Consider the following 141,114-nt stretch of genomic DNA (forward strand, 5'->3'; position numbering starts at 1 on the left):
TCGGCCATTGCAGCACAGGGCTGAAAAAAGGGAACAGCAGCTCTTTCCACCAGGAAAAAAAGTCTGGATCCTCTGGATTCAGGTGCAGTTGTTGGGGCAGCCTGGGCACTTCTTGGGCAGCAAGAGCTTTTTCTGGTGGCACCTTTTGTCCAGCAGGAATCTTCATTTGGATTCAATTTTTCAAAAGGTGGGACCGGCCATTGCAGCGCAGGGCTAAAAAAAGGGAACAGCAGCTCTTTCCACCAGGAAAAAAGGACTGGAAGCTTTCGCTTCAGGTGTAGTTCTTGGGCAGCCTGGGCACTTTTTGGGCAGAAAAAAGTTTTCTGTGGTGGCACCTTTTCTCTGGTAAGAATCTTCAGTTGGACTCTATTTTTCAGGAGGTGGGACCAGCAATTGCAGCGCAGGCTTGAAAAAAGGGAACAGCAGATCTTTCCTCGAAAAAAAAAAGTCTGGATCCTTTGGCTTTGTGGTGCAGTTGTTGCTGAAGACTGGGCACTTCATGGGCATGGAGATCTTTCTGTGGTGGCACGTTTTGTCTGAAAGGAATCTTCATTTGGATTCAATTTTCCAGGAGGTGGGACCGGCCATTGCAGCGCAGGGCAGAAAAAAGGGAACAGCAGCTCTTTCCACCAGGAAAAAAAGTCTGGAGGCTTTGGTTTTGAGGTGCAGTTGTTCGGGTAGTCTGGGCACTTTTTGGGCAGGAAGAACTTTCTGTTGTGGTACCTTTTGTCTGCAGGAATCTTTATTTACATTCTATTTTCCAGGAGGTGGGACCGGCCATTGCAGCGCAGGCCTGAAAAAAGGGAACAGCAGCTCTATCCACCAGGAAAAAAAGTCTGGAAGCTTTGGCTTCAGGTGCAGTTGTTGGGGCAGCCTGGGCACTTCTTGGGCAGCAAGACCTTTCTGTGGTGGCACCTTTTGTCTGGCATGAATCTTCAGTTGGATTCAATTTTCCAGAAGGCAGGACCGGCCATTGCAGTGCAGGGCTGAAAAAAGGGAACAGCAGCTCCTTCCACCAGGAAAAAAAGTCTGGAGGCTTTGGCTTTGAGGCGCAGTCGTTGGGGCATCCTGGGCACTTCTTGGGCAGCAAAAGTTTTCTGTGGTGGCACCTTTTGTCTAGGAGGAATCTTCATTTGGATTCAAAATTCCAGGAGGTGGGACCGGCCATTGCAGCGCAGTCCTGAAAAAAGGGAACAGCAGCTCTTTCCACCAGGAAAAAAAGTCTGGAGGCTTTGGCTTTGAGGTACAGTTGTTCCGGTAGTCTGGGCACTTTTTGAGCAGGAAGAGTTTTTTCTGTGGTGGCACCTTTGTCTGGCAGGAATCTTCATTTGGATTCAATTTTCCAGGAGGTGGGACCGGCCATTGCAGCGCAGGGCAGAAAAAAGGGAACAGCAGCTCTATCCACCAGGTAAAAAAGTCTGGAACCTTTGGTTTCAGGTGCAGTTGTTGGGGCAGCCTGGGCACTTCTTGGACATCAAAGAGTTTTCTGTGGTGGCACCTTTTGTCTGGCAGGAATCTTCAGTTGGATTCAATTTTCCAGGAGGTGGGACCGGCCATTGCAGCGCAGGGCTGAGAAAAGGGAACAGCAGCTCTTTCCACCAGGAAAAAAAGTCTGGAAGCTTTGGCTTCAGGTGTAGTTGTTGGGGCAGCCTGGGCACTTCTTGGGCAGCAAGAGTTTTCTGTGGTGGCACCTTTTGTCTAGGAGGAATCTTTATTTACATTCTATTTTCCAGGTGGGACCGGCCATTGCAGCACAGGGCAGAAAAAAGGGAACAGCAGCTCTTTCCACCAGGAAAAAAAGTCTGGAGGCTTTGGTTTTCAGGTGCAGTTTTTCGGGTAGTCTGGGCACTTTTTGGGCAGGAAGAACTTTCTGTGGTGGCACCTTTTGTCTGCAGGAATCTTTGTTTACATTCTATTTTCCAGGTGATGGGACCGGCCATTGCAGTGCAGGGCAGAAAAAAGGGAACAGCAGCTCTATCCACCAGGAAAAAAAGTCTGGAAGCTTTGGCTTCAGGTGCAGTTGTTGGGGCAGCCTGGGCACTTCTGGGGCATCAAAGAGTTTTCTATGGTGGCACCTTTTGTCTGGCATGAATCTTCAGTTGGATTCAATTTTCCAGGAGGTGGGACCGGCCATTGCAGCGCAGGGCTGAAAAAAGGGAACAGCAGCTCCTTCCACCAGGAAAAAAAGTCTGGAAGCTTTGGCTTTGAGGTGCAGTTGTTGGGGCAGCCTGGGCACTTCTGGGGCATCAAAGAGTTTTCAGTGGTGGCACTTTTTGTCTGGCAGGAATCTTCATGTAGAGAAAATTTTCCAGGAGGTGGGACAGGCCATTGCAGCGCAGGCTTGAAAAAAGGGAACGGGAGATCTTTCCACCAGGAAAAAATGTCTGGAGGCTTTGGCTTTGAGGTGCAGTTGTTGGGGTAGTCTGGGCACTTTTTGGTCAGGAAGAACTTTCTGTGGTGGCACCTTTTTTCTGGCAGGAATCTCCATTTACATTCTATTTTCCAGGAGATGCGACAGGCCATTGCAGAGTAGGGCATAAAAATGGGAACAGCAGCTCTATCCACCAGGTAAAAAAGTCTGGAACCTTTGGCTTCACGTGTAGTTGGTGAAGCAGCCTGGGCACTTCTTGGTCAGGAAGAACTTTCTGTGGTGGCAACTTTTGTCTGGCAGGAATCTTTATTTACATTCTATTTCCCAGGAGGTGGGACAGGCCATTGAAGCGCAGGGCTGAAAAAAGGGAACAGCAGCTCTTTCCCTAATGAAAAAAAAGTCTGGAACCTTTGGCTTCAGGTGCAGTTGGTGCAGCCTGGGCACTTCTTGGGCAGCAAGAACTTTCTGTGGTGGCACCCTTTGTCTGGCAGCAATCTTCATTTAGAGTAAATTTTTTCAGGAGGTGGGACAGGCCATTGCAGAGCAGGGCAGAAAAAAGGGAACAGCAGCTCTTTCTGCCAGGTAAAAACGTCTGGAAGCTTTGGCTTCAGGTGCAGTTTTTGGTCCAGCCTGGGCACTTCTTGGGCAGGAAGAGTTTTCTGTGGTGGCACCTTTTGTCTGGCAGCAATCTTCATTTAGAGTAAATTTTCCAGGAGGTGGGACAGGCCATTGCAGCGCAGGGTTGAAAAAAGGGAACAGCAGCTCTTTCCACCAGGAAAAAAAGTCTGGAACCTTAGGCTTTGAGGTGCAGTTGTTGGGGTAGTCTGGGCACTTTTTGGGCAGGAAGAACTTTCTGTGGTGGCACCTTTTGCCTGGCAGGAGTCTTTATTTACATTAAATTTTCCAGGAGGTGGGACAGGCCATTGAAGTGCAGGGCTGAAAAAAGGGAACAGCAGCTCTTTCCCTAAGGAAAAAAAGGCTGGAACCTTTGGCTTCAGGTGTAGCTGTTGGGGCAGTCTGGGCACTTCTTGGGCAGCAAGAGTTTTCTCTGGTGGTACATTTTGTCTAGGAGGAATCTTCATTTGGATTCAAAATTCCAGGAGGTGGGACCGGCCATTGCAGCGCAGGGCAGAAAAAAGGGAACAGCAGCTCCTTCCACCAGGAAAAAAAGTCTGGAAGCTTTGGCTTTGAGGTGTAGTTGTTGCAGTCTGGGAACTTCTTGGGCACCAAGAGTTTCCTGTGGTGGTACTTTTTCTCTAAAAAGAATCCTCATTTGGATTGAACATTCCAGGAGGTGGGAAAAGCCATTGCAGAGCAGGGCTGAAAAAAAGGAACAGCAGCGCCTTCCACCAGGAAAAAAAGTCTGGATTCTTTGGTTTCAGGTGCAGTTGTTGAAGCAGCCTGGGCACTTTTTGGGTAGGAAGAGTTTTCCGTGGTGGCCCCTTTTGTCTAGGAGGAATCTTCATTTGGATTCAAAATTCCAGGAGGTGGGACAGGCCATTGCAGCGCAGGCGTGAAAAAAGGGAACAGCAGGCCTTTCCACCAGGAAAAAAAGTCTGGAACCTTAGGCTTTGAGGTGCAGTTGTTGGGGCAGCCTGGGCACTTCTTGGGCAGGAAGAACTTTCTGTGGTGGCACCTTTTGTCTGGCAGCAATCTTCATTTAGAGTAAATTTTCCAGGAGGTGGGACCGGCCATTGCAGCGCAGGGTTGAAAAAAAGGGAACAGCAGCTCTTTCCACCAGGAAAAAAAGTCTGGAAGCTTTGGCTTCAGGTGCAGTTTTTGGTCCAGCCTGGGCACTTCTTGGGCAAAAAGAACTTTCTGTGGTGGCACCTTTTGTCTAGGAGGAATCTTCATTTGGAATCAATTTTTGGTAGGTCAGACCGGCGATTGCGAAGCAGGGCTGAAAAAAGGGAACAGCAGCTCTTTCCACCAGGAAAAAAAGTCTGGATTCTTTGGCTTCAGGTGCAGTTGGTGAGGCAGCCTGGGCACTTCTTGGGCAGGAAGAGTTTTCTGTGGTGGCACCTTTTGTCTGGCAGCAATCTTCATTTAGAGGAAATTTTCCAGGAGGTGGGACCGGCCATTGCAGCGCAGGGCTAAAAAAATGGAACAGCAGCTCTTTCCACCAGGAAAAAAAGTCTGGAAGCTTTGGCTGCAGGTGTAGTTGTTGGAGCAGCCTGGGCACTTCTTGGCCAGCAAGAGTTTTTTCTGGTGGCCCCTTTTGTCTAGGAGGAATCTTCATTTGGATTCAAAATTCCAGGAGGTGGGACCGACCATTGCAGCGCAGGGCAGAAAAAAGGGAACTGCAGCTCTTTCCACCAGGAAAAAAAGTCTGGAGGCTTTGGCTTTGAGGTGCAGCTGTTGGGGTAGTCTGGGCACTTTTTGGGCAGGAAGAGCTTTCTGTGGTGGCACCTTTTGTCTGGCAGGAATCTTTATTTACATTAAATTTTCCAGGAGGTGGAACAGGCCATTGAAGTGCAGGGCTGAAAAAAGGGAATTGCACTCTTTCCACCAGGAAAAAAAGTCTGGAAGCTTTGGCTTCAGGTGCAGTTGCTGCAGCAGCCTGGGCACTTTTTGAGTAGGAAGAGTTTTCCGTGGTGGCACCTTTTGTCTGGCAGCAATCTTCATTTAGAATATATTTTTCGAGGAGGTGGGACCGGCCATTGCAGCGCAGGGCAGAGAAAAGGGAACAGCAGCTCTTTCCACCAGGAAAAAAAGTCTGGATTCTTTGGTTTCAGGTGCAGTTGTTGCAGCAGCCTGGGCACTTCTTGGGTAGGAAGAGTTTTCCGTGGTGGCACCTTTTGTCTGGCAGGAATCTTCAGTTGGATTCAATTTTACAGGAGGTGGGACTGGCCATTGCAGCGCAGGCCTGAATAAAATGGAACAGCATCTCTTTCCACCAGGAAAAAAAGTCTGGAAGCTTTGGCTTCAGGTGCAGTTTTTGGTACAGCCTGGGCACTTCTGGGGCAGGAAGAGTTTTCTGTGGTGGCACCTTTTCTCTGGCAGGAATCTTTATTTACATTCTATTTCCCAGGAGGTGGGACAGGCCATTGCAGCGCAGGCCTGAAAAAAGGGAACAGCAGCTCTTTCCACCAGGAAAAAAAGTCTGGAAGCTTTGGCTTTGAGGTGTAGTTGTTGCAGTCTGGGAACTTCTTGGGCACCAAGAGTTTCCTGTGGTGGTACTTTTTCTCTAAGAAGAATCTTCATTTGGATTGAATATTCCAGGAAGTGGGAAAAGCCATTGCAGAGCAGGGCTGAAAAAAGGGAACAGCAGCTCTTTCCACCAGGAAAAAAAGTCTGGAGGCTTTGGCTTTGAGGTGCAGTTGTTGGGGTAGTCTGGGCACTTCTTGGACAGGAAGAACTTTCTGTGGTGGCACCTTTTGTCTGGCAGCAATCTTCATTTAGAGTAAATTTTCCAGGAGGTGGGACCGGCCATTGCAGCGCAGGGTTGAAAAAAGGGAACAGCAGCTCTTTCCCTAAGGAAAAAAAGTCTGGAAGCTTTGGCTTCAGGTGTAGTTGTTGGGGCAGCCTGGGCACTTCTTGGGCAGCAAGAGTTTTTTCTGGTGGCACCGTTTGTCTAGGAGGAATCTTCATTTGGATTCAAAATTCCAGGAGGTGGGACCGGCCATTGCAGCGCAGGGCAGAAAAAAGGGAACAGCAGCTCTTTCCGCCAGGTAAAAACGTCTGGAGGCTTTGGCTTTGAGGTGCAGTTGTTGGGGCAGCCTGGGCACTTCTTGGGCAAAAAGAACTTTCTGTGGTGGCACCTTTTGTCTAGGAGGAATCTTCATTTGGAATCAATTTTTGGTAGGTCAGACCGGCGATTGCGAAGCAAGGCTGAAAAAAGGGAACAGCAGCTCTTTCCACCAGGAAAAAAAGTCTGGAACCTTAGGCTTCAGGTGTAGTTGGTGAGGCAGCCTGGGCACTTCTTGGGCAGGAAGAACTTTCTGTGGTGGCACCTTTTGTCTGGCAGCAATCTTCATTTAGAGTAAATTTTCCAGGAGGTGGGACCGGCCATTGCAGACCAGGGCTGAAAAAAGGGAACAGCAGCTCTTTCCACCAGGAAAAAAAGTCTGGAACCTTAGGCTTCAGGTGTAGTTGTTGGGGCAGCCTGGGCACTTCTTGGGCAGCAAGAGTTTTCTCTGGTGGCACCTTTTGTCTAGGAGGAATCTTCATTTGGATTCAAAATTCCAGGAGGTGGGACCGGCCATTGCAGCGCAGGGCAGAAAAAAGGGAACAGCAGCTCCTTCCACCAGGAAAAAAAAGTCTGGAAGCTTTGGCTTTGAGGTGTAGTTGTTGCAGTCTGGGAACTTCTTGGGCACCAAGGGTTTCCTGTGGTGGTACTTTTTCTCTAAGAAGAATCTTCATTTGGATTGAATATTCCAGTAGGTGGGAAAAGCCATTGCAGCGCAGGGCTGAAAAAAAGGAACAGCAGTTCTTTCCACCAGGAAAAAAAGTCTGGAAGTTTTGGCTTTGAGGTGCAGTTGTTGGGGCAGCCTGGGCACTTGGGCAGCAAAGAGTTATCGGTGGTGGCACGTTTTGTCTGGCAGGAATCTTCATTTGGAGTAAATTTTTCCAGGATGTGGGACCGGCCATTGCAGCGCAGGGCTGAAAAAAGGGAACAGCAGCTCTTTCCACCACGAAAAAAAGTCTGGAAGCTTTGGCTTCAGGTGCAGTTGTTGGAGCAGCCTGGGCACTTCTTGGGCAGGAAGAGTTTTCTGTGGTGGCACCTTTTGCCTAGCAGGAATCTTCATTTAGAGTAAATTTTCCAGGAGGTGGGACAGGCCATTGCAGACCAGGGCTGAAAAAAGGGAACAGCAGCTCTTTCCAGCAGGAAAAAAAGTCTGGAACCTTAGGCTTCAAGTGTAGTTGGTGAGGCAGCCTGGGCACTTCTTGGGCAGGAAGAACTTTCTGTGGTGGCACCTTTTGTCTGGCAGCAATCTTCATTTAGAGTAAATTTTCCAGGAGGTGGGACAGGCCATTGCAGCGCAGGGTTGAAAAAAGGGAACAGCAGCTCTTTCCACCAGGAAAAAAGTCTGGAACCTTAGGCTTTGAGGTGCAGTTGTTGGGGTAGTCTGGGCACTTTTTGGGCAGGAAGAACTTTCTGTGGTGGCACCTTTTGCCTAGGAGGAATCTTCATTTAGAGTAAATTTTCCAGGAGGTGGAACAGGCGATTGCAGACCAGGGCTGAAAAAAAGGAACAGCAGCTCCTTCCACCAGGAAAAAAAGTCTGGATTCTTTGGTTTCAGGTGCAGTTGTTGGAGCAGCCTGGGCACTTTTTGGGTAGGAAGAGTTTTCCGTGGTGGCCCCTTTTGTCTAGGAGGAATCTTCATTTGGATTCAAAATTCCAGGAGGTGGGACAGGCCATTGCAGCGCAGGGTTGAAAAAAGGGAACAGCAGCTCTTTCCACCTGGAAAAAAGTCTGGAACCTTAGGCTTTGAGGTGCAGTTGTTGGGGTAGTCTGGGCACTTTTTGGGCAGGAAGAACTTTCTGTGGTGGAACCTTTTGCCTGGCAGGAGTCTTTATTTACATTAAATTTTCCAGGAGGTGGGACAGGCCATTCAAGTGCAGGGCTGAAAAAAGGGAACAGCAGCTCTTTCCCTAAGGAAAAAAAGGCTGGAAGCTTTGGCTTCAGGTGTATTTGTTGGGGCAGCCTGGGCACTTCTTGGGCAGGAAGAGTTTTCCGTGGTGGCACCTTTTGTCTGGCAGCAATCTTCATTTAGAGGAAATTTTCCAGGAGGTGGGACCGGCCATTGCAGCGCAGGGCTAAAAAGATGGAACAGCAGCTCTTTCCACCAGGAAAAAAAGTCTGGAAGCTTTGGCTGCAGGTGTAGTTGTTGGAGCAGCCTGGGCACTTCTTGGCCAGCAAGAGTTTTTTCTGGTGGCACCTTTTGTCTAGGAGGAATCTTCATTTGGATTCAAAATTCCAGGAGGTGGGACCGACCATTGCAGCGCAGGGCAGAAAAAAGGGAACTGCAGCTCTTTCCACCAGGAAAAAAAGTCTGGAGGCTTTGGCTTTGAGGTGCAGCTGTTGGGGTAGTCTGGGCACTTTTTGGGCAGGAAGAGCTTTCTGTGGTGGCACCTTTTGTCTGGCAGGAATCTTTATTTACATTAAATTTTCCAGGAGGTGGAACAGGCCATTGAAGTGCAGGGCTGAAAAAAGGGAACTGCACTCTTTCCACCAGGAAAAAAAGTCTGGAAGCTTTGGCTTCAGGTGCAGTTGTTGGAGCAGCCTGGGCACTTTTTGAGTAGGAAGAGTTTTCCGTGGTGGCACCTTTTGTCTGGCAGGAATCTTCATTTAGAGTATATTTTTCGAGGAGGTGGGACCAGCCATTGCAGCGCAGGGCAGAGAAAAGGGAACAGCAGCTCCTTCCACCAGGAAAAAAAGTCTGGATTCTTTGGTTTCAGGTGCAGTTGTTGGAGCAGCCTGGGCACTTCTTGGGTAGGAAGAGTTTTCCGTGGTGGCACCTTTTGTCTGGCCGGAATCTTCAGTTGGATTCAATTTTACAGGAGGTGGGACCGGCCATTGCAGCGCAGGCCTGAAAAAAATGGAACAGCATCTCTTTCCACCAAGAAAAAAAGTCTGGAAGCTTTGGCTTCAGGTGCAGTTTTTGGTGCAGCCTGGGCACTTCTGGGGCAGGAAGAGTTTTCTGTGGTGGCACCTTTTCTCTGGCAGGAATCTTCATTTACATTCTATTTTCCAGGAGGTGGGACAGGCCATTGCAGCGCAGGCCTGAAAAAAGGGAACAGCAGCTCTTTCCACCAGGAAAAAAAGTCTGGAGGCTTTGGCTTTGAGGTGCAGTTGTTGGGGTAGTCTGGGTACTTCTTGGACAGGAAGAACTTTCTGTGGTGGCACCTTTTGCCTGGAAGGAATCTTCAGTTGGATTCAATTTTTCAGGAGGTGGGACTGGCCATTGCAGATCAGGGCTTAAAAAAGGGAACAGCAGCTCTTTCCACCAGGAAAAAAGTCTGGGGGCTTTGGCTTTGTGGTGCAGTGTGTGGGAAAGACTGGTCACTTCTTCAGCAGCAAGACTTTCTGTGGTGGCACCTTTTGTCTGGCAGGAACCTTCATTTGGATTCAATTTCTCAAAACATGGGACCTGCCATTGCAGCACAGGACTGAAAAAAGGGAACAGTAGCTCTTTCTACCAGAAAAGAAAGTCTGGATCCTTTGGCTTCAGGTGTAGTCATTGGGGCAGCCTGGGCTCTTCTTGGGCAGCAAGAGCTTTCTGTGGTGGCACCTTTTGTCTCGGAGGTGTTTGTTCCCTGTTAGCAAGTCCCTTATGGCGTCAATCACAGAACACTGGGACTGCTCACAGGGCATGATGAAGGAATACAGCAGCAGTGCGGAAAGAGGAGGTAGAAAAATACATTCCTGTATCTAATATACTTCCTCAATTAGAGAAATCGCTAATCTTGTCACATGATTTGTACTGGACCCTTCTAAGGATGTACTTTTGCCCAGACCCTTTGCTCCAGATTAACGGCGGAGGGGTTCAGACAGAAATGCACACAAATCAATATGATTGGCAAAAATGTCCGCTTTATTAGAGGAAAAGCAGCTTATATGCTGCTTGTGATGCAGAGACATGTGATTCTTTTTCAGGTTACATTGGATACATAAGGTAAACACACTGAGCTGTACATTACTAATTGGACCACACCAGGTGTCCATAAAACTTGTTTTCCTGCCAGCATAACTCCTCCTTCACCCTGGCACAGGACCTGCAGTCATATTAGTGGCGCAGTATTTTTTTTACTGTCTGCACCCAGCCATGCCAAGGTGAAGGTCGCAGAAATGCAATGGAAACTGTTCACACAGTTTCTGTCCTCCGACACCAGATGTACCAGCTACACCAAATGAAACCAGAGAGAATCTCAGCGAAGCCAAAAATCAGCTCTTATGGCACTTGGCACTCCATGGGGTTTAGCACTGGAGCTCAATCTCTCTGGGATGGCTGGTCCAGAACAGTTCATTTAATGAATAGTGCTGTTGCTGAACTTCCCTGGGCACGTTGCAATTGGCTACTGAGGCTGAAAGGTTTCCTGTAAGGATTTTTATCTTTTGAAACTACAGGCTGAATTTGAGGGATAAACTCCAGTATTCTGAAAGTGGAAAGTTGATCAAACAGAAAAGACTGTTTCTTCTACAACAGATTTGAAATAGTCCACTTGTAAAAATCACAAAGCTTGAAGCCTACTCAGCAGAGCTGATTCCTCATCTGCACTGATCATCAGCAACTGGCCTCTCTCCTATTTCAGGGTCTCATCTGTGTACACTGGATTAAGGCCTCCTAACTTCTTAAGAAAAGTAGTGTTATAAACTCACAGTTCTGGCAAGGTTTCCTTAGCAGATGGGTTGAAAAGCAAAACATTGTTGCCATGACCAACGAATGCAGAGCCCAAGGTTGTTTGTGGTGCTAGCTTTGCTCCACTCTCTAATAACTTCTGTCCAGATCAGTGCTGGCAACAAGAATTCCAGGTTAACGCTTGTTTCATTTTTCAGGCTTTGCATTTCAAGAATGGGGAGTTGTTACTGGAAACTCTGCCATGGCTGTCAGTAACAGCCTCGGAAAACAGTTTTTCTTATTTCTGAGGGAGAAGTTTCCAACCCAGCTTTGGAGTATGCAAATAGTTGAATGACTTGTTGTACAATTGGAAATAAAAATCAATACATTTGCTCTGATTAATGTCTTAACTTATATTTGGCTAAAGAGTTCTTTTCTTGATACCTTCTTTAAAAAATAGGACCCATAAGCAGAAAGGTGATCTCCTAAAGTGTTGCAACCTTTTAAGTCCACTTGTTGCCACACAACAATAGCATGCCAATATCACATCCAAAGATACAGAATCTTACAGAGATACACACAAATATATACCTATACATATCTATGTATGTATATCTATCTACCTATACATATCTATACATATCTATACAAATACACACAAGAAAGTTTGGGGTTCCTGATGAGAGTTCAACACGGGTAATGAACAGAGGACTGGTTTGATGTGTCATACAACTGTGGAGACCATGAACGTATGTTCTGAGCTTTGATTTATTGTCCTGGTTTGTAACTGCCTGCCTTCCCTTTGGGGGGAACACAGGCCTCTAGTTTGCACGGTCTGTTTTGTTTTACTTGGCAGTGTAGACTAGGGGCAGAGGAGTTTTTGGAGCCAAACAGCTCGATCCAGATTCAGTTCCTTTAGTGGTGCCTAAAACTCAGGAGCTGGACTCCATGGTGCCGGTGGGACCCTCCCAACTCAGCACGTTCCATGATTCCATCAAGTCCAACTGTCAGCACAGCACTGCCCCAGCAACCCCCAAACCACTAAAGCGTGTCAGCCATGGCCAGATGCAGGCGCCTCTGAAACACCTGCCGGGGTGCTGGCTCCGCCCGGGCAACCCATTGCAGTGCCCGAGCCCCCCCCGAAAAACACAGGGAGAAACCTTTCTCCAGGAGCTGACCTGAAGCTCCTCAGCCTCGGGCCACGTCCCCCGCTCCTCCCAGCGCAGGCTCCTTTCCAGCAGCCCCCTCGGCAGAAGGCGGCTCAGGGCTCCCCTCTGCCCCCCCGGCCGGCTCCGCTCCGGCCCCGCTCCCGCCACGGCCCCGCTCGGCTCTGCACGGGGAAGGAACGCGCCCAGCCCCGGACAGACACCCCCGGGGGCCGCGCACCGGGGGACTGTCCCCGGGGCTCACTCACCGGGGGTCCCTGCCCTGGGGTCACTTGCCAGGGGCTGTTCACCGCGGGTCATTCACCGGGGGTCCCTCCCTGGGGTTCCCTCCGCAGGGGTCACTTACCGGGGCTTCTTCCCCGCGGGTCGCTCACTGGGTGTCACTTACTGGGGGTCGCTCACCGGGGGTCGCTCACCAGCGGCCACTCGCCGGGGGGCCGAGCACGGGGGGTCCCTCCCCCGGGGCCGCGCACCGGGGACCACTCGCCGGGGGTCTTGGGGCCGCTGCCCGGGGGTCGCTGCCCGGGGGTCGCTCAGCAGCAGCGCTCCCGCTCCCGGCCCCGCCCGCTCCCACCCAAACCCCACCAACCGCCCCTCTCGGCCCCGCCCCCGCCCCGCCCAATCCCCGCCTCGCCCCGCCCACTCCGCCGCCTCCCATTGGCTGCGCACGTTCGGCCCTGGAGCGAGGAGCGCGCGGGGAGCGTTGCCTGGAAACCGCCGAGGGAATCCCGGGAATCCTCGGGGCGCCGGCGCTGCCCCCCCACTCCTGGAGCGAGCGGCCGTGCCCGCCCGGGAGCGGGCACTCAGCGCCTGGCTGCGGCCGCCACAACGGGCAGGGAAGCAGGCGCGCGGAAGGCGGGCTTCGGGCCCCGGGCAGCGAGGAGCCCTGAAAAGAACAAAAGTGTTGAAAGAGAGGGAACTCATCGCACCATCACAGAACGTGCTGAGGTGGAAGGGACCCACGAGGAGCTTCGAGTCCAAGCCTTTGCCCGGCACAGCACCGACCCCAAGAGTCACACCGTGGGCCTGAACTCTGCCAGCCTTGGTGCTGTGACCACTGCCCTGGGGAGCCTGGTCCAGTGCCAACCACCCTCCGAGGGAAGAACCTTTCCCAAATATCCACCCTCACCCCACGTGAAAAAAACCTATTTGCAACCAAAATAAAAAAGTTTCTATTTTCTTCCTTCCCTTTCTCCTTATTTAGTGTTTACACAACAGTACTGCAGTGCCCTACTGGCTCAAAACTGAAATACTTGAAGTCCTTGCCGTATAGGCTGGATTTTGTCCCTCAGGCAGAGGCTAATCTGCCTGCAGTCCACCAGGACTGCCAGAGCTTGGGGAAGGGATGGAGGCTATCGCAGGAAGGAACAGAGATGCGGAGATATTCCCTGATATTCTACTCTAGAGGCGGCTCAAGAGACAGCCCTGGAGTTGGAAGCACTTGCCTTCATCACTGGACGATCTTGTCCAGCACCACCGGTCAGATGTGTGGGGTTTATGTCCCACAGCAAATTAAAAACACCACAGCCATTATGCAAATGTGTATTTGTTTGAGTATTCACCCTGATGGTGTTCAGGCAGTTAGGCTGAGGTACTTTGTGGATTTTTGGAACAGAAATAACATCTTTTAATGGTGTCTGTGACCGGCTGAGGTGCAGGATGTGGCCTCTCTATTTTTAGCATCTGCTGGTGCGCCCATCTGTAGTGAGAAAACATCCTGTGAGTGTTAATTTAGGTGATGCAACCTTTTAAGTCTGGAGAACTACTTCCTTCTTCAAAGCTTGCTAATTCTCATGAAAGAAATAAAGAGAATTTCATGACAGTGACCTATTTTTCACTTTGAGTATCCCAACTATTGGTGAGCATTTACATTAAAATATTTGAAGTTTAATAAATTTTGCAAAATGTCCTGGATGTTGAGGGATGTAGTGATGAACTCAGAATTAGAAAGTGGAGATTGTCTTCTTTTTCTTTGAAGCTCACAGGCCTATGAAAAAAAAAAGCTTTCTAAAGAAACTTAAATTTTTTTATCTAATTTGTACACATTTCTACAATTAGGACAGCTGTAGGTTCACCCCTGGCAAAATCTCTCTGCTGGTAACCCAGCCACATGCTGATTAATCCTTATTTCATGTTCAAGTGACCAGGATATTTTGGTCAGCTGGCGACAGAGCGGTCCAGGTGGTAAAGGAACAAGGACTGAACAGTATGAGCAGCGTTTGCCTTTTTCTCTCCTCCATCCCCCTTTTCTATATATTATACTTTGCCACTTTCTCTGCTCAGCACACAGGAATTTGCTGGATGCATCCACGAATGCAGAACCCACTGGAATCAGGACATTTGTACCAAATGATCCAGCTAGTGCCAGGGAAGCAGAAGTTATGACTGTGTAACAACCACACTGTGAGGAGGAACAAGACTGAAAACCACTTTCCGTAAAGGGAAGGATTTGAACTGGTGTTGGAGATGTGCAAGGCTCTGTTATTCTCCCTCCTTAAGTTGTTGACAGGACACAGTCCCCTCTCTTACCTGCCATTGAAAGGTCCTTCTAGTTACACTTATGGCAGTGTAACTTTGTACCAACATCAGCCGTGCACTGTAAGGCTGCTGAGGTTTCCAAAATCCACCTTTTTTATTTCTGCTAGTTCTGCTTCGTATCCTTCAAGCCAGTACACAAGAACAAAGCTTCAGCAAAGCCTACCTAACATTTTCTTTTGTTTCTGACATCATTAGCCAACGTAAACCAAACCATTAACGGGCATCTAAAAATATTTCTGGAAGTTTTCACGTGCTCGGTGAGGATTCCAAAGTTTTCTTTGAGGGAGACTCAGGGAGACTCTAGAAGAAGATTTCTGGTCCAGGAAAAAAAAATAAATAACGCAGCTGAAGCCCAGGCACCGTTGTATGAAGCAGATTGATTAACCTTAGTGCTGCTGCGTTCCCACTGGAATACCCACTGGAATGACACTGGAATGCCGCCGGATTTCCTACTGGCCGCCCGGAAGCGGCTCCTCCCGTGACTCCCAGCGCGGCAGGACCGCCTCCCGCTTCCAGCCGGCACATCCTGCCTGGCCTCGCCTCCCCTGCCCGCCCCGATCCATCCCGGCCCGCCCCGATCCCACGCGATCCTCCCTCCTGCCCGGGTGAGTGCGGGGCCGCGGGACGGGAAGGGGCTGGATGGAGGCGGCGGGAGCCGGGAGGGGGGAGCGGGGACACCGCGTGTCCTCGGAGCCGCTGTGCCCGGCGGTATTCCCGCTGTGCCCGGCGGTATTCCCCCTGTGCCCGGCGGTGTTCCCGCTGCGCCCGGCGGTATTCCCGCTGTGCCCGGCGCTATTCCCGCAGTGCCCGGCGCTATTCCCGCTGTGCCCGGCGGTATTCCCGCTGTGCCCGGCGCTATTCCCGCTGTGCCCGGCGCTATTCCCGCCGCTTCCCAGGGAGCTGCCGTGGTGTGGGAGGGAACAGCCCTGGCGGGGAGCAGCTGCTCCCGTGTGGGGTTCTGCGCTGGGGTTTGTCCTCCAGCCCGGCACGGAAGGAATTGGGGGTGCTGGTGGGTGGAAAGTTGGGGCTGAGCTGGCGCTGAGCTCCCAGCCCAGAAATCCGGGCGTATCCTGCATCCCATTCAGCGGGCCGTGGGTGAGGGAGGGGGTTCTGCCCCTCTGCCGCGCTCTGGTGATTCTCCACCTGGAGCGCTGCATCCAGCTCTGGAGCTCCCAGCGTGAGAAGGGCACAGACCTGTTGGATCAAGTCCAGGGAAGGCCAGGAAGATGATGAGAGGGATGGAGCAGCTGCGGAGACAGGCTGGGAGAGTTGGGATGGCTCAATCTGGAGAAGTCTCTGTGGAGACCTCCTTGCAGCCTGTCAGGACTTAAGTGGTGCAAGAAAGATGGAGAGGGACTTTTTCTGAGGGCCTGTAGCTGCAGGACAAGGGGCAATGGGTTTAAGCTGAACGGTTTAGGTTTCGACTAAATGTAAGGGAGAATTTTTTTCTGCTGGAGGGTGGTGAGGCATTGGCTTTAGATCTTGGTGCCTTCAGCAGCATCTTCAGATCTTGCTGTCAGTCAGGGACTGATTTTCAGTCTTTAATTTTTTACGCGTTCCCTTGCCTCATGCTGCAGTTGGGAATGTTCATTCTCTCAGGAAGGAGGTGATGTGAATTCCCTCCTGCAGGGCTGAGGTGACCCTCGGTTACTGTTGAGGGACAGGCTGTGCAGGAGCTGCTGATGAAACACTGCCCAGGAGTTAGTGGGCCAGCAAGGGTGTCCTGCTGCACAGAAGAACTTAGTGCTGCATGTAAATACCAGAACTGGAGTTTAAGTTTCAAAATACGGGATCTGTGTAAATAAAAGTATCTCAACAAATTGATAGCATTTCCTATCAAATGGGTGTAGGGAGTAGAGCTGTCATTTTTACTTAGGAATTATGGCATCAGCACATTCAAACTTCTCAGGTGTTGGCTTTCCAGACTTGCACAGTTACCTACCGTTACTTGATTTTCCCCTTAACTTTCCTGAGAATTTGGCAGCCAAACCATTTGTAGATCAACTTCTTTATTTTTGCATAATGGTACACCATCATACTATCTGCCTGGGAAAAACCAAGTAAATGACTTCCAGCTTTAAAATGAAATGTCTGTGCTTGTATGAAAGAATTCTTTTTGTTCTACATAAACAAAGTTTGACAGCTCGACAGGACTGAAAGCAGAATCTTGGCCTTTTAGTTCTTAAACTGGTCAATTTTACAAGTTTTAAACTTGTAAATGTAGTAATTATAGAGCATCAACAGGAAGGCCTAACAATGTTCCCTGTCTTCTGTAAACCGTTAATGCTTTGGAGCAAATAGTGAGGCTCTGAAACCAGAGCTGTTCCCGGGATACTCTGATATCCCACTGGGTAGGGTAAGAGTTGTTGCTCTGGGCCCGTGAGCTCTTGAGGTTGTGTTGCTGGTTGATTGTTTTGGTCCTCTCTCCTCTTGAACAGGAACCATGCCCAAGAAAGGAGGGAAGCATGCTGAAATGGGAAAAGAAACACAGGCACAGTGTAAACGAGCAAAGCTGGAAGCAGCTTGTTCTCCCTCAGTCCTGAGTTTTGAGAACCCAGAGAGCCTCTTCGGGAGCTTGATCTCCCCCATCAAAGAAGAGGTGTTTTTCAAGGAGTACTGGGAGCAAAAGCCACTGCTCATCCAGAGCAATGATCCCCTGGTGGCTGCTTACTGCCTGTCCCTGTTCCAGCTGTCAGACTTGAAGGAGCTGTGCAGCCAGGGCCTGTACTATGGGCGAGATGTGAATATCTGCAGTGTGTGAATGGAAAGAAGAAGGTTTCAAATAAAGAAGGCAAAGTGAATTACATGCAGCTGAAGAAGGATTTTGACCAGAAAAAGGCAAGAATGCAGTTTCATCAGCCTCAGAGATTTAAGGTGGGATTGTTTCACTGGATATAATTGATGCTGGCTTAATAATGTGGTGTGTTTTGCTTGAGTTGCACTAGACATGGCTTCATCTCTGTCCTCAGGGGAAGTGGTTGACATTGATGACCTGCTGAAATCTTTACATGAGCTGTATTAAAACACAGTTTATACTTTTGCACTGTCCATCATGTTTCACTGCTCTGCAGTAAGAACAAAATCTGATTCATGCTACAATATGTATAATAATATATTCTTTTTAAAATTTTACTCTGTCACATAAAAGTTTGGAAACAAAAACAAATGCACAAAACTGATGATTAGGCATCTGTGCTTAAATTATCCCTTCTGCCCCACTGTTTCCTTGTGCAAACTTTGTGGCTTTTGAGCCACTTCCCTTTAATGGAGGGTAAGGTGTGAAACCATGTGAAATATTTCCAGTGTTCTTGCCAGTGAATTGCACCATGGAAAGGTACCAGCCCATTTTAGCTGAGTGTTCTCAGTCCTTGAGTTTGAGAACGAGACAGTGGTGCTGCACAGTTGTGTAAAGGACTTGGATTCCTGGAGGTGCTTTGATTCAGGTAGTCTTGAAGGTGTCAACACAATTGAATTGTGAGGTGGACCCAAATAAGATGCCAAATACAAGCTGAGTCCCAGGTATAGTGTTCCTGGCTGCTGTCAGCTTTAATGGCCAAGCTGCACTTGTGTGGATCTGGTACTTGGCACGTTCTGCTGTTTCCCTTCGGTGCCTTGTCTGTCACATGTGGGGTGTGGATGAGTCAGGTTTGGTTTTGAATATTCCCAAATGATTGGAGTAACTGGTGAAAGGTCTCTAACCTTTGTATGTTCTCTCTGGTGAGAGAATGCAGGTCCTGCATGTGCTTCTTGTCTTATGGTGTTTTGCTGTTTGTGGGATTATTTTCCTCTGTTCAGCCTTGTCTGTCTGGTTGTGCAGCCTAAAGATGGCACAGGGAAGAGAACAAACACAGGTTGGGGCACCAGACTTTTTGGCTTAGCAATGACTCTCATGGCAGATCCCCTTTGCATCTCCAGTGCTCTCCTTCAGGAGAAACACTGGTACAGAGCACCTTCCTTCCCAACCTCTGTGTCCCTGATGTGATCATTCTTCCCAAGCCATGGGGAGGAGGTGGGCTGGGCTTGGCTGAGCTCTTCAGCAAGTAACAGCATCTTTTTTTTTTTACAGCAGGAGCTGTGGAAGATTCAGGAGAAGCTGGAGTGCTACTTTGGGTCTCTGGTGGGGTCCAATGTTTACATCACTGCCCAGGGATCCCAGGGCCTTCCTCCTCACTATGATGATGTTGAGGTAGGACAGCACAACCTTGCCTGTGAAATTGTGCATGGGCTTTTGCTGATGGCAGTGTTTGCTGTTGTGTGTGTGCTTCTAACCCTCCATTCAATACACCTGGAATTTCATTTTCCTTATGCTTGTTATTCAGCAGCCTCACATCCAGCATTTCTAACTCATGCCATCTACCCCCATTGGGCACCCTAAGGAGGTTTCTGATGCTCTGTTGGGGATAAACCTCTTTCACCTGAAATTTTGGATATTTGTGTGGCAGATGTTCCTTTTGGGTTAGTTCTCTAGCACTTACTTAAAGTGTGACTGGAGAGAAACAGGGATTTCCAAATGCCTGCCTTAGGATAAAACAGATCCCACTTCACAACTCCTCTGTCTGTTGTCTCTAAATAGAGACAAAAAAAAATAGTTCAAATTTAAATTTCTCTGAATTGTAGCTATCTAAAAATTAATGGGAAAGGAATTACTTCCTTATGGATTTGGATTTATGGTCTTTTGCAGGTGTTTATCCTTCAGCTGGAAGGCGAGAAACACTGGTGGCTCTATAAACCAAGGGTGCCTTTAGCTCGGGAATATGATGTGGAATCAGAAGATAGGATTGGGAATCCCACACATGAGTTCATATTAAAGGTATGAGAATTTCATTGCCTTAGGTGGTCTGGGCTGTGATTGCCAGAAAAGTTAAAAGTGGTCCATTTCTTGAAGGCAGTGATTGTGGCTGTGAAACTGAGGGGTGGGTTTGCACACTGCGAGCACGAGAAATTTGGGTGATAGTTGTCTGTATCCTTTTTTAAAGGTATCCTTTGCTTCTAGTATTTAAATAATGGGCCAAAACCCCCAGTTATTTCTGTAAATTGACTAGTACTCTCCAGGTTGGGCACCCTGACTCCTAGGTCATGTTTGTGGAGTTGTGTGCAGAAAAAACACTGGGTTTGTGTATGGTTCTAAAACATTTTTATGCTTTTACATGCTGCCTGTAATCCCTCAGGCTAATCCTTCTGTGCACTGAGACTTACTGCTGCACTGAACATTGTCACTGTTCTGGTGAATGAGATTTAAATATTTATCCTTGGCTGATAAAGAAAAGCATGACCCAAACCCCATATAAACTTGCTGTATTGATTGCTCTTCCTTTTTCCAAACCTGAAATTCAAGTGTTTGGTTGGTGGTTGATTTTTGGAATAAAAGGAACATTTCATGAAGATTACTGAGTGTCAGCAGGGAATCTGGTGCTTGTCCTGTTCTGTTTGACCTGCTTTTGAAGTGTTACTTGTCCAGCTGGTGGTGCTGCTCCATGTTGGGATCCTCAGGAGTTTCTCTGCCTTTTGGCCTGTTATGGAGCCTCTCTCTGCTCTTCTCAGTGTCCAGAGCTGCATTTGGGTGTAGGTGTTTTAGGAATAGTGTGACATGTTGGATGGTGTAGGTGTTTTAGGAATAGTGTGACCCATTGGATGGGATGCTGACATCATGAGCTGTGTTGTTTGACAGAGGGGAATATTCAATCGTCATCGTGTACTGGGTGATGCAAAGTCTAGTAAATTACAGTTCCCTTTTTCATTTCTGGAATATTTTGGACCAGACTTCAGTGCCTTTCATTTTTATGGAATAATGATGGGCTTAAAAGTTATCCAAGTTTTTAATTTATTTTTCTTCTGTTTGCTGTTGTTCACTTCCTGTGACCCATTTCTTCTGGGTGGCTGGTGTCAAAGTTTGGTTGTCTCTTTGTGGCTGCCTCTGAGAGGGATGCTGTTGTTTGACTCTATTTCCTCCCTAAACATCTTTCTAGAATATTTCCTTTCTCCATCTTTCAAATGAAGAGAATTCAGAATACTCTTGGTTGGTGTAGTCCCCACTCTGGTAAGGAAGGCAGTTTTCTTTGACTGTGCTGTCCAACTCTGTAGGTGTTTACAGGACAAGCCATAAGTAAACTTTTATTTCCTTCTTGGAGGCAATTTTATGTGCTTTACACCTTTCTTGTCTTGACTTTCCTTATCTAGTTTTTTTTCAGTGTGGAGTTTTAATTTACATAGGTGAGAAGAAAGATAGGGAGGAGGAGGAGGAAGGTTGTACCTGTTTTTTAAGTGCTTTAACTGAAAATCTCAGACAACAGTATTGTAACAGATTACCATTTTTATAGAACATTTGGCTTTTCTCGTGGAATACTAGCCTTTTCTTTTGATGTGATCTGACCAAATCCCCATTTCACTGCTCCTCTGCCAGCCCACTGTGTTGCCAGCAGGTCCATCTCAGCTGCTTCTTTGTCCTCTTCCTGCAGCTCAGTGGGAGTCTGTGTGTTCTGTGATGTTAAAAAGCTTGTTTCACGTTTTCAGCAAATATTGACAGCAGGTTGGAAAGTTTAAGGTTCTGAACTTCTGGCTTAGTGTTCTTTATGTTATTAAAGTGTACATTGCAGGACTGCTCCATTTTGTGATTCTAAAGGATATATATTGTCAGACTGTCTGCTCAGAGAGTATTTTCTCTGACTGCAATAAGGTTTGACCTGGTGCCCTAAATATATCAATTTTCTTGCAGCCAGGTGACTTACTGTACTTCCCAAGAGGGACCATCCACCAAGCTGACACTCCTCTTGGGACCTCCCATTCCACACACGTGACCATCAGTACCTACCAAAACAAGTAATTATTCTTTATCTTTTGTTTTGTGTGGCTTTCCTCTGCCAAGTGATGTGTGTGAGTAGTACAGACCTGAGATGTGGTGAAGTTTTGGGGCTTGGGGGAAGGAGGGGAGCAAGAAGACTGTTGTTGTTTGAAGCAGCCTGTTTGAGAGGTTTTCATGCAGCAAGCTTGATTGCTTTTTAATTGCTTATTTTATTATTTACCAACTGTAGGCTTTAATGTGGAAAATGCTACAACTGCAAACTCACTTCTGTATTTAAAAAAATCTCTCATCAGTGGCTGAAGTTACTGTTCATTTCATAGCTCAGATAAAGAGTCATGAGTTACTCCTTTCATCATGTTTTCTCCTGTATTTGATAGTCACCTGCACTAATCTTCTAACAGATTTGCTGCCAATTCTTCCTTGCAAACATTTTCTGCTTATCTGTGTTTTTTTTTATCTCCTACCCCATGTATGCAAGTCAGATTTCTTATGACACACTCCCAGTCCTTGTGCCCACACTGTTATCACACAGGGAAATGTTCTTGCCAACCTAATCAGCCTCCCAGATGCTGGGTTTGGAGCCATTGGTCTGAGTTAGGAATTAGGAAGGGCAGAACAAGTTTGGGCATATTCTAGATAACTGTGAGATGAATCTCTAACCACCAGCTGTGCCATTCTGGAAGCCAGGATGGGCTGGTAACTCTTCATCTGGCCACTCCTCCAACATGGAGAGAGGGTTAAGAGGAAGCTGCTCAAAGGTGTCAGTCTTCTTAAAAGTTGGGTTCAGATTATTTCAATTTACACATGTGTTCTTTTATTCAGAAGGTAAAAAAAAACTAACCCCAAAAAACAGGAGAGGGAAAGGAAAAGCTGCTCTTCTTCCAAGGTTAAAAAGTGGAGTCATGCCCCGTTAAGGCTGTTGGTAATGAAGTGCTGACATCCTGCCTCTGCACCTCCTGTCAGCAAGTGCAGGGAAAACAAGCAGGAGTCCTGGTGCAGGCTGCTGTTCTGACTTGTAGATGGAAGTATGATCTGGAAGCATTTCCTTGGCAAATTGAAGAGAAATCCTTGAAAGCAGCTGTGGAGGAAGTGCTGGTGGAGGTGGCACTTCCAGGTATTTTCAGGTTTGTCTGGGCCAGATCCCAGCAGGAGAGAAGTGTGCACATGCGGGATAAGCAGGGCAGTTTGGAAAAGCAGTCCCTTCACAGCCCGGCTCCCCCCAGCCCCCTTTGGGGGTGACCCCCCGCCCCTCGCGCTCCCTTTGGGGTCCCCCCCGCTCTTTCCCCCCCGCCGCTTTCCCGCCGTGCCCGCCCCGCTCACCCGACAGGGCGGGGCCGGCAGGGACGGGGCGGGGACGGGCCGAGCGCTGATTGGCTGCGGCGGGGGCTCGAGAGGCGGGGCGTGCGCAGAGCGCCATGTTGTCTGCGGGGCAGCGGTAGCGACGGAGGTGAGGCTGCGCTCGGAGAGCGCGATTCTGGGGATCCGCTCGGGGCTGCGGGGAGCGCGGCTGTGGGTGGAAAGGCTGGAGGGCTCGGGAGGGTTTAGCCGAGGGGTTCGGGGGTTCCCGAGGGTCAGAGCGCGGGGCCTGGAACCCGCGTGGGGAGGGTGGGGCTGTCCCAGCGCCCTGGCTGCACTGCGCAGGCGCACCGGCGTTACTCGCCGGCATTACCCGCGACCGCCATTACCGCTCCCGTCACAGCGCCCCCTGCCGGCCCGGCGGACCGACCCCAGGGAAAGGGGATCCCAATGCCCCCCCCGAACCCCAGAGACCCCCAACACGCAGCACACAGAGACCCCAAAGGGACTGGGGCCCGGGGGTCCCCTAAAGCCCAGCAGTGGGGTTCAGGGGATCTCCCAGCCCCCAGGGGAAGGAGTCCTGGGGGTGCCCCCCAAAGTCCGGGGGGGAGATGTACCGCATCCGGGTAAGGGGATCCCAGTGCCCCTCAGTACGGCCCAGTAACCCCCTCAAAGACCAGCCAGTGTGTCCCAGTGACCTCCCACTGCCCCCCAGGATGGCCCAGTGATGTTCCAGTGAGCACCCAGTAACCCCCAGTATGGCCCAGTAACCTGCCAGTGTCTCTCCCTGTGTTCTGGTAATCCCCCAGTAACTCCCCAGTCCCTCCCAGTGCCCTCCCAGGATCCCTCAGTAACCCTCTAGTCCCTCCCAGTGCCCTCTGGTTCCCCCCAGTGTGTCCAAGTATCCTCCAGTAATACCCCAGTGCCCCCCAAAGCCCCCCGACTGTCCCCAACGTGTCCGCAGATGCCCTTGGCCTTTCTGTGAGCGTGTGGGGGGGCATTTTTAGGGTCAAAGGGTCCAGGGGGGGCTCCTGGGGTGAGATGAAGGGTTGGGGACATCAGGGATGGGGCTTGGGGACAGTGGAATTGGGGGTGTCAAGGGGGGAATAATGGCAATGGGGAGGCCCTGGGGACATTGGAGACACCAGGCTTGTCTTGGAGTGTCAAGGGGGAATTAGGAACACCAAGAGGGTCTTGGGGTTACCGGGGAGGTCTCAGGACTCACCTGCTCTTGGTGCAGCCCCTCATCTCCCTCCCAGACCTCTTTAACCTTTCCATATGTCCTTTAACCTCCATTTTCCCTTTAGTCCCCTCCCCCCACAGACCCCTTTGATGCCCCAATGCCCCCAAAACCTGTTTTAACTCCCCCAAATACACCCAAAGACCCCTAAACCCCCCCAAATCCCCATCCAAACCCCCAGATCCCTTCAAATCTCCCCCAGCCCCCCCCCAAATCTATTCCAACCCCCCTCCACGAGGGATCACCTGGCACCCTGGGACAGGAACACAGTGGGCTGTACTGGGGGCACTGGGCTGTACTGGGAGGGCACTGGGGGGGCTCAGGTGTCCCAGGACAATGTGGCCCAGCTCCAGGAGAGATCTGGGGAGCAGTGCAGAGGTACTGGTCTGTACTGGTTTGTGCTGGTCTGTCTTGGTCTATCCTGATCTGTACCCCCCAATCCCCAAAGCCCCTCCCCAGCTCCCCCAGGACCCTCCCACACCCCAAAGCCCCCCAGACCCACCCAGGCCCCTGACTTGGTCCTGCTGCCCCTTGAACATCTGCAGCTGCTGCAGAACCAGGCATTTCATCAGCAAATGTGCAGGTGACCCCAAGCTGGGGGTGTGTTGATGTGCTGGAAGGCAGGAGGGCTCTGCAGAGGGACCTGGCCCAGCTGGATCCATGGGCTGATTGCAAGGGGATGAGGTTCCAGCAGGCCAAGGGCCGGGTCCTGCCCTTTGGCCACAAGAAGCCCCGTCAGCCCCCCGGGCTGGGGCCAGAGTGTCTGGAGAGCAGGCAGGCAGAAAGGGAGCTGGGAGTGGGGATGGACAGGAAGCTGAAGAGGAGGCAGAGTGTGGCCAGGTGGCCAACAGGGCCAATGGATGGTGGCCTGTCTGAGAAGGAGTGTGTCAGCAGGAGCAGGGAAGTGATTGTTGGGCTGGAGTGAGCGCTGGTGAGGCCACCCCTGGAGTGCTGTGTCCAGCTCTGGGCCCCTGAGTTGAGGAAGGCCCTGGAGGGGCTGGAGCAGGTGCAGAGAAGAGCAGCGAGGCTGGGGAAGGGAGTGGAGCACAAGTGGTGTGAGGAGAGGCTGAGGGAGCTGGGGGTGTTGAGGCTGGAGAAGAGGAGGCTCAGGGGAGACCTCCTGACTGTCTGCAAGTCCCTGCCAGGAGGTTGGAGCCAGGTGGGGGTGGGGCTGTTGTGCCAGGAAGCAGCAGTAGGACAAGAGGGCTGGGTCTTGAGCTGTGCCAGGGGAGGTTTAGGTTGGATATTGGGAAGGAATTTTTTGCTGAGAGAGTAATCAGAATGGGCTGGGCAGGGAGGGGGTGGAGTCAGCGTCCCTGGAGGTGTTGAAGGTGAGAGTGGATGTGGCCTCAGTGCCATGGTCTGGGAAGCACGGTCGGGTTGGATCAAGGGTTGGACTTGATGATCTCAGAGGTCTTTTCCAACCCGGCTGATTCTGTGATTCTGTGATTGCCATTCCTATGGCAGCACATGCTTGAGGCTCCATCCCCAGGGTGATAGAGATGTCTGTCCATATCTATCTCCAAGGTTAGTCTGTAAATGTGTGGTGTTAGAAAAGCAGGCTAAGTTGTGGGCTGGTTGTAGAAGGAGAAGGAAGCCCAGAGGCCAGTGCAAGCAGGCAGCCCTGAGCTTGCACATGATGTCCCCTCCCTGCAGGTTCCTGTCCTTGAGCCCAGGCCCTGAGGTGAGGCTGAGAAGTGGCGCGGAGGTGAGCCCAGAGCTGTCCCTGAGGTGAGGCTGAGAATAAGTGCAAGGCAGAGGTGCTGCTGAGGAAGGAGAGCCCCGTGGTGAGGAAGAAGGGAAACTGTGAGTGCCCATCCCCGAGCAGGTGCTGTGTCCATCCCCTGTGTGCCAGGTGAGCTGGGGCTTTGCTGCAGAGCTGCGGGCGCTGATTTGAGCGTCTCCAAGTGCTGAGATGGTGGGCACCCAGGAACACAAACTGTGCCTGGCCACGGAGCCTGCAAGGAGGATCAGAGACAGCCGTGGCAGTGTGGGGGGCCAGGTTGTCCCTGTGCCTTCCCCTGCAGGTCCTGCCTTTCCCTGCTGGGCCCCTGTCCATCCCCATCAGGTCCCTGCCCGTCCCCCCGGGCTGAGCTCCCCCCAGGAAGTGCCGTGGAGCTGAAGCTGCTGCCATCCCCCCCCTGCAGCCGCTGCCCCAGCCAAGGGAGCAGCAAAGGCAGGGCCAGGAGCAGAGGCAGCAGCAGGGGAGCCCTGGGGGGCCAGGAAGCTCTTGTGTGGGTCAGGAAAGAGGCGCTGGGCACGAGGCCGGGGCTGTGCTGAGCAGGCCCAGCCCTCACATCCCCCCAGCCAACGCCGGCTGCCCGGGGGGCTTGGGAGGGACCCCCAACCCGTGTGCCCCACACTGAGCTGGCAGAGAGAGAGCCAAGGGACAGGGCCACGGGCAGGGCCACGGGTGAGGGACAGGCAGGGCCATTGCAGGGCCACGGTGAGGGCACAGCCTGTGGCAGCAGAGCTGCCCAGGGCCGGGGGCAGCCGGGGGTGTTGGTACCAGCCAGTGCTGGGGCTGAGCAGAGCAGGAGGCCTCTTGCAGAGCCCTGGAGCAGCCTCCCACTTGCCAGCCCCGCCCTGGTGGGGTGACACTGTCCCTTCCTACAGGACACTCCCCCCAAATCTTTGTGGGGGCCTTTTGTGTCTATTCCTGGTTGCCGATTCCTACTGGGGACCTGAGGGCCCGTCTGCAATCCCATCCATGGGGCACAATCTCCTCTCCAGAGCTTGACTCCCTGCAGACTTTGCAGGGAAATCTGTGCTGGCAGCCCGAGTATGTCATGACCACCCGCACTCTCCCCAGGATATTTGGGATGTGTTCCCCCTTCCAGAGCACCCACGAGATGGGGGGGGAGGTGCTTGTTTTCCTGCTGTTCATGTTCCTGCTCCGCCCCTGTCCCGGCCCTTCCTGCCGCTGTCGGGTGAGCGGAGCAGCCACGATGGGAAAGGGGCGAGAGAAGCGACCCAGGAGCCTGAAACGGGGGAGCGGAGAAGGGGAAGCCTGGACCGTGGGGACCTCTGGGATCCCTGGGACAACACAGTGGAGAATGTGGAGAGGGGGAATGTCTGGGAACACGGCACCCGTAAGACGAGAGTCACAGGAGAAGGAACCCTTTGGACCCCCAACACTCCCAGCATCCCTAAGTGGGACCCCCAGCATCTCAGACAGGGGAGACCCTCTGAACCCCAGAGGGTAGAGACCAGAGAGGGGGAACTTCTGGGAGAAATGTTTTGGCTAATCTTCATATTTTGGAGTATTTTCTAGCTGAATCTCAACTTTTTGCAGTTTGAGGGACTAAGGATCTTGCTATTTCTGAAAATTTTTTGCCTGAATGTCAGTGGTTTGGGTTTTTCTGAGCTGAATCTTGGTGTTTTGGAGGTTTTTATGGTCACAGGATGCCCGGTGAGTTCTAGAGATGGACTTGGGCAGGAGGAACCCCCAAGCCAACGCGCTCAGCCCTTGTTTTCCCCCTCATCAGGATTTGTCCTTCCCAAAGCTTGGGCGGATGGAGGAGGAGGCTGCGAGGAAGAGGAAGATGCCTTGGGCCCCCCAGGCAGGTGAGGAGGAAGTCAGTGTCCCTTTGGGCGGGTGTTGTGCTGGCTCTGTCAGCCGAGCATGGCCCCGGCTGCAGGACAACCCCGCTGGCGCCGCCGTCCTGCCGGGGCCGGAGTTGGGGGGATGTCCTTGGCCTTCCCTGTGGGCCGGAGGCAAATCCCCTGCCTGTCCTTCTTGCTTCCTGCCCCAGGCCCCGAGCTGAGGACGGAGAGCCCGGAGGACAAATCCCCCCGTGAGACCCTGGTGGGAGAGGCCGTTTTGAAGGGCTCCCCGGCGCAGGAAGGCAGCGGGGAGGAAAAGGGCCGGAGATCCCCCCACAGGAGGGGCTCCAAAGCCATCCCAGGGTGCTCTGAGGAGGAAAGAGCCAGCCTGTGCCGGGAAGGTGGCCGGAGCTTGAGCCAGAGCTGTGACCTGGTGGACCCTGAGCAGCCTCCCAGCAGGGAGAAGCCCCTCAGGTGCTTGGAATGTGGGAAGAGCTTCAAGAACAGCTCCCACCTGATCCGACACCAGCAGATCCACACTGGGGCACGTCCCTACACGTGTGGGGAATGTGGGAAGAGCTTCAACCAGAGCTCCCACCTGTTCAAACACCAGTGCGTCCACACTGGGGAACGGCCCTACGTGTGTAATGATTGTGGAAAGAGTTTCAGTGACAGCTGTAGCCTGATCCGACACCTGCACATCCACACTGGAGAACGGCCCTACATGTGTGGGGAATGTGGGAAGAGCTTCAGCCGGAGCTCCCACCTGATCCGACACCAGCACATCCACACTGGTGAACGTCCCTACACGTGTGGGGAATGTGGGAAGAGCTTCAGGAGCAGCTCCAGCCTGATCCAACACCTGCACATCCACACTGGGGAACATCCCTACCTCTGTGAGGAATGTGGGAAGAGCTTTAGCAACAGCTCCAACCTGATCCAACACCAGCACATCCACACTGGGGAACGTCCCTACCTCTGTGAGGAATGTGGGAAGAGCTTTAGGAACATCTCCAGACTGATCCAACACCAGCACATCCACACTGGGGAACGTCCCTACCTCTGTGAGGAATGTGGGAAGAGCTTTAGGAACAGCTCCAGACTGATCCAACACCAGCACATCCACACTGGGGAACATCCCTACCTCTGTGAAGAATGTGGGAAGAGGTTTCACACCAGCTCACATCTCCTCAGTCATGAGTGGACGCACACGGATGAGAGGCCCTTCCGCTGCAACGACTGTGGGAAGGGCTTCAAGCGCAACTCCACCCTCGTCACCCACCGGCGCATCCACACCAAGGAGAGGCCCCACAAGTGTGGGGAGTGTGGGAAGAGCTTCACCGACAGGTCTACCCTAAGCAGTCACCAGCGCCTCCACACTGGGGAACGGCCGTACAAATGCTTGGAATGTGGAAAGAGCTTCACCAAGAGCTCTAACTTGACCAGACACCAACGGACCCACCGGTAAGCGAAGTCCTACCAGTGCCCCAACTGCAGGAAGAGGTTCGACCGCTGCTTCCACCCCAAATGAACCCCCTGATGGTGAGGCAACCCCTGGAGTCCAGTGACTGGAGGTCCATCCCTTTTGACTACAAAGGGCCTATCTCCTTTCACAAGGGCAGCCTCTTCCAACAGAACCCTTCTTGGAGGGGTGTGTGGAGATTCCTGCCTTGGCTGGGGACCCCCCCAAGGTCACTGCTGGAGGTTGAGAGCAGAGATCTCCCCACGAGCATTGGTCTGGGGGAGTTCCATCCATGTCTAATTAAGAATTATTGCTGTTGTGCCAGCTTGAGTAGAATTGCTTCAACAATTGCTTTGTTGTAGAGCACTGTCCTATCTTATCCTGTACTCCTGGTAATTTTAGTGTTTCTACTGTGCAGTAAATAATTCTGATGAAGATGTTTTGTCTGATCATTTGTATCCCTAAATAAATTCCTTTCTATCAATAGATCTGATTTGCCATCATTAAAGCTGGAGGACAAAAATGATTCAGTCACACCTCTGTAATTCCTCTGAACTGAAAATGTTGGCATAATTCAAGGCTGAGATTGGATCCAGCAGCCCCCAGCACCACACAGGAAGTTGGGAGCTTGGGGGGCCAGCCCCCTTTGCCAGCCCCTCTGTGCCCAAAGACCCCCATGGGACCGTCAGACCCACCAGACCCTCTTTTCCACCCTTTTCCCTGTTTCTCCCATTTTCCCATTGTCCCCTTAATCCTAATTTTTCCCCCTGAACAGTTTTTGGGTCCAAATCACCACTTTTTGCTCCCTCTCCTGTGGGTGCTGAAGGAGAAAATGAGGCTGCACACACAGAGTTCCATTCCAGGACTTGTCTGCCCATCTTTCCAGTGTCCCCCTTTCATTGGGGTTCCTTTGGAAACAGCGCCTGGGCTTTGTCTTTTAGTCCACTGGAATTCCCAGCATGGCCCCAAAGCAGTGCCCTGATCCCACACATTCCCCTCCCCTCATGTGCTGGCTGTGTTCAGCCACCACAGAAAAACACAGGCTAACATGCAGAGCATTCCAGGTGATTTCCACTTTGGCAAACAGCACTCTCTGGATGGAAAACACCAGTCAAGGCTAAAACACTCATTTTGGATCCTGATTAACTAAATGCAGCTGCTGCTGCCTTTTGTTGTTCCCACAGAAATTCTCAGGGTTCCTTTGCTTCCAGGAGGCCCCACATGCCCCAATGGCCCCTTGATTCCATGAGCTTCCACAGTCTCCAAAGGTTCCTTTAGTTCCATGAGGCCCTGCAGTCCCAAAATGCCCTTTGGATTCTTGGAGATTTCCCATTGTCCCAGGGTCCATTGTGTTTCAGAAGGAGCTGCAGTGGGTCAGTGGCCCTTTGGTTCTGTGAGCTCTGCAGTGCTCCAAGAATCCTTGGGTTCCAGGAGAGCCTGCAGTTTCACAAGGAGCACTTGAATGCAGGAGGTTCTGCAGGGTCCCAATGGCCCCTGGATTCTGGGAGGTTCAGAAATATCTCAGGGCTCCCTTGGTTCCAGGAGGACACGCATGTCAGCAGGAACCCTTGGTTCCAGGAGGTTCGAGAGTGTCCCAGAATTCCTTTGATTTCATGAGGCCCTGGATTGTCCCAATGGCCTCCTGATTCCATCAGCCCCCTCAATGTCCCAATGGTCCCTTGGTTCCATGAGTTTCTGCAGTGTCCCAGGATTCCTTTTGTTCCATGTGGACCTGCAGTGTCACAATGGGCCCTGAATTCCAGGAGGTTTCCCAGGGTGACAGTGCTGCCTTGATTCCATGAGATTGCCCAGTGTCTCAGGGCTCCTTTGTCTCCAGAAGGCCCTGCAGTGTCCCAATGGTCCTTGGTTCCATGAGGTTCCACCATGTCCCTGCTGGAACATGCGTGGCTGTAATGCTGCCCTGTCGCTGATAACGTCGGAACGGCCAGAGCGACACAGATATCAGACGTAGTCCAGGTGTAAGGTGAACAGGAAGCTGTTTATTGCTCTCAAGTGTTTCTTTTATACTCTTTGTACACTATCGTGCCACAACACAATTGGTCAAAAGTCTCAAGCATAAAAAACTGTAGACACTGCACACACCCTTACTGGTGACGCTGAAGACACTGTGCATGCTGTGACATGCTATTGGTGACACTATACACATTTTGATTGGTGACCTTTGGTCTGGGCTGCATTACGTTTGTTCCGTCCGGCATTACAGTAAATATTTCCTAAAAGTTGTTTAAATTCCTCATCACTAATTGCCAGGCTGCTGACAGGTTCTCTGTCAACCCCGACATCAAGTAATGAGTGTTATCTCTTAGGAAAAAACAAGAAAGGGGGAGAAGAACAAATGTTAGACCTTGTGTCTGCTACAATTCACTTTCTTTAGGAACTTAGTCTTATTCCTACTCAAAGACTTGCTATTTATACCAATAACACTCACACACACAAAACTTTGGCTACTGGGGAGAAAAAATATTATTAATAATTTCTCCTGCTTTTGGCAACAGTTTATGGTACTTGTAAACCTTGGAAACTAAACCAACCAACACATGAAGCAACCATGCAGTGGCAGAGCTGACTGCTCTATACTGCAAACAGGAGCCAGCTCTCAGAAATGACTGATCTTCTAGAAAAGTTGTGTGATAACTACAAATTCCAAATGTTAGTGTTAATTCTTGTGCCTATGATACACTGGTAAAAATTTCTGAATTCACTAGAAAAATGTTCACCTTAGGAGTTTATAAGCTAACTCATTGCATAGAGCAGAAAAAGTCACCTGCAGTAACACCTGCTTTCCAGCATGGCCTGCCGTCCCCTCACAGGTAAAAGGATTGGAAGCATTCAGTTTATCAGCTGAAATCATCAGATGACACCACAGCAACCTCCATGTCCTTTGCAAACCTTTTAAGATCTCAAACTTAAGACAATATTCTGCCCTACAAAAATAAAGAAACCCTTTCCAAAATACCCAGTAAAAAAGAAAATTGTATGTCAGGTAACAATATTTTTCAAACCAATGAAGAGTTCCCTCACATATCTGAGAGCAAAGCTGAGCTCATTTAAAAATTATCCTGTATTTTGAACATAGAAAGCACTCTATAAATGATTACTATTATTACTACTGTTCATCATTCCATGCAGAGCTCTCACAGCAAAGTCAAAGGAAATTCTCTGTTACAAACAACAGCAGAGTCACACAAGTCTAAGATCACAGGTATGAGAATGAGATTAAACAATATATAACTATTAAAAATATTGTAAGTGAAGTCAGGTATAATCACAGGTAGCAGATTGAATATTCACATCTGAGTCCTCTACAAAACCTAGATAAGACAGAATTACAAAAACCCTAGAAAAGCAACGTTTTAATTAATTTTTTAAGGGAAGCTCCTTGGATTTACACATTTTTTTTTCAAGTTTTAAATGAGCTGTTAGAACTGAAATGTTATTAAATCTGAAAACCGTTTTCCAGTCTCCCATATTTCCATGATGTGCTCTAAAACGTGTGTGTGCAGCACATTTCAGTCCTGCTCACAGGACATTTTACCACAGATGAGGGATCTGGATTTTCTTCTAATTTGGGGATTCCTATAAACAATCTCTGATTTACTTACAGTACAAGTCCACACAATTCCATGATTTTGGTGTTCACAGAGTGGCACAAAGGGTGTTTTCAGTGATTCTTCTGGTAACACATGACAAACTTATTTTCTGAGGTTTTGTGGAGGGGGGGCAGTTTTGTAAAACTCTTTAGCAACCTGCCTTGTAGCCCAGTTCCTTATTGCTCAAATTCTCCCTGGATGACACCGTGCCACAGCACCAGAGCACCCGGACAGACTCCAGCAGGGTGAAGGTGGAATGGTTTCATGGAGCCTGATGGATTCAGTTTGGATTTCACTGAAGTTTACACAAGCCCCAGACCCTGTTTTAGATACAGCAATGAAGGCAAAACTTCTTATCCTGCCAGAAGAACCACCACATTTCACACATTCCACACACAGAATCCTGCAGGAGCAAAGTTCTTTTGTCTGACATTACTCTGATGGACCCAGGCTGCTCAACCAGCACCAGAAAAATGCATCTACATTCCTTGAACTCAGCTCTTCAATTGTACATCAAACCCTCCTTCTGCACCTTTGTGAAACTGTCCCTGGGTGTGATTTGGGAGCAGATACAACCCAGCATACCTAGATAGCCTCATCTCCTCGGATGGTAAGACTGATGGAGATAGACAACAGGTTAGCAAAGGCATATAGTGCTTTTGGAAAGCTTCATAAAAGAGTTTGGCAAAACAAATACCTGAAGAAAAGTACAAAGATCAGTGTTTACAGAACCATAGTGCTGTCTACTCTATTATACGGATCTGAATCATGGGTCATCTACCGCCACCACCTGCGTCTCCTAGAACACTTCCGACAACGCTGCCTCTGCACAATCCTAAACATCCACTGGTCAGATTATGTGACCAATACATCTGTTCTAGAACAAGCAGCAGTCACAAGTATTGAGGCCATGTTGCTGAGAACACAGCTGCATTGGGCAGGGCACGTCTCCAGGATGAAGGACCAACCACCCCCTCCCTAAGATCTTGCTTTATGGTGAACTTACCACTGGCTGCCGCATGAGAGGAGCCTCGAAGAGAAGATACAAGGACTCCCTGAAACAACATCTCAGCCTTGGCCATATTGATCAAAATATAACTGGTCTACTCTGACCTCCAGTCGGGAGGCCTGGAGACACACCATCTATAACACTGCTGTCTCCTTTGAGAACACACACAGGATCACCCTCGAGGAGAAAAGACAACGCAGAAAGAATCTTGCCTTGCAGAATATACCATCTAAGGAGTCTTTCTGCTGTGCCTTTTGCAATTGGATATGTCTGTCTCGTATTGGCCTCATAAGTCACCAGCGTGCCTGTAACAAACGTGGATAGAGCCTTCCTAAATCATCGTTTGCAAAGCCCAGCCATGATGATGATGAGCTGGAGCAAGGTGGGGGGGGATGTGTCACTTCTCTATGACATCACATGCTCCCTGTGACATCACACCTCCCCTATGACATCACATCCATCATATGATATCACATCTCTCCTGTGATATCATATCATCCCTGTGACGTCACATCCTCCCTGTGACATCCCAGCTCTCCTGTGACATCACATCCTTCCTGTGACATCACACCTGTCTGTGACATCACATCTCTCCTATGACGTCACATACACCATATGACATCACACCCTTCCTGTGACATCACAGCTCCCCTGTGACATCATAGCTGATGTAACATCCATCATATAACATCACATCTCTCCTGTAATACCATATCATCCCTGTGACATCACACATTCCCTGTGACATCACATCCTCCATGTGACATCACATCCTTCATGTGACATCACCACTCCCCTATGATGTCACATCCATCATATCACATCTCTCCTGTGATATCATATAATCTCTGTGACATCATATCATCTCTGTGACATCACATCCTCCCCATGACATCACAGCTCCTCTGTGACATCACATCCTCCCTGTGACATCAGAGCTGACATCATGTCCATCATATGACGTCACAACCTTCCTGTGACATCGCATCACCTCTATGACATCACATCCATCATATGGCATCACACCTCTCATGTGATATCATATAATCCCTGTGACGTCACATCCTCCCCTGTGACATCACATTGTCCCTGCAACATCAAAGCTCCCCTATGACATCACATCCTTGCTATGCAATCACATCACCCTTATGACATTACACCTCCCTTGTGACATCACAGCTCCCCTGTGACATCACACCTAACCTGTGACATCACATCCGTCCCTGTAACATCACACGTCTCCTGTGACTTCACATCCTTCCTGTGACATCACATCTGTCCTAGGATGTCACATCCATCATATGACAACACATCTCTTCTGTGATATTCTATCATCCCTGTGACATCACGTCTTCTCCTCTGACATCACATCCTCTCCATGACATCACACCTCCCCTATGACATCACATCCTCCAATCTGATATCACATCCTCCCTGTGACATCACAATATCCCCTGTGACATCACATTCTCCCTGTGACATCACAGCTCCCCTATGACAACACACCATCACATCACAGCCCCCTGTGACACCACAGCTGACATCTGTCCATCATATGACATCACATCCTTCCTGTGACATCACATCTCTTCTATGACATCAGATCCATCATATGACATCACAACTCTCCTGTGATATATCATTCTTCTGACGTTACGTCCTCCCCTGTGACATCACACCTTCCCTATGACATCACACCTCCATGTGACATCAAAGCTGACGTCACATCCATCATATGACATCACATCTCTCCTGTGAAATCATATCATCCCTGTGACATCACATCCTCCCTGTGACATCACAGATGCCTTATGACATCACATCCCCCGTAACATCACATTCTTCCTGGGACATCACATCTCACCTATGATGTCACATTCATCATATGACATAACATCTCATAGAAATATCACAACTCCCCATGACATCGCAGCCTCCTGTGACATCACAGCTGACGTCACACCCATCGTTTGACATCACATCCTTCTCAAGACATCACATCTCCCCTGTGACATCACAGTTCCACTGTGACATCACACCTGCCCTGTGACATCACATCTCCCCTATGAGGTCACATCCATCATTTGACATCACACCTCTCCTGTGATATCATAGCATTCCTCTGACATCAAACCTGTCCCGTGACATCAGATACTTCCTGTAACATCATAGCCCCCCCATGACGTCACATCCATCACATGACATCATGTCTCTCCTGTGATATCATATCATCCCTGTGACTTCACAGCTCCCCTGTGACATCACACCCTCCCCTGTGACATCACACATCTCCTGTGACATCACATCTCCCCCATGACATCACATCCATGATATGAAAACATATTCTTCCCGTGACATCACAGCTCCCCATGACATCACAGCTCCCCTATGACATTACCTCCTCCCCTGTGACATCACACCTCTCCTATGACATCACATCCTCCCCGTGTAATCACATCCTTCCTATGACATCATATCTCCCCTATGACATCACAACCATCATATGACATCACATATCCCTTGTGATATCACATCCTTATTGTGACATCAATGCTCTTCTATGACATCACATCCATCATATGACATCACATCCCTCCTGTTACATCACATTTCCTCGATGACAACACACCTCCCCATGACATCATATGTCCCCTATGACATCAGATCTCCCCTGTGATGTCACAACCATCATATGACATCACACCTCTCTGGTGATATCATATCATCCCTATGATGTCACATCCTCCTCTGTGACATCACATCCTCCCCATGACATCACAAAAGCACCATATGACATCACATCCTTCCTGTGACATCATAGCTCCCTCATGACATCGCATCCATCATCTGACATCACATCTCCCTTGTGACATCACGTCCTCCCTGTGACATCACAATGTCCCCTGTGACATCACATCCTTCCTGTGGCATCACATATCCTCTATGAAGTCACATCCATCATATGACATCACATCTCTCCTGTGATATCATATCATCCCTCGCCTGATGCAACCTAAGGCCTTTTCCTCTCTTCCTGTCACTAAAGGCTTTGCAGAAGAGACCGACCTCCACCCCACTAAAACCTCCTTTCAGGTCATTGCAGAGAGCAATGAGGTCCCCCCTGAGCCTCCCCTTCTCCAGACTCAACAAGCCCAGTTCCCTCAGCCGTCCCTTAGCAGACATGTTTTCCAGAGCCTTCCCCAGCTCCATTCCCTTCTCTGGACACGCTCCAGCCCCTCAAGGGCCTTTTGGCACTGAGGGGCCAGACCTGGACACAGCACTCCAGCTGGGGCCTCCCCAGTGCCCAGCACAGAGGGGCAATCAGTTCTCTGCTCCTGCTGGCCACACTCTTCTCCACAAAGGCCACGATGCCCTTGGCCTTCTTGCCCCCCTGGGCACACTCTGCCTCATATCCAGCCCCTGTCAAGCAGCACCCCCAAGTCCCTTCCTGCTGAGCAGCTCTCCAGCCCCTCTGCCCCCAGCCTGGAGCCTTCCAGGGGGTTGTTGGGACCCAAGTGCAGGGCCTGACACTTGGCCTTCTTGATCCAGCCTGTCCAGATCCCTCTGCAGAGCCTTCCTGCCCTCCAGCACATCCACACTCACACCCAGATCAGTCAGTCTCCCAAACAGGACAAAGTCTGACCACCAGCAGTCCAGGGTGTCAGTTCTGCTGCCCCCTCCTTCCTCCACCCAGAATGGAAAACTCCATCATTTTGGGGTCTCTGTGCCCGTCGACTCCAACCACCACATCCCTCACCAGTCACAGAATCATGGAATGGTTTGGGTTGGAAGGGACCTTAAAGAGTATCTCAGTCCAACCCCCCACCATGGGCAGGGACACCTTCCACTAGACTCAGAGCTCAGAGCCCCATCCAACCTGGCCATGAACACTTCCAGGGATGGGGCAGCCAGAACTTCTCTGAGCAACCTGTGCCAGGATCTCACTACCATCACAGTCCAGAAATTCTTCCTAATATCCCATCTAACCCTTCCCTTTCTCAGTGTGAAGCCATTCCCCTTCTCCTGTCACTCCAGGCTTTTGTCCAAAGTCTCTCTCCATCTTTCTTGTTGGCTCCCTGAAGGGAAGCAATGGAAGGCCACAATTAGGTTACCCCAAAGCCTTCTTTTCTCCAACCTGAACAATCCCAATTCTCTCAGCCTTTCCTCACAGCAGAGCTGCTCCATCCCTCTGATCCCTTTCGTGGTACCCTCTGGACTCGCTCCAACAGGTCCATGTCCTTCCTGTGCTGGACCCTAGAGCTGGAGGCAGCTCTGCAGGGGTGACAACATTACAGCCCTGTGTGTTCCAGCAAGGACATTGTGGAACCTCCTGGAGTAAAGGGGCCATTGTGACACTGTAGGGCCTTCTGGAGCCAAAGGAACCCTGGGACACTGTGGAACCTCATGGAACCAAGGATTCATTGTGCCATGAAGGGCCTCATGGAACCAAGGGAGCCCTGAGACAAATCGGGACCTCATAGAATCGAGGGGCCATTGTGACACTGAGGAACCTCAGGGACTCAGAGGCCACTGTGACACTGCAGGGCCTCATGGAACCAAAGGATTCCTGGGACACTGTGGAATCTCATGGAACCAAGGGGCCACTGTCATATGTGGGACCTCCTAGAACCAAAGGAGTCCTGAGACATTTTGCAAACTCATGGAATCAAGGGTCCATTATCACACTACAGACCCTTATGAAGCCAAATGGACCCTGTGACTCTGTGGAACCTCATGGAATCTAGTGGCCATTCCCACACTGTAAAACCTCATGGTTCCCATTATGAACTGTCAGGTTCCCATTATGAAAAGACACCTCTGCCCAAATTCAGGTGCAAAGGAGACCATGTGCCAAAGTCAGCAGTCCAGCTTTGATTTAACAGTAAATAGGAGGGAGAGAGAGACAGAAAGAAGTAGAAAGAGAGAGAGAGAAGGGGGTGGTGGGAAGCCAGTGAGAGAGAGACAGAGATGAAGTAAATGTATCACACCATGGAGATCCCTGAGGCTCCCACCGGTCCTTCTTCACCCTGCTCTGCTCGGTGGAGGGTCCCCAAGTTGTGCTTCTGGGCTATCACTTTTATACAGCCCAAGCCTCGGGTATTCAGGGGGGTAGATGCTGTTCCCACAGCTTGGGCTGCAACGTCTACAAGGACTTGCTTCCTTTCCCACAGTTTGCCACAGTGGGAGCTTTGCCCGGTGTGCTTCCAGTCTGCAGGTGGGAATCTTTGTCTGGATGGGTTCCCCAGACCTGCCTTACCAGCCCTGGCTTCCTGTTGGGGCTGTCTGCTCTTTCCCCCAGTCTGCACAGTGCAATTCTGTCCTGGGGGCTACTTCCAAAGCTTCACCTCCCTTTAGGCCTTGGAATTAAAGGCCTTCCTGTTTGCCACCAGTGATTATGTGTTGTGGTGCCTTCTGGGATTTTCCTACTTTGACAGTGTTTTGAGACAGTTCATTGTGCCCTTCAAGTCCTTCCATGGGCACACACACAGAGCAGTCTCACCAGTGTCTGGCCCTCCAAAGAACACAAGCCCTGATGATTTGTAGCTCCCACTCCAGTGGTTGGCACTTGGACCTCCCTCCATACCCAGAGCTCAGAGCTCCCTTGTGCCAGAAAGTTTAAAGAGATTGTGCCTCATTCTGCCAAGACAACCCTTGGAAAAAAGTGTCCCTCTGTGTTTCCTGGGATAAGAACACTCTATTGTCATCTTCCAAAACCTTGGAGAGGTCCCAGAGGTCTCCCAGGAAGGAATTTGGGGCCTCAAGCATATGACCCATATATAGAGGCTGAGGACTCAGGGGTCAGTGGTGTGAAGATTGAGGACAGTAGAGGAGTAGCCTGAGAGGTCTGGAAGGGGGGTGTCAGAGCTGGTGGAGCTTTTCTTCCTGTCAGAAAACAGCCTAAGAAAGAACTAGTGCCACCAAGGGCAGCTGGGGTGGCCTAGACTGGTGACAAGAAGTCAGAAATTTCCCTCCAAGGTCAGTGTTGCGGTGCAATATGTCAGAAAGAAGGAGTCTGGATGAGCCCAAGGCTTTGTGTGTGCAGGAAGAGCCAGGGAGGACGCAGAGATGTCAGTGCAGGAAGGTGCCAGCCAGGTGGGGCAGCCGGGGGGATGACGACAGCCTGCAGGGAAAGGGGCAGGGCATGGACACCGTAGGACAGCCTGGGCTGGAGAGGAGACAGGGATGGGGAGAAGCTGAAAGGCCCTGACACAGCCACCTTCTGCAGGCCTTTGGCCATGGCTGCTGTCTGTGCCCCTGATGCCAGGAGGAGGGGAGTGGCCCTTGCAGCCCTGGGGCCTCATGGCCTCCTTGTCCCTGCTCAGCAGCCTGGCAGGTGCCACCCCATGGTCCTGCCCTTGGCATTGCACATCCCACATCCCAGTGCCCCAGGAAGAGCCCTGAGGAATGAGGCAGGGAGACAATCTGCCTATAAAGGAAGCTCAGGGCTTGGCCCTTTAGATTAAGGAAAAAGCATCAGAACCACCTTTCCCTTGCTTGTCCATCCTTGTCATCACTGTCTGCAGTTTTCTGCTCTAAATGGAACCTGGGGACATGTTCTCAGCTCTGTCCCTCAGTGAGACTCATTAGCACTACAAGAAACTTCAGTGTTTTAATCTCACTTTGACTTCTTGAAAAGTTGTTTGACGTTACTCTCAGGGACTGAGTCTCATGTAAACAACGACAAACTCCCTGAGGGTCATGAAATGCCTGGGGCTGTTGCTGTGCTGCTGAGCTGGGCTGGGCTCCTGGCACACAGGGAGCTCCTGGCAAGCAAGAAGAGCTTCAAAGAGACAGCTCTGCTGGTGAGCAGCTCCTCTGCACAGCCCAGCAGGGCTGAGGGCACTGCCAGGGCAGCTCAGGGACACCAGCAGGGCACAGACACAGCTTCAAGGGGCTCAGCACTGGCAGGAGGGCTGAGAGCTCCCTGCAGGAGGAATCTTGGCAGGGCTGCACATGGTGAGTCTGTGGCTGCAGGGCAGTGCAGGAGCAGCTCCTGGAGGCATCTCCTGAAGCTGGCCCAGCCCCAGCTGATGGGATGGGTGAGCAGGGGCTGTTTTGGGGCACTTTGGAAGAGCTGTGAAGCCGGGGGTGCAGCCAGGGGTGCCCAGGGCTGTGGGGCAGAGCAGGGTCCTGCAGCCCAGGGCGCTGTGCTGGGCAGGGACTCTGCTGCCTGCCAGGGGCAGCTCTCAGCCAGCCCGGGGAGCTGCTCCCAGGGCTGGGGCAGAAGGGCTGTGGGCAAGGAGCAACTCCTGGGAGGGCAGGGAAGGGCTCTTCACCTGTTTAGAGTAGGCTGCAGGTTGTGAGGGCTGCTCACAGCTCCAGGTCATTACAGAACATTTCTCAGGGGAGTTTTAAGAAAGCACAGCAAGTCATGGGATACCTCAAAGTGAAGGGTCCTGTTCTTTCCATTTTCAAATATGTGTTTTCATAAAAATTAATATCACAGTTCAGGGGAGGCATTGAAACTCCAAATCTATTTCTCTTAGAGGAGAATAGACTAGGCAGCATCAGAAATCACCACACCTGTGCCTTACATGTAGCTCTGGGTACCTTTTCCAGTTTCCTTAGGGTTGCTCTGACGTTGCCATCAGAGCCTGCATAGCCAGAGATTCCCCTGGGCAATGCTGCATTGCTGGGCTGGAACAGAAAAGCTGCCCTTTTAAACAGTGCTGCCCTGCACTCATCAGAGTGTAGGTATTGGGTTTATTAAAAATTATTTTGCATGTGAAGTTATGTTCAGGCAGCAAAAGGCAAAGCACAGGGCAGATGGGAACAGACAGAGGGACACTGCAGCTCTCCTGGCTCTGCACTGAGCTACAGAGAGCTGAGCTGTTTGTCCTCTCTTGTTTAAAGTCTCGTAACATTTGCATTATAAAAATGAGGATTTGTACTCCAAACAACAACACCTACGAGATGCAACCATAGAAAATAATAAACACAGACAACATTATTTTAAGGACATGCTAAGCCTTTCCCCTGAAGCACACACTGTTCCATGTCTTGAGAGAGGAGACTGAACTTTTCCATTCAGGGTGGATGATGCCTGACATCCCTTGGGAGTGTTTGATGCTGTCACAGACTAGCTCAATGTCCCCACTGGAGCAGAGGAAAACTGAGCCCTTAGCAGCACATGAGCAGAACTCCTGTTCTTCACAGCACCCTCAGAGAGTACAAACAAGGGAAAGGAAAAGCCTTTCAGTTTGGGGGATTTCTGAGAAATGAAGTGGCTTTGCTTAGAGGAGTCTGTCTAAACTTCTCCCTGTCCTTTGATGTTTCTGAACAGTGTCCCTGTGCTGGGAAGCAGCAAATGTCCAACAGCAGCTCCATGCCCCAGTTCCTCCTCCTGGCAGTCGCAGACAGGCGGGAGCTGCAGCTCCTGCACTTCTGGCTCTTCCTGGCCATCTCCCTGGCTGCCCTCCTGGCCAACGGCCTCATCCTCAGCGCCGTAGCCTGTGACCACCACCTGCACACCCCCATGGGCTTCTTCCTGCTCAACCTCTCCCTCACAGACCTGGGCTGCATCTGCACCACTGTCCCCAAAGCCATGCACAATTCCCTCCATAACACCACAACCATCTCCTACATGGGATGTGCTGCACAGGCCTTTTTCTTTGTCTTCTTCATCTCAGCAGAGTATTTCCTCCTCACCATCATGTGCTACGACCGCTACGTTGCCATCTGCAAACCCCTGCACTACGGGACCCTCCTGGGCAGCAGAGCTTGTGCCCACATGGCAGCAGCTGCCTGGGCTGCTGGGTTTCTCTATTCTCTGCTGCACACAGCCAATACATTTTCCCTGCCCCTGTGCCAGGGCAATGCCCTGGGCCAGTTCTTCTGTGAAATCCCACACATCCTCAACCTCTCCTGCTCACACTCAGGCTATCTCAGGGAAATTGGGCTCATTGTGGTTAGTGTCTGTTTAGGATTCTGTAGTTTCATTTTCATTGTTTTCTCCTATGTGCAGATCTTCAGGGCTGTGCTGAGGATCCCCTCTCAGCAGGGACAGAACAAAGCCTTTTCCACGTGCCTCCCTCACCTGGCCGTGGTCTCCCTGTTCCTAAGCACTGTCACGTTTTCCTACTTGAAGCCCCCCTCCATCTCCTCCCAATCCCTGGATCTGGCACTATCAGTTCTGTACTCGGTGGTGCTTCCAGCACTGAACCCCCTCATCTACAGCCTCAGAAATCAGGAGCTCAAAGCCGCCATGAGAAAAATGATGACTGGATGCTTTTCGGGAGCAATACAGTGCCTGTTTTCTGGTGTGTAGCATTCAGAATGGGACTCCTTAATGGCCCAGCCTTTCTGCTCAGGGGTTTCGTGGAGGTCATTCAGTTGTTTTTGCAATAATTTTCTGTACAATTACATATTATTATGCACCTGCCTTCTATTTTCATGTCTACCCACTGAATTTGACCCAGAGATGTATAAATGATGAATTGTGCTTGCTGAGTATTTAAACAAAATAAAGGACCCTGCAGAGCCTTCTTTGTCCAAGACCCTTCTTCTTAGCTGTTCCTAAAGGACAGCACACTGCAGGACAGGGTGTATTTACAAACGGGAACGGGACAATAATCCCAGCCCAGCAGCACTGCCAGGGAGCAGCAGGGCTTGGTCTTTGCAGAGCTGCTCTCTTGCCACTTCCACACTGTCCTCCTGAGCCCCTTTCTCACTGTAAGGCCTGAGTGCTCTCTGAGCACAGTCCTGGGGGCTGGAAGCCCTTGGAGCACAGGCAGGGACAGGCCCTGGGAACTTGTGAAGCAGAGCTGGGCTCCCTTACAGCATCTCCAGGATGCTGTGGGATCTTCTGAGGGCAGGGCATGGACTGGGTCACTTCTTCTGTGACCTTGCTCCAGGGCTGGAACTCTCCTGCAGTGTCACCATGACACTCCTGCTCTCTGCTTTCCAGGTTTCATTTTTAGATCCAGTCTTCCCCTCCTGTTCACAGGGACATCCTGGGAGTGCTTCAGAGCACAAGGTCTCTCCAGCTGCTCCTCTCCCCTCCCCTGTGCCACTGTTTTCTGCAGCCTCCTCATCCTTGCCCAGTACAGCCTTCCTGGCACAGTTGGACACAGCCCTTGTTCTACCCCCTCCTCAGGCACCTGCCCAACCCCCTCAGCTCCAGCCTGATGGCCAGAAACCTTCAGGGCAGGGAGGCACCAGGGAAAATGCTGAGGAAACCTTTCAGCTGCACTCAAATCCAATTGGAGGGGTTGGCCTCCTGGGAGAAATCCCTTCTCATTCTCCAGAACCACCAGGACAACCTGTGTTGTGTCCTGGGCACTCCTCTGAAAGTGTGGGCTATGGAAAAGGTTTTGGTTTCAGGGCTATTGAGAAGGCTGGGCAGTGTCACTGGGAGACCTCTCCCAAACCCTTGGAAAGGCCAGAGCCATCCCAGAGCTTCCCGGGGCCTTGGCAAAGGCAGACATGGAACCAGTCTGCAAACAGGGTAGCAAGGAGGGTTGGGAGACTTCCAGACTGCTCAGACTCAGCAGGGAAGGGGATATGGCAAGTCCTCTTCCAGCCATTGCCAGGTATGGGAAGGACAAGGCAGGGATTGCAGAAACCCTGTGGGAGGGAAAAGAAGAGGATGTTTTGTGCCCAGACTTTATCAAGGCCTTTGACGTGGTCTCCTGCCATCTCCTTATGGCCAGACTGGTGAGAGCTGGACTGAAGAAGTGGAAGATGTGGTGGGTGGGAAGTTGGCTGAATGAAAAGTATCAAATAAAATCCATGGTACAAAGTCCTCTTGGCAGCAACTTCCTGGTGAAATCACTTAGTAACCAGCCCTTGAACACCACTGTAGAACATCTTTATTATCTCTTTGTACATTGGGACAAAATGTATTTTCAAGTCTTTTGTGGATGATTGCAAATTGGAGGAAACCCCTGAGCAACCTTTCCTGGTTTAAAGACACGTATTGGGGTGGGAACTCCAATAAAATGAACTCGCTCCTCTTTTATTCCCCATCACTACAGGGAGACAAAATACGAGGAAGTATAAGTGAAAAAATAAGAGTTGACTGACCAGAAATATAGCAGCAAAAACCAACAGAACAGTTCAAAGCAACAGCAGAGAGAGAAATTGTCTCCTCTCTATGCTCCTGCCCCAACTCCCTTTTGTAAACAGATAAAAACAGGGATCAACACGTGCCTCCCTTCCCTGTTTTCCCTCTGAATGAACAAAGAACAAAAAACAAACCAGGGGAAAGAGGGGGCAAAGCAAAATGTGGGAAACTCTCTGGTCTGAGATCAGTTGTGCTGCCCAAGAACACGCTGACTCCAGAGGTGTCCAAGCGGGGCAGTGGGGGGGAGGCAGCGGCTCTGCTTGATTCCATGGAGTTCTGGGGAGGCACAGTGGGTGCCATGAGACTCTTCAGTGTCACTATGGCCCCTTGGATCCACGGGGTTCTGAGATGTCTCGGAGTTCCTTTTGTTCCAAAGAGTCATGGATTGGGCCCTTGTCACAATGGTCCCTTGGTTCCATGAGATTCCACAGTGTCCCTGCATTCCTTTGGTTCCATGAGGCCCTGCAGTGTCACGGTGCCACTTGATTCTGTGACGTTACAAAGATCAGAATGGCCCCTTGATTGAAGGCCAACTGCACATGGGGCTGCCTTGGGGGGAGTGTGGGCACCCAGACAAGGGAGTTGTCACCCCCCTGGATTCAGCCCTGGGGTCACCACATCTGGACTGGTCTGTCTGTCTGTGAGGTTCCCCATTCTGGAGGAATGAGGAAGAACAGGAGAGGGTCTAGAGGAGATCTGACAGGATGGAGGTTTTTCCATATTGAAAATAGAATAAAATCTCCACAAAGAGTAGCAGTGATGGTTCAGACTGAAGGTGAGGAAAAAGAAATGTCACTCAACAGTGACCCTTGTGCTGCAAGAGGTGCCCCAGAGGGAGTCAGGATCAGCCCATGGCTTTGTGTTCCAGGGAACAGCCAGAGCTGGTGCAGAGACATCAGGGAGGGTCTAGAAATGCTGCTGGAAAGGGGGTGGGAAAGCAGGAGGGGTGTGTGCAGCCTGCAAGGCCAGAGCAGCAGCAGGGCCAGGGCAGGACAGCCTGCAGGAGAGATGGCCAAGGGCTCTGGCAGGGCTGCAAGGCCCAAAGGCACCCAGGCCTTTGTCCCCTTGCCTCTGGCAGCTGCCTCTGCCACTCAGGCCACCACAATCAACTTTCCTGGTAGGTTCTGCCCTTGGTTTCTGCCTCGCCCCTCCCTCAGGAGCCTGGCAGGGGTTGCCCAGTTTTGGGCCTTTGTTGTTCCTCCCCCTCCCATCCCAGTGCCCCCCAAACAGCCCTGAGCCAGCCGGGAGGGACAGGATCTGCTGGGCCAGGGCCTGGGGCTCAGGCCTTGGCCTTTGTGCTCCACAAAACCAAGGCAGGCTTTGCTCAGCATTGCAGGGGCCTGCCCAGAGCCTTTGTCTGCCTGCACTCCTGGCCTCCAAGGAGCTGCTCCAAGGAGTCCCTGGGGAGGCTTTGGCAGTGCCTGCCCTCAGTGGGGCCCAGCAATGCTTCAAGGCACTTGGACTTTGGCTTCTGACTTCTTCAGCAGCTGCTTCAATCTTCTCTCAGCACCTCAGGATCATGGGCTGGGCTGCAAAAACACCGTGGGGCTCATTAAATTCCAGAAATCCCTCAGGATATCTTTGTTTTCCTTTAATTGTCTTCAAGGCAATTTCAAAACAAGTCTTCAAATTTGTACTTTTTTTTGTTTTAATTCAATTATGGATATTTTTTAGTTCAGAGAAGAGGTGATAGAAGTGTTCTCCAAGTGATCTTGATGCTGAGTGTCTCCTCAGGAGATCCACACTGACCCTGGATGATCAACATTTCTCCTCATCCCCCAATCTCACCAGTTCTGACATGGCCCATCTTGGACTGACAGCTGATGCAACTCCAAACACACTGTGGGACCCATTAAAACATTGAAAAACAAATTATTTTTCTTTCTTTAATTGTCTTCAAGATATCAACAACTAATTAGAGTTATTTTGTAGTTTAGCTAAGGAGGAAGATTTTAAAGTGGAAGTCACAAAAAATATATTTTTTGATGAAAGGAAATGATTTACACAGAGCCTTGGGATGGAAGACGGTCAAGAGCAAAGGATTTTGATCCAAAGACAAGGGGGCAAAAGACATTAGTAGCATTTAATCATTGCCCAGTTTAACAGTTATCAGGTGATTCAATTGCATTTGCCACAACTTTAACAGTGACTGAATTATAGATTCACAATAACAACCTTCACACCACAGTCAATTCACACCCACACCCAGGCAGAGATGTGTGGACACATCAAGAGCTGGGTGTGGAAAGGTCCCTCTCCCAAATTCTCCTTGTCGTCAGGGAAACACTCCCCCAAATGCCTTTGTGTTTCCCAACAGACAAGGGTCACAGCTGGAGGAGTGTTTGTTGAGGGGGATCAGAATTGTCCTGGGCATCAGCGAGGGTCTTTGGAGTGTCACAAACTGGAGGGTTCCCGAGCTGGGAGAGGCTGCCAGAGGTGTCCCACTGAGAGGGAGGTGCTGGGGAGCTGCCAGGGCCTCCCTCAGCCCCGCTGGTTGTGGGCTCCCAAGGGGACTGGCTTTAGTTATCTGCTGAATTTCCATCCTGGTGTCAGCAATGACTGGAGTTTCCAAACTATTTGGGAATTGTATCCAAACTGTTCTCTTTGCGTTAGGATTCAGGTAGGGAATATTCCACGGTTTTCAGGGGATGACTCCTTATCCTGTGTTCCCCAGCTCTTACACCCATCCCAGTCAGCTGGATGGTTTATTGACAATGTGTCCCAAGGGGCGGCACCTCCGATGCCATAGAAACCCCTCCCCCTGGATTAGGAAACCTTTGGAATTCAGGAGGTGTTCCAGTGGAGCATGAAAATGAACAGCAATTTTCCTAAAGCCCAGACCCCAGCAGAACAAAGCCAGGCCCCCTCAGTGTCAGAGCAAAGGTCCCCCATCCCTGTGTCCCTGTGGCCGCTGAGGCGGCAGCGCAGGCCCGAGGCGGTGCCGGGTCCCGGTGCAGCCGGGGCAGAGCGGCGGCTGCGCGAGCGGCAACCCCGGCGGTGAGTGCGGCAGCCCCGTGGGAGCGGCGGCTCCGGGCACAGACGCCGGCGGCAGACGCTGTGGCTCCTGGAACCGAGTGGCCATTGGGACACTGCAGGGCCTCCTGGAATCCAGGGGCCGGTGGGACACGGGGGAGCCTCTTGGAGCCAATAGAACCCTGGGATGTTTTGGAACATCCTGGAATCAAGGGGCCATTGTGACACTGCAGGGCATCATGGAACCAAAGGAGCTCTCAGAGTTTTTGGAACCTCATGGAATCAAGGGACCGTTTCTGGCAGGATGCTCTGCTCTGACAATACCTAAAGAATGGTCAGAGAATGCAAACAATGCACACTCTCTGTGATGAGTTACTGCTGGTGTCAAGGTGCTGTTTTTAATGTTGAATTATGCTAAATCCAAAATGCTTCATGAAACTTCAGACACACATCCTGCTTTCTGAAGCAGGATTTGACAGATAAGCTGCTCCCTGGCCTGCAAATATGTCTGGCAGTCAAACCCTTGATAACTATAAAAGCCCCATCCAACTGTCATGGGGCAGATTCTTCCACAGACTTCCTTGACGTGTGTGGAGCTTCTGCCATGAAGTAGGGACAGCTCTTCATGGTCACTGCCCAGGGGTTGGGTGGAAGAAAAAGAATTACCCCTGTCGTCGTGTGATGAGTTACCTCAATCTCTGCTTCAGGATTGTTTCTTTTTGCTGGCTTTGATCCAATTACTTTAATAGAATGACTTTGATAGACTCCACTGTCCTATCTTACACTATACTGCTAGGAGTTTTTGGCTTTTATACTGTGCAGTAAATAATTGTCTTTAAGGTCTTTTGTCTCTTCACTTGTCTGATCAATTGTCTATTCATTTTTCATAATAAATCATTCATTTTATAGATATATTTCTGATTTGCCATCTCTAAAACCTGCAGGACAATGTGATTGAATCACACCTCTATAATTCCTTCAGTTGAAACCAAAATCTGAGTCTGAGATTGGATCCAGCCACAGCCAGGCTCCTCTCTGAGAAGGAATTTGCAAAGCAAGGGGGTCCTTTGTGCACCTCGTAGCTCAACGAGACGGCTTCTGCCATCAACTTTGTCTAAGCCTTCCACCCCCCAGCCCCAAGCCGTGACACAGGGGCATGTCTTGTGCATGCAGGGCAAACATGGACTCCTGAGCTGGTCATTTGCTGTCCCTCCTTGGAGGGAAGAACAAGCCCAATGGCCTGGGGTGAGAGGCCAGTGCTGGGAGCGGCGCTGGCTGTGCCAGGGCACTGCTGGGTGCCCCCACCCTGAGCACTCCCACCCTTGTGCTGGTCACTGCTGTTTTCCTCTGCAGGGCGTTGTGTTGGGCACATCCTGGAGAGCAAAGTGGAAAGCAGATGGAAGCTTTCAGGCCCTGGCCTGAGGAGATGCCCCTGCAGGATGGCAGTGCTGCTGCAGAGGTCAGCTCTGTGCCAGCAGTGCCCGTGGCTGTCCCTGCCTGCAGTCCCTGGACAGTCCTGCAGCAGGACTGGGACCCACTGCCAGAGCACTGAGGCCTCCAACAACACAGGGCTCTGCAGGACAGTGTGGAAGGGAAGGGAGGGGAGGCCAGGCAGGAGAAGGGCTGCTGCTCCCTGGCACTGCTGCTCTGCTGGGACTCTTTTCTGGCCCAGCTCTGCACAGAGGCTCCGACCCTGCAGCTGCAGAGAAGTCAGAGAGGAAAGATGTCATGGAAACAAGCCAATGCAGAGTTCTTTATTTGGTATAAGCACACAGTGAGTACAATTCCCAATTTGTACAGCCTGTGGGCCAGGCTAGAAAGGCAAACACCGAATTGAAAGTTATATATCTGTTTATATAGATATATATTCATATATATAAAGATTTTCTGGTCTGAACAAATTCTCACCAAATAAACACCCCTACCAGGAGCAAAAAATAGAGATGATGTGGTGGGCCTTTACTGAAGTCCATAACAGGATTGGCCTTTAATGAGGTACATAACATGCAGAAGAAGGAGAGTTGATTGCGTGTGAAAAACACCCAGTTATCAATTTCCTCAGGGCATCCTTGAGCTCCTGGTTCCTCAGGCTGTAGATGAGGGGGTTCAGTGCTGGAGGCACCACTGAGTACAGAACTGAAACCACCAGATCCAGGGATGGGAAGGAGATGGAGGGGGGCTTCAGGTGGGCAAATGTGGCAGTGCTGATAAACAGGGAGACCACAGCCAGGTGAGGGAGGCAGGTGGAAAAGGCTTTGTGCCGTCCCTGCTGAGAGGGGATCCTCAGCACAGCCCTGAAGATCTGCACATAGGAGAAAACAATGAAAACAAAACAACCAAGTGATAAACAGCAACTAACCACAATGAGCCCAATTTCCCTGAGGTAGCCTGAGTGTGAGCAGGAGAGCTTGAGGATGTGTGGGATTTCACAGAAGAACTGGCCCAGGGCATTGCCCTGGCAGAGGGGCAGAGAAAATGTATTGGCTGTGTGCAGCAGAGCATTCAGAAATGCAGCAGCCCAGGCAGCTGCTGCCATGTGGGCACAAGCTCTGCTGCCCAGGAGGGTCCCGTAGTGCAGGGGTTTGCAGATGGCAACGTAGCGGTCGTAGCACATGACGGTCAGGAGGAAAACCTCTGCTCCAAGAAAGATGACAAGCAGAAAGACCTGTGCAACGCATCCTGCATAGGAGATGGTCCTTGTGTCCCAGAGGGAATTGTGCATTGCTTTGGGGACAGTTGTGCAGATGTAGCCCAGGTCTGTGAGGGAGAGGTTGAGCAGGAAGAAGTACCTGGGGGTGTGCAGGTGGTGGTCACAGGCTACGGCGCTGAGGATGAGGCCGTTGGCCAGGAGGGCAGCCAGGGAGATGGCCAGGAAGAGGCAGAAGTGCAGGAGCTGCAGCTCCCGCCTGTCTGCGAATGCCAGGAGGAGGAACTGGGGCATGAAGCTGCTGTTGGACATTTGCTTTTTCTTAGGACAGGGTCTGTTCAGAAAAGGAAAGCACAGGGAACAATTAAGACAGCCCCCTCTCAGCAAAGCCAGTGCAGTGTTCAGGGAAATCCCCTCCAAGTCAAGGCATTTTTTTTCTCTACTTTGTGCTCTCTGAGGGTGCTGTGAGGAGCAGGAGCTCTGGCCATGTGCTGCCAAGGACTCAGCCATCCAAGTCACTGTCCTTGCCCTCAGCTCTTCTGCCCCAGCCCTGGCAGCAGCTCCCCAGGCCGGCTGAGAGCTGCCCCTGGCAGGCAGCAGAGTCCCTGCCCAGCACAGTGCCCTGGGCTGCAGGACCCTGCTCTGCCCCACAGCCCTGGGCACCCCTGGCTGCACCCCCGGCTTCACAGCTCTTCCAAAGTTCCCCAAAACAGCCCCCTGCTCACCCATCCCATCAGCTGGGGCTGGGCCAGCTTTAGGAAGTGCCTCCAGGAGCTGCCCCTGCACTGCCCTGCAGCCACAGACTCACCATGTGCAGCCCTGCCAAGATTCCTCCTGCAGGGAGATCTCAGCCCTCCTGCCAGTGCTGAGCCCCTTGAAGCTCTGTCTGTGCCCTGCTGGTGTCCCTGAGCTGCCCTGGCAGTGCCCTCAGCCCTGCTGGACTGTGCAGAGGAGCTGCTCACCAGCAGAGCTGTCTCTTTGAAGCTCTTCTGGTTGCCAGGAGCTCCCTGTGTGCCAGGAGCCTGGTCCAGCTCAGCAGCACAGAAACAGCCCCAGGCATTTCATGACCCTCAGGGGGTTTGATGTTGTTTACATGAGACTCAGTCCCTGAGAGGAAGTTCAAACAACTTCTCAAGAAGTCAAAGTGAGATTGAAACAGGAAAGTTTCTTGTAGTGCTAATGAGTCTCACTGAGGGACACAACTGAGAAGGTGTCCCCAGATTCCAGTTAGAGCAGAAAACTGCAGACAGTGATGACAAGGATGGACAAGCAAGGGAAAGGTGTCTCTGATGCTGAGGAAACCTTGACTTGTTTCCTTAATCCAAAGGGCCAAGCCCTGACCCCCAGCTCCTGGGAAGGCAGATCCTGTCCCTGCCTCATTCCTCAGGGCTCTTCCTGGGGCACTGGGATGTGGGATGTGCAATGCCAAGGGCAGGACCATGGGGTGGCACCTGCCAGGCTGCTGAGCAGGGACAAGGAGGCCATGAGGCCCCAGGGCTGCAAGGGCCACTCCCCTCCTCCTGGCATCAGGGGCACAGACAGCAGCCATGGCCAAAGGCCTGCAGAAGGTGGCTGTGTCAGGGCCTTTCAGCTTCTCCCCATCCCTGTCTCCTCTCCAGCCCAGGCTGTCCTACAGTGTCCATGCCCTGCCCCTTTCCCTGCAGGCTGTCGTCATCCCCCCGGCTGCCCCACCTGGCTGGCACCTTCCTGCACTGACATCTCTGTGTCCTCCCTGGCTCTTCCTGCACACACAAAGCCTGGGGCTCATTCAGACTCCTTCTTTGTGACATATTGCACCACAACACTGACCTTGGAGGGAAAGTTCTGACTTCTTGTCACCAGTCTAGGCCGCCCCAGCTGCCCTTGGTGGCACTAGTTCATTCTTAGGCTGTTTTCTGGCAGGAAGAAAAGCTCCACCAGCTCTGACACCCCCCTTCCAGACCTCTCAGGCTACTGCTCTACTGTCCTCAATCTTTGCACCACTGACCCCTGAGTCCTCAGCCTCTATATACGGGTCATGTGCTTGAGGCCCCAAATTCCTTCCTGGGAGATCTCTGGGACCTCTCCAGGGTTTTGGAAGATGACAATAGAGTGCTCTGATTCCAGGAAACACAGAGGGACACTTTTTTCCAAGGGTTGTCTTGGCACAATGCAGCACAATCTCTTTAAACTTTCTGGGACAAGGGAGCTCTGAGCTCTGGGTACGGAGGGAGGTCCAAGTGCCAACCACTGGAGTGGGAGCTACAAATCATCAGGGCTTTGGAGGGCCAGACACTCGTGAGAGTGGGGGGTGTGTATGCTCATGGAAGGAGTTGAAGGGCACAATGAACTGTCTCAAAACACTGTCAAAGCAGGAAAATCCCATAAGGCACCACAACACATAAGGACTGGTGGCAAACAGGAAGGCCTTTAGTTCCAAGGCCTAAACACAGGTGAAGTTTTGGAAGTAGCCCCCAGGACAGAATTGCCCTGTGCAGAGTGGGGGAAAGAGCAGACAGCCCCAACAGGAAGCCAGGGCTGGTAAGGCAGGTCTGGGGAACCCATCCAGACAAAGATTCCCACCTGCAGACTGGAAGCACAGCGGGCAAAACTCCCACCGTGGCAAGGTGTGGGAAAGGAAGCAAGTCCTTGTAGACGTGCCAGCCCAAGCTGTGGGAACAGCATCTACCCCCCTGAATACCCGGGGCTTGGGCTGGATAAAAGTGATAGCCCAGAAGCACAACTTGGGGACCCTCCACCGAGCAGAGCAGGGTGAAGAAGGACCAGTGGGAGCCTCAGGGATCTCCATGGTGTGATACATTTACTTCATCTCTGTCTCTCTCTCACTGGCTTCCCACCACCCCCTTCTTCTCTCTCTTTCCATTTCTTTCTCTCTCTCTCCCTCCTCTTTACTGTTAAATCAAAGCTGGACTGCTGACTTTGGCACATGGTCTCCTTTGCACCTGAATTTGGGCAGAGGTGTCTCTTAAAAATGGGAACCTGAGAGTATCCATGAGGTTTTACAGTGTGGGAATGGTCACTAGATTCCATGAGGTTCCACAGAGTCACAGGGTCCATTTGGCTTCATAAGGCTCTGTAGGGTGATAATGGACCCTTGATTCCATGGGTTTTCAAAATGTCTCAGGAATCCTTTGGTTCTAGGAGGCCCCACATATCACAGTGGCCCCTTGGTTCCATGAGATTCCACAGTGTCGCAGGAATCCTTTGGTTCCATGAGCCCTGCAGTGTCAAAATGGCCCGTTGGTTCCATGAGGTTCCACAGTGTCACAATGGCCCCTTGATTCCGTGAGGTTCCACAGTGCCAATATGGGCTCTTGATTTCTTGAGGTCCACAGTGTCCTGGGGTCCCTTTGTCTCTATGATGCTCTGCAGTGTCACAGTGGCCTCTTGATTCTATGAGGTCCTGAAATGTCTCAGGGCTCCCTTGGTTCCATGAGGCCCTTCATGGCACAATGAATCCTTGGTTCCTTGAGGTTCCACAGTGTCCCAGGATTCCTTTGATTTCATGAGGCCCTGGAGCATCACAATGGCCCCTTGATTCCATGAGTTTCCACAGTCTCCCAGGGTTACTTGGGTTCCATGAGGCCTTGCAGTATCACAATGGCCTCTTAATTCCATGAGTTTTCACATTGTCACAATGCTCCCTTGATTCCATGAGATTCCACAGTGTCCCAGGGTTCCTTTGGCTCCAGAAGGCCCTACAGTGTCACAATGGCCCCTTTACTCCAGGAGGTTCCACAGTGTCCTTGATGGAACACACATGGCTGTAATGTTGTCACCCCTGCAGAGCTGCCTCCAGCTCTGGGCTCCAGCACAGGAAGGACATGGACCTGTTGGAGCAAGTCCAGAGGGGATCAGCAATAGGATCAGAGGGATGGAGCAGCTCTGCTGTGAGGAAAGGCTGAGAGAATTGGGATTGTTCAACCTGGAGAAGAGAAGGCTTTGGGGTGACCTAATTGTGGCCTTCCAGTGCCTGAAGGGAGCCAACAAGAAAGACGGAGAGAGACTTCGGAAGAGAGCCTGGAGTGACAGGACAAGGGGAATAGCTTCACACTGAGAAAGGGAAGGGTTAGATGGGATATTAGGAAGAATTTCTGGACTGTGATGGTAGTGAGATCCTGGCACAGGTTGCTCAGAGAAGTTCTGGCTGCCCCATCCCTGGAAGTGTTCATGGCCAGGTTGGATGGGGCTCTGAGCTCTGAGTCTAGTGGAAGGTGTCCCTGCCCATGGCAGGGGGTTGGACTGAGATGCTCTTTAAGGTTCCTTCCAACCCAAACCATTCCATGATTCTGTGACTGGTGGGGGATGTGGTGGTTGGAGACGATGGGCACAGAGACCCCAAAATGATGGAGTTTTCCATTCTGAGTGAAGGAAGGAGGGGGCAGCAGAACTGACACCCAGGACTGCTGGTGGTCAGTATTTGTACTGTTTGGGAGACTGACTGATCTGGGTGTGAGTGTGGATGTGCTGGAGGGCAGGAAGGCTCTGCAGAGGGATCTGGACAGGCTGGATCAATAAGGCCAAGTGTCAGGGCCTGCACTTGGGTCCCAACAACCCAAGTTGGATATGAGGCAGAGTGTGCCCAGGGGGGCAAGAAGGCCAAGGGCATCGTGGTCTTTGTGGAGAAGAGTGTGGCCAGCAGGAGCAGAGAACTGATTGCCCCTCTGTGCTGGGCACTGGGGAGGCCCCACCTGGAGTGTTGTGTCCAGTTCTGGCCCCTCAGTGCCAAAAGGCCCTTGAGGGGCTGGAGCGTGTCCAGAGAAGGGAACGGAGCTGGGGAAGGCTCTGGAAAACATGTCTGCTGAGGGACGGCTGAGGGAACTGGGCTTGTTGAGTGTGGAGAAGGGGAGGCTCAGGGGGGACCTCATTGCTCTCTGCAATGACCTGAAAGGAGGTTTTAGTGGGTGTGGGTCTCTTCTGCAAAGCCTTTAGTGACAGGAAGAGAGGAAACGGCCTTAAATTGCGTTGGGCAATGTTCATATTAGATATTAAAGAACCCTTTTTCCACTGAGAGAGTGTTGAGGCATTGGATCAAGTAGCCCAGGGAGGTGGTGCAGTCTCTGGAAGTGTTCAGGTGTGTGGTGGGTTGACTTTGGCTGGACACCAGGTGCCCTCCCAGCCGCTCTATCACTCCCCTTCCCAACAGGACATGGGAGAGAGTAAGGTGGGAAAAACATAATAGTGGGTTGGGATAAGGCAGTTTATTCAAAGCAAAAAGCAGAACAAAGCTTGTGCACACAGAAGCCAAAGACAGCAGGGTTTGTTCTCTGCTTCCCATGAGCAGCCATGGTCGGCCACTCCCGAGGAGCAGGGCTTGGGTCCGCGGGACGGTTCCTCAGCAGGCAGCCATCAGACAATGAATGCCCCCCTCCTGCTCCCTGCCTCAGCTTTTAGAGCTGAGCTGACCTCCCATGGTCTGCAATGTCCCTTGGGTCAGTTGGGCTCAGCTGGCCTACTTGGGTCCCCTGCCAGGCTCTTGCCCTCAGCTAAGGAAGGAATGTCCCAGTGTTGGTGCTGTGCTCAGCAGTGGCCAAAACACTGGGGTGTTCTCAACCCCCTTCCAGCTGCCAATGCCAAGCCCAGCCCTGGGAGGGCTGCTGTGGGGAACTGAACTGCAGCTTAGCCAGACCCAACCCAAATATCTATGGCACATATTCTATAGAATCCATCCTTAGGTGTTGTGTGATAGATCTGTAAGATATTACAAATAATAAGCAATAACAAGGCAAGTGTCCTCCTTAGGGACACCTCCCCGAAACTAGTGCCTGTGTTTGTTCCCTGGGGGTCTCTGCAGCAGCAAGCACAGCCCCACACTGACTGCTCTGGGCTGTGCAGGCATTTGTGCTTCTGCCTGTCTCACACACACCCCCAACCTTGGGATGGATCTGGATGTGACTGGATGTGATGTCACAGGGGAGCTGTGATATCATGGGGAGGTGTGATGTCACAGGGACGATGTGATGTCACAGGGGAGGATGTGATATCACAGGAGAGGTGTGATGTCATATGATGGATGTGAAGTCATAGAGATGTGACGTCACAGAAAGGATGTGATGTCATATGATGGCTAGGACATCATAGGGAGGATATGATGTCACAGGAAGGATGTGATGTCACAGGGAGCATGTGATGTCAGGGGGAGGATGTGATGTCACAGGGATGATACGATATCAAAGGAGAGGTGTGATTCTTATGATGGTTGTGATGTCATAGGGGAGTTGTGATGTCACAGGAGAGGATGTGACATCACAGAGATGTTATGATTTCACAGAAGAGGTGTGATGTCACGATGGTTGTGACGTCATAGATGAGATGTGATGTCACAGTGGAGGTGTGATGTCAGAGGGGAGCTGTGATGTCACGGGGAAGATGTGATGTCATGGGGAGATGTGATGTCACATGAGAGCTGTGATGTCACAGGGCAGGATGTGACGTCACAGGGATTATATGATATCACAGGAGAACTGTGATGTCATATGATGACTGTGACATCATGAGGGAGATGTGATGACACAGGAAAGATGTGATGTCACAGGGGAGCTGTGATGTCGCAGGAGAGCTGTGATGTCACGGGGAGGATGTGATTTCACAGGGATGATAAGATGTGATGTCATATGATGGATGTGATGTCATAGAGAATTCTTCATGTCACAACAAAGATGTGATGTCACAGGGGAGCTGTGATGTCACATGGGAAGTGTGATGTCACAGAAATGGTATGATGTCATGAATCTGAAAAATCAGTCCAAGAAACTGCTCAGAGACTTTTTTTATCTTTAAGCAGCAAGGTATTTGTTTATTCGATGCTGGGAGCAAGCCAGCTCGCGCTGGACAAACTTGCGCGAAGGCTTCACATAAAATCAACATTTTTATACAATCTTCAGATGTGATTAAATGCATATTCAATGAATTACAACATCTATCTATGCACATTAATAATAGGTGGAGTATAGGTGGAGCTCAGGCGGGGCTTGGGGCGGTGCTTCTCTTGGCCCTCAATTTTGGTGGGTCTGGGGGCTTAAACTCATCTTCCTCAGCTTGACCCTTCTACTTTTCCATTGTTCTTGACCCGCTCACTGAAGCTTGGAAAAAACCCTGGCTCCAGGCCTATTTCTCCTATTCAAATGTCTACCTGATCCTGCTGTATTTCTAATTTATTGCTTCTAGGCCTATTACATGTTCTTGTACTATTCTCTTAAGCTTTGGTCCAGTAAATAGAACAGAATGAGCACGGATCGGTTTGGATGTTGGTAACTTGTTAGCAGGCCCAAAATTCTTAGTTAACTCTTTTGGGCCTGGCCTCCTGTTTCATTCCCCCCTTTTACTCATAACTTACGAATTCCTTCGTCAAGTTCCAATGGGTTTTGATAGATATGCATCACTGCCCACATTATCTGCATCCTTTTGATCATGGTATTTAATTTGTACCATAGCTAGACATTTAAGACCAATTGTAGAATCATGCCAACTCCTAAAACCAATATTGGATGCATTAAATAGTGAAACACTTGTGATGCTGTAGGGGAGTATCCTGTAAAGATGTCCCACCAGTGGTGCTCTCCCACTTTTTCTACTTTGGTTAAAATGGTTTTTATGCTCTCAGTGTCATGTTCTACTTGCCAGAGCATTCTTTTAGTCGTTCTGTTTACTTCCTGGACCAGTTTTTCTATATCAGGATGTTTAAGCATTGCTTTAAAAGATTAATGTTCATTCCTGTCTGCAATTTCAGCACATCATGATACATTGTATAATCAGCTTCAATCAGTTGTCTAGTAGTCACTAGAATGATATAATCAAAGTCACAGCCTATTATTTTAGTAAAACAAAAAATTAGTACCACTGACTACTTCATGACAAGTATCTATGGTAAAATTAACACAAAAGGTTCTAACACATGCACATCCATTTCCTACATAATAGACTTGTGATTGGGTTTTAGCATGGGGAAGCATTTCAAAGGTACACACACTATCTTCAGCATCTAAGCATAAATCTTCATTTCTTATGACAGCATTTTCACAGATATATCCTAACTGTCCTTTAGGAATACATGCCTCAGGACTGACTGACTGTCACTTTTTCTTGGTGTGATTATAACTTGCTCAAACATTATGGTCTATGGGTCTGACAATTACATTTTGGTGTATGGCTCCTAATGTCAGGATAGGAAAGATGGTCTTTTCTTTAGCTGCACTGATAGTGAGCACATAAGCTTCAATTTGTTCATGTTGAGGGTTGTAAGTGAAGTTCCCTAACTGCCACCATGCCTGGTAATTTTTCTCAAATTGTGTAGTAGAACTGTTTCTAGCTATTATTTCTCTTACTTCTTGTGGTAATATTCCTGAGGTTCCTTCCCTTAATATTCTTGCAGCTACAGATTGTACCCACTGTTGAGTTTGGAGACATTGTATTGCAAGTGCAAACCTTTTATGGATGACACCAGCATAGTCAATAATTTTGGTGAAATCTTTTGCAGTGTGGTTAGCTTCTAATGTTAACAATTTAACTGCCAATGATTGTGTTTCTGCCAAAGTGAGCAAAGATGATCTTAAAGGGACTTTGAATTTTCCTAGATCAGATGTGACAGCACTTAGTTTATTCACTAATACTTCTTGATCTATGGTGTTTAATACACTTAATCCTGTGCCAAACCACCCGGTTACATCTCTTTGAATTCTGGTACGAGGGGATCTGGCCATCATCTATGCATGCCAGCCTTTAAGGCTTTGTTGAATACAGGGCTGACAATCTTTTTGTATGTTTGATATGTTTACTTGAAGGTTTATTCGAACCCTCTTCAGTGAATATGTGGGATCTAACAACAGCTTCTGCTCATTTGAGTGTCTAATCATGTAAGGTCCAGCATCAGTTAAATTGTGGACACTCTCACAGGCTAAAGAAGGAGTTGTAGAACTGGTGGTGGTCTTAGTCAATGGGGTGGTAGGAGATTTGCTGGTTGGAAATCTCCTGGTTATATTTCCTTCCCTGAATGTCCACTGACACATCACAGAAACTGATTCATCTAGAGTGAAGGTGTGCCAACACTGATCAGCCACTAATTACATTTCACAGTAACATCAGTTCTGGGTGACCATCTGATCTGTGCCTATTAAAACACTTGCATCGTATGGGGTACCAGGATTTTACCAATTATTCAGTACCCTTGTTCCTTGGAGGACTATAACAGATGGATTGTATTGGTTCAGCTTGCCTGGGTGAACTGGAAGTTCTGGGTCTATATAAAATTGTAGACCAGAACTCTCGTTGTAGGCTTGAGACCATAATGATTCTTGGGCAAGAATTTCATCAAACACCAATGTACTTATCAGTCCAAAGATCAGCATTGAGGAGGCTTGATAGTAGATGATTCCTCTCCCGAGGTCCATGCTTCCTCTGGAACCCTCTTGACTCGAGAGCAGTGGATCCACGTGGGTTTCTCTTTCACCCAGATCACTGTGAAGGTGGTCATCAGCACCTGCTGGGGTCCATCCCACTTCTCTCGTGGTGGATCTCCTGAAAGATTCTTAACATATACCTGATCACCAGGGTTGAATGGATGTAACTTACAATCAGGCTGCTTGGGTTGGTGTTCTAACACCACTGTAGCATTTTTCTGCAATTGTTTTCCTACAGCCATAACATGATCACACACATATTGATTACTGATTTGATCTACAGCTTCACTATTCACAGTTTGCATCATGTAGGGTCTGCCCAATAGAATTTCAAATGGACTCAGTTTCTCTTTTGATCTTGGCTTGACCCTTAGCCTGATTAAAGCAATAGGTAAAGCTTGATACCAATGAAAATTTGTTTCTTGACATATTTTAGATTCATCTTTTCTACTTGCCCATTTGCTTGGAGTCTGTAGGGCATATGCAGTTGCCAATTGATTTTTAGTGCTTTACTTATTGCTTGTACAATTCATGTACAAAAGTGTGAACCTCTATCTGAAGAGATGCTCTTAGGCATTCCAAACCATGGTATAATCTCATTCAACAAGACTTTAACCACTCCTTTTGATTCATTTTTTTCTACATGGGAAAGCTTCAGGCCATCCAGAAAATGTGTCAGTCAAAACTAAGAGATAACAGGACTCCCCCCCTTTTCTTGGGAGCTCAGAGAAATTAATTTGCCAAATTTCACCTGGGAAATGCCCTTTACTTATTGCCCTTTGGTGTATTTTTTGTTCCAGTATTTCAGAAAAAGTTCACATTGAGATGTGACTTGCTCTATTGTGGTAAATAAATTTGGTCCTGCTACTCTAGTCCTTAAATGCTAATAGAGTGAGTCTAAGCCCCAATAGTTTTATCATGTTTTACTTTTACAAATGGCCACACTAATTTTTCTAACAGTATTAACTGACCTGTTTTTAGTTAACCTCATCTATTGTCTAGCACCTTACCTTCATTTTCATGTATCCACTTATAATCTGTTTCTTGATATTCTACCTGTTGATCTGTGTCTAGTTCTTCTAGCACTAAAGCTGCTACTGGTAGTTCTTTACTACTTGCAGCAGCTAATTCAGCTTCTGCATCAGCTTTTCTGTTTCTTATTTCCAGGGCAGTGTTACCTTTCAGGTGTCCTTGGCAGTGCATAATTGCCACATGAGAGGAGAGTTGTACAGCTTCTAATAATCATAGAGTTTCTTCAGTATATTCCACAACTTTTCCTTGAAGAGTTAAAAGTCCTCTTTTTCCAAATTGCTCCATGAGTGTGAACTATGCCAAAGGCATATTTGGTACTGTCCATTGAACACATTCTTCTTGTTTTTCAGTAACAATCAATAGATCATTCACATATTATAAAAATACACCCTTTCCCGGTGGTGACTGCCATTGTTCCAATTCTTTAGCTAATTAATTCCCAAAATTGTGGGAATATTTTCTAACCCTTAAGGTAACACTGTCCAAATGAGATGAGTTTTCCTTCCTGTGGTGGGATTTTCCCACTTGAAGGCAAATATCCTTTGACTTTCCTGTGTTAAGGGAAGGCAGAAAAAGGCATCTCTTAAGTCTAATACTGTGAACCAAATTACACTTTCTATTGTTAATAAGGTACATAGGTTTGCAACAGCTGCATGTATGTTTTAGCTATTTTATTTACTGCTCTTAAATCCTGAGCCAACCTATGTGTTCCATTTGTCTTTTTGACTGGTAAAATTGGGGTGTTGCAATCTGATTCACACTCTACAAAACCTTAATTTCAAAAAGTTGTCTATTATTGGCTCAATTCCTCTTCTGTCTTCCAGCTTCAGTGCATATTGCTTCCTAACTACTGGGTTTGCTCCTGTCTGTAATTCTATTTCAATGGGAGCTGCTCTTTTTGACTTTCCTGGTGTTTCAGTAGCCCAAACTCCTGGGTATACCTGATCTAAAATTTGATTGACATCTGAATTACCCTGGCTAGGCTCCACATATCTCATTGCTAAACTTAAAGCTGCTATTAATTGTTCTTCCTTTACCTTAAGTTCAATTTTACCTTGTTTGAATTCTATTACAGCTCCCAGATTTTCTAGTAGGTCTCTGCCCAATACCAGTTTGGATAAATTTGGTAAATACAAAAACTGATGCACTCCCATTTGTTTTCCAATTTTGAACTTTAGGGGTTTCAAAAGAAAGCTTTTCTGATTGGCCAGTGGCACCCACAACTTAAACATATTTATCACTTTTAGGTATTATTAATTCAAAACAGAAAATGTAGCCCTGGTATCAATTAGAAAATCTAATTCTTCTTTTTCTTCCCCTAGCTTAATTTTTACCAGCAGGTCCCCTAGCACTGGCCTGCAGGCCCCCCCTTCACTCAGTACTCTGTAAGCAACAACAGCCTCTCCTGTGCCTGTATTTCCACCTGTTAATTCAGGGCATTCTTGCTTCCAGTGTCCCTCTTTTCTGCAATATGCACACTGGTTCTACCCAACCTTGTCTGTCGGGGAGGCAAACCTTACATCTGTTACACAAGGCTCATACATATAACTAACAGTTGCAAAACTGACAAATCTTAATTCTAGGTCTTATCCAAAGTGATGTGCTTATAGTTAACTCTTCAGCACTACCTCTCATATGGCAACTCTTAGCATGATAATACCTTTAACTGTGTGCTCCTGGATGTTTCAAGGTAAGCAAGATATATCAGGTACACAATAACAATATTGGGCCAAATACAAACAAAACCAGACCAGAAGACCAGACCAGAGGGGATATTCCCCTGGGAGAGCGTCCTCTCCCGTGTCCCCTGCGAGACGGCGTCCCGCCTCGACTCACGGGTATCCAGAACCAGAACAAACAAAACCAGAAACCAGATACAAATACCTTTTATCAACAGGCAGTGTTCTTGTCCAGCCCCCGCAAGAAGCCACCGAAGAAGGGAGCCCCTTCGGGTAGAAAGACTTACCCGAGGGCGCCCAAGGGGGTCCCGTCCTCCGGGGGATTCCGCAGCCGGGTGGAGAAGGTGTGCTGCTGCAGGTCGCCAAGTGAATCCGAAAAATCGGTCCGAGAAACTGCTCAGAGACTTTTTTTATCTCTAAGCAGCAAGGTATTTGTTTATTCGACGTTGGGAGCAAGGCAGCTCGCGCTGGACGAACTTGCTCAAAGGCTTCACACAAAATCAGCATTTTTATACAATCTTCAGATGTGATTAAATGCATATTCAAGTGATTACAACATCTATCTATGCATATTAATAATAGGTGGAGTATAGCTGGAGCTCAGGCGGCGCTTGGGACAGTGCTTCTCTTGGCCCTCAATTTTGGGGGGTCTGGGGGCTTAAACTCATCTTCTTCAGCCTGACCATTCTTCTCTTCCATTGTTCTTGACCCGCTCACTGAAGCTTGGGAAAAGTCCTGGCTCCCGGCCTATTTCTCCTATTCAAATGTCTACCTGATCCTGTTATATTTCTAATTTATTGCTTCTAGGCCTATTACATGTTCTTGTACTATTCTCTGAAGCTTTGGTCCAGTAAGTAGAACAGAACAAACACAGATCGTTTTGGATATTGGTAGCTTGTTAGCAGGCCCAAATTTCTTACTTAACTCTTTTGGGCCGGGCCTCCTGTTTCAGTGAGATCGGCCACTGCAGAGCAGGCCTGCAAAAAGGGAACAGCAGCTCTTTCCACCAGGAAAAAAAAGCTGGAAGCTTTGGTTTCAGGTGGAGTTGTTGGGGCAGCCTGGGCACTTCTTGGGCAGCAAGAACTTTCTGTGGTGGCAACTTTTGTCTGGCAGGAATCTTCATTTGGATTGAAGTTTTCAGGAGGTGGGACCGGCCATTGCAACGCAGGGGAGAAAAAAGGGAACAGCAGCTCTTTCCACCAGGAAAAAAAGGCTGGAAGCTTTGGCTTCACGTGCAGTTGTTGGGGCAGCCTGGGCACTTCTTGGGCAGCAAGAGTTTTCTGTGGTGGCACCTTTTGTCCGGCAGGAATCCTCAGCTGGATTCAGTTTTTTAGGAGGTGGGAGCGGCCATTGCAGTGCACGGCATCAAAAAGGGAACAGCAGCTCTTTTCCCTCAGGAAAAAAAGTCTGGAAGGTTTGACTTTGAGGTTCAGTTGTTGGGGCAGCCTGGACATTTCTTGGGAGGAAGAGCTTTCTGTGGTGGCAACTTTTGTTAGTCAGGAATCTTCATTTGGACTGAAGTTTTCAGGAGATGGGACCGGCCATTACAGCGCAGGGCAGAAAAAAGGGAACAGCAGCTCTTTCCACCAGGAAAAAAAGTCTGGAAGCTTTGAGGTGCAGTTGTTGGGGCAGCCTGGGCACTTCTCTGGCAGCAAGAACTTTGTGGTGGCACCTTTTGTTAGTCAGGAATCTTCATTTGGATTGAATTTTTCAGGAGGTGGGACCGGTCATTGCAGCGCAGGGCACAGAAAAGGGAACAGCATCTCCTTCCACCAGGAAAAAATGGATGGAAGCTTTGGCTTCAGGTGTAGTTCGTGCAGGCTGGGAACTTCTTGGGCAGGAAGAGCTTCCTGTGGTGGCACCTTTTGTCTGGCAGGAATCTTCAGGTGGATTCAATTTTTCAGGAGGTGGGACCGGCCATTGCAGCGCAGGGCAAAAAAAAAGGAACAGCAGCTCTTTCCACCAGGAAAAAAAGTCTGGATCCTTTGGCTTTGAGGTGCAGTTGTTGGGGCAGCCTGGGCACTTCTTGGGCAGAAAGTGTTTTCTTTGGTGGCACCTTTTGTCTGGCAGGAATCTTCATTTGGAGTAAATTTTTCCAGGAGGTGGGACCGGCCATTGCAGCGCAGGGCTGAAAAAAGGGAACAGCAGCGCTTTCCACCAGGAAAAAAAGTCTGGATCCTTTGGCTTTGAGGTGCAGTTGTTGGGGCAGCCTGGGCACTTCTTGGGCAGTAAAGAGCTTCCTGTGGTGGCAACTTTTGTCTGGCAGGAATCTTTATCTGGAGTCTATTTTCGGTGTTACTTTGACCTATTCAGGAGTGGGCTAAAAAAAAGGGAATTAGCAGCTCTTTCCCTCAGGAAAAAAAGTCTGGAAGGTTTGACTTTGAGGTTCAGTTGTTGGGGCAGCCTGGGCACCTCTTGGGCAGAAAGAGTTTTCTGTGGTGGCAACTTTTGTCTGGTAGGAATCTTTATTTGGATTCAATCTTCCAGAAGGTGGGACCGGCCATTGCAGCGCAGGGCATCCAAAAGGGAACAGCAGCTCTTTCCACCAGGAAAAAAAGGCTGGAAGCTTTGGATTTGAGGTGCAGTTGTTGGGGCAGCCTGGGCACTTCTTGGGCAGCAAGAGCTTCCTGTGGAGGCACCTTTTGTCTGGCAGGAATCTTCAGGTGGATTGAAGTTTTCAGGAGGTGGGACAGGTCATTGCAGCGCAGGGCAGAAAAAAAGGAACAGCAGGTCTTTCCACCAGGAAAAAAGTCGGAAGCTTTGGCTTTGATGTGCAGTTCTTGGGGCAGCCTGGGCACTTCTTGGGCAGTAAAGAGCTTCCTGTGGTGGCAACTTTTGTCTGGCAGGAATCTTTATCTGGAGTCTATTTTGGGTGTTACTTTGACCGATTCAGGAGTGGGCCAAAAAAAAGGGAATTAGCAGCTCTTTCCACCAGGAAAAAAAGTCTGGAAGGTTTGACTTTGAGGTTCATTTGGTGGGGCAGCCTGGGCACTTCTTGGGCAGCAAGACTTTCTGTGGTGGCACCTTTTGTCTGGCAGGAATCTTCAGTTGGATTGAAGTTTTCAGGAGGTGGGACCGGCCATTGCAGCGCAGGGCAGAAAAAAAGGAACAACAGCTCTTTCCACCAGGAAAAAATGTCTGGAAGCTTTGGCTTTGAGGTGCAGTTTTTGCGCAGCCTGGGCACTTCTTGGGCAGGAAGACCTTTCTGTGGTGGCACATTTTCTCTGGCAAGGATCTTCATTTAGATTCAGTTTTTCAGGAGGTGGGACCGGCCATTGCAGCACAGGGCAGAAAAAAGGGAACAGCAGCTCCTTCAATCAGGAAAAAAACTCTGGAAGCTTTGGCTTTGAGGTGCAGTTGGTGGGGCAGCCTGAGCACTTCTTGGGCAGCAAGAACTTTCTGTGGTGGCACCTTTTGTCTGGCAGGAATCTTCAGTTGGATTGAATTTTTCAGGAGGTGGGACCGGCCATTGCAGCGCAGGGGAAAAAAAAAAGGAACAGCAGCTCTTTTCCTAAGGAAAAAAAGTCTGGAAGCTTTGGCTTTGATGTGCAGTTGTTGGGGCAGCCTGGGCACTTCTTGGGCAGGAAGAGTTTTCTGTGTTAGCACCTTTTGTCCGGCAGGAATCTTCAGTTGGAGTAAATTTTTCAGGAGGTGCGACTGGCCATTGCAACGCAGGGCTGAAAAAAGGGAACAGCAGCTCTTCCCACCAGGAAAAAAAGTCTGGATCCTTTGGCTTTGAGGTTCAGTTGTTGGGGCAGCCTGGGCACTTCTTGGGAGGAAGAGCTTTCTGTGGTGGCACCTTTTGTTAGTCAGGAATCTTCATTTGGACTGAAGTTTTCAGGAGATGGGACCGGCCATTACAGTGCAGGGCAGAAAAAAGGGAACAGCAGCTCTTTCCACCAGGAAAAAAAGTCTGGAAGCTTTGAGGTGCAGTTGTTGGGGCAGCCTGGGCACTTCTCTGGCAGCAAGAACTTTGTGGTGGCACCTTTTGTTAGTCAGGAATCTTCATTTGGATTGAATTTTTCAGGAGGTGGGACCGGACATTGCAGCGCAGGGCACAGAAAAGGGAACAGCATCTCCTTCCACCAGGAAAAAATGGATGGAAGCTTTGGCTTCAGGTGTAGTTCGTGCAGGCTGGGAACTTCTTGGGCAGGAAGAGCTTCCTGTGGTGGCACCTTTTGTCTGGCAGGAATCTTCAGGTGGATTCAATTTTTCAGGAGGTGGGATCGGCCATTGCAGCGCAGGGCAAAAAAAAAGGAACAGCAGCTCTTTCCACCAGGAAAAAAAGTCTGGATCCTTTGGCTTTGAGGTGCAGTTGTTGGGGCAGCCTGGGCACTTCTTGGGCAGTAAAGAGCTTCCTGTGGTGGCAACTTTTGTCTGGCAGGAATCTTTATCTGGAGTCTGTTTTGGATGTTACTTTGACCTATTCAGGAGTGGGCTAAAAAAAAGGGAATTAGCAGCCCTTTCCCTCAGGAAAAAAAGTCTGGAAGGTTTGACTTTGAGGTTCAGTTGTTGGGGCAGCCTGGGCACCTCTTGGGCAGAAAGAGTTTTCTGTGGTGGCAACTTTTGTCTGGTAGGAATCTTTATTTGGATTCAATCTTCCAGAAGGTGGGACAGGCCATTGCAGCACAGGGCATCCAAAAGGGAACAGCAGCGCTTTCCACCAGGAAAAAAAGGCTGGAAGCTTTGGATTTGAGGTGCAGTTGTTGGGGCAGCCTGGGCACTTCTTGGGCAGCAAGAGCTTCCTGTGGAGGCACTTTTTGTCTGGCAGGAATCTTCAGGTGGATTGAAGTTTTCAGGAGGTGGGACAGGTCATTGCAGCGCAGGGCAGAAAAAAAGGAACAGCAGCTCTTTCCACCAGGAAAAAAGTCGGAAGCTTTGGCTTTGAGGTGCAGTTGGTGGGGCAGCCTGGGCACTTCTTGGGCAGCAAGAGCTTCCTGTGGTGGCAACTTTTGTCTGGCAGGAATCTTTATCTGGAGTCTATTTTGGGTGTTACTTTGACCGATTCAGGAGTGGGCCAAAAAAAAGGGAATTAGCAGCTCTTTCCACCAGGAAAAAAAGTCTGGAAGGTTTGACTTTGAGGTTCATTTGGTGGGGCAGCCTGGGCACTTCTTGGGCAGCAAGACTTTCTGTGGTGGCAACTTTTGTCTGGCAGGAATCTTCAGTTGGATTGAATTTTTCAGGAGGTGGGACCGGCCATTGCAGCGCAGGGGAGAAAAAAAGGAACAGCAGCTCTTTTCCTAAGGAAAAAAAGTCTGGAAGCTTTGGCTTTGATGTGCAGTTGTTGGGGCAGCCTGGGCACTTCTTGGGCAGGAAGAGTTTTCTGTGTTAGCACCTTTTGTCCGGCAGGAATCTTCAGTTGGAGTAAATTTTTCAGGAGGTGGGACCGGCCATTGCAACGCAGGGCTGAAAAAAGGGAACAGCAGCTCTTCCCACCAGGAAAAAAAGTCTGGATCCTTTGGCTTTGAGGTGCAGTTGTTGGGGCAGCCTGGGCACTTCTTGGGCAGCAAAGAGCTTTCTGTGGTAAGACATTTGTCTAGCAGGAATCTTTATCTGGAGTCTATTTTGGGTGTTACTTTGACCTATTCATGAGTGGGCTAAAAAAAAAGGAATTAGCAGCCCTTTCCCTCAGGTGAAATAGTCTGGAAGGTTTGACTTTGAGGTTCAGTTGTTGGGGCAGCCTGGGCACTTCTTGGGAGGAAGAGCTTTCTGTGGTGGCACCTTTTGTTAGTCAGGAATCTTTATTTGGACTGAAGTTTTCAGGAGATGGGACCGGCCATTGCAGCGCAGGGCAGAAAAAAGGGAACAGCAGCTCTTTCCACCAGGAAAAAAAGTCTGGAAGCTTTGAGGTTCAGTTGTTGGGGCAGCCTGGGCACTTCTTGGGCAGCAAGAGCTTCCTGTGGTGGCAACTTTTGTCTGGCAGGAACCTTTATCTGGAGTCTATTTTGGGTGTTACTTTGACCGATTCAGGAGTGGGCCAAAAAAAAGGGAATTAGCAGCCCTTTCCCTCAGGAAAAATAGTCTGGAAGGTTTGACTTTGAGGTTCAGTTTTTGGGGCAGCCTGGGCACCTCTTGGGCAGGAAGAGTTTTCTGTGGTGGCAACTTTTGTCTGGCAGGAATCTTTATTTGGATTCAATCTTTCAGAAGGTGGGACCGGCCATTGCAGCGCAGGGCATCCAAAAGGGAACAGCAGCTCTTTCCACCAGGAAAAAAAGGCTGGAAGCTTTGGCTTTGAAGTGCAGTTGTTGGGGCAGCCTGGGCACTTCTTGGGCAGCAAAGAGCTTTCTGTGGTAAGACATTTGTCTGTCAGGAATCTTTATCTGGAGTCTATTTTTGATGTTACTTTGACCTATTCATGAGTGGGCTAAAAAAAAAAAAATTAGCAGCCCTTTCCCTCAGGAAAAATAGTCTGGAAGGTTTGACTTTGAGGTTCAGTTGTTGGGGCAGCCTGGGCACTTCTTGGGAGGAAGAGCTTTCTGTGGTGGCACCTTTTGTTTGGAAGGAATCTTCATTTGGACTGAAGTTTTCAGGAGTTGGGACCGGCCATTACAGCGCAGGGCAGAAAAAAGGGAACAGCAGCTCTTTCCACCAGGAAAAAAAGGCTGGAAGCTTTGAGGTGCAGTTGTTGAGCACCCTGGGCACTTCTCTGGCTGCAAGAGCTTCCTGTGGAGGCACCTTTTGTCTAGCAGGAATCTTCAGCTGGATTCAATTTTCCAGGAGGTGAGACACGCTGTTGTAGCGTAGGGCTGAAAAAAGGCAACAGGAGCTCTTTCCACCAGGAAAATAAGTCTGGAAGCTTTGGCTTTTAGGTGCAGATTTTGGCGCAGCCTAGGCACTTCTTAGGCAGTTAGATTTTTCTGTGGTTGCACCTTTTGTCTGGCAGCAATCTTCAGCTGTATTCAATTTTTCAAAAGGTGGGACCGTCCATTGCAGCGCAGGGCTGAAAAAAGGGAATCAGCAGCCCTTTCCCCCAGGAAAGAAAGTCTGGATCCTTTGGCTTCAGGTGCAGTCGTTGTGGCAGCCTGGGCACTTCTTGGGCAGCAAGAGCTTCCTGTGGTGGCACCTTTTGTCTCAGAGGTCTTTGTTCCCTGTTAGCAAGTCCCTTATGGCGTCAATCACAGAACACTGGGACTGCTCACAGGGCATGATGAAGGAATACAGCAGCAGTGCGGAAAGAGGAGGTAGCAAAATACATTCCTGTATCTAATATACATATATATATATCCAATATCCTCAATTAGAGAAATCGCTAATCTTGTCACATGATTTGTACTGGAACCCTCTAAGGATGTACTTTTGCCCAGACCCTTTGCTCCAGATGTGCCAGCTACACCAAAGGAAACCAGAGAGAATCTCAGCGAAGCCAAAAATCAGCTCTTATGGCACTTGGCACTCTATGGGGTTTAGCACTGGAGCTCAATCTCTCTGGGATGGCTGGGCCAGAACAGTTCATTTAATGAATGGTGCTGTTGCTGAACTTCCCTGGGCATGTTGCAATTGGCTACTAAGGCTGAAAGGTTTCCTGTAGGGATTTTTATCTTTTGAAACTACAGGCTGAATTTGAGGGATAAACTCCAGTATTCTGAAAGTGGAAAGTTGATCAAACAGAAAAGACTGTTTCTTCTACAACAGATTTGAAATAGTCCACTTGTAAAAATCACAAAGCTTGAAGCCTACTCAGCAGAGCTGATTCCTCATCTGCACTGATCATCAGCAACTGGACTCTCTCCTACTTCAGGGTCTCATCTGTGTACACTGGATTAAGGCCTCATAACTTCTTAAGAAAAGTAGTGTTATAAGCTCACAGTTCTGGCAAGATTTCCTTAGCAGATGGGTTGAAAAGCAGAACTTTGTTGCCATGACCAACGAATGCAGAGCCCAAGGTTGTTTGTGGTGCTAGCTTTGCTCCACTCTCTAATAACTTCTGTCCAGATCAGTGTTGGCAACAAGAATTCCAGGTTAATGCTTGTTTCATTTTTCAGGCTTTGCATTTCAAGAATGGGGACTTGTTATTGGAAACTCTGCCATGGCTGTCAGTAACAGCCTCGGAAAACAGTTTTTCTTATTTCTGAGGGAGAAGTTTCCAACCCAGCTTTGGAGTATGCAAATAGTTGAATGACTTGTTGTAGAATTGGAAATAAAAATCAATACATTTGCTCTGATTAATGTCTTAACTTATATTTGGCTAAAGAGTTCTTTTCTTGATACCTTCTTTAAAAAAATAGGACCCATAAGCAGAAAGGTGATCTCCTAAAGTGTTGTAACCTTTTAAGTCCACTTGTTGCCACACAACAATAGCATGCCAATATCACATCCAAAGATACAGAATCTTACAGAGATACACACAAATATATACCTATACATATCTATGTATGTATATCTATCTACCTATACATATCTATACAAATACACACAAGAAAGTTTGGGGTTCCTGATGAGAGTTCTACACGGGTAATGAACAGAGGACTGGTTTGATGTGTCATACAACTGTGGAGAACATGAACGTATGTTCTGAGCTTTGATTTACTGTCCTGGTTTGTAACTGCCTGCCTTCCCTTTGGGGGGAACACAGGCCTCTATTTTGCACGGTCTGTTTTGTTTTACTTGGCAGTGTAGACTAGGGGCAGAGGAGTTTTTGGAGCCAAACAGCTCGATGCAGATTCAGTTCCTTTAGTGGTGCCTAAAACTCAGGAGCTGGACTCCACGGTGCCGGTGGGACCCTCCCAACTCAGCACGTTCCATGATTCCATCAAGTCCAACTGTCAGCCCAGCACTGCCCCAGCAACCCCCAAACCACTAAAGCCTGTCAGCCATGGCCAGATGCAGGAGCCTCTGAAACACCTGCCGGGGTGCTGGCTCCGCCCGGGCAACCCATTGCAGTGCCCGAGCCCCCCCGAAAAACACAGGGAGAAACCTTTCTCCAGGAGCTGACCTGAAGCTCCCCTGCCTCAGCCTCGGGCCACGTCCCCCGCTCCTCCCAGCGCAGGCTCCTTTCCAGCAGCCCCCTCGGCAGAAGGCGGCTCAGGGCTCCCCTCTGCCCCCCCGGCCGGCTCCGCTCCGGCCCCGCTCCCGCCACGGCCCCGCTCGGCTCTGCACGGGGAAGGAACGCGCCCAGCCCCGGACAGACACCCCCGGGGGCCGCGCACCGGGGGACTGTCCCCGGGGCTCACTCACCGGGGGTCCCTCCTCGGCGGTGACTTACCGGGGCTCCCTGCCCGGGGGTCACTTGCCAGGGGTTGTTCACCGCGGGTCGCTCACCGGGGTCCCCTCCGCAGGGGTCACTTACCGGGGCTTCTTCACCGCGAGTCGCTCACCGGGTGTCACTTACGGGGGGTCGCTCACCGGGGGTCGCTCACCAGCGGCCACTCGCCGGGGGCCGCGCACGGGGGGTCCCTCCCCCGGGGCCGCGCACCGGGGACCACTCGCCGGGGGTCTTGGGGCCGCTGCCCGGGGGCCGCTGCCCGGGGGCCGCTGCCCGGGGGCCGCTGCCCGGGGGCCGCTGCCCGGGGGCCGCTGCCCGGGGGCCGCTGCCCGGGGGCCGCTGCCCGGGGGCCGCTGCCCGGGGGCCGCTGCCCGGGGGCCGCTGCCCGGGGGCCGCTGCCCGGGGGCCGCTGCCCGGGGGCCGCTGCCCGGGGGCCGCTGCCCGGGGGCCGCTGCCCGGGGGCCGCTGCCCGGGGGCCGCTGCCCGGGGGCCGCTGCCCGGGGGCCGCTGCCCGGGGGCCGCTCAGCAGCAGCGCTCCCGCTCCCGGCCCCGCCCGCTCCCACCCAAACCCCACCAACCGCCCCTCTCGGCCCCGCCCCCGCCCCGCCCAATCCCCGCCTCGCCCCGCCCACTCCGCCGCCTCCCATTGGCTGCGCACGTTCGGCCCTGGAGCGAGGAGCGCGCGGGGAGCGTTGCCTGGAAACCGCCGAGGGAATCCCGGGAATCCTCGGGGCGCCGGCGCTGCCCCCCCACTCCTGGAGCGAGCGGCCGTGCCCGCCCGGGAGCGGGCACTCAGCGCCTGGCTGCGGCCGCCACAACGGGCAGGGAAACAGGCGCGCGGAAGGCGGGCTTCGGGCCCCGGGCAGCGAGGAGCCCTGAAAAGAACAAAAGTGTTGAAAGAGAGGGAACTCATCGCACCATCACAGAACATGCTGATTGGAAGGGACCCACGAGGAGCTTCGAGTCCAAGCCTTTGCCCGGCACAGGACCGACCCCAAGAGTCACACCGTGTGCCTGAACTCTGCCAGCCTTGGTGCTGTGACCACTGCCCTGGGGAGCCTGGTCCAGTGCCAACCACCCTCGGAGGGAAGAACCTTTCCCAAATAAACACCCTAAACCCACGTGAAAAAAACCTATTTGCAACCAAAAAAAAAAAGTTTCTATTTTCTTCCTTCCCCTTCTCCTTATTTAGTGTTTACACAACAGTACTGCAGTGCCCTACTGGCTCAAAACTGAAATACTTGAAGTCCTTGCCCTATAGGCTGGATTTTGTCCCTTAGGCAGAGGCTAATCTGCCTGCAGTCCACCAGGACTGCCAGAGCTTGGGGAAGGGATGAAGGCTATCGCAGGAAGGAACAGAGATGTGGAGATATTCCCTGATATTCTACTCTAGAGGCGGCTCAAGAGACAGCCCTGGAGTTGGAAGCACTTGCCTTCGTCACTGGACGATCTTGTCCAGCACCACCGGTCAGATGTGTGGGGTTTATGACCCACAGCAAATTAAAAACACCATAGCCATTATATAAATGTGTATTTGTTTGAGTATTCACCCTGATGGTGTTCAGGCAGTTAGGCTGAGGTACTTTGTGGATTTTTGGAACAGAAATAACATCTTTTAATAGTGTCTGTGACCGGCTGAGGTGCAGGATGTGGCCTCTCTATTTTTAGCATCTGCTGGTATGCCCATCTGTAGTGAGAAAACATCCTGTGAGTGTTAATTTAGGTGATGCAACCTTTTAAGTCTGGAGAACTACTTCCTTCTTCAAAGCTTGCTAATTCTCATGAAAGAAATAAAGAGAATTTCATGACAGTGACCTATTTTTCACTTTGAGTATCCCAACTATTGGTGAGCATTTACATTAAAATATTTGAAGTTTAATAAATTTTGCAAAATGTCCTGGATGTTGAGGGATGTAGTGATGAACTCAGAATTAGAAAGTGGAGATTGTCTTCTTTTTCTTTGAAGCTCACAGGCCTATGAAAAAAAAAGCTTTCTAGAGAAACTTAAATTTTTTTATCTAATTTGTACACATTTCTACAATTAGGACAGCTGCAGGTTCACCCCTGGCAAAATCTCTCTGCTGGTAACCCAGCCACATGCTGATTAATCCTTATTTCATGTTCAAGTGACCAGGATATTTTGGTCAGCTGGCGACAGAGCGGTCCAGGTGGTAAAGGAACAAGGACTGAACAGTATGAGCAGCGTTTGCCTTTTTCTCTCCTCCATCCCCCTTTTCTATATATTATACTTTGCCACTTTCTCTGCTCAGCACACAGGAATTTGCTGGATGCATCCATGAATGCAGAACCCACTGGAATCAGGACATTTGTTCCAAATGATCCAGCTAGTGCCAGGGAAGCAGAAGTTATGACTGTGTAACAACCACACTGTGAGGAGGAACAAGACTGAAAACCACTTTCCGTAAAGGGAAGGATTTGAACTGGTGTTGGAGATGTGCAAGGCTCTGTTCTTCTCCCTCCTTAAGTTGTTGACAGGACACAGTCCCCTCTCTTACCTGCCATTGAAAGGTCCTTCTAGTTACACTTATGGCAGTGTAACTTTGTACCAACATCAGCCGTGCACTGTAAGGCTGCTGAGGTTGCCAAAATCCACCTTTTTTATTTCTGCTAGTTCTGCTTCGTATCCTTCAAGCCAGTACACAAGAACAAAGCTTCAGCAAAGCCTACCTAACATTTCCTTTTGTTTCTGACATCATTAGCCAACGTAAACCAAACCATTAACAGGCATCTAAAAATATTTCTGGAAGTTTTCACGTGCTCGGTGAGGATTCCAAAGTTTTCTTTGAGGGAGACTCAGGGAGACTCTAGAAGAAGATTTTTGGTCCAGGAAAAAAAAATAAATAACGCAGCTGAAGCCCAGGCACCGTTGTATGAAGCAGATTGATTAACCTCAGTGCTGCTGCGTTCCCACTGGAATACCCACTGGAATGACACTGGAATGCCGCCGGATTTCCTACTGGCCGCCCGGAAGCGGCTCCTCCCGTGACTCCCAGCGCGGCAGGACCGCCTCCCGCTTCCAGCCGGCACATCCTGCCTGGCCTCGCCTCCCCTGCCCGCCCCGATCCATCCCGGCCCGCCCCGATCCCACGCGATCCTCCCTCCTGCCCGGGTGAGTGCGGGGCCGCGGGACGGGAAGGGGCTGGATGGAGGCGGCGGGAGCCGGGAGGGGGGAGCGGGGACACCGCGTGTCCTCGGAGCCGCTGTGCCCGGCGGTATTCCCGCTGTGCCCGGCGGTATTCCCGCTGTGCCCGGCGGTATTCCCGCTGTGCCCGGCGGTGTTCCCGCTGTGCCCGGCGGTATTCCCGCTGTGCCCGGCGGTATTCCCGCTGTGCCCGGCGCTATTCCCGCTGTGCCCGGCGCTATTCCCGCTGTGCCCGGCGCTATTCCCGCTGTGCCCGGCGCTATTCCCGCTGTGCCCGGCGCTATTCCCGCTGTGCCCGGCGCTATTCCCGCTGTGCCCGGCGGTGTTCCCGCTGTGCCCGGCGCTATTCCCGCTGTGCCCGGCGCTATTCCCGCTGTGCCCGGCGCTATTCCCGCTGTGCCCGGCGCTATTCCCGCCGCTTCCCAGGGAGCTGCCGTGGTGTGGGAGGGAACAGCCCTGGCGGGGAGCAGCTGCTCCCGTGTGGGGTTCTGCGCTGGGGTTTGTCCTCCAGCCCGGCACGGAAGGAATTGGGGATGCTGGTGGGTGGAAAGTTGGGGCTGAGCTGGCGCTGAGCTCCCAGCCCAGAAATCCGGGCGTATCCTGCATCCCATTCAGCGGGCCGTGGGTGAGGGAGGGGGTTCTGCCCCTCTGCCGCGCTCTGGTGATTCTCCACCTGGAGCGCTGCATCCAGCTCTGGAGCTCCCAGCGTGAGAAGGGCACAGACCTGTTGGATCAAGTGCAGGGAAGGCCAGGAAGATGATGAGAGGGATGGAGCAGCTGCGGAGACAGGCTGGGAGAGTTGGGATGGCTCAATCTGGAGAAGTCTCTGTGGAGACCTCCTTGCAGCCTGTCAGGACTTAAGTGGTGCAAGAAAGATGGAGAGGGACTTTTTCTGAGGGCCTGTAGCTGCAGGACAAGGGGCAATGGGTTTAAGCTGAACGGTTCAGGTTTAGATTAAATGTAAGGGAGAATTTTTTTCTGCTGGAGGGTGGTGAGGCATTGGCTCAGGTTGCCCCGAGAAGCTGTGGATGCCCCATCCCTGGCAGTGCTCAAGGCCTGGTTGGATCCTGTTGCATGGGGGTTTGAGCAACTAGATCTTGTGGAAGGTATCCCTGCCCATGGCAGGGGGCTTGGAACAGCTGTAATAACCAGCAGAACGCTACAGAACAGCCCGTGTTGTAAATGAAGCTGCGTTCTATGAATAGTAAATATCTGAATGTAACTTCTTTAAATCAGTGTGAATGAGCTGAGAGGTTGGTACAATGGATTTAGGTCTGGAATTCAAAACTATGAATCCAGGCTTGGTTGCATTTGTGTTGCTGTCATTTGGGGATGTCAGCTTTAGATCTTGGTGCCTTCAGCAGCATCTTCAGATCTTGCTGTCAGTCAGGGACTGATTTTCAGTCTTTAATTTTTTACGCATTCCCTTGCCTCGTGCTGCAGTTGGGAATGTTCATTCTCTCAGGAAGGAGGTGATGTGAATTCCCTCCTGCAGGGCTGAGGTGACCCTCGGTTACTGTTGAGGCTGTGCAGGAGCTGCTGCTGAAACACTGCCCAGGAGTTAGTGGGCCAGCAAGGGTGTCCTGCTGCACAGAAGAACTTAGTGCTGCATGTAAATACCAGAACTGGAGTTTAAGTTTCAAAATATGGGATCTGTGTAAATAAAAGTATCTCAACAAATTGATAGCATTTCCTATCAAATGGGTGTAGGGAGTAGAGCTGTCATTTTTACTTAGAAATTATGGCATCAGCACGTTCAAACTTCTCAGGTGTTGGCTTTCCAGACTTGCACAGTTACCTACCGTTACTTGATTTTCCCCTTAACTTTCCTGAGAATTTGGCAGCCAAAGCATTTGTAGATCAACTTCTTTATTTTTGCATAATGGTACACAATCATACTATCTGCCTGAGAAAAACCAAGTAAATGACTTCCAGCTTTAAAATGAAATGTCTGTGCTTGTATGAAAGAATTTTTTGTTCTACATAAACAAAGTTTGACAGCTCGACAGGACTGAAAGCAGAATCTTGGCCTTTTAGTTCTTAAACTGGTAAATTTTACAAGTTTTAAACTTGTAAATGTAGTAATTACAGAGCATCAACAGGAAGGCCTAACAATGTTCCCTGTCTTCTGTAAAGTGTTAACGCTTTGGAGCAAATAGTGAGGCTCTGAAATCAGAGCTGTTCCCGGGATACTCTGATATCCCACTGGGTAGGGTAAGAGTTGTTGCTCTGGGCCCGTGAGCTCTTGAGGTTGTGTTGCTGGTTGATTGTTTTGGTCCTCTCTCCTCTTGAACAGGAACCATGCCCAAGAAAGGAGGGAAGCATGCTGAAATGGGAAAAGAAACACAGGCACAGTGTAAACGAGCAAAGCTGGAAGCAGCTTGTTCTCCCTCAGTCCTGAGTTTTGAGAACCCAGACAGCCTCTTCGGGAGCTTGATCTCCCCCATCAAAGAAGAGGTGTTTTTCAAGGAGTACTGGGAGCAAAAGCCACTACTCGTCCAGAGCAATGATCCCCTGGTGGCTGCTTACTGCCTGTCCCTGTTCCAGCTGTCAGACTTGAAGGAGCTGTGCAGCCAGGGCCTGTACTATGGGCGAGATGTGAATATCTGCAGGTGTGTGAATGGAAAGAAGAAGGTTTAAAATAAAGAAGGCAAAGTGAATTACATGCAGCTGAAGAAGGATTCTGACCAGAAAAAGGCAAGAATACAGTTTCATCAGCCTCAGAGATTTAAGGTGGGATTGTTTCACTGGATATAATTGATGCTGGCTTAATAATGTGGTGTGTTTTGCTTGAGTTGCACTAGACATGGCTTCATCTCTGTCCCCAGGGGAAGTGGTTGACATTGATGACCTGCTGAAATCTTTTCATGAGCTGGATTAAAACACAGTTTATACTTTTGCACTGTCCATCATGTTTCACTGCTCTGCAGTAAGAACAAAATCTGATTCATGCTATAATATGTATAATAAGATATTATTTTTAAAATTTTGCTCTGTCACATGAAAGTTTGGAAACAAAAACAAATGCACAAAATTGATGATTAGGCATCTGTGCTTAAATTATGCCTTCTGCCCCACTGTTTCCTTGTGCAAACTTTGTGGCTTTTGAGCCACTTCCCTTTAATGGAGGGTAAGGTGTGAAACCATGTGAAATATTTCCAGTGTTCTTGCCAGTGAATTGCACCATGGAAAGGTACCAGCCCATTTTAGCTGAGTGTTCTCAGTCCTTGAGTTTGAGAACGAGACAGTGGTGCTGCACAGTTGTGTAAAGGACTTGGATTCTTGGAGGTGCTTTGATTCAGGTAGTCTTGAAGGTGTCAACACAATTGAATTGTGAGGTGGACCCAAATAAGATCCCAAATACAAGCTGAGTCCCAGGTATAGTGTTCCTGGCTGCTGTCAGCTTTAATGGCCAAGCTGCACTTGTGTGGATCTGGTACTTGGCACGTTCTGCTGTTTCCCTTCGGTGCCTTGTCTGTCACATGTGGGGTGTGGATGAGTCAGGTTTGGTTTTGAATATTCCCAAATGATTGGAGTAACTGGTGAAAGGTCTCTAACCTTTGTATGTTCTCTCTGGTGAGAGAATGCAGGTCCTGCATGTGCTTCTTGTCTTATGGTGTTTTGCTGTTTGTGGGATTATTTTCCTCTGTTCAGCCTTGTCTGTCTGGTTGTGCAGCCTAAAGATGGCACAGGGAAGAGAACAAACCCAGGTTGGGGCACCAGACTTTTTGGCTTAGCAATGACTCTCATGGCAGATCCCCTTTGCATCTCCAGTGCTCTCCTTCAGGAGAAACACTGGTCCAGAGCACCTTCCTTCCCAGCCTCTGTGTCCCTGATGTGATCATTCTTCCCAAGCCATGGGGAGGATGTGGGCTGGGCTTGGCTGAGCTCTTCAGCAAGTAACAGCGTCTTTTTTTTTTTTACAGGAGGAGCTGTGGAAGATTCAGGAGAAGCTGGAGTGCTCCTTTGGGTCTCTGGTGGGGTCCAATGTTTACATCACTGCCCAGGGATCCCAGGGCCTTCCTCCTCACTATGATGATGTTGAGGTAGGACAGCACAACCTTGCCTGTGAAATTGTGCATGGGCTTTTGCTGATGGCAGTGTTTGCTGTTGTGTGTGTGCTTCTAACCCTCCATTCAATACACCTGGAGTTTCATTTTCCTTATGCTTGTTATTCAGCAGCCTCACATCCAGCATTTCTAACTCATGCCATCTACCCCCATTGGGCACCCTAAGGAGGTTTCTGATGCTCTGTTGGGGATAAACCTCTTTCACCTGAAATTTTGGATATTTGTGTGGCAGATGTTCCTTTTGGGTTAGTTCTCTAGCACTTACTTAAAGTGTGACTGGAGAGAAACAGGGATTTCCAAATGCCTGCCTTAGGATAAAACAGATCCCACTTCACAACTCCTCTGTCTGTTGTCTCTAAATAGAGACAAAAAAAATTAGTTCAAATTTAAATTTCTCTGAATTGTAGCTATCTAAAAATTAATGGGAAAGGAATTACTTCCTTATGGATTTGGATTTATGGTCTTTTGCAGGTGTTTCTCCTTCAGCTGGAAGGCGAGAAACACTGGTGGCTCTATAAACCAAGGGTGCCTTTAGCTGGGGAATATGATGTGGAATCAGAAGATAGGATTGGGAATCCCACACGTGAGTTCATATTAAAGGTATGAGAATTTCACTGCCTTAGGTGGTCTGGGCTGTGATTGCCAGAAAAGTTAAAAGTGGTCCATTTCTTGAAGGCAGTGATTGTGGCTGTGAAACTGAGGGGAGGGTTTGCACACTGCGAGCACGAGAAATTTGGGTGATAGTTGTCTGTATCCTTTTTTAAAGGTATCCTTTGCTTCTAGTATTTAAATAATGGGCCAAAACCCCCAGTTATTTCTGTAAATTGACTAGTACTCTCCAGGTTGGGCACCCTGACTCCTAGGTCATGTTTGTGGAGTTGTGTGCAGAAAAAACACTGGGTTTGTGTATGGTTCTAAAACATTTTTATGCTTTTACATGCTGCCTGTAATCCCTCAGGCTAATCCTTCTGTGCACTGAGACTTACTGCTGCACTGAACATTGTCACTGTTCTGGTGAATGAGATTTAAATATTTATCCTTGGCTGATAAAGAAAAGCATGAACCAAACCCCATATAAACTTGCTGTATTAATTGCTCTTCCTTTTTCCAAACGTGAAATTCAAGTGTTTGGTTGGTGGTTGATTTTTGGAATAAAAGGAACATTTCATGAAGATTACTGAGTGTCAGCAGGGAATCTGGTGCTTGTCCTGTTCTGTTTGACCTGCTTTTGAAGTGTTACTTGTCCAGCTGGTGGTGCTGCTCCATGTTGGGATCCTCAGGAGTTTCTCTGCCTTTTGGCCTGTTAGGGAGCCTCTCTCTGCTCTTCTCAGTGTCTAGAGCTGCATTTGGGTGTAGGTGTTTTAGGAATAGTGTGACATGTTGGATGGTGTAGGTGTTTTAGGAATAGTGTGACCCATTGGATGGGATGCTGACATCATGAGCTGTGTTGTTTGACAGAGGGGAATATTCAATCGTCATCGTGTACTGGGTAATGCAAAGTCTAGTAAACTACAGTTCCCTTTTTCATTTCTGGAATATTTTGGACCAGACTTCAGTGCCTTTCATTTTTATGGAATAATGATGGGCTTAAAAGTTATCCAAGTTTTTAATTTATTTTTCTTCTGTTTGCTGTTGTTCACTTCCTGTGACCCATTTCTTCTGGGTGGCTGGTGTCAAAGTTTGGTTGTCTCTTTGTGGCTGCCTCTGAGAGGGATGCTGTTGTTTGACTCTATTTCCTCCCTAAACATCTTTCTAGAATATTTCCTTTCTCCATCTTTCAAATGAAGAGAATTCAGAATACTCTTGGTTGGTGTAGTCCCCACTCTGGTAAGGAAGGCAGTTTTCTTTGACTGTGCTGTCCAACTCTATAGGTGTTTACAGGACAAGCCATAAGTAAACTTTTATTTCCTTCTTGGAGGCAATTTTATGTGCTTTACACCTTTCTTGCCTTGACTTTCCTTATCTAGTTTTTTTTCAGTGTGGAGTTTTAATTTACATAGGTGAGAAGAAAGATAGGGAGGAGGAGGAGGAAGGTTGTACCTGTTTTTTAAGTGCTTTAACTGAAAATCTCAGACAACAGTATTGTAACAGATTACCATTTTTACAGAATATTTGGCTTTTCTCGTGGAATACTAGCCTTTTCTTTTGATGTGATCTGACCAAATCCCCATTTCACTGCTCCTCTGCCAGCCCACTGTGTTGCCAGCAGGTCCATCTCAGCTGCTTCTTTGTCCTCTTCCTGCAGCTCAGTGGGAGTCTGTGTGTTCTGTGATGTTAAAAAGCTTGTTTCACGTTTTCAGTAAATATTGACAGCAGGTTGGAAAGTTTAAGGTTCTGAACTTCTGGCTTAGTGTTCTTTATGTTATTCAAGTGTACATTGCAGGACTGCTCCATTTTGTGATTCTAAAGGATATATATTGTCAGACTATCTGCTCAGAGAGTATTTTCTCTGACTGCAATAAGGTTTGACCTGGTGCCCTAAATATATCAATTTTCTTGCAGCCAGGTGACTTACTGTACTTCCCAAGAGGGACCATCCACCAAGCTGACACTCCTCTTGGGACCTCCCATTCCACACACGTGACCATCAGTACCTACCAAAACAAGTCATTATTCTTTATCTTTTGTTTTGTGTGGCTTTCCTCTGCCAAGTGATGTGTGTGAGGAGTACAGACCTGAGATGTGGTGAAGTTTTGGGGCTTGGGGGAAGGAGGGGAGTAAGAAGACTGTTGTTGTTTGAAGCAGCCTGTTTGAGAGGTTTTCATGCAGCAAGCTTGATTGCTTTTTAATTGCTTATTTTGTTATTTACCAGCTGTAGGCTTTAATGTGGAAAATGCTACAACTGCAAACTCACTTCTGTATTTAAAAAAATCTCTCATCAGTGGCTGAAGTTACTGTTCATTTCATAGCTCAGATAAAGAGTCATGAGTTACTCCTTTCATCATGTTTTCTCCTGTATTTGATAGTCACCTGCACTAATCTTCTGACAGATTTGCTGCCAATTCTTCCTTGCAAACATTTTCTGCTTATCTGTGTTTTTTTTTACCTCCTACCCCATGTATGCAAGTCAGATTTCTTATGACACACTCCCAGTCCTTGTGCCCACACTGTTATCACACAGGGAAATGTTCTTGCCAACCTAATCAGCCTCCCAGATGCTGGGTTTGGAGCCATTGGTCTGAGTTAGGAATTAGGAAGGGCAGAACAAGTTTGGGCATATTCTAGATAACTGTGAGATGAATCTCTAACCACCAGCTGTGCCATTCTGGAAGCCAGGATGGGCTGGTAACTCTTCATCTGGCCACTCCTCCAACATGGAGAGAGGGTTAAGAGGAAGCTGCTCAAAGGTGTCAGTCTTCTTAAAAGTTGGGTTCAGATTATTTCAATTTACACATGTGTTCTTTTATTCAGAAGGTAAAAAAAAACTAACCCCAAAAAACAGGAGAGGAAAAGGAAAAGCTGCTCTTCTTCCAAGGTTAAAAAGTGGAGTCATCCCCCGTTAAGGCTGTTGGTAATGAAGTGCTGACATCCTGCCTCTGCACCTCCTGTCAGCAAGTGCAGGGAAAACAAGCAGGAGTCCTGGTGCAGGCTGGTGTTCTGACTTGTAGATGGAAGTATGATCTGGAAGCATTTCCTTGGCAAATTGAAGAGAAATCCTTGAAAGCAGCTGTGGAGGAAGTGCTGGTGGAGGTGGCACTTCCAGGTATTTTCAGGTTTGTCTGGGCCAGATCCCAGTAGGAGAGAAGTGTGCACATGCGGGATAAGCAGGGCAGTTTGGAAAAGCAGTCCCTTCACAGCCCGGCTCCCCCCAGCCCCCTTTGGGGGTGACCCCCCGCCCCTCGCGCTCCCTTTGGGGTCCCCCCCGCTCTTTCCCCCCCGCCGCTTTCCCGCCGTGCCCGCCCCGCTCACCCGACAGGGCGGGGCCGGCAGGGACGGGGCGGGGACGGGCCGAGCGCTGATTGGCTGCGGCGGGGGCTCGAGAGGCGGGGCGTGCGCAGAGCGCCATGTTGTCTGCGGGGCAGCGGTAGCGGTGGAGGTGAGGGTGCTCTCGGAGAGCGAGATTCTGGGGATCCGCTCGGGGCTGCGGGGAGCGCGGCTGTGGGTGGAAAGGCTGGAGGGCTCGGGAGGGTTTAGCCGAGGGGTTCGGGGGTTCCCGAGGGTCAGAGCGCGGGGCCTGGAACCCGCGGGGGGGGGGTGGGGCTGTCCCAGCGCCCTGGCTGCACTGCGCAGGCGCGCCGGCGTTACCCGCCGGCATGACCCGCGATCCGCCATTACCCCTCCCGCCACAGCGCCCCCTGCCGGCCTGGCGGACCGACCCCAGGGAAAGGGGATCCAATGCCCCCCCCGAACCCCAGAGACCCCCAACACGCAGCACACAGAGACCCCACAGGGAGGGGGGCCCGGGGGTTCCCTAAAGCCCAGCAGTGGGGTTCAGGGGATCTCCCAGCCCCCAGGGGAAGGAGTCCTGGGGGTGCCCCCCGAAGTCCGGGGGGGAGATGTACCGCATCCGGGTAAGGGGATCCCAGTGCCCCTCAGTACGGCCCAGTAACCCCCTCAGTGACTAGCCAGTGTGTCCCAGTGACCTCCCACTGCCCCCCAGGATGGCCCAGTGATCCTCCAGTGAGCACCCAGTAACCCCCAGTATGGCCCAGTAACCTGCCAGTGTCTCTCCCTGTGTCCTGATAATCCCCCAGTAACTCCCCAGTCCCTCCCAGTGCCCTCGCAGGATCCCTCAGTAACCCTCTAGTCCCTCCCAGTGCCCTCTGGTTCCCCCCAGTGTGTCCCAGTATCCTCCAGTAATCACCCAGTGCCCCCCAAAGCCCTCCAGCTGTCCCCAACGTGTCCCCAGATGCCCTTGGCCTTTCTGTGAACGTGTGGGGGGGCATTTTTGGGGTCAAAAGGGCCAGGGGGGGCTCCTGGGTTGAGATGGAGGGTTGGGACATCAGGGATGGGCATGGGGCCAGTGGAATTGGGGGTGTCAAGGGGGGAATAATGGCAATGGGGAGGCCCTGGGGACACTGGAGACACCAGGCTTGTCTTGGAGTGTCAAGGGGGGGAATTAGGAACACCAAGAGGGTCTTGAGGACACCGGGGAGGTCTCAGGACTCAGCTGCTCATGGTGCAGCCCCTCCTCTCCCCCCCCAGGCCCCATTAACCCCCCAAATATCCCCTACCTCCCATTTTCCCTTTAATCCCCTCCCCACACAGATCCTTTTGACCCCCCAATGCCTCTAAGACCTCTTTTAACTTCCCTAAATGCACCTAAAGCCCCCCTAAACCCCCTAAATCCCCATCCCACCCCTCCATATCCCCCCAAATCTCCTGCAGCCCCCTCATCAAATCCCTTCCAACCCCCCAAAAAGGGATCACTCAGCACGCTGGGACAGGAGCACAGTGGACTGTATTGGGGGCACTGGGCTGTACTGGGAGCGCACTGGGGGGGGCTCAGATGTCCCATGACAATTGGCCCAAGTCCAGGAGAGATCTGGGGAGCAGTGAGGAGGTACTGGTCTGTACTGGTCTGTTCTGGTATGTCCTGGTTTGTACCCTCAATCCCCAAAGCCCCTCCTCAGCTCCCCCAGGACCTTCCTGCACCCCAAAGCCCCCCAGGCCCCCCCAGGCCCCTGACTTGGTCCTGCTGCCCCTTGAGCATCTGCAGCTGCTGCAGAACCAGGCATTTCATCAGCAAATGTGCAGGTGACCCCAAGCTGGGGGTGTGTTGATGTGCTGGAAGGCAGGAGGGCTCTGCAGAGGGACCTGGCCCAGCTGGATCCATGGGCTGATTGCAAGGGGATGAGGTTCCAGCAGGCCAAGGGCCGGGTCCTGCCCTTTGGGCACAAGAAGCCCCGTCAGCCCCCCGGGTGGGGGCCAGAGTGTCTGGAGAGCAGGCAGGCAGAAAGGGAGCTGGGAGTGTGGATGGACAGGAAGCTGAACAGGAGGCAGAGTGTGGCCAGGTGGCCAAGAAGGCCAATGGCTGGTGGCCTGTGTGAGGAAGAGTGTGTCAGCAGGAGCAGGGAAGTGATTGTTGGGCTGGACTGAGCGCTGGTGAGGCCACCCCTGGAGTGCTGTGTCCAGCTCTGGGCCCCTGAGTTGAGGAAGGGCCTGGAGGGGCTGGAGCAGGAGCAGAGAAGAGCAGCGAGGCTGGGGAAGGGAGTGGAGCACAAGTGGTGTGAGGAGAGGCTGAGGGAGCTGGGGGTGTTGAGGCTGGAGAAGAGGAGGCTCAGGGGAGACCTCCTGACTGTCTGCAAGTCCCTGCCAGGAGGTTGGAGCCAGGTGGGGGTGGGGCTGTTCTGGCAGGAAGCAGCAGTAGGACAAGAGGGCTGGGTCTTGAGCTGTGCCAGGGGAGGTTTAGGTTGGATATTAGGAAGCAATTTTTTGCTGAGAGAGTAATCAGGCCTTGGACTGGGCTGGGCAGGGAGGGGGTGGAGTCAACGTCCCTGGAGGTGTTGAAGGTGAGAGTGGATGTGGCCTCAGTGCCATGGTCTGGGAAGCACAGCGGGGTTGGATCCAGGGTTGGACTTGATGATCTCAGAGGTCTTTTCCAACGTGGCTGATTCTGTGATTCTCTGATTCCCATTCCTATGGCTGCACATGCTTGAGGCTCTATCCCCAGGGTGATAGAGATGTCTGTCCATATCTATCTCCAAGGTTAGTCTGTAAATGTGTGGTGTTAGAAAAGCAGGCTGAGTTCTGGGCTGGTTGTAGAAGGAGAAAGAAGCCCAGAGGCCAGTGCAAGCAGGCAGCCCTGAGCTTGCACCTGATGTCCCCTCCCTGCAGGTTCCTGTCCTTGAGCCCAGGCCCTGAGGTGAGGCTGAGAAGTGGCGCGGAGGTGAGCCCAGAGGTGTCCCTGAGGTGAGGCTGAGAATAAGTGCAAGGCAGAGGTGCTGCTGAGGAAGGAGAGCCCTGTGGTGGGAAAGAAGACAAAGCTGTGAGTGCCCATCCCCGAGCAGGTGCTGTGTCCATCCCCTGTGTGCCAGGTGAGCTGGGGCTTTGCTGCAGAGCTGCGGGCGCTGATTTGAGCGTCTCCAAGTGCTGAGATGGTGGGCACCCAGGAACACAAACTGTGCCTGGCCACGGAGCCTGCAAGGAGGAGCAGAGACAGCCCTGGCAGTGTGGGGGGCCAGGTTGTCCCTGTGCCTTCCCCTGTAGGTCCTGCCTTTCCCTGCTGGGCCCCTGTCCATCCCCATCAGGTCCTTGCCCGTCCCCCCCGGGCTGAGCTCCCCCCAGGAAGTGCCGTGGAGCTGAAGCTGCTGCCATCCCCCCCTGCAGCCGCTGCCCCAGCCAAGGGAGCAGCAAAGGCAGGGCCAGGAGCAGAGGCAGCAGCAGGGGAGCCCTGGGGGGCCGGGAAGCTCTTGTGTGGGTCAGGAAAGAGGCGCTGGGCACGAGGCCGGGGCTGTGCTGAGCAGGCCCAGCCCTCACATCCCCCCAGCCAACGCCGGCTGCCCGGGGGGCTTGGGAGGGACCCCCAGCCCATGTGCCCCACACTGAGCTGGCAGAGAGAGAGCCAAGGGACAGGGCCACAGGCAGGGCCATTGCAGGGCCACGGTGAGGGCACAGCCTGTGGCAGCAGAGCTGCCCAGGGCCGGGGGCAGCCGGGGGTGTTGGTACCAGGCACTGGTGGGGTTGAGCAGAGCACGAGGCCTCTTGCAGACCCCTGGAGCAGCCTCCCACTTTCCAGCCCCGCCACAGTGGGATGATGCTCTTCCCTAGCTACAAGACACTGCCCCCCAAATCTTTGTGGGGACCTTTTGTGTATATTCCTGATTGCTGATTTCTGCTGGGGACCTGAGGGAGCCTCTGCAATCCCATCCATGGGGCACAATCTCCTCTCCAGGGTTTGACTCCCTGCAGACTTTGCAGGGAAATCTGTGCTGGCAGCCCGAGTATGTCCCGACCCCCCATTCTCCCCCCAGGATATTTGGGATGAGTTCCCCTTCCCGGGCACCCATGGGATGGGGGACAATTGTTCTCCTGCTGTTGCTGTTGCTGCTCCACCCCTGTCCCTGCCCTTCCTGCCGCTGTCGGGTGAGCGGAGCGGCCACGATGGGAAAGGGGTGAGAGAAGCGAAAAGAGCGGGTGGGACCCCCAAAGGGAGCTGGTGGGAGTCAGGATCTGGGAGGCTGATTGGAAATGGGTGGGAGAGGGGTGCTAAGGAGAGGGGGGAGATTGGGAGTGGGGTTGCCGTGGGGGTGCCTTTGTGTCCCCATGCCTTGATCCCTGGAGAGCGGGGGAGGCTGGAGAGAGGGGGGAGCTGCGAGAGCCCGGAGAGCCTGGAGAGGGGGGAGCTCGGGCCCCCTGTGCTGAGCCAGCGGTCAGGGCCGTGCTGTTGGTGCCAAATTGTGCCTTCTCAGGCTGAACCCAGAACCCGCCCACGTGTCAGGGGGCTCCATCTGCTCCCTGCTCTCATTGCCCCACAGCAGCCTCTGGTGTTCCCCCACCTGTGGGGCTGTTTGGTTTCCTTGAGCACAGCCACCCTTGTGCAGGGCTGTGCCCTTGGGGACTCTTGGGGGTGGGCAGGAGGTGTTTTTTGGGGGTGCTGGGCTGGGTTGGGGGCAGAGCCCCAGCGGTGGGTGGGGGGATGCGGGTCCCCCCCACAGTGGGGGTTGGTGTTGCTGGGTCAGGCCCTGCCGGCTCCATTGTCAGCCCGGTGCCAGCGGGGGGGACACAGCGGGTTTGGGGCCCCCCAGGAGTGCCGGGGGTGGGTGTGGAGCCCGGGAGCTGCCGAGTGTGGAGGGCGGAACGGGGAGATGCCGGAGCTGGGGGATCCCTGGGACAACAGAGTGGAGAACCTGGAGAGCGGGAATGTCTGGGAACTTGGCATCCCGAAGGCGAGAGTCAGAGGAGAAGGGACCCTTTGGACCCCCAGCGCTCCCAGCATCCCTGAGTGGGACCTGCAGCATCGCAGAGAGGGAAGCTGTTCCCAACCCCGGAGGGGACAGACCAGAGAGGTGTAACTCCTGGGAGAATTTCTTTGGCTTAACCTTCATATTTTGGAGTATTTTCTGGCTGAATCTCAAGTTTTTGCAGTTTGGGCAAAAATGTTTTGAGAGGGTTTTTGCCTGAATCTCAGAGGTTTGGGTTTTTCTGGGCTGAATCTTGGTGTTTTGGAGCTTTTTATGGACACAGGATGCCCAATGAGCTCTAGAGATGGACTTGGGCAGGAGGAACCCCCGAGGCAACACAGTCAGCCCTTGTTTTCCCCCCCATCAGGATTTGTCCTTCCCAAAGCTTGGGTGGATGGAGGAGGAGGCTGCGAGGAAGAGGAAGATGCCTTGGGCCCCCCAGGCAGGTGAGGAGGCAGTCAGTGTCCCTTTGGGCGGGTGTTGTGCTGGCTCTGTCAGCCGAGCATGGCCCCGGCTGCAGGACAACCCCGCTGGCGCCGCCGTCCTGCCGGGGCCGGAGTTGGGGGGATGTCCTTGGCCTTCCCTGTGGGCCGGAGGCAAATCCCCTCCCTGTCCTTCTTGCTTCCTGCCCCAGGCCCCGAGCTGAGGAGGGAGAGCCCGGAGGACAAATCCCCCCGTGAGACCCTGGTGGGAGAGGCCGTTTTGAAGGGCTCCATGGTGCAGGAAGGCAGCGGGGAGGAAAAGGGCCGGAGATCCCCCCGCAGGAGGGGCTCCAAAGCCATCCCAGGGTGCTCTGAGGAAGAAGGACCCAGCCTGTGCCGGGAAGGCAGCTGGAGCTTGAGGGGGAGTTCTGAGCTGGTGGTCCATGAGCAGGCTCCCAGCAGGGAGAAGCCCTTCAAGTGCTTGGAATGTGGGAAGAGCTTCAGCGGGAGCTCCCACCTGATCCGACACCTGCACATCCACACTGGGGAACGGCCCTACCCATGTGGGGAATGTGGGAAGAGCTTCAGGCAGAGTTCCCACCTCCTCACCCACCAGCACATCCACACTGGGGAACGGCCCTACACCTGTTGGGAATGCGGGAAGAGCTTCAACCAGAGCTCCACCCTTCGCACCCACCAACGCATCCACACTGGGGAATGGCCCTACAAGTGCTTGGAATGTGGGAAGAGGTTTCAGACCAGCTCACATCTCCTCCTGCATGAGCGGACGCACACGGATGAGAGGCCCTTCCGCTGCACCGACTGCGGGAAGGGCTTCAACCGGAACTCCAACCTCGTCACTCACCGGCGCATCCACACAGGGGAGAGACCCTACAAGTGTGGGGAGTGTGGGAAGAGCTTCACCCAGAGCTCTACCTTGACCAGACACCAGCGGACTCACCAATAAGAGAAGCCCTACCAGTGCCCTGACTGCGGGAAGAGCTTCAGCCATTGCTTCCACCCCGAATGAAGCCCCTGATTGTGAGGCAACCCCTGGCGTCCAGTGACTGTCAGTCCATCACTTTTGACCACAAAGGGCCAGTCCCCTTTCACAGGGGCAGGTTCTTTCAACAGAATCCTTCCTGGAGGATGTTTGGAGATTCCTGCCTTGGCTGGGGACCCCCCAAGGTCACTGCTGGAGGCTGAGAGCAGAGATCTCCCCACGAGTGTTGGTCTGGGGGAGTTCCATCCATCCCTAATTAAGAATTACTGCTTTTGTGCCAGGTTGAGTAGAATTGCTTCAACAATTGCTTTAGTGTAGAGCCCTGTCCTATCTTATCCTGTACTCCTGGTAGTTTTAGTGTTTGTATTGTGCAGTAAATAATTCTGATGAAGATGTTTTGTATGATCATTTGGAAGCCTAAATAAATTCCTTTTTATCAATAGGTCTGATTTGCCATCATTAAAACCTTGGGGACCAAAGTGGTTTAGTCACACCTCTGTAATTCCTCTAAACTGAAAGTGTTGGCATAATCCAAGGCTGTGATTGGATCCAGCAGCCCCCAGAACCCCACAGGAAGTTGGGAGCTCAGGGGGGCCACCCACCTATCCCAATCTCCCGGTGTCCAAAGACACCCATGGGGCCATCAGGCCTGCCTGACCACCCACCCTTTTCCACCCTTCTCCCTGTTCCTCCCACATTCCCATTGTCCCTTCAATCCCTAATTTCCCCCCTGAACAGTTTAGGGGTCCCAACCACCACTTTTTGCCCCTCTCCTGTGGGCACTGAAGGAGAAAATGAGGCTGCACACACAGAGTTCCATTGCGGGACTTGTCCGCCCATCTTTCCAGCATCCCCCTTTCATTGGGGTTCCTTTGGAAACAGCACCTAGGCTTTCTCTCTTAGTCCACTGGAATTCCCAGCATGGCCCCAAAGCAGTGCCCTGATCCCACACATTCCCCTCCCCTCATGTGCTCCCTGTGTTCAGCCACCAGACAAAAACACAGGCTGCCATGCAGAGCGTTCCAAGTGGTTTCCACTTTGGCAAACAGCACTCTCTGGATGGAAAACACCAGTCAAGGCCAAAACACTCCTTTTGCATCCTGATTAGCTGAATGCAGCTGCTGCTGCCTTAACTTGTTCCCATAAAAATTCTCAGGGTTCCTTTGGTTCCAGGAGGCCCCACATGTCACAATGGCCCCTGGATTCCATGAGCTTCTCCAATCTCCAAAGGTTCCTTTAGGTCCATGAGGCCCTGCAGTCCCAAAATGCCCTTTGGATTCTCGGAGATTTCCCATTGTCCCAGGGTCCCTTGTGCTTCAGAAGGAGCTGCAGCGGGATAGTGACCCCTTGGTTCCGTCAGCTCTGCAGTGTTCCAGGAATCCTTGGGTTCCAGGAGAGCCTGCAGTTTCACAAGGAGCACTTGAATGCAGGAGGTTCTACAGGGTCCCAATGGCCCCTGGATTCTGGGAGGTTCAGAAATATCTCAGGGCTGAGAAAACTGGGATTGTTCAGGCTGGAGAAGAGAAGACTTTGTGCTGATCTAATTGTGGCCTTCCAGTGCCTGAAAGGAGCCAACAGGAAAGATGGAGAGAGACTTTGGACAAGGGCCTGGAGTGACAGGACAAGGGGCAGTGGCTTCACATGCATAGAGGGAAGGGTTGGAGGAGATAGTAGGAAGGAATTCTTGACTCTGAGGGTGCTGAGATGCTCTTTAAGGCCTCTCCCAAGCCAAAGCATTCCATGATTGTGGGACTGGTGGGTGAGGTGGTGGTTGGAGCCATCTGGGGCACAAGGACACAAAATGAGGGAGTTTTCCATTGTGGGGGAAGGAAGGAGGGGGCAGCAGAACTGACCCCTTGGACACCCGGCAGGCAGGCTTTGGCTGGAAGCTGGTGATGGGGAGCTGAGTGAAGCCCCCACAATGCAGGAGGAAATGGTCAGTGACCTGCTCTGCCAGTGAGACCCCCCCAAGTGCCTGGGCCCACATGGGATGCAGCCAAGAGTCCTGAGGGAGCTGGAGAAAGAGCTGGCCAAGCCACTCTCACTCATTCCCCAGCAGTGCTGCACAACTGCACAAGTCCCAGCTGACTGGCAACAAGCACATGGGATGCCCATCCCCAGGAAGGGCCAAAAGGAGCATCTGGGGAACTCCTGGCCTGTCCCATTGACCTCAGGACCGGGGAAGTCCATGCAGCAGATCCTCCTCAGTGCCATCCCATGGCAGGGGCAGGACAACCAGGGGATCAGGCCCAGCCAGCGTGGGGTTGGGAAAGGCAGGTCCTGCCTGACCAACCTCATCTCCTTCTCTGACAAAGGACCCGCTCAGTAGCTGAGGGAAAGGCTGGGGATGTGTCTCTGTGGAATTCCAGAAAGCCTTTGGCACCATCTCCCCCAGCATCTCCTGCACAAACTGGCTGCTCATGGCTTGCCCGGGGAACTGTTTGCTGGGTGACAAAGTGTCTGATGGCCCAGGGAGTGGTGGGGAATGGAAGGAAATCCAGGTGGGGCTGGTCACTAGTGGGGTTCCCAAGGGCTCAGGGTTGGGGCTGCTCCTGTTTAACATCATTCTGGGTGATCTGGGCCAGGGGATCGAGTGCCCCCTCAGGAAATTCATGGACAACACCATGTTGGGTGTGAGTGTGGATGTGCTGGAGGGCAGGAAGGCTCTGCAGAGGGATCTGGACAGGCTGGATCAAGAAGGCCAAGTGTCAGGGCCTGCACTTGGGTCCCAACAAGCCCCTGGAATGCTCCAGGCTGGGGGCAGAGGGGCTGGAGAGCTGCTCATCAGGAAGGGACTTGGGGGTGCTGCTTGACAGGGACTGGATATGAGGCAGAGTGTGCCCAGGGGGGCAAGAAGGCCAAGGGCATCGTGGCCTTTGTGGAGAAGAGTGTGGCCAGCAGGAGCAGAGAACTGATTGCCCCTCTGTGCTGGGCACTGGGGAGGCCCCAGCTGGAGTGCTGTGTCCAGTTCTGGCCCCTCAGTGCCAAAAGGCCCTTGAGGGGCTGGAGCGTGTCCAGAGAAGGGAACGGAGCTGGGGAAGGCTCTGGAAAACATGTCTGCTGAGGGACGGCTGAGGGAACTGGGCTTGTTGAGTGTGGAGAAGGGGAGGCTCAGGGGGGACCTCATTGCTCTCCGTAATGACCTGAAAGGAGGTTTTAGTGGGGTGGGGATTGGTCTCTTCTGCCAAGGCTATAGTGAAAGGTTGTGAGGGAATGGCCTTTAATTGTGTTGAGCAAGGTTCATACTAAATATTAAAGAACCCTTTTTCCACTGAGAGAGTGTTCAGGCATTGGAACAAGTAGCCCAGGGAGGTGGTGCAGTCTCTGGAAGTGTTCAGGTGTGTGGTGGGTTGATTTTGGCTGGACACCAGGTGCCCTCCCAGCCGCTCTATCACTCCCCTTCCCAACAGGACAGGGGAGAGGGTAAGGTGGGAAAAAAAACAACTGGTGGGTTGGGATAAGGCAGTTTATTTAAAGCAAAAAGCAGAACAAAGCTTGTGCACACAGAAGCCAAAGACAGCAGGGTTTGTTCTCTGCTTCCCATGAGCAGCCATGGTCGGCCACTCCCGAGGAGCAGGGCTTGGGTCCGCGGGACGGTTCCTCAGCAGGCAGCCATCAGACAATGAATGCCCCCCTCCTGCTCCCTGCCTCAGCTTTTAGAGCTGAGCTGACCTCCCATGGGCTGCAATGTCCTTTGGGTCAGTTGGGCTCAGCTGGCCTACTTGGGTCCCCTGCCAGGCTCTTGCCCTCAGCTAAGGAAGGAATGTCCCAGTGTTGGTGCTGTGCTCAGCAGTGGCCAAAACACTGGGGTGTTCTCAACACCCTTCCAGCTGCCAATGCCAAGCCCAGCCCTGGGAGGGCTGCTGTGGGAAACTGAACTGCAGCTCAGCCAGACCCAACCCAAATATCTCTGGCACATATTCTATAGAATCCATCCTTAGGCGTTGTATGATAGATCTATAAGATATTACAAACAATAAGCAATAATCAGGCAAGTGTCCTCCTTAGGGACACAGCCCCCACCCCCAAACTCTTGCCTGTATTTGTTCCCTGAGGGTCTCTGCAGCAGCAAGCACAGCCCCACACTGACTGCTCTGGGCTGTGCAGGCATTTGTGGTTCTGCCTGTCTCACACACACCCCCAGCCTTGGGATGGATCTGGATGTGACTGGATGTGATATCACAGGGGAGCTGTGATATCATGGGGAGGTGTGATGTCACAGGGACGATGTGATGTCACAGGGACGATGTGATATCACAGGAGAGGTGTGATGTCATATGATGGATAGGACATCATAGGGAGGATATGATGTCACAGGAAGGATGTGATGTCACAGGGAGGATGTGATGTCAGGGGGAGGATGTGATGTCACAGGGGAGCTGTGATATCATGGGGAGGTGTGATGTCACAGGGACGATGTGATGTCACATGATGGATGTGAAGTCATAGAGATGTGATGTCACAGTAAGGATGTGATGTCATATGATGGATGTGATGTCACAGGGAGGATTTGATGTCACAGGAAGGATGTGATGTCACAGGGAGGATATGATATCAAAGGAGAGGTGCGATGTCATATGATGGTTGTGATGTCATAGCGGAGATGTGATGTCACAATGGAGGTGTGATGTCACAATGGAGGTGTGATGTCAGAGGGGAGCTGTGATGTCACGGGGAAGATGTGATGTCACATGAGAGCTGTGATGTCACAGGGGAGGATGTGATATCACATGAGAGATGGGATGTCATGTGATGACTGTGACGTCATGAGGGAGATGTGATGACACAGGAAAGATGTGATGTCACAGGGGAGCTGTGATGTCGCAGGAGAGCTGTGATGTCATGGGGAGGATGTGATTTCACAGGGATGATATGATGTGATGTCATATGATGGATGTGATGTCCTAGAGAATCCTTGACGTCACAAGAAAGATGTGATGTCACAGGGGAGCTGTGATGTCACATGGGAAGTGTGATGTCACAGAAATGGTATGATGTCATATGATGGATGTGTCACCATAGGGGAGATGTGAAGTCACAGGGCAGCTGTGATGTCACAGTCGAGCTCGGGATGTTACAGGGATGATATGAGATCACAGGAGAGATGTGATGTCATATGATGACTGTGACGTCATGAGGGAGATGCGATGACACAGGAAAGATGTGATGTCACAGGGGAGCTGTGATGTCGCAGGAGAGCTGCTTAAACCAACCATCATGCTATGAAGTTAGCAGTCTATTAGAAGATTGCAGGCATGATGCGAGCTGGGGCCTATGGGGGGACTGGACACTTTCTTTGCTTTTCAACACAGGGCCCTTCTTCCGTGAGGCTCAGCACCCCATGCGCTGTTATTTATAATCTTGTGTGGACTCGTAAACTAAGAGGTTTCCTTCATATGTTGCAGTAGTTAGAGAGGAGAGAGAGAGATTCAAAACAATCCTTGCCACTTGCTATAAAACCACTGGGACAAAACATATATAAACAACACCCATCTTCATGAAAGACAATAAAAACATAATATCAATAACTATGGTATTGCCAGGTAATCTGACAGCACTATTCAAACTATACAAGCAATCCACCCTTTCAAAGCCTTTCCAGTCTGGATATGATACAGAATTTTGAGTTTGTTTTTCAAATTTTAGCTAATTCATAATACAAATTCAATTATATTATAACCCTCTATACTGGAGAAAAATGCAAGTTTTGACTCTAACTCTGATCCTCTCCCACCAGCAATACAACACCACATACAAAAAGAATAAGTTAAAACACATTGTTGGTGACAGAGACTTTCTTAACTCTGGAATAGTAGATTCAGGGATCTATTAGGGCAAGAGGTCTGCTATATAAGAAAGAAAAAACCAATGCATTTTGTTCTTCAAGATGCATGGCCTGCATTGAATGGCTAATGCATGGCTGTAGTTATTGTTCTGATTAATACAAAGATGACAAAAGCAATTAGAACAGTTTCATTTACTGTGTTCTGCATCATCTTCTCAGTCTCGGGCTTGGCTCACCAGAGCCACAGACTGGCTCCTCTTATTCATGAGAATTACTAATGATAGATTGAGAGTGAATACTTTTTGATTTGTGATATAACTAAATGAATAAGGATCACTTGAAGGCATATTAAAGGTATTGCTAGTCATATTAATTACAACATCAGGTGCATCTCAGGTCTTTTCAATACAGACTATACATTTTTTGCACTTGGGATCAAATTAAAGATTTAGTTTTGTTTTCTCTCTTTTTCCAAAATTCTAATCAAGGATGGAGAAGGCCAGATTCCAGCTTGCATCTGGTTCTTTAGATGTGGTCCATATTATCTGCTTGTATTTTTAGGGTTTTTTTGTCTATGAAATTCTGGTAAGAGAACAAAATTCACAACATAAGCAGCACAAAGGAGAGCAAATAACTAGTTGTAAGATCATGTAAAAATCAGCTGAGTAAACTTTTTAAACACAATTCTAAAGATGTGATCAGCATAATGCCAACCCAGGGTAAGGCCTCTGGCTTTAACCACTTGTATTCACAGCACCAGCTGTGGGGGTGCTTCAAGAAGACAGTTCCCCCACTCCTGCAGACTGAGGGTCTAGAGAAACCCTGAGCAAAGTACACACAGAACCTGACAGGGTCACTCCACTGTCACGTCACTTCTCAGTTTATAACAGGGAGATAGAAAGATGTTTTATCTAAGAGTTAAGGAAATCCTCAGCCTGCTGGCTTTCCATTTACCTTATTTGCAAAGTTGTAGTTTTTAGAAAGCAGGGGGGTTCTACACCCCACCCCCAGCCCCGAGACACTGGTAATTTAAACTTTTTTGAGTTCGGCCAGAGGAGGTTTAAGCCTCCCACTCGGTTCCTAGGCAACAAACTATCGCTATTGTTTGAGCTACTAACACCTTATCTCTTTCTCTGCTAAGGCAAAGGGCAAGTTTTGCAAGAGGGCTTTTTATCCTTTTTGTCAAAATCCTGCCTTTTTTTTTTTTTCTGAATACAAAGTTTTGGCAGAAGGTTTTTATAGGGGTACAATACAACCAAGAAGGCATTTCACTAAAACTTTTGTACAAAGCCTCATTTCCCGGAAAAACTCCCTAAAACTGTCTGCATACTAGCTTGCAGTTAAACGCAATTCTTTGGTTTTAAGTTATCTCCAAGGGATTAGAAGGACTAAAGAGAGAGATTTTGCTTTCTTTTCTCAACCACTTACATGCTTGGTTTCTGCGGGGCAAATCCCCGGTCTCTCCCTAATTTCGAAACGGCAGGAGTTAAAGATGGAAACAAGAACTATGGAAAGGTGTGTACTTGTTTGTTTTAAATACTTATTCCTCAAGAGTAACAGAAAAGGGAAAGAAGACTCTTTTGTTTCTCTTTCTGACTGCAGCCTCTCCTGCCCTTCTTACTCACTCTCCCCCCTGTCCCCTTCCCCGCGGGGCGGGGAGGAAGAGGGAAAAGGTTGGAGCTACTTTTCGTTTCTTTTCTTGCTGCCGCAGTCCCCGCCGAGCTCGCCGTCGCTCTGCTGTTCCCCGGGCCGCCCCGCACGCCGTGGAGCTCCTGGGGACCCCCGCACAAGTCTGGCCGGCTCTGCAGAAGCAGCTCCCGGCGCTGCCGCCCGCTCCGCCGCCGCCTCTGTCGCTGGGGTCCCTCTGCCGCTCCGCCGCCTCCTGCCCTGGCTGCCGGCGCTGCCTTCCCCCGGCACGCCGGGCTCAGGCAGCAGTTGGAATAACCCTAAAGTGAATTTCTATGCTCTTGTGTTCACCTGAGACACTCTAACGGGAGGAGAGTCTCCCGGACTCTCATCTCTGGGGTTTAACAGTGACTAACAAACTTATGGTCGCTTCTCCACACACACACAGCCCCCAACACACACACACACGCCAGCACGGTACCGTCAGCAACACTGTGAGCTCACGGCGACATTGGACACACAACGCAATTAACAGGAGAGTTAACAGAGAGACGGGAAGGCAGTTCTCTAGCCTGCCTCTCCTGTCAACGAGAAGTGGCACTTTGTCGGGGTTGCTCTGTTCTTGTTTCCCTCTGGGGCTGCTCCGTTCCTGGTTTTTCTTGCATTGCTGCTGCCGGGCTGTCCTCTCGCCGGCTCCCGGGCACTCCGGCCCTACCCGTGCGGCGCTGCCAGCTCTGCTCCGCCACGCCCTTAGGATTCTCCAGCAGCCGGAGTGGATCTCTGGTGTTCGTCTGCACCACAACTCCGCGCGGGGTGGCAGCGGCCACGATTGGAACTCGCCCTGTTCGATCGGTGCAGTGCACGCTGGGCAGCGATGTGCTACCCCTTCCAGCAGGGCGACTGCATGGCCGAAAAGTCTCCTATCAGCGGCGAGGAGGGGTGGCCTTTCTCTTTTTACTGTCTCTGAGGGTGATTTGCTAGGTTTTTCTTTATTTTCTGGCTTGAAGGGTGGTGATTTTTTAGAAGCATGATCTTTTGAAGTTTTAAAGACAGTTCGCCACAGTTTCAGGATGCTGGCAGCCTGCTTAAGAGACTCGGTGGCTGCATTAAAAAGCACTCTCCCTGCAGAGTCCCAAATGTCTGTACCAAATGCTGACTGAGCATCTACCCCATTTCTTTTACACCAACTATATAAGGTGCAGAGCACACATTTCTGATATCTCACACTGTGCTTCTCTAGTATCACTATGCCAACAGATTCCTCCTGCACGGATATCTGTGCTTCCATTATTTATTCCCCAATGGCTCACCTTCTTTCTAGGTGTCTGTAAGTCTTGAGTTATTTTTTGGCTCTAAGGTCCGCTGACAAATGCTACATTGGGGTTCCATCCTCACTGCCCTGAGGTCCACAGTCACCGCTCTCAGATCCACGGCAATAAATCCCCTCCCTACCACTCTAAGGTCCACAGCATATCTTCTGCAATAAATCTTCTCTATCACCGCTCTAAGGTCTGTGGTCTTATGCAAGGAATTCTCCTTGCAGTAAATCTTCTACACAATAAATCGCATCAGGGTTCACCAATGGACGACAGCCAAGAATGCACTCAGATAGCAGGGAAAGGCACACGGCTATTTTATTGCTCTCAAATGTTTCTTGTATACTCTTTGTATACTATCGTGCTACAACATAATTGGTTAAAAGTCTCAAACATAAAACACTGTACATACTTTCATTGGTAACACAGAAGACACTGTGCATACTTTCATTGGTGACACTACACACATTTGGATTGGTGACCTTTGGTCTCGGCTGCATTACGTTTGTTCCGTCCGGCATTGCAGTAAATATTTCCTTAGAGTTGTTTACATTCCTCTGCAACTTCAGAGCTGCAACTGCTCAAATTCAAGGCCTGCCATCCAGTCGTTTCCCACAGGGAGGTGTGATGTCATAGGGGAGATGTGATGGCACAGGGACAATGTGATGTCACAGGAGGACATGTTGTCACAGGGATTATATGATATCACAGGAGAGGTGTGATGTCATATGATGGATGTGACACCATAGGGCAGATGTGATGTCACAGGGGAGCTGTGATGTAGCTCTGCAGAGCCCTGACAGTGCCACTGCAATCCCAAGCTGCATTGCCCGGGTCAACACTCAGCACAGCCAAGGCCACAACCCTTCCTGAAAGGTGTCCCTTCTGGGCAGGGCCAGGGGGACAAACCCCTCCATCTGTCCCTCCACATGTTGTGTCCAAGTCTCATCCCCCACTTAGGGACAAAGTCAGGCTACATTGGGTGTTTAGCTTTGCATTTGCTTCACTCTTTTGTGCTTCCAACACACACACAACCCAGTCTGGGCAGAGTCTGGCCCCCCAGAGAACACAAGATCTGACTAGTTGTGGCTCCTGCTGCAGGGGCTGGAACTTGGGCCACAATCTGTGCCAGGAGCAGAGAGGTCCCTCCTCACAGAAACTTCTTGGCAATGGAGTTCTTAAGAAAATGGGACAGGCTGTGGGGATCACTTGCAGGGCACAGCCAGGGTCGTGTCTTGACCAGCCTCCTGTTTAACAGGACCAGCTTTTCCATTCTCTTTTCTCTCTGTTTTCTCATGCTTGTTCCTCCAGTGACCATTGCGATCCTACCCTTGCTTTGGTTCTTTCCTAGACACCCCATGACAAGTCTTGCCCAGTCCCCAAATCCCCTTTCTGAATGCCCATCATTAGTGTCAGACTCTGAGGCCAAATCCCCCATCCTCAGCTAAAGGGTCACCCTGAGAGGTTCTGCCATTGACCCACTTGCTTAAAGTTTCATACAGATACCTTGGAACTTCCTTTGAAACCTTGGAACTTCCTTTGAATTAATTTGTTACCTTTTGGGCTTAGAATGGCTTCTTCAAAAACATGGTAATTCATGTCCTGAACATGGAAATACTTTGGAGAAGAAGTTTGGGATATTAGACTCAAAGAATCCCAGAATGGTTTGGCTTGGAAGGGATATAAAAGCTCATGTGGTCCAAACTCCTGCACATAGACAGCAACATTTTCACTAATCTAGGCTGCTCAAAGTTCCTGACCTTGGACAAATCCAAGGGATGGGATGGGACATCCTCTCCTCTGGGAACCTGTTGCAGTTCTTGTCAGACCCACTGGCAAATATTTCCTCCTATTATCCAATAGAAAGCTCCCCTATTCCAGTTTAAATCCATTGCCCCATATTTTGCCAATACAGGCCTTGGTAAAACATATGACTGTGACTATCTTAGACTATGAGCACAATGTTTTCATCTGCAAACACCTTGGAGAGTGCTCAGAGATGTCCCTACAAAAAGTTTGTCCCCATCTTTGTTAGAAGCCTCTGTGGTGGTGCATCCTCCCCCCATTGTCCTCAGGCCTGGTTGATGATCTCAGGAGCTCCTGACAAGCCTTGACCAAACCAGCTGAGCAATGAAGAGCCCCTGGACTGTGCCAGGGGTGTAGGAAAGTGTCCCTGGACTGGACCAGCTGCTCCTGGATGATACAGGTGGGAACAATCCGGAGTGGAACAGCAGTGGAACACAGGATAATCAGTCATCCCATGAAAGCTTTGGAATATTCCCTGCCTGAATTGTAGTCCAAATGGACCAGATTGGATAGAATTCCCAAATATTTGGGAAACTCCAGTCATTACTGACATGAGGATGGAAATTCAGCAGACAACTAAAGCCAGTCACCTTGGGAGCCCACAACCAGTGGGGCTGAGGGAGGCCCTGGCAGCTCCCCAGCACCTCCCTCTCAGTGGGACACCTCTGGCAGCCTCTCCCAGCTTGGGAACCCTCCAGTTTGTGACACTCCAAAGACCCTCGCTGATGCTCAGGACAATTCTGATCCCCCTCCACAAACACTCCTCCAGCTGTGACCCTTGTCTGGTGGGAAACACAAAGGGATTTGGGGGAGTGTTTCCCTGACAACAAGGAGAATTTGGGAGAGGGACCTTTCCACAGCCAGCTCTTGATGTGTCCACACATCTCTGCCTGGGTGTGGGTGTGAATTGACTGTGGTGGGAATGTTGTTGTTGTGAATCTATAATTCAGTCACTGTTAAAATTTTAGCACATGCTATTGAATCACCTGATAACTGTTCAATTGGTCAATGATTAAGTGCTAGTAATGTCTTTTGTCCCCTTATCTTTGGATCCAATTCGTTTGTGCCCTGACCCTCTTGCATCCCAAGGCTCTGTGTAAATCATTCTCTTTCATCAAAAAATATATATTTTTTGTGACGTCCACTTTAAAATCTTCCTCCTTAGGTAAACTACAAAACAACTCCAATTAGTTTTTGACGTCTTGAGGACAATTAAAGAAAGAAAAGTAATTTGTTTTTCTGTGTTTTAATGGGTCCTAAAGTGTGTTTGGAGTTGCATCAGCTGTCAGTACAAGATGGGTCATGTCAGAAGTGGTGAGACTGGGGGGTGAGGAGCAAGGTTGATCATACAGGGTCAGTGTGGATCTCCTGAGGAGACACTCAGCATCAAGATCACTTGGAGAACACCTCTATCACCTCTTCTCTGAACTAAAAAATATCCATTCTTTGATTTCAAAAAAAAGTACAAACTTTGAAAACTTGTTTTGAAATTGCTTTGAAGACAATTAAAGGAAGACAAAGAGATCCTGAGGGATTTCTGGAATTTAATGAGCCCCACGGTGTGTTTGCAGCCCAGCCCATGATCCTGAGGTACTGAGAGAAGATTGAAGCAGCTGCTGAAGAAGTCAGAAGCCAAAGTCCAAGTGCCTTGAAGCATTGCTGGGCCCCACTGAGGGCAGGCACTGACAAAGCCTCCCCAGGGACTCCTTGGAGCAGCTCCTTGGAGGCCAGGAGTGCAGGCAGACAAAGGCTCTGGGCAGGCCCCTGCAATGCTGAGCAAAGCCTGCCTTGGTTTTGTGGAGCACAAAGGCCAAGGCCTGAGCCCCAGGCCCTGGCCCAGCAGATCCTGTCCCTCCCGGCTGGCTCAGGGCTGTTTGGGGGGCACTGGGATGGGAGGGGGAGCAACAACAAAGGCCCAAAACTGGGCAACCCCTGCCAGGCTCCTGAGGGAGGGGCGAGGCAGAAACCAAGTGCAGAACCTGCCAGGAAAGTTGGTTGTGGTGGCCTGAGTGGCAGAGGCAGCTGCCAGAGGCAAGGGGACAAAGGCCTGGGTGCCTTTGGGCCTTGCAGCCCTGCCAGAGCCCTTGGCCATCTCTCCTGCAGGCTGTCCTGCCCTGGCCCTGCTGCTGCTCTGGCCTTGCAGGCTGCACACACCCCTCCTGCTTTCCCACCCCCTCCCAGCAGCATTTCTAGACCCTCCCTGATGTCTCTGCACCAGCTCTGGCTGTTCCCTGGAACACAAAGCCATGGGCTGATCCTGACTCCCTCTGGGTCACCTCTTGCAGCACAAGGGTCCCCGTTGAGTGACATTTCTTTTTCCTCACCTTCAGTCTCAACCTTCAATGCTACTCTTTGTGGAGATTTCATTCTATTTCCAATATGAACAAAAGCTCCATCCTGTCAGATCTCCTCTAGACCCTCTCCAGTTCTTCCTCATTCCTCCAGAATGGGGAACCTCACACACAGACAGACCAGTCCAGATGTGGTGACCCCAGGGCTGAGTCCAGGGAGGTGACAACTCCCTTGTCTGGGTGCCCACACTCCCCCCAAGGCAGCCCCATGTGCAGTTGGCCTTAAATCAAGGGGCCATTCTGATTCTTTGTAACATCACGGAATCAAGTGGCACCGTGACACTGCAGGGCCTCATGGAACCAAAGGAATGCAGGGACACCGTGGAATCTCATGGAACCAAGGGACCACTGTGACTTGCAGGGTCTCTTTGAAACCAAAGGAACCCTGAGATATCTCAAAACCTCTTGGAACCAAGGGGCCACTGTGCCTCCCCAGAACTCCATGGAATCAAGCAGAGCCGCTGCCTCCCCCCCGCCGCCGCACGGACCGGAGTCGCCGGCTCTGCCCCGCTTGGACACCTCTGGAGTCAGTGTGTTCTTGGGCAGCACAACTGATCTCAGACCAGAGAGTTTCCCACATTTTGCTTTGCCCCTCTTTCCTGTGTTTTTTGTTTGTTTGTTTGTTTGTTGTTTTGGGGTTTTTTTTTTATTTTTTGGGGGTTTTTTGTGGGTTTTTTTTGTTTGTTTTTGGGTTTTGTTGTTGTTGTTGTTGTTGTTCATTGTTCATTCAGGGGGAAAAGGGGGAAGGGAGGCACATGTTGATCCCTGTTCACACCTGTTTACAAAAGGGAGTTGGGGCAGGAGCAGAGAGAGGAGGCAATTTCTCTCTCTGCTGTTGCTTTGAACTGTTCTGTTGGTATTGCTGGTTTTGCTGCTGTATTTCTTGTCAGTAACCTCTTATTTTTTCACTTATACCTCCTTGTATTTTGTCTCCTTGTATTGGTAGGGAATAAAAGGAGAGTGAGTTCTTTTTATTGGAGTTCCAGCGCCAATATGTGTCTTTAAACCAGGACAGGTTACTCAAGGGCTCCCTGAAATTTGGCATCATTCACAAATGACTAGAAAATGCATTTTGTCTCATTATATCGAGAGCTCTTCTACAGTGGTGTACAAGGGCTGATCACTGAGGGATTTCATCAGGAAGTTGCTGCCAAGAGGACTTTGTACCATGGATTTTATTTGACACTCTTCATTCAGCCAACTTCCCACCCACCACATCTTCCACGTCTTCAGTCCAGCTCTCACCAGTCTGGCCATAAGGAGACCACAGGAGACCATGTCAAGGGCCTTGATGAAATCTGGGCACACAACATCCTCTATTCCCTCCCACAGGGGTTCTGCAATCCCTGCCTTGTCCTTCCCATGCCTGGCAATGGCTGCAGGAGGACTTGCCCTATCCCCTTCCCTGCTGAGCCTGAGCAGTCTGGAACTCTGCCAACCCTCCTTGCTGCCCTGTTTTCAAACTGCTTCCATGTCTGCCTTTGCCAAGGCCCCAGGAAGCTCTGGGATGGCTCTGGCCTTTCCAAGGGTTTGGGAGAGGTCTCCCAGTGACACTGCCCAGCCTTCTCAATATCCCTGACACCAAAACCTTTTCCATATCCCACACTTCCAGAGGAGTGCCCAGGACACAACACAGGTTGTCCTGGTGGTTCTGGAGAATGAGAAGGGATTTCTTCCTAGAGACCAACCCCTCCAATTGGATTTGAGTGCAGCTGAAAGGTTTCCTCAGCATTTTCCCCAGTGCCTCCCTGCCCTGAAGGTTTCTGGCCCTCAGGCTGGAGCTGAGGGGGTTGGGCAGGTGCCTGAGGAGGGTGTAGAACAAGGGCTGTGTCCATCTCTGCCAGGAGGGCTGTGCTGGGCAAGGATGAGGAGGCTGCAGAAAACAGTGGCACTGGGGAGGGGAGAGGAGCAGGTGGAGAGACCTTGTGCCTGCCCACGCTGGGCAGGAGCTGCCCCAGGATGGCAGCTCTGAAGCACTCACAGGATGTCCCTGTGAACAGGAGGGGAAGACTGGATCTGAAAATGAAACCTGGAAAGCAGAGAGCAGGAGTGTCATGGTGACACTGCAGGAGAGTTCCAGCCCTGGAGCAAGGTGACAGAAGAAGTGACCCAGTACATGCAGTGGCCTCCCAAGATCCCACAGCATCCTGGAGGTGCTGTAAGGGAGCCCAGCTCTGCTTCACAAGTTCCCAGGGCCTGTCCCTGCCTGTGCTCCAAGGGCTTCCAGCCCACAGGACTGTGCTCAGAGAGCACTCAGGCCTTACAGCGAGAAAGGGGCTCAGGAGGACAGTGTGGAAGTGGCAAGAGAGCAGCTCTGCAAAGACCAAGCCCTGCTGCTCCCTGGCAGTGCTGCTGGGCTGGGATTATTGTCCCCTTCCCGTTTGCAAATACCCCCTGTCCTGCAGTGTGCTGTCGTTTAGGAACAGCTAAGAAGAAGGGTCATGGACAAAGAGGGCACCGCAGTGTCCTTTATTTGGTTTAAATACACAGATTGCACAATTCATCATTTATACATCTCTGGGTAAAATTCAATGGGTAGGCACTAAGTTAGAAGGCAGATACATTAAAATATATCATTGCACAGAAAATTATTGCCAGAAGAACCAGATGACCTCCACGAAAAACCACAGCAGGAAGGCTGGGCCATTAAGGAGTCCCATTCTGAATGCTATGCACCAGAAAACAGGCACTTTATTGCTCCTGAAAAGCATCCAGTCATCATTTTTCTCATGGCGGCTTTGAGCTCCTGGTTCCTGAGGCTGTAGATAAAGGGGTTCAGTGCGGGAGAAACCACCGAGTACAGAACTGACAGGGCCAGATCCAGGGATAGGGAGGAGATGGAGGGGGGCTTCAAGTAGGAAAACGTGACAGTGCTTAGGAACAGGGAGAGCACGGCCAGGTGAGGGAGGCACGTGGAAAAGGCTTTGTGCCGTCCCTGCTGAGAGGGGATCCTCAGCACAGCCCTGAAGATCTGCACATAGGAGAAAATAATGAAAATGAAACAACAGAATCCTAAACAGACACTAACCACAATGAGCCCAATTTCCCTGCGGTAGCCTGAGTGTGAGCAGGAGAGCTTGAGGATGTGTGGGATTTCACAGAAGAACTGGCCCAGGGCATTGCCCTGGCACAGGGGCAGGGAAAATGTACTGGCTGTGTGCAGCAGAGAATAGAGAAACCCACTGGCCCAGGCAGCTGCTGCCATGTGGGCACAAGCTCTGCTGCCCAGGAGGGTCCCGTAGTGCAGGGGTTTGCAGATGGCAACGTAGCGGTCGTAGCACATGATGGTGAGAAGGAAATACTCTGCTGACATGAAGAAGACAAAGAAAAAGGCCTGTGCAGCACATCCCTTATAGGAGATGGCTCTGGTGTTATGGAGGGAATTGTGCATGGCTTTGGGGACAGTGGTGCAGATGCAGCCCAGGTCTGTGAGGGAGAGGTTGAGCAGGAAGAAGCCCATGGGGGTGTGCATGTGGTGGTCCCAGGCTACAGCGCTGAGGATGAGGCCGTTGGCCAGGAGGGCAGCCAGGGAGATGGCCAGGAAGAGCCAGAAGTGCAGGAGCTGCAGCTCCCGCCTGTCTGCGAATGCCAGGAGGAGGAACTGGGGCATGGAGCTGCTGTTGGACATTTGCTGCTTCCCAGCACAGGGACACTGTTCAGAAACAGGAAAGGACAGGGAACAATTAAGACAGGCTCCTCTAAGCAAAGCCACTTTATTTCTCATAGAAATCCCCTGAACTGAAACGCTTTTCCTTTCCTTTGTGCTGGCTGAGGGTGCTGTGAGGAACAGGAGCTCTGCCCATGTGCTGCCAAGGGCTCAGTTTTCCCCTTCTCCAGTGGGGACATGGAGCTGCTCTGCCACAGCATCAAACACTCCCAAGCGATGTCAGGCATCATCCACCTTTAAGGGAAAAGTTCAGTCTCCACTCTCAAGACGTGGAAGGGCTTAGCATGTCCCTTAAATAATGTTGTCTGTGTTTATTATTTTTGATGGTTGCATCTGATACCTGTTCTTGTCAGGAGTACAAATCCTCATTTTTATGATACAAAATGTAACAAGACTTTAAACAGGAGAGGACAAACAGCTCAGCTCTCCATACCTTAGTGCAGAGCCAGGAGAGCTGCAGTGTCCCTCTGTCTGTTCCCATCTGCCCTGTGCTTTCCCTCGTCCTGCCTGAACATAACTTCACATGCAAATTAATTTTTAATAAACCCAAATACCTACAGTCTGATGAGTGCAGGGCAGCACTGTTTAAAAGGGCAGCTTTGTTAAATCTTCTCTGTTCCAGCCCAGCAATGCAGTGTTGCCCAGGGGAATCTCTGGCTGTGCAGGCTCTGATGGCAACATGAGAGCAACCCTGAGGAGGCTGGAAAAGTGACCCAGAGCTACATATAATACACAGATGTGGGGATTTCTGCTACTGCCTGGTCTCTTCTCCTCTAAGAGGAATAGATTTGGCGTTTCAGTGCCTCCTCCTGAACTGTGAGATTAATTTTTATGACCAATTTCCCACCCAGAAAACACATATTTGAAGATGGAAATAACAGGATCCTACATTGTCAGGTATCCCATGACTGGCTGTGCTTTCTTAAAACTCCTCTGAGAAATGTTCTGTAATGACCTGGAGCTGTGAGGAGCCCTCACAACCAGCAGCCTATTCTAAAAAGTTAAGAGTCCTTCCCTGCCCTACCAAGGGTTGCTCCTTGCCCACAGCCCTTCTGCCCCAGCCCTGGGAGCAGCTCCCCGGGCTGGCTGAAAGCTCCCCCTTGCAGGCAGCAGAGTCCCTGCCCAGCACAGCACCCTGGGCTGCAGGACCCTGCTCTGCCCCACAGCCCTGGGCACCCCTGGCTGCACCCCTGCCTTCACAGCTCTTCCACAGTGCCCCAAAACAGCCCCTGCTCACCCATCCCATCAGCTGGGGCTGGGCCAGCTTTAGGAGAAGCCTCCAGGAGCTGCCCCTGCACTGCCCTGCAGCCACAGACTCACCATGTGCAGCCCTGCCAAGGTTCCTCCTGCAGGGAGCTCTCAGCCCTCCTGCCAGTGCTGAGCCCCTTGAAGCTGTGTCTGTGCCCTGCTGGTGTCCCTGAGCTGCCCTGGCAGTGCCCTCAGCCCTGCTGGGCTGTGCAGAGGAGCTGCTCAGCAGCAGAGCTGTCTCTTTGAAGCTCTTCTTGCTTGCCAGGAGCTCCCTGTGTGCCAGGAGCCTGGCCCAGCTCAGCAGCACAGCAACAGCCCCAGACATTTCATGACCTTCAGGGGGTTTGGTGTTGTTTACATGAGACTCAGTCCCTGAGAGGAAGTTCAAACAACTTTTCAGAAGTCAAAATGAGATGGAAACACTGAAGTTTCTTGTAGTGCTAATGAGTCTCACTGAGGGACACAACTGAGAACGTGTCCCCAGGTTCCAGTTAGAGCAGAAAACTGCAGACAGTGATGCCAAGGATGGACAAGCAAGGGAAAGGTGGCTCTGATGCTGCAGAAACCTTGACTTGTTTCCTTAATCCAACGGGCCAAGGCCTGACCCCTAGCCCTTGGGAAGGCAGATCCTGTCCCTGCCTCATTCCTCAGGGCTCTTCCTGGGGCGCTGGGATGTGGGATGTGCAATGCCAAGGGCAGGACCATGGGGTGGCACCTGCCAGGCTGCTGAGCAGGGACAAGGAGGCCATGAGGCCCCAGGGCTGCAAGGGGCACTCCCCTCCTCCTGGCATCAGGGCCACAGACAGCAGCCCTGGCCAAAGGCCTGCAGAAGGTGGCTCTGTCAGGGCCTTTCAGCTTCTCCCCCTCCCTGTTTCCTCTCCAGCCCAGGCTGTCCTACGGTGTCCATGCCCTGCCCCTTTCCCTGCAGGCTGTCGTCATCCCCCCGGCTGCCCCACCTGGCTGGCACCTTCCTGCACTGACATCTCTGTGTCCTCCCTGGCTCTTCCTGCACACACAAAGCCTTGGGCTCATCCAGACTCCTTCTTTGTGACATATTGCACCACAACACTGACCTCAGAGGGAAATTTCTGACTTCTTGTCACCAGTCTAGGCCACCCCAGCTGCCCTTGGTGGCACTAGATCTTTCTTAGGCTGTTTTCTGACAGGAAGAAAAGCTCCACCAGCTCTGACACCCCCCTTCCAGACCTCTCAGGCTACTCCTCTACTGTCCTCAATCTTTGCACCACTGACCCCTGAGTCCTCAGCCTCTATATATGGGTCATGTGCTTGAGGCCCCAAATTCCTTCCTGGGAGATCTCTGGGACCTCTCCAAGGTTTTGGAAGATGACAGTAGAGTGCTCTGATCCCAGGAAACACAGAGGGACACCTTTTTCCAAGGGTTGTCTTGGCAATCTCTTTAAACTTTCTGGCACAAGGGAGCTCTGAGCTCTGGGTATGGAGGGAGGTCCAAGTGCCAACCACTGGAGTGGGAGCTACAAATCATCAGGGCTTGTGTTCTTTGGAGGGCCAGACACTGGTGAGAGTGGGGTGTGTGTGTGCACATGGAAGGACTTGAAGGGCACAATGAACTGTCTCAAAACACTGTCAAAGCAGGAAAATCCCTCAGTTCAGGAAGGATATTGAGGTGCTGGAGCGGGTCCAGAGAAGAGCAACGAGGCTGGTGAAGGGACTTGAGCACAAGTCCTATGAGGAGAGGCTGAGGGAGCTGGGGTTGTTTAGTCTGGAGAAGAGAAGGCTTAGAGGCGACCTCATCACTCTCTTCAACTACCTGAAGGGAGGTTATAGCCAGGCGGGGGTTGGTCTCTTCTCCCAGGCAACCAACAATAGGACAAGGGGACATGGGCTCAAGCTCTGCCAGGGGAGGTTTAGGTTAGATGTTAGGAAGAAATTCTTTACAGAGAGGGTTATCAGGCATTGGAACGGCCTACCCAGAGAGGTGGTGGATTCACCATCCCTGGAGGTTTTTAAAAAGAGATTGGACGTGGCCCTTAGTGCCATGATATAGTAATTGGAGTTGGATCAGGGGTTGGACTTGATGATCTTGGAGGTCTTTTCCAACCCAATCTATTCTATGATTCTATGATTCTATAATTCTATGATTCTATGATTCTTTAAATTGTGTTGGGCAAGGTTCATATTAGATATTAAAGAAACCTTTTTCCACTGAGAGAGTGTTCAGGCATTGGAACAAGTAGCCCAGGGAGGTGGTGGAGTCTCTGGAAGTGTTCAGGTGTGTGGTGGGTTGACACCAGGTGCCCTCCCAGCTGCTCTATCACTCCCCTTCCCAACAGGACATGGGAGAGAGTAAGGTGGGAAAAACAAAATAGTGGATTGGGATAAGGCAGTTTATTTAAAGCAAAAATTAATGTGAAGCTTGTGCACACAGAAGCCAAAGACAGCAGGGTTTGTTCTCTGCTTCCCATGAGCAGCCCTGGTCGGCCACTCCCGAGGAGCAGGGCTTGGGTCCGCGGGACGGTTCCTCAGCAGGCAGCCATCAGACAATGAATGCCCCCCTCCTGCTCCCTGCCTCAGCTTTTAGAGCTGAGCTGACCTCCCGTGGTCTGCAATGTCCCTTGGGTCAGTTGGGCTCAGCTGGCCTACTTGGGTCCCCTGCCAGGCTCTTGCCCTCAGCTAAGGAAGGAATGTCCCAGTGTTGGTGCTGTGCTCAGCAGTGGCCCAAACACTGGGGTGTTCTCAACCCCCTTCCAGCTGCCAATGCCAAGCCCAGCCCTGGGAGGGCTGCTGTGGGGAACTGAACTGCAGCTCAGCCAGACCCAACCCAAATATCTATGGCACATATTCTATAGAATCCATCCTTAGGTGTTGTGTGATAGATCTGTAAGATATTACACATAATAAGCAATAATAAGGCAAGTGTCCTCCTTAGGGACACACACAGAGCCCCCCAAACTCCTGCCTGGGTTTGTTCCCTGGGGGTCTCTGCAGCAGCAAGCACAGCCCCACACTGACTGCTCTGGGCTGTGCAGGCATTTGTGGTTCTGCCTGTCTCACACACACCCCCAACCTTGGGATGGATCTGGATGTGACTGGCTGTGATGTCACAGGGGAGATGTGATGTCATAGGATGGATGTGATGTCACAGAGGAGCCTTGATGTCACAACAAGGATGTGATATCACAGGGGAGGTGTGACAGTCCCTTGGGGGTCATTGGGCACAGCGGGGTTGGCAAAGGGGGGTGACCCCCCTGAGCTCCCAATTTACTGTGGGGTGCTGGGGACTGCTGGATCCAATCTCAGCCTTGCATTATGACAACAGCTTCAGTTTAGAGGAACTACAGAGGTGTGACTGAAACAGTTTTGTCCCCCAGGTTTTAATAATGGAAAATAAAATATAGAAATGAATTATTTAGGGTTACAAATGATCAGACAAAAGATCTTCATCACAATTATTTACTGCACAATACAAACACTAAAACTACCAGCAGTACAGGATAAGATAGGACAGTGCTCTACACTAAAGCAAATGTTGAAACAATTCTACTCAAGCTGGCACAAAAGCAATAATTCTTAATTAGAGATGGATGGAACTCCCCCAGACCAACGCTCATGGGGAGATCTCTGCTCTCAACCTCCAGCAGTGACCTTGGGGGGGGTCCCCAGCCAAGGCAGGAATCTCCACACACCCCCCAAGAAGGGTTCTCTTGGAAGAAGCTGACCCTGTGAAAGGGGACTGGCCCTTTGTGGTAGAAAGGGATGCACTGACAGTCACTGGACTCCAGGGGTTGCCTCACCATCAGGGGGTTCATTGGGGTGGAAGCAGCGGCCGAAGCTCTTCCTGCAGTCAGGGCACTGGTAGGGCTTCCCTTACTGGTGGGTACGTTTGTGTTGGGTCAAGTTAGACCTGTCAGTGAAGCTCTTCCCACACTCCCCACACTTGTAGGGCCTCTCCCCAGTGTGGATGCGCCGGTGGGTGACGAGGGTGGAGTTCTGCTTGAAGCCCTTCCCACAGTCAGTGCAGTGGAAGGGCCTCTCATCCGTGTGCGTCCGCTGGTGCACGAGGAGAGTGGAGCTGGTCTGAAACCCCTTCCCACATTCCAAGCACTTGTACGGTCGTTCCCCGGTGTGGATGAGCTGGTGGATGTGGAGGCTGGAGTTGCGCCAGAAGCCCTTCCCACATTCCCCACATGCATAGGGCCGTTCCCCAGTGTGGATGCGCTGGTGTCTGCGGAGGTTGGAGCTCTGATTGAAGCTCTTCCCACATTCCCCACACTTGTAGGGCCGTTCTCCAGTGTGGATGTGCTTGTGCCGGATCAGGTCGGAGCTGTCACTGAAGCTCTTCCCACATCCCCCACATGAGTAGGGCTGTGCCCCAGTGTGGATGCGCTGGTGTCTGCGGAGGCTGGAGCTCTGAGTGAAGCTTTTCCCACATTCCCCACACGAATAGGGCCGTTCTCCAGTGTGGATATGCTTGTGCAGGATCAGCTTGGAGTTGTCACTGAAGCTCTTCCCACATCCCCCACATGAGTAGGGCCGTTCCCCAGTGTGTGTGCGCTGGTGTTTGCGGAGGCTGGAGCTCTGAGTGAAGCTCTTCCCACATTCCCCACACGAATAGGGCCGTTCTCCAGTGTGGATATGCTTGTGCAGGATCAGGTTGGAGCTGTCACTGAAGCTCTTCCCACATTCCCCACATGAGTAGGGTCGTTCCCCAGTGTGGATGCGCTGGTGTTTGCAAAGGGTGGAACTCTGCCTGAAGCTATTCCCACATTCCCCACACGTGTAGGGCCGTTCCCCAGTGTGGATGTGCTGGTGGCGAAGGAGGGTGGTGCTCATCCTGAAGCTCTTCCCACATTCCAAGCACCTGAAGGGCTTCTCCCTGCTGGGAGGCTGCTCAGGGATCTCCAGGTCAGAGCTCCCCCTCAAGCTCCAGCTGCCTTCCCGGCACAGGCTGGCTCTTTCCTCCTCAGAGCACCCTGGGATGGCTTTGGAGCCCCTCCTGCGGGGGGATCTCCGGCCCTTTTCCTCCCCACTGCCTTCCTGCGCTGGGGAGCCCTTCAAAACGGCCTCTCCCACCAGGGTCTCACGGGGGGATTTGTCCTCCGGGCTCTCCGTCCTCAGTTCGGGGCCTGGGGCAGGAAGCAAGAAGGACAGGCAGGGGATTTGCCTCCGGCCCACAGGGAAGGCCAAGGACATCCCCCCAACTCCGGCCCCGGCAGGACGGCGGCGCCAGCGGGGTTGTCCTGCAGCCGGGGCCATGCTCGGCTGACAGAGCCAGCACAACACCCGCCCAAAGGGACACTGACTTCCTCCTCACCTGCCTGGGGGGCCCAAGGCATCTTCCTCTTCCTCGCAGCCTCCTCCTCCATCCGCCCAAGCTTTGGGAAGGAAAACTCCTGATGGGGGGAAAACAAGGGCTGAGTGTGTTGGCTTGGGGGTTCCTCCTGCCCAAGTCCATCTCTAGAACTCACCGGGCATCCTGTGTCCATAAAAACCTCCCAAACACCAAGATTCAGCCCAGAAAAAACCCAAACCACCAGGATTCAGCAAAAAACCCTTCAGAAATAGCAAGAAGACTCTCGCTACCCCAAACTGCAAAAAGTTGAGATTCAGCTAAAAAATACTCCAAAATATGAAGGTTCAGCCCAAAAAAAGGTGATGGGGACTGAATTTAACCCTCCAGCAGGAAAGTCGTTTCATTTCAAGCTTGTCTTCAAGGGGCGCCCTGGGATTGGAGCCTGGGCTCTAATTAACCTCTCCTGTGCTGCCAAACAGCAGGAGCTGTATGGCCAAGGGACAAACTCTGTGATCCCTGTCAGTGTCCATGGCCCCTGTCAGTGTCCTTCAGGGAAACTGAGAGCAGGAAATGAAGAAACCGGTTTGGAACTAAACCACTTGTGCTGGTTTCTTTGGACACTTGTGTTCGTTCAGAGAGCCCCTGGAAACACTCTGCTGTTCACTCCCAGTGCCACCAGTGCCTGGGTCCTGTCTGCAGCAGCAGACTGCAGTGGGACGGGAGAAATGCTTTTCTGAGCCTCTGGGCTGGACACAGGCACAGCCTGACCCTGAACCCAAGGGAAACAAAGACAAATTCCACAGCTTTAGCTGGAGCAAGGCTGGGGGGGTTTCCTAAGGGCAGCACCACACCAGACTCTTTGTGTGTGTGTGAGACAGGCAGAAACACAAATGCCTGCACAGCCCAGAGCAGTCAGTGTGGGGCTGTGCTTGCTGCTGCAGAGACCCCCAGGGGACAAACCCAGGCAGGAGTTTGGGGGGCGGTGGGTGTGTGTCCCTAAGGAGGACACTTGCCTTAGTATTGCTTATTATTTGTAATATCTTACAGATCTATCATACAACACCTAAGGATGGATTCTATAAAATATGTGCCATATATATGATACAGAATATATCTGATTATTGCTTTATCTGCCTGTCCAGACAGATATTGTGTATGCAGAGAGATTGTATTTGAGGGATATGTTCCTCTCAATACCCTGTGAGCTCCACTCCCAAGGCCAGCAAATTCCTGAAGCTCCCCCTTCTGTGCCCTGCAGGTTTTGGCAGATTTGCAAGAGCAAGGGAATCATTCCCTGCAGCCCCTTTGCACTGTAGGAAATGGGAGTCCTGGGCACATCCTGCTGCCTCCAGATTCCATTCTGGGTGTGGGAAGGACCCTGTGGGGAGCAAAGAAATGCCTCGTTCTGCAGGAGCTGCAGATGCTCAAGGGGCAGCAGGACCAAGTCAGGAGCCTGGGGGGGGCCTGGGGGGCTTTGGGGTCCGGGAGGGTCCTGGGGGAGCTGGGGAGGGGCTTTGGGGATTGGGGAGACAGACCAGGACAGACCAGCACAGACCAGTACCTCCTCACTGCTCCCCAGATCTCTCCTGGAGCTGGGCCACGTTGTCCTGGACACCTGAGCCCCCCCAGTGCCCTCCCAGTACAGCCCCGTGCCCCCAGTACAGCCCACTGTGTTCCTGTCCCAGGGTGCTGGGTGATCCCTCTTTGGAGGGGGGTTGGAAGGGATTTGAGTGGGGGGCTGGGGGAGATCTGGGGCGATCTGGGAGGGAGTTGGATGAGGATTTGGGGGGTTTTGGGGGGATTTAGGTGCATTTCGGGGAGTTCAAAGGGGTTTTGGGGGTTCAAAAGGATCTGTGGGGAGAGGGAATTAAAGAGAAAATGGGGGTTAGGTGACATTTGGGGGAGGTTAAAGGGGCCTGTGGTGGGAGAGGAGGGGCTGCACCACAAGGAAGTGAGTCCTGAGACCTCCCCTGGTGTCCCCAAGACCCTCCTGGTGTCCGCAGTCCCCACCTCTGACATCCTGAGACTGCTCTGGAGTCTCCAGTATCCCCAGGGCCTCCCCATGGCCATTATTCCCTCCTTGACACCCCCAATTCCACTGTCCACAAACCCCTCTCCACTGTCCCCAAACCCCGTCCCTGATGTCCCCAACCCTCCATCTCCTCTCAGGAACCCCTCTGGACCCTCGGACAAAAACGCCCTCCCCACTCACAGAAAGGCCAAGGGCATCTGGGGACATGTTGGGGACAGTTGGGGGGCTTTGCGGGGCACTGGGGGATTACTGGGGGATACTGGGACACACTGTTGGGGAACCAGGGGGCACTGGGAGGGACTGGGGGGTTACTGGGGGATTACCAGGACACACGGGGGGACACTGGGAGGTTACTGGGCCATACTGAGGGTCACTGTGATATACTGGGGGCACTGTGATACCCTTACCCAGATGTGGTACATCTGTTTGCAGCAGCAGATTGCAGTGGGACGGGAGAAATTCTTTTCTGAGCCTCTGGGCTGGACACAGGCACAGCCTGACCCTGAACCCAAGGGAAACAAAGACAAATTCCACAGCTTTAGCTGGACCAAGGGGGGGTGGGGGGGTTCCTGAGGGCAGCACTAACCAGACTTCTCTGTGTGTGTGTGAGACAGGCAGAAGCACAAATGCCTGCACAGCCCAGAGCAGTCAGTGCAGATTTTTGGGGGCATCAACAGGACCCCTCCCCTGGGGGCTGGGGGACCCCCTGAACCCACTGCTGGGCTTTAGGGGACCCCCAGGCCCCCTTCCCTGTGGGGTCTCTGTGTGCTGAGTTTTGGGAGTCTCTGAGGCTCAGGGGGGGAATTGGGATCCCCTTTCCCTGGGGTCAGTCCACCGACATAGAGACCCCATAAAGTCCCCTCAAAACCCCTGAAATACCCTCCAAAATCCACCTCTGGACCCATCCAAACCTCTTTAAGGACCCCACAAATCCCCTCAGAGACCTCATCCCTCCCCAACACCCCCTAAACCCTCTCAGTTACCTGCAAAACCCACCTGGGACCCCCCCAGGCCCTTTCAGGGACCCCAAAAAACCCCTCACGGACCCTCAAAACCGTCTGGGACTCCCAAAATCACACTAGAAACCCACAAAACTGCTTCAAAGACACCCCCAAAGCCCCCCAGGACCACTCAATTCCCTCGGAGACTCCAAAACTCCCTCAGGGACCTTCAACCTCCCCCTTAAGTCCCCTCAGGACACTAAACCCCTTCAGAGACCCCCCCAAAACCTCCTCAGGGACCCCCCAGGGACCCCAAAACCACAGAACAGCAGAAGAGCTTTCTGTAAAGGAAGGGAGCAGAAAATCTGAGAAGGAGGAGACCAAGGAAAAACTGAAGCAAAGCAATAAAATCATCCTGGCTCTTGCAGTTTTTCCTTCACCTTTTTCTCACTTTTCCTTTTTTTAGGGTTCTTTTTTTCGTTGGGTGGTTTTGATTTTTTTTTTTTCCGAGGGACTTTCTCGGAATCGAATCGAACATCCGGGTTCTTGGGAGGTCCCCGGGCCCCGCGGCCCCCGACAGGGTTGCAATCCCGCGCTCTGCCTCTCGGGAACCCCCGAACCCCCCGCGCTAAACCCTCCCGAGCCCTCCAGCCTTTCAACCCACAGCCGCGCTCCCCGCAGCCCCCGAGGGGATCCCCAGACCCCGCTCTCCCGCACTCCCCGCCAGGTCTCACAGACAAAGGCCCCGCCGCCATCACCGATTCCCGCTCTGCGCGCGCACCGCCTTCAGAGAACACCGCCGCAGCCAATCAGCGCGGGCCACGCCCCCTTACGTCTGCCGTCACTCCTGCGCGCCGCGCGGGGCAGCATGGGAGTTGTAGTCCTTGCGGCGGATCAGAGCGGCCCTTCGCAAGTGAGCGGAGGGAGCATAATACTTTTTTGGTTTTATTGTTTTTCTGTCTTTTTTTTTCCTTCTGTTTTCTCTTTCTTTTTTTTCTTTTCTTTTTTCTTTCTGCTTCCTTTTTTTCTCTTTTTTTCTTTTTTCACTTTTTTCTTTTTTCTTTCTTTTTATTATTTGTCTCATTTTTTCCTGTTTTTCTGTGTTTTTTTCTCTTTTTTCTCCTTTTTCTCTTTTTCCTCCCTTTTTTTCTTCATATTGGCTTTTTCCTCTTTTTTTTTCTTTTCCCTTTTTTTTTTTTTTACATTGCTTTCTATCCGTTGTTTTTTCAAAGAAGATTTAAACACAGATCAAAACAATCTCCAGGTACAAATCTCACAACAACAGATAATCTGGCATTGTTTCAGGTCCAAGAGGATTCCCAAGATCACAAACACTGAGACACGAAGGGTGCCCACACAAAAAACAGCTTTCCCTGCTTTTTTCCACAGGTAAAGCAAGTGTGGAAGGGGCACTTGGCCCCAGGCAAGATGCTTTTACAGACACTTTAAGCAGCCCAGAGTGGATCTGGCTGGCAAATGGGATTATGCCCATGCTTTCCTGGAGGATTTGCAGAGTACATTGAGGGGAAACATTGAGAGCCATTTCTTCATGTCCTGAAGGGATGAGAAGAGGGGGGAGCAGGTGCTGTGGCCCCAGAGCTTCTCTCTGCTTTGGGGACACTTCTGTGTTTTCCTCTGTCCATTGAATTCCCAACAAGAAGGAAAAAGCTACAGGAACTCCAGTCTAGAGTGCTCAGGACATGTGGAAGCAGGGGAATTTTTCTTCCCAGCTGGGATTGAGAGTGCAATTTCACACTCCTTTGGAGAGCATCGACTAAAACATCCCCCACACACCCACAGCCACTCAGACACAGCCAAACACACCCACTCACACCCACACAAGCAGCTCATCCTGCACTTCAGAAGGATGGCCCTGACCGAGCAGAGGGACCAAAATCACCTGGAAACACACCCCAGGGACCCCAAAACACAGTCAAAACACACCCAGATCACCCCAAAACACACCCTAGGGAACCCAAAACACACCTGGGGGGCCCCCAAAACACACCCAAACACACCCAAACACAGCAGCTCATCCTGCATTTCAGCAGGACGGCCCTGACCGAGCAGAGGGACCCAAAATGCACCCAGATCACCCCAAAACACACCCCGGGGACCCCAAAATACACTCCGGGGATCCCAAATCTCCGGGAGACCCCAAACCCCAAAACACACCAGATGGCCCTGACTGAGCAGAGGGACCCAAAATGCACCCAGATCACTCCAAATCCCACCAGGGGGACCCCAAAACCCCAAATCCCACAAAATAGCACTGGGGGAGTGGGGACACCCAAAACCTGGGTGGGGACCCCAGAATCCCACCGGGGTGGGTGTTGGGGGTAACCCCCACCCCTGGGGCCCCTCCTGGGGGGCTGTGGGGGGTCCCTGCCCCCCCCAACCTGTGCCCCCCCCCCAAATCCCACAGGCAGCCGGAGCAGAATCACCTGTACACGGCCTACACTGGCATCATGGCCAAGGTGGGACCCCAAAAATGGGGTGGAGGGGTTTGAGGGGGGCCCTGGGGTTTGGGGGATCCCCGGGAATTCGGGTGAGGTGATATTGGGACTGGGGGGGGAGGGTCCCCAGAATTTGGAGGGGGGACCTGGAGATTGGCGAGGGGGTTCCCAGGGGTTTTGGGGGTCCATGGAGGTGGGGGGTCCCCAGAGATATTTTGGGAAGGATCCAGAGACTGGAGGGTCCCCAGAAGTTGGGGGGGGGTAGTGATTGGGGGGGTCCCCAGAGACTGGGGGGGTTCCCAAGGGTGGGGGTCTCAAAGATGAGGGGACTGTGGGTGGGGGACAGGAACTTTGGGGGTCCCCAGGAATTGGGGGGTTTCTATGGTTATTTTGGGCATCCCCAGAGATTTGGGGGTCCCCCCAAAAGGCTGGTTGGGGCGGCTAATTTGGGGAGCCCCCCTTTAAATTCCCCCCCCCCCCCAGAGCTGTCACACAGGGGAAGGGGAGGAGGAAGAGAAGGAGGAAGAGAGGAAGGAAGAGGCCGAGGACTTGTTCAAGGTGAGGGGGGGACCCCAACACCTCCCTTGACCCAACCTGACCCTTGTGACCCCCCTGACACCCCCATGCCCCCCCTGGAGAAGGAGATGGAGAAGCAGAAGCTGCTGAACCTCCCCCTGTGACCCCTCAACCCCCAACCCCTGACACCCCCTGACCCCTGTGTCCCCCCAGGAGAAGGAGAAGCAGAACTTGCTGAACTTCTCCCTGTGAGCCCCTGTGACCCCTGACCCCCAACCCCTGACACCCCCCGACCCCTGTGACCCCCCCAGACCCCTGTGACTCCTCCTGTGCCCCCCAGGAGAAGAAGCAGAAGCTGCTGTCCCAGCAGGCCCGGTTGCACACACAGTACCTGCAAGGGTGAGACCCCCGGGGAGAGACCCCTGAGAGACCCCCCTGTGTGAGAGAGACCCCCAGGAGACCCTTGGGAGAGATCCCTGTGAGGGTGAGACCCTCCCAGGAGAGACTCCTGACAGACCCCTGGGAGAGACCCCTGAGAGACCCCTGTGTGAGAGAGACCCCTGGGAGAGAGACCCCTGGGAGACCCCCCTTTGTGAGAGAGACCCCCAGGAGACCCCTGGGAGAGATCCCTGTGAGGGTGAGACCCTCGGGAGAGACTCCTGACAGACCCCTGGGAGAGACCCCTGAGAGATCCCTGTGTGAGAGAGACCCCCAGAAGACTTCCGGGAGAGATCCCTGTGAGGGTGAGATGCCCAGGAGAGACCCCTGACAGACCCCTGTGTGAGAGAGACCCCAGGGAGAGAGACCCCCAAGAGTTCCCCTGGCACGTGACCCTCGTGTGACACACACATGTTGTCCCCAGGTGAGCACTGGGGCCGTGGGGGGGCTGTGACACACACATGACACACACATGACACACGTGTGTCCCCAGGTGAGCAGGGGGGCCATGGGGGGCTGTGACACACACACACACACACACACACACACACACACACACACACACACACACACACAGGGATGTTCCAGGGGTAACTCAATCCGGGCTGTGGGCAGGTCCCTGCAGGAGCAGCAGCTTCCTCTGCACATTTGAGGTGATAAAGCTGCTCTAAACCTGCACTCCAACTACTCCACAGCTCTGGGCTTACCTCCACACCACTTCTCAGCCTCACCTCAGGGCCTGGGCTCAAGGACAGGAACCTGCAGGGAGGGGACATCATGTGCAAGCTGAGAGCTGCCTGCTTGCACTGGCCTCTGGGCTTCTTTCTCCTTCTACAACCAGCCCAGAACTCAGCCTGCTTTTCTAACATCACACTGGCCACAATTTGCCTCATCTTCAGCTTCCTGTCCATCCCCACTCCCAGCTCCCTTTCTGCCTGCCTGCTCTCCAGACACTCTGGCCCCAGCCCGGGGGGCTGACGGGGCTTCTTGTGGCCAAAGGGCAGGACCCGGCCCTTGGCCTGCTGGAACCTCATCCCCTTGCAATCAGCCCATGGATCCAGCTGGGCCAGGTCCCTCTGCAGAGCCCTCCTGCCTTCCAGTACATCAACACACCCCCACCTTGGTGTCAGCTGCACATTTGCTGATGAAATGCCTGGTTCTGCAGCAGCTGCAGATGCTCAAGGGGCAGCAGGACCAAGTCAGGGGCCTTGGGGGGCCCGGGGGGCTTTGGGGTGCGGGAGGGTCCTGGGGGAGCTGGGGAGGGGCTTTGGGGATTGGGGGTACAAACCAGTACAGATCAGTACAGACCAGGACAGACCAGTACCTCCTCACTGCTCCCCAGATCTCTCCTGGAGCTGGGCCACGTTGTCCTGGGACACCTGAGCCCCCCCAGTGCCCTCCCAGTACAGCCCAGTGCCCCCAGTACAGCCCACTGTGTTCCTGTCCCAGGGTGCCAGGGTGCCCCCCTCTTTGGGGGGGTGGTTGGAATGGATTTGAGGGGGGGGCTGGGGGAGATTTGAAGGGATCTGGGGGTTTGGATGGGGATTTGGGGGCGTTTAGGGGTCTTTTGGGTGTATTTGGGGGAGTTAAAACAGGTTTTGGGGGCATTTGGGCATCAAAGGGATCTGTGGGGGGAGGGGACTAAAGGGAAAATGAAGGTTAAGGGACATATGGGGAGGTGAAAGAGGTCTGGGGGGGAGATGAGGGGCTGCACCAAGAGCAGCTGAGTCCTGAGACCTCCCCGGTGTCCTCAAGACCCTCTTGGTGTTCCTAATTCCCCCTTGACACTCCAAGACAAGCCTGGTGTCTCCAATGTCCCCAGGGCCTCCCCATTGCCATTATTCCCCCCTTGACACCCCCAATTCCACTGGCCCCAAGCCCATCCCTGATGTCCCCAACCCTCCATCTCACCCCAGGAGCCCCCCCTGGCCCTTTTGACCCCAAAAATGCCCCCCCACACGCTCACAGAAAGGACAAGGGCATCTGCAGACACGTTGGGGACAGTTGGGGGGCTTTGCAGGGCACTGGGTGATTACTGGAGGATACTGGGACACACTGGGGGGAACCAGAGGGCACTGGGAGGGACTAGAGGGTTACTGAGGGATCCTGGGAGGGCACTGGGAGGGACTTGGGAGTTACTGGGGGATTACCAAGACACAGAGAGAGACACTGGCAGGTTACTGGGCCATACTGGGGGTTACTGGGTGCTCACTGGAACATCACTGGGCCATCCTGGGGGGCAGTGGGAGGTCACTGGGACACACTGGCTGGTCACTGAGGGGGTTACTGGGCCGTACTGAGGGGCACTGGGAGCCCCTTACACGGATGTGGTACATCTCCCTACCGGACTTTGGGAGGCACCCCCAGGACTCCTTCCCCTGGGGGCTGGGAGATCCCCTGAACCCCACTGCTGGGCTTTAGGGGACCCCGGGCCCCAGTCCCTTTGGGGTCTCTGTGTGCTGCGTGTTGGGGGTCTCTGGGGTTCGGGGGGGGGGGCATTGGGATCCCCTTTCCCTGGGGTCGGTCCGCCGGGCCGGCAGGGGGCGCTGTGGCGGGAAGGGTAATGGCGGGTCGCGGGTCATGCCGGCGGGTAACGCCGGCGCACCTGCGCAGTGCAGCCAGGGCGCTGGGACAGCCCCACCCCCCCGCACGGGTTCCAGGCCCCGCGCTCTGACCCTCGGGAACCCCCGAACCCCTCGGCTAAACCCTCCCGAGCCCTCCAGCCTTTCCACCCACAGCCGCGCTCCCCGCAGCCCCGAGCGGATCCCCAGAATCTCGCTCTCCGAGCGCAGCCTCACCTCCACCGCTACCGCTGCCCCGCAGACAACATGGCGCTCTGCGCACGCCCCGCCTCTCGAGCCCCCGCCGCAGCCAATCAGCGCTCGGCCCGTCCCCGCCCCGTCCCTGCCGGCCCCGCCCTGTCGGGTGAGCGGGGCGGGCACGGCGGGAAAGCGGCGGGGGGGAAAGAGCGGGGGGGACCCCAAAGGGAGCGCGAGGGGCGGGGGGTCACCCCCAAAGGGGGCTGGGGGGAGCCGGGCTGTGAAGGGACTGCTTTTCCAAACTGCCCTGCTTATCCCGCATGTGCACACTTCTCTCCTGCTGGGATCTGGCCCAGACAAACCTGAAAATACCTGGAAGTGCCACCTCCACCAGCACTTCCTCCACAGCTGCTTTCAAGGATTTCTCTTCAATTTGCCAAGGAAATGCTTCCAGATCATACTTCCATCTACAAGTCAGAACACCAGCCTGCACCAGGACTCCTGCTTGTTTTCCCTGCACTTACTGACAGGAGGTGCAGAGGCAGGATGTCAGCACTTCATTACCAACAGCCTTAACGGGGGATGACTCCACTTTTTAACCTTGAAAGAAGAGCAGCTTTTCCTTTTCCTCTCCTGTTTTTTGGGGTTAGTTTTTTTTTTTACCTTCTGAATAAAAGAACACATGTGTAAATTGAAATAATCTGAACCCAACTTTTAAGAAGACTGACACCTTTGAGCAGCTTCCTCTTAACCCTCTCTCCATGTTGGAGGAGTGGCCAGATGAAGAGTTACCAGCCCATCCTGGCTTCCAGAATGGCACAGCTGGTGGTTAGAGATTCATCTCACAGTTATCTAGAATATGCCCAAACTTGTTCTGCCCTTCCTAACTCAGACCAATGGCTCCAAACCCAGCATCTGGGAGGCTGATTAGGTTGGCAAGAACATTTCCCTGTGTGATAACAGTGTGGGCACAAGGACTGGGAGTGTGTCATAGGAAATCTGACTGGCATACATGGGGTAGGAGATAAAAAAAAACACAGATAAGCAGAAAATGTTTGCAAGGAAGAATTGGCAGCAAATCTGTCAGAAGATTAGTGCAGGTGACTATCAAATACAGGAGAAAACATGATGAAAGGAGTAACTCATGACTCTTTATCTGAGCTATGAAATGAACAGTAACTTCAGCCACTGTTGAGAGATTTGTTTAAATACAGAAGTGAGTTTGCAGTTGTAGCATTTTCCACATTAAAGCCTACAGCTGGTAAATAATAAAATAAGCAATTAAAAAGCAATCAAGCTTGCTGCATGAAAACCTCTCAAACAGGCTGCTTCAAACAACAACAGTCTTCTTGCTCCCCTCCTTCCCCCAAGCCCCAAAACTTCACCACATCTCAGGTCTGTACTCCTCACACACATCACTTGGCAGAGGAAAGCCACACAAAACAAAAGATAAAGAATAATGACTTGTTTTGGTAGGTACTGATGGTCACGTGTGTGGAATGGGAGGTCCCAAGAGGAGTGTCAGCTTGGTGGATGGTCCCTCTTGGGAAGTACAGTAAGTCACCTGGCTGCAAGAAAATTGATATATTTAGGGCACCAGGTCAAACCTTACTGCAGTCAGAGAAAATACTCTCTGAGCAGACAGTCTGACAATATATATCCTTTAGAATCACAAAATGGAGCAGTCCTGCAATGTACACTTTAATAACATAAAGAACACTAAGCCAGAAGTTCAGAACCTTAAACTTTCCAACCTGCTGTCAACATTTGCTGAAAACGTGAAACAAGCTTTTTAACATCACAGAACACACAGACTCCCACTGAGCTGCAGGAAGAGGACAAAGAAGCAGCTGAGATGGACCTGCTGGCAACACAGTGGGCTGGCAGAGGAGCAGTGAAATGGGGATTTGGTCAGATCACATCAAAAGAAAAGGCTAGTATTCCACGAGAAAAGCCAAATATTCTGTAAAAATGGTAATCTGTTACAATACTGTTGTCTGAGATTTTCAGTTAAAGCACTTAAAAAACAGGTACGACCTTCCTCCTCCTCCTCCCTATCTTTCTTCTCACCTATGTAAATTAAAACTCCACACTGAAAAAAAACTAGATAAGGAAAGTCAAGACAAGAAAGGTGCAAAGCACATAAAATTGCCTCCAAGAAGGAAATAAAAGTTTACTTATGGCTTGTCCTGTAAACACCTATAGAGTTGGACAGCACAGTCAAAGAAAACTGCCTTCCTTACCAGAGTGGGGACTACACCAACCAAGAGTATTCTGAATTCTCTTCATTTGAAAGATGGAGAAAGGAAATATTCTAGAAAGATGTTTAGGGAGGAAATAGAGTCAAACAACAGCATCCCTCTCAGAGGCAGCCACAAAGAGACAACCAAACTTTGACACCAGCTACCCAGAAGAAATGGGTCACAGGAAGTGAACAACAGCAAACAGAAGAAAAATAAATTAAAAACTTGGATAACTTTTAAGCCCATCATTATTCCATAAAAATGAAAGGCACTGAAGTCTGGTCCAAAATATTCCAGAAATGAAAAAGGGAACTGTAGTTTACTAGACTTTGCATCACCCAGTACACGATGACGATTGAATATTCCCCTCTGTCAAACAACACAGCTCATGATGTCAGCATCCCATCCCCATTGGGTCACACTATTCCTAAAACACCTACACCATCCAACATGTCACACTATTCCTCAAACACCTACACCCAAATGCAGCTCTGCACACTGAGAAGAGCAGAGAGAGGCTCCATAACAGGCCAAAAGGCAGAGAAACTCCTGAGGATTCCAACATGGAGCAGCACCACCAGCTGGACAAGTAACACTTCAAAAGCAGGTCAAACAGAACAGGACAAGCACCAGATTCCCTGCTGACACTCAGTAATTTTCATGAAATGTTCCTTTTATTCCAAAAATCAACCACCAACCAAACACTTGAATTTCAGGTTTGGAAAAAGGAAGAGCAATTAATACAGCAAGTTTATGTGGGGTTTGGTTCATGCTTCTCTTTATCAGCCAAGGATAAATATTTAAATCTCATTCACCAGAACAGTGACAATGTTCAGTGCAGCAGTAAGTCTCAGTGCACAGAAGGATTAGCCTGAGGGATTACAGGCAGCATGTAAAAGCATAAAAATGTTTTAGAACCATACACAAACCCAGTGTTTTTTCTGCACACAACTCCACAAACATGACCTAGGAGTCAGGGTGCCCAACCTGGAGAGTACTAGTCAATTTACAGAAATAACTGGGGGTTTTGGCCCATTATTTAAATACTAGAAGCAAAGGATACCTTTAAAAAAGGATACAGACAACTATCACCCAAATTTCTCGTGCTCGCAGTGTGCAAACCCTCCCCTCAGTTTCACAGCCACAATCACTGCCTTCAAGAAATGGACCACTTTTAACTTTTCTGGCAATCACAGCCCAGACCACCTAAGGCAATGAAATTCTCATACCTTTAATATGAACTCATGTGTGGGATTCCCAATCCTATCTTCTGATTCCACATTATATTCCCGAGCTAAAGGCACCCTTGGTTTATGGAGCCGCCAGTGTTTCTCGCCTTCCAGCTGAAGGATAAACACCTGCAAAAGACCATAAATCCAAATCCATAAGGAAGTAATTCCTTTCACATTAATTTTTAGATAGCTACAATTCAGAGAAATTTAAATTTGAACTAATTTTTTTTGTCTCTATTTAGAGACAACAGACAGAGGAGTTGTGAAGTGGGATCTGTTTTATCCTAAGGCAGGCATTTGGAAATCCCTGTTTCTCTCCAGTCACTTAAGTAAGTGCTAGAGAACTAACCCCAAAGGAACATCTGCCACACAAATATCCAAACTTTCAGGTGAAAGAGGCTTAACCCCAACAGAGCATCAGAAACCTCTATAGGGTGCCCAACGGGGGTAGATGGCATGAGTTAGAAATGCTGGATGTGAGGCTGCTGAATAAGAAGCATAAGGAAAATGAAACTCCAGGTGTATTGAATGGAAATGAAAATATTAAAAAGCAAAATATACATATAAGGATTGGATTTTTTGATTTGGTTTAAGTGGGATAGTCCAATTTTTTCTTTATAACGCAGTGTATATTTGCATGTTTCTTTTAGAAGCTGATTTAAAATGCATTTGGACCACAGGAATTCATCATATCAGTAACTTCTTAAAAACAGCAGGACCAACAAGCACAACCAGTCTGCTGTTACAGTCCAGCTGAAGAAAGAGCAAGTACTTAGTAAAGGAAAAAGGACTTGTAAATTCTTGGGGCCTGAATGAAGTGAAAATGAAAAAACAGGTGCTAGAAAGCTTCTGCAGCTGTGAAAACAAACTTCTCTTTTTATCTAATGGAAATACCAGGTCTGGAAAACCCAGTTTACATGATATTATGATTAGATATTACTATTAGTAAATTTTCAGCAAAAATATGTAAGAAAAATGACTACAAGGAAACACAAATAAAAAAAACAAAAACATTTTCCTATAATGTTTAGTGGGGGGAGGGTTAGAAGCACACACACTACAGCAAACACTGCCATCAGCAAAAGCCCATGCACAATTTCACAGGCAAGGTTGTGCTGTCCTACCTCAACATCATCATAGTGAGGAGGAAGGCCCTGGGATCCCTGGGGAGTGATGTAAACATTGGACCCCACCAGAGACCCAAAGGAGCACTCCAGCTTCTCCTGAATCTTCCACAGCTCCTCCTGTAAAAAAAAAAGATGCTGTTACTTGCTGAAGAGCTCAGCCAAGCCCAGCCCACATCCTCCCCATGGCTTGGGAAGAATGATCACATCAGGGACACAGAGGCTGGGAAGGAAGGTGCTCTGTACCAGTGTTTCTCCTGAAGGAGAGCACTGGAGATGCAAAGGGGATCTGCCATGAGAGTCATTGCTAAGCCAAAAAGTCTGGTGCCCCAACCTGGGTTTGTTCTCTTCCCTGTGCCATCTTTAGGCTGCACAACCAGACAGACAAGGCTGAACAGAGGAAAATAATCCCACAAACAGCAGAACACCATAAGACAAGAAGCACATGCAGGACCTGCATTCTCTCACCAGAGAGAACATACAAAGGTTAGAGACCTTTCACCAGTTACTCCAATCATTTGGGAATATTCAAAACCAAACCTGACTCATTCACACCCCACATGTGACAGACAAGGCACCGAAGGGAAACAGCAGAACGTGCCAAGTACCAGATCCACACAAGTGCAGCTTGGCCATTAAAGCTGACATCAGCCAGGAACACTATACCTGGGACTCAGCTTGTATTTGGGATCTTATTTGGGTCCACCTCACAATTCAATTGTGTTGACACCTTCAAGACTACCTGAATCAAAGCACCTCCAAGAATCCAAGTCCTTTACACAACTGTGCAGCACCACTGTCTCGTTCTCAAACTCAAGGACTGAGAACACTCAGCTAAAATGGGCTGGTACCTTCCATGGTGCAATTCACTGGCAAGAACACTGGAAATGTTTCACATGGTTTCACACCTTACCCTCCATTAAAGGGAAGTGGCTCAAAAGCCACAAAGTTTGCACAAGGAAACAGTGGGGCAGAAGGGATAATTTAAGCACAGATGCCTAATCATCAATTTTGTGCTTTTGGTTTTGTTTCCAAACTTTTACGTGACAGAGCAAAATTTTAAAAAGAATATATTATTATACATATTATAGCATGAATCAGATTTTGTTCTTACTGCAGAGCAGTGAAACATGATGGACAGTGCAAAAGTATAAACTGTGTTTTAATACAGCTCATGTAAAGATTTCAGCAGGTCATCAATGTCAACCACTTCCCCTGGGGACAGAGATGAAGCCATCTCTAGTGCAACTCAAGCAAAACACACCACATTATTAAGCCAGCATCAATTATATCCAGTGAAACAATCCCACCTTAAATCTCTGAGGCTGATGAAACTGTATTCTTGCCTTTTTCTGGTCAAAATCCTTCTTCAGCTGCATGTAATTCACTTTGCCTTCTTTATTTAAAACCTTCTTCTTTCCATTCACACACCTGCAGATATTCACATCTCGCCCATAGTGCAGGCCCTGGCTGCACAGCTCCTTCAAGTCTGACAGCTGGAACAGGGACAGGCAGTAAGCAGGCACCTGGGGATCATTGCTCTGGACGAGCAGTGGCTTTTGCTCCCAGTACTCCTTGAAAAACACCTCTTCTTTGATGGGGGAGATCAAGCTCCTGAAGAGGCTGTCTGGGTTCTCAAAACTCAGGACTGAGGGAGAACAAGCTGCTTCCAGCTTTGCTCGTTTACACTGTGCCTGTGTTTCTTTTCCCATTTCAGCATGCTTCCCTCCTTTCTTGGGCATGGTTCCTGTTCAAGAGGAGAGAGGACCAAAACAATCAACCAGCAACACAACCTCAAGAGCTCACGGGCCCAGAGCAACAACTCTTACCCTACCCAGTGGGATATCAGAGTATCCCGGGAACAGCTCTGGTTTCAGAGCCTCACTATTTGCTCCAAAGCATTAACACTTTACAGAAGACAGGGAACATTGTTAGGCCTTCCTGTTGATGCTCTGTAGTTACTACATTTACAAGTTTAAAACTTGTAAAATTGACCAGTTTAAGAACTAAAAGGCCAAGATTCTGCTTTCAGTCCTGTCGAGCTGTCAAACTTTGTTTATGTAGAACAAAAAGAATTCTTTCATACAAGCACAGACATTTCATTTTAAAGCTGGAAGTCATTTACTTGGTTTTTCCCAGGCAGATAGTATGATTGTGTACCATTATGCCAAAATAAAGAAGTTGATCTACAAATGGTTTGGCTGCCAAATTCTCAGGAAAGTTAAGGGGAAAATCAAGTAACGGTAGGTAACTGTGCAAGTCTGGAAAGCCAACACCTGAGAAGTTTGAACGTGCTGATGCCATAATTTCTAAGTAAAAATGACAGCTCTACTCCCTACACCCATTTGATAGGAAATGCTATAAATTTGTTGAGATACTTTTATTTACACAGATCCCGTATTTTGAAACTTAAACTCCAGTTCTGGTATTTACATGCAGCACTAAGTTCTTCTGTGCAGCAGGACACCCGTGCTGGCCCACTAACTCCTGGGCAGTGTTTCATCAGCAGCTCCTGCACAGCCTGTCCCTCAACAGTAACCGAGGGTCACCTCAGCCCTGCAGGAGGGAATTCACATCACCTCCTTCCTGAGAGAATGAACGTTCCCAACTGCAGCATGAGGCAAGGGAATGTGTAAAAAATTAAAGACTGAAAATCAGTCCCTGACTGACAGCAAGATCTGAAGATGCTGCTGAAGGCACCAAGATCTAAAGCTGACATCCCCAAATGACAGCAACACAAATGCAACCAAGCCTGGATTAAGAGTTTTGAATTCCAGACCTAAATCCATTGTACCAACCTCTCAGCTCATTCACACTGATTTAAAGAAGTTACATTCAGATATTTACTATTCATAGAACGCAGCTTCATTTACAACACGTGCTGTTCTGTAGCATTCTGCTGGTTATTACAGCTGTTCCAAGCCCCCTGCCATGGGCAGGGATACCTTCCACAAGATCTAGTTGCTCAAAACCCCATCCAACAGGATCCAACCAGGCCTTGAGCACTGCCAGGGATGGGGCATCCACAGCTTCTCGGGGCAACCTGAGCCAATGCCTCACCACCCTCCAGCAGAACAAAATTCTCCCTTACATTTAGTCTAAACCTAAACCATTCAGCTTAAACCCATTGCCCCTTGTCCTGCAGCTACAGGCGCTCATAAAAAGTCCCTCTCCATCTTTCTTGCACCACTTAAGTCCTGACAGGCTGCAAGGAGGTCTCCACAGAGACTTCTCCAGATTGAGCCATCCCAACTCTCCCAGCCTGTCTCCGCAGCTGCTCCATCCCTCTCATCATCTTCCTGGCCTTCCCTGGACTTGATCCAACAGGTCTGTGCCCTTCTCACGCTGGGAGCTCCAGAGCTGGATGCAGCGCTCCAGGTGGAGAATCACCAGAGCGCGGCAGAGGGGCAGAACCCCCTCCCTCACCCACGGCCCGCTGAATGGGATGCAGGATACGCCCGGATTTCTGGGCTGGGAGCTCAGCGCCAGCTCAGCCCCAACTTTCCACCCACCAGCACCCCCAATTCCTTCCGTGCCGGGCTGGAGGACAAACCCCAGCGCAGAACCCCACACGGGAGCAGCTGCTCCCCGCCAGGGCTGTTCCCTCCCACACCACGGCAGCTCCCTGGGAAGCGGCGGGAATACCGCCGGGCACAGCGGGAATACCGCCGGGCACAGCGGGAATACCGCCGGGCGCAGCGGGAATAGCGCCGGGCACAGCGGGAATACCGCCGGGCACAGCGGGAATAGCGCCGGGCACGGCGGGAATAGCGCCGGGCACAGCGGGAACACCGCCGGGCACAGCGGGAATAGTGCCGGGCACAGCGGGAATAGCGCCGGGCACAGCGGGAATAGCGCCGGGCACAGCGGGAATACCGCCGGGCACAGCGGCTCCGAGGACACGCGGTGTCCCCGCTCCCCCCTCCCGGCTCCCGCCGCCTCCATCCAGCCCCTTCCCGTCCCGCGGCCCCGCACTCACCCGGGCAGGAGGGAGGATCGCGTGGGATCGGGGCGGGCCGGGATGGATCGGGGCGGGCAGGGGAGGCGAGGCCAGGCAGGATGTGCCGGCTGGAAGCGGGAGGCGGTCCTGCCGCGCTGGGAGTCACGGGAGGAGCCGCTTCCGGGCGGCCAGTAGGAAATCCGGCGGCATTCCAGTGTCATTCCAGTGGGTATTCCAGTGGGAACGCAGCAGCACTAAGGTTAATCAATCTGCTTCATACAACGGTGCCTGGGCTTCAGCTGCGTTATTTATTTTTTTTTTTCCTGGACCAAAAATCTTCTTCTAGAGTCTCCCTGAGTCTCCCTCAAAGAAAACTTTGGAATCCTCACCGAGCACGTGAAAACTTCCAGAAATATTTTTAGATGCCTGTTAATGGTTTGGTTTACGTTGGCTAATGATGTCAGAAACAAAAGGAAATGTTAGGTAGGCTTTGCTGAAGCTTTGTTCTTGTGTACTGGCTTGAAGGATACGAAGCAGAACTAGCAGAAATAAAAAAGGTGGATTTTGGAAACCTCAGCAGCCTTACAGTGCACGGCTGATGTTGGTACAAAGTTCCACTGCCATAAGTGTAACTAGAAGGACCTTTCAATGGCAGGTAAGAGAGGGGACTGTGTCCTGTCAACAACTTAAGGAGGGAGAATAACAGAGCCTTGCACATCTCCAACACCAGTTCAAATCCTTCCCTTTACGGAAAGTGGTTTTCAGTCTTGTTCCTCCTCACAGTGTGGTTGTTACACAGTCATAACTTCTGCTTCCCTGGCACTAGCTGGATCATTTGGAACAAATGTCCTGATTCCAGTGGGTTCTGCATTCATGGATGCATCCAGCAAAATCCTGTGTGCTGAGCAGAGAAAGTGGCAAAGTATAATATATAGAAAAGGGGGATGGAGGAGAGAAAAAGGCAAACGCTGCTCAAACTGTTCAGTCCTTGTTCCTTTACCACCTGGACCGCTCTGTCGCCAGCTGACCAAAATATCCTGGTCACTTGAACATGAAATAAGGATTAATCAGCATGTGGCTGGGTTACCAGCAGAGAGATTTTGCCAGGGGTGAACCTACAGCTGTCCTAATTGTAGAAATGTGTACAAATTAGATAAAAAAATTTAAGTTTCTCTAGAAAGCTTTTTTTTTCATAGGCCTGTGAGCTTCAAAGAAAAAGAAGACAATCTCCACTTTCTAATTCTGAGTTCATCACTACATCCCTCAACATCCAGGACATTTTGCAAAATTTATTAAACTTCAAATATTTTAATGTAAATGCTCACCAATAGTTGGGATATTCAAAGTGAAAAATAGGTCACTGTCATGAAATTCTCTTTATTTCTTTCATGAGAATTAGCAAGCTTTGAAGAAGGAAGTAGTTCTCCAGACTTAAAAGGTTGCATCACCTAAATTAACACTCACAGGATGTTTTCTCACTACAGATGGGCGTACCAGCAGATGCTGAAAATAGAGAGGCCACATCCTGCACCTTAGCCGGTCACAGACACTATTAAAAGATGTTATTTCTGTTCCAAAAATCCACAAAGTACCTCAGCATAACTGCCTGAACACCATCAGGGTGAATACTCAAACAAATACACATTTACATAATGGCTGTGGTGTTTTTAATTTGCTGTGGGTCATAAACCCCACACATCTGACCGGTGGTGCTGGACAAGATCGTCCAGTGACGAAGGCAAGTGCTTCCAACTCCAGGGCTGTCTCTTGAGCCGCCTCTAGAGTAGAATATCAGGGAATATCTCCGCATCTCTGTTCCTTCCTGCGATAGCCTCCATCCCTTCCCCAAGCTCTGGCAGTCCTGGTGGACTGCAGGCAGATTAGCCTCTGCCTAAGGGACAAAATCCAGCCTATACGGCAAGGACTTCAAGTATTTCAGTTTTGAGCCAGTAGGGCACTGCAGTACTGTTGTGTAAACACTAAATAAGGAGAAGGGGAAGGAAGAAAATAGAAACTTTTGTTTTTGGTTGCAAATAGGTTTTTTTCACGTGGGTTTAGGGTGGATATTTGGGAAAGGTTCTTCCCTCCGAGGGTGGTTGGGCACTGGACCAGGCTCCCCAGGGCAGTGGTCACAGCACCAAGGCTGGCAGAGTTCAGGCCCACGGTGTGACTCTTGGGGTCGGTGCTGTGCCGGGCAAAGGCTTGGACTCGACGCTCCTCGTGGGTCCCTTCCACCTCAGCATGTTCTGTGATGGTGCGATGAGTTCCCTCTCTTTCAACACTTTTGTTCTTTTCAGGGCTCCTCGCTGCCCGGGGCCCGAAGCCCACCTTCCGCGCGCCTGCTTCCCTGCCTGTTGTGGCGGCCGCAGCCAGGCGCTGAGTGCCCGCTCCCGGGCGGGCACGGCCGCTCGCTCCAGGAGTGGGGGGGCAGCGCCGGCGCCCCGAGGATTCCCGGGATTCCCTCGGCGGTTTCCAGGCAACGCTCCCCGCGCGCTCCTCGCTCCAGGGCCGAACGTGCGCAGCCAATGGGAGGCGGCGGAGTGGGCGGGGCGAGGCGGGGATTGGGCGGGGCGGGGGCGGGGCCGAGAGGGGCGGTTGGTGGGGTTTGGGTGGGAGCGGGCGGGGCCGGGAGCGGGAGCGCTGCCGCTGAGCGACCCCCGGGCAGCGGCCCCAAGACCCCCGGCGAGTGGTCCCCGGTGCGCGGCCCCGGGGGAGGGACCCCCCGTGCGCGGCCCCCCGGCGAGTGGCCGCTGGTGAGCGACCCCCGGTGAGCGACCCCCAGTGACACCCAGTGAGAGACCCGCGGGGAAGAAGCCCCGGTAAGTGACCCCTGCGGAGGGAACCCCAGGGAGGGACCCCCGGTGAATGACCCGCAAGTGACCCCAGGGCAGGGACCCCCGGTGCGCGGCCCCCGGGGGTGTCTGTCCGGGGCTGGGCGCGTTCCTTCCCCGTGCAGAGCCGAGCGGGGCCGTGGCGGGAGCGGGGCCGGAGCGGAGCCGGCCGGGGGGGCAGAGGGGAGCCCTGAGCCGCCTTCTGCCGAGGGGGCTGCTGGAAAGGAGCCTGCGCTGGGAGGAGCGGGGGACGTGGCCCGAGGCTGAGGCAGGGGAGCTTCAGGTCAGCTCCTGGAGAAAGGTTTCTCCCTGTGTTTTTCGGGGGGGCTCGGGCACTGCAATGGGTTGCCCAGGCGGAGCCAGCACCCCGGCAGGTGTTTCAGAGGCTCCTGCATCTGGCCATGGCTGACAGGCTTTAGTGGTTTGGGGGTTGCTGGGGCAGTGCTGGGCTGACAGTTGGACTTGATGGAATCATGGAACGTGCTGAGTCGGGAGGGTCCCACCGGCACCGTGGAGTCCAGCTCCTGAGTTTTAGGCACCACTAAAGGAACTGAATCTGCATCGAGCTGTTTGGCTCCAAAAACTCTTCTGCCCCTAGTCTACACTGCCAAGTAAAACAAAACAGACTGTGCAAAATAGAGGCCTGTGTTCCCCCCAAAGGGAAGGCAGTCAGTTACAAACCAGGACAATAAATCAAAGCTCAGAGCTTACATTCATGGTCCCCACAGTTGTATGACACATCAAACCAGTCCGCTGTTACCCATGTAGAACTCTCATCAGGAATCCCAAACTTTCTTGTGTGTATTTGTATAGATATGTATATATACACATACCTATGTATAGATATCTATTTGTGTGTATCTCTGTAAGATTCTGTATCTTTGGATGTGATATTGGAATGCTATTGTTGTGTGGCAAAAAGTGGACTTAAAATGTCACAACACTTTAGGAGATCAACTTTCTGCTTGTGGGTTCTATTTTTTAAAGAAGGTAACAAGAAAAGAACTCTTTAGCCAAATATAAGTTAAGGGCTCCTCGCTGCCCGGGGCCCGAAGCCCGCCTTCCGCGCGCCTGCTTCCCTGCCCGTTGTGGCGGCCGCAGCCAGGCGCTGAGTGCCCGCTCCCGGGCGGGCACGGCCGCTCGCTCCAGGAGTGGGGGGGCAGCGCCGGCGCCCCGAGGATTCCCGGGATTCCCTCGGCGGTTTCCAGGCAACGCTCCCCGCGCGCTCCTCGCTCCAGGGCCGAACGTGCGCAGCCAATGGGAGGCGGCGGAGTGGGCGGGGCGAGGCGGGGATTGGGCGGGGCGGGGGCGGGGCCGAGAGGGGCGGTTGGTGGGGTTTGGGTGGGAGCGGGCGGGGCCGGGAGCGGGAGCGCTGCCGCTGAGCGACCCCCGGGCAGCGACCCCCGGGCAGCGACCCCAAGACCCCCGGCGAGTGGTCCCCGGTGCGCGGCCCCGGGGGAGGGACCCCCCGTGCGCGGCCCCCCGGCGAGTGGCCGCTGGTGAGCGACCCCCGGTGAGCGACCCCCAGTAAGTGACACCCAGTGAGAGACCCGCGGTGAACAAGCCCCGGTAAGTGACCCCTGCGGAGGGACCCCCGGTGAGCGACCCGCGGTGAACAACCCCTGGCGAGGGACCCCCGGTGAATGACCCGTGGTGAACAACCCCTGGCAAGTGACCCCCGGGCAGGGACCCCCGGTGCGCGGCCCCCGGGGGTGTCTGTCCGGGCTGGGCGCGTTCCTTCCCCGTGCAGAGCCGAGCGGGGCCGTGGCGGGAGCGGGGCCGGAGCGGAGCCGGCCGGGGGGGCAGAGGGGAGCCCTGAGCCGCCTTCTGCCGAGGGGGCTGCTGGAAAGGAGCCTGCGCTGGGAGGAGCGGGGGACGTGGCCCGAGGCTGAGGCAGGGGAGCTTCAGGTCAGCTCCTGGAGAAAGGTTTCTCCCGGTGTTTTTCGGGGGGGCTCGGGCACTGCAATGGGTTGCCCGGGCGGAGCCAGCACCCCGGCAGGTGTTTCAGAGGCGCCTGCATCTGGCCATGGCTGACACGCTTTAGTGGTTTGGGGGTTGCTGGGGCAGTGCTGGACTGACAGTTGGACTTGATGGAATCATGGAACGTGCTGAGTTGGGAGGGTCCCACCGGCACCGGGGAGTCCAGCTCCTGAGTTTTAGGCACCACTAAAGGAACTGAATCTGCATCGAGCTGTTTGGCTCCAAAAACTCTTCTGCCCCTAGTCTACACTGCCAAGTAAAACAAAACAGACCGTGCAAAATAGAGGCCTGTGTTCCCCCCAAAGGGAAGGCAGGCATTTACAAACTGGGACAGTAAATCAAAGCTCAGAACATACGTTCTTGGTCCCCACAGTTGTATGACACATCAAACCAGTCCTCTGATCATTACCCGTGTAGAACTCTCATCAGGAACCCCAAACTTTCTTGTGTGTATTTGTATAGATATGTAGAGATATGTACAGGTAGATAGATATACATACATAGATATGTATAGGTATATATTTGTGTGTATCTCTGTAAGATTCTGTATCTTTGGATGTGATATTGGCATGCTATTGTTGTGTGGCAACAAGTGGACTTAAAAGGTTGCAACACTTTAGGAGATCACCTTTCTGCTTGTGGGTTCTATTTTTTAAAGAAAGTATCAAGAAAAGAACTCTTTAGCCAAATATAAGTTAAGACATTAATCAGAGCAAATGTATTGATTTTTATTTCCAATTGTACAACAAGTCATTCAACTATTTGCATACTCCAAAGCTGGGTTGGAAACTTCTCCCTCAGAAATAAGAAAAACTGTTTTCCGAGGCTGTTACTGACAGCCATGGAAGAGTTTCCAATAACAACTCCCCATTCTTGAAATGCAAAGCCTGAAAAATGAAACAAGCGTTAACCTGGAATTCTTGTTGCCAGCACTGATCTGGACAGAAGTTATTAGAGAGTGGAGCAAAGCTAGCACCACAAACAACCTTGGGCTCTGCATTCGTTGGTCATGGCAACAAAGTTTTGCTTTTCAACCCATCTGCTAAGGAAATCTTGCCAGAACTGTGAGCTTATAACACTACTTTTCTTAAGAAGTTAGGAGGCCTTAATCCAGTGTACACAGATGAGACCCTGAAGTAGGAGAGAGTCCAGTTGCTGATGATCAGTGCAGATGAGGAATCAGCTCTGCTGAGTAGGCTTCAAGCTTTGTGATTTTTACAAGTGGACTCTTTCAAATCTGTTGTAGAAGAAACAGTCTTTTCTGTTTTATCAACTTTCCACTTTCAGAATACTGGAGTTTATCCCTCAAATTCAGCCTGTAGTTTCAAAAGATAAAAATCCTTACAGGAAACCTTTCAGCCTCAGTAGCCAATTGCAACATGCCCAGGGAAGTTCAGCAACAGCACCATTCATTAAATGAACTGTTCTGTCCCAGCCATCCCAGAGAGATTGAGCTCCAGTGCTAAACCCCATAGAGTGCCAAGTGCCATAAGAGCTGATTTTTGGCTTCGCTGAGATTCTCTCTGGTTTCCTTTGGTGTAGCTGGCACATCTGGAGCAAAGGGTCTGGGCAAAAGTACATCCTTAGATGGGTCCAGTACCAATCATGTGACAAGATTAGCAATTTCTCTAATTGAGGAAGTATATTAGATACAGGAATGCATTTTTCTACCTCCTCTTTCCGCACTGCTGCTGTATTCCTTCATCATGCCCTGTGAGCAGTCCCAGTGTTCTGTGATTGACGCCATAAGGGACTTGCTAACAGGGAACAAACACCTCCGAGACAAAAGGTGCCACCACAGGAAGCTCTTGCTGCCCAAGAAGTGCCCAGGCTGCCACAATGACTGCACCTGAAGCCAAAGGATCCAGACTTTCTTTACTGGGGGAAAGGGCTGCTGATTCCCTTTTTTCAGCCCTGCACTGCAATGGCCGGGCCCACCTTTTGAAAAATTCAATACAAATGACGATTCCTGCCAGACAAAAGGTGCCACCACAGAAACCTCTTGCTACCCAAGAAGTGACCAGTCTTTCCCACACAGTGCACCTCAAAGCCAAAGCTTCCAGACATTCATTCCTTAGGAAAAGAGCTGCTGTTCCCTTTTTTCTGCCCTGCTCTGCAATGGCCGGTCCCACCTCCTGGAAAATTCAATCCAAATGAAGATTCCTTCCAAACAAAAGTTGCCACCACAGAAAGCTCTTGCTGCCCAAGAAGTGCCCAGGCTGCCCCACCAACTGAACCTCAAAGTCAAACCTTCCAGACTATTTTTCCCCAGGGAAAGGGCTGCTAATTCCCTTTTTTTTAGCCCACTCCTGAATAGGCCAAAGGAACGCACAAAATAGATTCCAGATAAAGATTCCTGCCAGACAAAAGGTGCCACCACAGAAAACTCTTGCTACCGAAGAAGTGCCCAGGCTGCCCAACCAACAGCGCCTCCAAGCCAAAGCTTCCAGACATTTTTTCCAGGTAGAAGGAGCTGCTGTTCCCTTTTTTCTGCCCTGTTCTGCAATGGCCAGTCGCACCTCCAGAAAACTTTACTCCAAATGAAGATTCCTGCCAGACAGAAGGTGCCACCACAGAAGGGTCTTGCTGCCCAAAAAGTGCCTAGGCTACCCCATCAACTACACCTGAAGCCAAAGGATCCAAACTTTTTTTCCTAGTGGAAAGAGCTGCTGTTCCCTTTTTTCTGCCCTGTGCTGCAATGGCCGGTCCCACCTTTTGAAAACTTCAATCCAAATGAAGATTCCTGCCAGACAAAAGGTGCCACCACAGAAAACTCTTCCTGCCCAAGAAGTGCCCAGGCTGCCCCAACAACTGAACCTCAAAGTCAAACCTTCCAGACTATTTTTCCTCAGGGAAAGGGCTGCTGATTCCCTTATTTTTAGCCCACTCCTGAATAGGTCAAAGTAACATCCAAAATCGACTCCAGATAAAGATTCCTGCCAGACAAAAGGTGCCACCACAGAAAACTCTTGCTGCCAGAGAAGTGCCCAGGGTGCCCCAACAACTGCACCTGAAGCCAAAGCTTCCAGACATTTTTTCCTGGTGGAAAGAGCTGCTGTTCCATTTATTCAGGCTTTCGCTTCAATGGCCGGTCCCACCTCCTGAAAAACTGAATCCAACTGAAGATTCCTGCCAGACAAAAGGTGCCACCACAGAAAACTCTTGCTGCCAGAGAAGTGCCCAGGCTGTCCCAATAACGGCACCTGAAGCCAAAGCTTCCAGACTTTTTTTCCTTAGGGAAAGAGCTGCTGTTCCCTTTTTTCAGCCCTGCGCTGCAATGGCCTGTCCCAGCTCCTGGAAAATTTACCCCAACTGAACATTCCTGCCGCCCAAAAGGTGCCATTACAGAAAGCTCTTGCTGCCCAAGAAGTGCCCAGGCTGTCCCAAAAACTACACCTCAAAGCCAAAGCTTCCAGACATTTTTTCCTGGTGGAAAGAGCTGCTGTTCCCTTTTTTCAGCCCTGCGCTGCAATGACTTGTTCCACCTCCTGAAAAATTTATCTCAACTGAAGATTCCTGCCAGACAAAAGGTGCCACCACAGAAAACTCTTGCTGCCCAAGAAGTGCCCAGGCTGCCCCAACAACTGAACCTCAAAGTCAAACCTTCCAGACTATTTTTCCTCAGGGAAAGGGCTGCTGATTCCCTTATTTTTAGCCCACTCCTGAATAGGTCAAAGTAACATCCAAAATCGACTCCAGATAAAGATTCCTGCCAGACAAAAGGTGCCACCACAGAAAACTCTTCCTGCCCAAGAAGTGCCCAGGCTGCACCAACTACACCTGAAGCCAAAGCTTCCAGACATTTTTTCCTGGTGGAAAGAGCTGCTGTTCCCTTTTTTCAGCCCTGCTCTGCAATGGCCGGTCCCACCTCCTGGAAAATTGAATCCAAATGAAGATTCCTGCCAGACAAAAGGTGCCACCACAGAAAACTCTTGCTGCCCAAGAAGTGCCCAGGCTGCCCCAACAACTGCACCTCAAAGCCAAAGGATCCAAACTTTTTTTCCTGGTGGAAAAAGCTGCTGTACTCTTTTTTCAGCCCTGTGCTGCAATGGCCTGTCCCACCTCCTGGAAAATTTACTCCAACTGAACATTCCTGCCAGACAAAAGGTGCCACCACAGAAAGCTCTTGCTGCCCAAGAAGTGCCCAGGCTGCCCCAACAACTGCACCTGAAGCCTAAGCTTCCAGACTTTTTTTCCTGGTGGAAAGAGCTGCTGTTCCCTTTTTTCAGCCCTGCGCTGCAAAGGCCTGTCCCACCTCCTGAAAAATTGAATCCAAATGAAGATTCCTGCCAGACAAAAGGTGCCACCAAAGAAAACACTTCCTGCCCAGGAAGTGCCCAGGCCGCGCCAAAAACTACACCTGAAGCCAAAGCTTCCAGACTTTTTTTCCTGGTGGAAAGAGCTGCTGTTCCCTTTTTTCTGCCCTGCGCTGCAATGACTTGTTCCACCTCCTGAAAATCTCAATCCAAATGAAGATTCCTGCCAGACAAAAGGTACCACCACAGAAAACTCTTGCTGCCCAAAAAGTGCCCAGGCTGCCCCAACAACTGCACCTGAAGCCAAAGCTTCCAGACATTTTTTCCTGGTGGAAAGAGCTGCTGTTCCATTTATTCAGGCTTTCGCTTCAATGGCCGGCCCCACCTCCTGAAAAACTGAATCCAACTGAAGATTCTTGCCAGACAAAAGGTGCCACCACAGAAAGTCTTGCTGCCCAAAAAGTGCCCAGGCTGCCCCAATAACTGCACCTGAAGCCAAAGCTTCCAGACTTTTTTTCCTTAGGGAAAGAGCTGCTGTTCCCTTTTTTCAGCCCTGCTCTGCAATGGCCAGTCCCACCTCCTGGAAAATTAATCCAACTGAAGATTCCTACCACACAAAAGGTGCCACCACAGAAATAACTCTGCTAAAAAAGAAGTGCCCAGGCTGCCCCAACAACTGCACCTCAAAGGTTCCCGACTTTTTTTCCTGGTGGAAAGAGCTGCAGTTCCCTTTTTTCAGCCCTGCGCTGCAATGGCCTGTCCCAGCTCCTGGAAAATTTACTCCAACTGAACATTCCTGCCGCCCAAAAGGTGCCACCACAGAAAGCTCTTGCTGCCCAAGAAGTGCCCAGTCTGCCCCAAAAACTGCACCTCAAAGCCAAAGCTTCCAGACATTTTTTCCTGGTGGAAAGAGCTGCTGTTCCCTTTTTTCTGCCCTGCTCTGCAATGGCCGGTCCCACCTCCTGGAAAATTGAATCCAAATGAAGATTCCTGCCAGACAAAAGGTGCCACCACAGAAAACTCTTCCTGCCCAAGAAGTGCCCAGGCTGCCCCAACTACTGAACCTCAAAGTCAAACCTTCCAGACTGTTTTTCCTCAGGGAGAGGGCTGCTGATTCCCTTATTTTTAGCCCACTCCTGAATAGGTCAAAGTAACATCCAAAATCGACTCCAGATAAAGATTCCTGCCAGACAAAAGGTGCCACCACAGAAAACTCTTCCTGCCCAAGAAGTGCCCAGGCTGCACCAACTACACCTGAAGCCAAAGCTTCCAGACATTTTTTCCTGGTGGAAGGAGCTGCTGTTCCCTTTTTTCAGCCCTGCGCTGCAAAGGCCTGTCCCACCTCCTGAAAACTTCAATCTAAATGAAGATTCCTGCCAGACAAAAGGTGCCACCACAGAAAACTCTTCCTGCCCAAGAAGTGCCCAGGCTGCCCCAACAACTGAACCTCAAAGTCAAACCTTCCAGCCTTTTTTTTCCTGAGGGAAAGGGCTGCTGATTCCCTTATTTTTAGCCCACTCCTGAATAGGTCAAAGTAACATCCAAAATCGACTCCAGATAAAGATTCCTGCCAGACAAAAGGTGCCACCACAGAAAACTCTTGCTGCCAGAGAAGTGCCCAGGGTGCCCCAACAACTGCACCTGAAGCCAAAGCTTCCAGACATTTTTTCCTGGTGGAAAGAGCTGCTGTTCCATTTATTCAGGCTTTCGCTTCAATGGCCGGTCCCACCTCCTGAAAAACTGAATCCAACTGAAGATTCCTGCCACACAAAAGGTGCCACCACAGAAAACTCTTGCTGCCAGAGAAGTGCCCAGGCTGTCCCAATAACTGCACCTGAAGCCAAAGCTTCCAGACTTTTTTTCCTTAGGGAAAGAGCTGCTGTTCCCTTTTTTCAGCCCTGCGCTGCAATGGCCAGTCCCACCTCCTGGAAAATTAATCCAACTGAAGATTCCTGCCACACAAAAGGTGCCACCACAGAAATATCTCTGCTAAAAAAGAAGTGCCCAGGCTGCCCCAACACCTGCACCTCAAAGGTTCCCGACATTTTTTCCTGATGGAAAGAGCTGCTGTTCCCTTTTTTCAGCCCTGCGCTGCAATGGCCTGTCCCAGCTCCTGGAAAATTTACTCCAACTGAACATTCCTGCCGCCCAAAAGGTGCCACCACAGAAAGCTCTTGCTGCCCAAGAAGTGCCCAGGCTGCCCCAACAACTGCACCTCAAAGCCAAAGCTTCCAGACATTTTTTCCTGGTGGAAAGAGCTGCTGTTCCCTTTTTTCAGCCCTGCGCTGCAATGGCCTGTCCCACCTCCTGGAAAATTGAATCCAAATGAAGATTCCTGCCAGACAAAAGGTGTCACTACAGAAAACTCTTCCTGCCCAAGAAGTGCCCAGGCTGCACCAACTACGCCTGAAGCCAAAGCTTCCAGACATTTTTTCCTGGTGGAAAGAGCTGCTGTTCCCTTTTTTCAGCCCTGCGCTGCAA

At 51.1% G+C, this 141,114-nt stretch overlaps 4 protein-coding genes across 5 annotated transcripts; 2 read left to right on the forward strand and 2 right to left on the reverse strand.

Moving 5' to 3' along the window:
- Positions 1-27,176: 27,176 nt before the first annotated feature.
- On the forward strand, positions 27,177-89,205 carry LOC135405499 (gastrula zinc finger protein XlCGF49.1-like). 2 transcript variants are annotated; one of them, XM_064640201.1, is made up of 2 exons: positions 27,177-27,259; positions 88,024-89,205. In XM_064640201.1, the coding sequence occupies exons 1-2, from the start codon at positions 27,208-27,210 to the stop codon at positions 88,776-88,778; spliced, it is 807 nt and encodes a 268-aa protein (XP_064496271.1). In that variant the 5' UTR covers positions 27,177-27,207; the 3' UTR covers positions 88,779-89,205. The 2 variants fall into 2 exon arrangements, with proteins under 2 accessions (XP_064496271.1, XP_064496270.1); XM_064640200.1 differs by lacking the exon at positions 27,177-27,259 and adding an exon at positions 87,596-87,835.
- On the forward strand, positions 27,274-28,717 carry LOC135405276 (zinc finger protein 883-like). The gene has a single exon (XM_064639942.1). It carries the CDS (start codon positions 27,318-27,320, stop codon positions 28,704-28,706), a length of 1,389 nt encoding a protein of 462 aa, XP_064496012.1. The 5' UTR covers positions 27,274-27,317; the 3' UTR covers positions 28,707-28,717.
- Positions 49,260-50,317, reverse strand: LOC135405420 (olfactory receptor 14A16-like). Its single transcript, XM_064640117.1, has one exon. The coding sequence runs from the start codon at positions 50,315-50,317 to the stop codon at positions 49,346-49,348; it is 972 nt and encodes a 323-aa protein (XP_064496187.1). The 3' UTR covers positions 49,260-49,345.
- Positions 89,206-110,011: 20,806 nt separating the features above from the next.
- Positions 110,012-111,850, reverse strand: LOC135405280 (zinc finger protein 436-like). The gene has a single exon (XM_064639947.1). It carries the CDS (start codon positions 111,846-111,848, stop codon positions 110,460-110,462), a length of 1,389 nt encoding a protein of 462 aa, XP_064496017.1. The 5' UTR covers positions 111,849-111,850; the 3' UTR covers positions 110,012-110,459.
- Positions 111,851-141,114: the final 29,264 nt, after the last annotated feature.

This window comes from Pseudopipra pipra, chromosome W (assembly GCF_036250125.1).
Source record: "Pseudopipra pipra isolate bDixPip1 chromosome W, bDixPip1.hap1, whole genome shotgun sequence".
Classification (NCBI taxonomy): domain Eukaryota; kingdom Metazoa; phylum Chordata; class Aves; order Passeriformes; family Pipridae; genus Pseudopipra; species Pseudopipra pipra.

Excerpts from the sequence above, each read along its gene's own strand:
- LOC135405276 (XM_064639942.1), top strand. The coding sequence starts at position 27,318 with ATGGCCCCGGCTGCAGGACAACCCCGCTGGCGCCGCCGTCCTGCCGGG.
- LOC135405420 (XM_064640117.1), bottom strand. The coding sequence starts at position 50,317 with ATGTCCAACAGCAGCTTCATGCCCCAGTTCCTCCTCCTGGCATTCGCA.
- LOC135405499 (XM_064640200.1), top strand. The coding sequence starts at position 87,694 with ATGGACTTGGGCAGGAGGAACCCCCGAGGCAACACAGTCAGCCCTTGT. Across the intron at positions 87,836-88,023 it reads GCCTTGGGCCCCCCAGGCAG|GCCCCGAGCTGAGGAGGGAG; the intron begins GTGAGGAGGCAG and ends TTCCTGCCCCAG.
- LOC135405280 (XM_064639947.1), bottom strand. The coding sequence starts at position 111,848 with ATGGCCCCGGCTGCAGGACAACCCCGCTGGCGCCGCCGTCCTGCCGGG.